The 127560-nt window shown below is 45.0% G+C and overlaps 2 protein-coding genes across 5 annotated transcripts; both read left to right on the forward strand.

The window, feature by feature from the left end:
• Nucleotides 1–45647: 45647 nt before the first annotated feature.
• Nucleotides 45648–85806, forward strand: LOC111155984 (G1 to S phase transition 1). 4 transcript variants are annotated; one of them, XM_022516487.1, is made up of 16 exons: nt 46250–46923; nt 59107–59110; nt 60929–60973; nt 61094–61135; nt 61872–62099; nt 63505–63538; nt 66783–66860; nt 69948–70128; nt 70747–70901; nt 71096–71236; nt 72426–72519; nt 73348–73428; nt 77944–78117; nt 78909–78998; nt 79171–79339; nt 81088–85806. In XM_022516487.1, the coding sequence occupies exons 1-16, from the start codon at nt 46549–46551 to the stop codon at nt 81138–81140; spliced, it is 1944 nt and encodes a 647-aa protein (XP_022372195.1). In that variant the 5' UTR covers nt 46250–46548; the 3' UTR covers nt 81141–85806. The 4 variants fall into 4 exon arrangements, with proteins under 4 accessions (XP_022372197.1, XP_022372195.1, XP_022372194.1 ...); XM_022516489.1 differs by lacking the exons at nt 46250–46923; nt 59107–59110 and adding an exon at nt 45648–45734; XM_022516486.1 differs by lacking the exon at nt 59107–59110 and having other exon boundaries at nt 46250–46906.
• Nucleotides 85807–94598: 8792 nt separating this feature from the next.
• Nucleotides 94599–107946, forward strand: LOC111156235 (ribosomal L1 domain containing 1). The gene is made up of 9 exons (XM_022516986.1): nt 94599–94766; nt 95529–95668; nt 96475–96613; nt 97743–97891; nt 97981–98082; nt 102370–102463; nt 102550–102675; nt 104120–104425; nt 106414–107946. The coding sequence occupies exons 1-9, from the start codon at nt 94668–94670 to the stop codon at nt 106738–106740; spliced, it is 1482 nt and encodes a 493-aa protein (XP_022372694.1). The 5' UTR covers nt 94599–94667; the 3' UTR covers nt 106741–107946.
• The last annotated feature ends 19614 nt before the right edge of the window (nt 107947–127560 follow it).

Here is a 127560-nt window from a genome sequence, read left to right on the forward strand (position 1 = left end):
AACGAAACAGTACCCAAAGTTCATCCAATCTTCAGACTTCTTCTGTGACAGGAGTCAATAAATCCTTCGTGTAGTTGAAGCCAGTTTGAGTTGGATTTTCTGTTCCTTGCACTTTGTTGAGTATAAGGGAAAGAGGCAAATTTCCTTATCAATGCTGGTGCAGAGACTGAGCCTTTGGAATGAACTTTGCATGTTTGCTCAAGGGAAGACTAAGAACTCAGTTCAAGGGACACATGGGCGGTGCAGTCGGTTAAGCATCTGACTTCGCCCCAGGATCATGGTCTCAGGGTCCTGGGATCAACCCTCAAGTCAGGTTCCCCACTCAGCTGGAACTCAGCTTTTCCCTCTGCCCTTCCCCCTGCTTGTACATACTCTTCCTGTCTCCATCTCAAATAAATAAATAAATAAATAAAATCTTTGCAGTGGGGGGGGGGGAGAAATAATTCAAGTAGAACAAAGGAGTTGATGGAGGGAGACACCTGGCTCCAACGCAGACATCCAAGAATAAGAATGGAGGAAGGTAGAGAGAAGAGAATGAACAAAAAGTGGCCAGAGGACACCAACCTGAACAACAGCACAAAATATTATTTTAGCCCAAACTAAGCAATTTGCAATGGTTCCTTTGTGAGAAAGAACAAGAAATTAGTATCAGAATGAATTCCATTGTACAGGACATACAACCCATTACATGCCTTTCTCTTCAAGTTATTAACATTATAGAATCTTCGCGGGTTCAGTCATTCTTCAGTTCTCCTTTCCTCATCGCAGTAAAGTCACAATAGCACAGATGTTGGAAGGATATTGGATAAATGATATCCAATAGTTGGCTAGATAGAATACAATGGAGAAAATTATGTGGCTTTAACAGCAACATAAGAGTTTCTTCTGGAGTGGGAATTGTCTGTCAGTCAAGATGACTCAGTAAGCGCTTGAGTTGGAAAGTTGAGCCTCCCCTTCCTCCCCAGGCCTTTAGGGTCCTACAGTACCCAGGCTTCAGAGAAGGGGCAGCCACACAGACAAGGAGAAAGAGAAGCAACTGGGCTCCCAGGGGGAATACTAGGAGAGGAGGAGGAAGAGAGATAAGAGGAGGAGAGGAAATGAGAAACCAGTGGGAGAGTGGAAAGCTATGCACTATCTCCTAAAATCTCCACTTGACCTGTTGTAGAAACTGAAGAAGCTGAATTCACACTGGGCTTGGCGAGGTGTGTGAAAGAGATAGCGCTCAAATGAACTGGAACCCAAGCGGCAAGGGTGGCCAGGAAAACATAAACCTCCCAGGAAGACGCAAAAGTCAAGGGCAGGACTTTGGATTTCTGGGGGTTCTCGGGCACAGGATGGAAGGTGTCTCTAAGACAGTTTCACATTTTGCATTTTGCGGTGGGAAGTCCTCCAGCTGATATCTGAGTTACACACACGTATCTGAACTAGATGAACTCTTATTCAACCATTAACAGTCAGTGGCTTGGAAAATAGATTAATTCGTACAGAGAGACATGAGAAAAAAGAGTGCTAAAATAAATTGAACATTAAGGGAGCTGAAGAGTCACCAAGATCTCCATTGCCCCAAGATTCCATGTCCACATGTTTCTAAGATTGTATATAAACTCCAGTTAATTGGGACGCCTGGGTAGCTCTAGTGGGTTAAAGCCTCTGCCTTCAGCTTGGGTCATGTTCCCAGGGTCCTGGGATCGAGCCCCGCATCAGGCTCTCTGCTTCGTGGGGAGCCTGTTTCTACCTCTCTCTGCCTGCCTCTCTGCCTACTTGTGATCTCTGTCTGTCAAATACATAAAAAAATAAAAATCTTAAAAAAAAAACAAACAAACAACAGGGGCGCCTGGGTGGCTCAGTGGGTTGAAGCCTCTGCCTTCGGCTCAGGTCATGATCCCAAGGTTCTGGGATCGAGCCCCACGTCAGGCTCTCTGCTCAGCAGGGAGCCTGCTTCCCTTCCTCTCTCTCCACTGCCTCTTTGCCTGCTTGTGATCTCTGTCTGTCAAATAAATAAATAAAATCTTTAAAAAAAATTAAAAAGCAAAAAAAAACCCAATATGAGACAGACACAGAGAGAAAGCTTCCCAGACAACAGAGACGGGTATGATCTTGATTCTAAAACCAGGGAAGATCAACACAAGAAAATCAATGGCCCATTTCACTTATAAATGTAGATGGCCAAAATCCTACATAGTGTTGAACTATCCTTTCAGTCCAGGGATAAATCCCACTTGGCCATGGTATGAGATCCTCTTAATGTGTGGCTAAATGTGGTTCACTAGTATTTTATTGAGGATTTTTGCATCTATGATCATTAGGAGTATTGGCCAGCAGTTTTCTTGCAGTGTCTTTGGTTTTGGTATCAGGCCTCATAGGATGAGTTTGGAGTGTTCAGAGGTGTTCCTCTTCTACTTTTAGAAGAGTGTAAGAAGGGTTTGTATTAGTTATTGGAATGTTTGGTAGAACTCAGCCACAAAACCATCTGGTCCTGAGCTTTTTTTGTTGAAAGGTTTTTGATTACTAATCAATCTCCCTATTTGTTACTGATCTGGTCAGGACTTCTATTTCTTCTTGATTCAGAAAATGTGGTATAGCATGCCTAGCTGGCTCAATCAGTAGAACATGCAAGTCTTGATCTCAGGGTTGTGAGTTCAAGCCCCATGATGTGTGTAGAGATGACTTAAAAATAAAGTCTTTTAAAAAGAAAGAAAATGTGGTATATATCTATACACTGGAATACTATTCAACCTTAAAAAAGGAAATCTTGCCATCTGCAATGACATGGGTAAGCCGGGAGCAATTTATACTAAGTGAAATAAGCCAGCCATAAGAAAATAAATACTGCATGATCTCACTTATATGTAGAATCTAAAATGGTCATATTCACAGAAGCAGACAGTAGAATGGTGGTTGGCAAGGGCTCAGGGGAGGGAGAAATGGGGAGATGCTGGTCAAGGAGTCCAAGCTTTCAGTTACACAACATGAATAAGTTCTGGAGATCTAACTAATGTACGACACTGACTACAGTTAACAAAACCGTATTGAATACTTGAAGTATGCTAAGAGAGTAGATCTTAGGGGCGCCTGGGTGGCTCAGTGGGTTAAAGTCTCTGCCTTCAGCTCAGGTCATGATCCCAGGGTCCTGGGATCAAGCCCCGCATCAGGATCTCTGCTCTGCAGGGAGCCTGCTTCCTCCTCTCTCTCTGCCTGCCTCTCTGCCTGCTTGTGATCTCTGTCTGTCAAATAAATAAATAAAATCTTAAAAAAAAAAAAAAGAGTAGATCTTAAATATCCTTACTAACCCTGCACACACACACACATGCAAGAAGATAGGAAATATATTAATTAGCTTCGTTGTGGTGATTATTTTACAATGTATACGTCTATCAAGTCACTTTAAGTATATACAATTTCTAATAGTCAATTATACCTCAATAAACCTGGGAGTAGGAAAAGGGAAAAAGCTTCCCTAGGAAATTAGCCAACTGAACCCAACAGTGTATTAAGAGAATAGTATGAAGTGATCAAGTAGGGTTTATCTCAGGAATGCGAGGATAGCTCAGTAGAGGAAAACCTATCATTGTAATTCATGACACCATTAGGCTAAAGGGAGTAAATCATATGATTATCACACTTCACATAGAGAAAGCTTTTGGTATCATTCAATCAATAATGTTATACATGGAAGTCAAATAACAAAGCAGTGCCCCTTCTGGAATGGAGGGGAGGCATTTTCATTCAATGCTTACTGAGTAACTAACTACTATGTACCATGCACGTGCCAGACAAGCTTCTTACATGGTATCTTTAGCCCTTATTACCCCCATATGCAGTATGTCCTATTATGATCCCCATTTTATGGATGTATATCCTATCGTTTTCTTCCCCACTGTGAGTCATGTGGCCCCAGAGCCCATATTCCCACTCTCAGAAAAACAAGAGCCCCAGCTCTGCCATGGGCTATAGGCACAAAGAATTTGCTCATCTTTGTTGGAAGCCCCCTGGAGGGCATCATCCCCATTCAGTGGGCCAAGATACACAGATAAGCAGAAACCAAGCCTGGAAGTCAGCAAAGAGGAAGAGTGACTGACCTTGGCCGCCACAGTGTCCTCCTTCCAAGAGGCCCTGGTTCCACATGGAACCCCAAGCTTATTACGTATAGTTCTGCTTTCCCCAGCTGGAGGGGAAGCTCTGTCTGTGTTTTTAGCTGCTGCGATGATTCGGCCAGAGACTGAAAAGCCAACTGAGCCTCGTGAATGGTCAGGAAGAACTGAAACTGGTGACCTCCACTACTCTAGAAGCCAGCAAAGCCCATGCATCTGTACACCAGGAGAGATCCCAGCAAACTGGGTCCCACTCTTGGAGATGTGTATTCCAGGGGGTTCTATTCTTTTCAGAGACACTTTGTACATCCTCCCAACTCTTCACTGCAAGAGTCTCCTGTTCCCTGGGTTCTGGGCTATGCCAACCCACTGCAGAGGCCTGGGTTCAAATCCCAACTCTAGAAGTTCCTAGCTGTGTGACCCCCAGAAAGTGACTGAACCTCTTTCGAAGCTTCACTTATTCATCTACAAAATGGGATCTGTAAAATCTCGTAGGGTTGTTATGAGGAAGAAATAAGATGAAATGTGCAAATGACATAGCACTGAGTCTTGCCTACCAAACACCCACCACACGTTAATTCCATGTCTGCCGTGGTGGTGGTGGTGATTGTTAATACTAATATTACGATCATTACTACTACTACTACCATTACTATGACTGTCATCCCATTTAGGATAAAGCAGAAAGGCAGCTGGTGGCAGGGGATCTCACAAGGTCATTCACTCTTTGAAGTCCTTGGTAAAGGACTTGAATGGTCAAGTACCCCAGTCTCCCAGGTGATGCCTAACCCCGCCAGGATGTCTATAAACACGGTGTGCTTCCATTTAGTGGCTCATTCCATCTCTCAGATAGTCAGGAAGTTCTACCTTCGTGCAAAGGACATTTGGAGTTGCCTCCTGGGCTTCATATACTCCATTTACCCATCCAGATCTACTTCCTACCTCCTCTACATGGTTTTCTGCCCCAGGGGGAGCTGATGAGTATAAGCTACATCAACACTAGTTCATCATTGCCCTCTTGCTTATAGTTGGGGTTAGCCAGTGGAAGACACCAGCAGGACAGTAGCACCAGAGGAAAGAGGTTGGGGTATTAATACTCCAGCTCCCTCTTTTCCAGAATGCAGCATCTTAATGGCATTCCTCCACCAAAGGCCACAGCTCTGGCCAGGCAGCCTTCTCCTAAAACTAGAGTTACTCTGGGTGCTGGTAACTGGTCTGTCTGGTTGCAGGTTCAAGCATGAAGATAAATGCTGTGCTCAGGGAAGTAGTGAATGCAGAAGGAACAAGGAGAGGGGCATTCGACCCAGGCTGAGGGGACGGGTACAAGGGTCAGCAAAATGGTTCCCTACAAACTCCCAAATCTGTAAGCCTTCAGTTTGTGGTCAAGACTATTAATTTTCCTTATGTTTAGGCTAGACACATCTGCGGCTGGTAAACTGGTCTGGTTTCCAGCACTCCGCAACAGGTCAAGGTGAACTCCTTGACCGGCAGGAAGCTGTCAGATTTGTTCAGGACTACATCCCCAGAACCCAGCACACAGCCATGACCTAACATAACAGGTAGAGGGTTGCCAAGCCATACAGTTCCGGGGGACCTGTGTCCTGTGCATTTTCTACCCATTACACCTCACCCCCAAGGAGTGCACAGTAGAGGAGACTGCATCAGTCTACCCACATCGGCTAAATAAAGGAATGAATGAATTGGCTTTACTCCCCAAATTAAACCAGCCACAGACTCATTTCATTTGGAAGATTTCCCTGTGGATTGTGACAGGTGGAAAGGGGGAAAATTTTCAGTTATGGTGAAGCAGTTGCATTAGTCGGAGTTCTCCAGAGAAACAGAAACATCAAGAGACACACATAAACGGAGATTTGCTATCAGGAACTGGCTCACGTGATTATGGGGGCTGACAAGTCCCCATGTCTGCACTTTGGCGAGCTAGAGACCCAAGACAGCTGATGGCCTAAGTTCCCATGTGAGTCTAAGTCCGAAAGCAGGAAGACAGATGACCCAGCTCCAAAAATGTCTCGCTCATGTCTGCTTTTTGTTCTCCTCAGTTCTCCAACGAATTGAAAGAGCCCACTGCCCTGGGGAGGGCAATTCAGTGCAATCTCTCTACAGGTTCAAATGTTTCTCTCCTCCAGAAACGCTCTCCAGACACATTCAGAGTAATGTTTAACCAAATATCTGGGTGCCCTGTGCCCTTTCAAGTTGACCAATGAAGTTGACCCCATCAATGATAAAGCTTTCAAAGATGTTAGAGAGCCCAGAGTGCCTAATGCCTGAAAAGCACTTAACGTCCAAATTCCTGTCATTTTTGTGGTTGAATCTCCATGTTCCTCTTCCCACAGCTCAGGGCCCCACTCAGCGACAGAACACACACATTTGTCTTTAAGATTTTATTTATTTATTTGTTAGAGAGAGTGAAAGCGGACAAACAGGGGGAGAAGCAGGCAGAGGGAGAAGCAGGCTGCCTCCTGAGCAAGGATCCCAATGCAGGACTCGAACCGAGGACTCTGGGATCATGGCCCGAGCCAAAGGCAGATGCTTAAATGGCTGAGCCACCCAGGCATCCCAAGAACTGGCTTGTAATTAACCACTTACTGTGAACAAGGCACTGGATCTTACTGACACAACTTACACAACTACTGCCCTGCCCCGCCCCCACCATGGTCAGTCATTTTTAAAAGCATAAATGGAGGCCCAGGGAAGTTAAGAGACTTGCCCCACTTCACAGATGAGAAAACGGAGGTACAGAGAAGCTGGATTGCTTAACCATAAGAGCACAGAGCTGGTGAGTGGGGATGCTGGAAAAAATGCCAGATTTCCAAAGAGAAAGGAGAGCAGAGGAGACTAGTGGTGAGGAGGCAGGGGGCCACCTCAGTCCGTATTTTGACATGTCCTTTATTTTTTATACCTAATTAGCTTCCAAAACCTTCTCTGAAATGCCCTCTCCAACTCCCCTCCCTCCTCCCACTCTATCCTGCAAACTGACAGCCTCCAGTGAATTTTCTTTCTGTGTGAATTTATCATTAACATTTAAAGATTGGGAGATTCCGGGGGGAGGAGAGTAGGAAGAGGGTGGTGGGGTTATGGACATTGGGGAAGGGATGTGCTATGAAGTGTGTAAACCTGGCGATTCACAGACCTGTACCCCTGGGGCTAATAATACATTATATGTTAATAAAAAATTAAAAATTAAAAAAATAAAATAAATATTGGGAGATTCCCCATTTCAAAAATCTAGATCTCCAGCCTCTGTTTAAATGGGCACTGGGGTAGCCCTGCCTGGCCAACACTGTCCCATGGCGTGATGATGGGGACATAAAGGGAAGGGTCCACACTGTCAGGGAAGCCTGAACCTCCACTGTCTGGGTCCCTCGCCCCACAACCTATTTGAACTCTGTTCCTTCTCGAAGTCGGTTCCAGCTACACTGTCCTCTTGGCTGTTTCTCAGACACACCCAGCTCCCTCCCAATGAAGACACCCGCCAAGTCTTAGATTCAAAATGCTCTTCTTCAGGATCAGCTTGGGACTGGAGCCCTCATTCCCTGATCTCCTTCAGTTGTTCCCCAAAGAGCAGCACACACAACCCCTCCCTAGGGGTTGAATTGTATCCCCCCAAAATAAGAATTGTTGAAGCCCTCACACCCCACCCCACCCCAGGCACCTGTAATATGACTTTACATGGAAATAGGGTCCTTGCAGATGTGATCAGGTTAGTCCAACCACCTGTGGCAAGGGGATGGAATCAACTAGTGCAGAAACATGGCGGGGGGGGGACATCCAGAGAAGGGGGAAGTTACCCAAAACAGACAGGAAGAAGGGAACACATGAAATGGTGATGGTGGGACCACCAACTCCCAATGGTTAAGTCCCTGGGCAAGTCAACAGGTGTTTACTGAGCACCAGCTCTGTGACTGCCCCAGAGAGTAAACTCCGTGCCAAGTGCTCAACTATTCTGCTTCAACCCACGGAAGGACGAGGAGTGATAAGATACATCCCTGGCAAGAACTGAGAGCCCTGATGATACTGAAAGCAAGTTCCATGGTCCCTCACCTAGGGAAGCTAGAACCCAAAATAGCATTAACAGAGTGAAACAAATGTTGTCACTATGAATACAGTTCTTGTTACACTGTTTCATTCTCAGATGTTCCACTGTAAATTTCCACAGGAAGATCCTGAAGGCAATGATAAACAATGGCAGTGATAATAATACTGAGTATTTACTGAGGAGCTAGTTCTGTATTCTTGGTATATGCTAAGCATTTTTACATTCATTTTCCCACTTAGAGGGAGGCTTCTATTATTTTTATGCCTCTTTAAAGATGAGCCTGATGCACGAAGAGATTCGATTCCTTGTCCAAGGTCACACAGCTCATACCTGGTGGAGCCAAATGTCTCTGAGTCTCAGGCTTTAGGTCACTATTTTTTATGCTCTTTTCCCAGAATGGAACCATCCATTTGTAACAGGTGATGTGATAGAATTACATAAATGCCATGTAGACATGAGAAAAGCGAGAGCCGGGGGATCCTAGTGGCTTAAACGGTGAAGAGTCCAACTGTTGATTGGCTCAGATCATGATCTCAGGGTCTTGAGATCGAGCCCCACGTCAGGATCTGCACTGGGTGCAGAGTCTGCTTAAGATTCTCTCTCTCCCTCTCCCTCTGCCCCTCCCTCCCTAAAATAAAAAAAGAAAAGTGACAGCCAGGGCGCTGTGACCATTCCATTCCGATTTGAACATCATTTCCCAGATCTTTTGTGTCCCTGCTACATCTAACACTTCAAGGCTGAAAGACTATGGGCAAGTGGGGACAAAAACCAAATGCATTTGCAGAGACAATTATTAAATAACAAGGGTGCAAATATTTACCCAGATAGTATCAGAAACTATCCAGCAAATTATCATCCTCTGACTTTATATTAAATTAGAAAGTGAATTATGAAAACACTAAATTTGTACACAAACAAAAATTTCAAATGAATACTATTTGTCTGGTTTGCTAACTGGAAATCAGCCAGTCTCTCCACCAAGCAATTATAAACAGATTCTAATCGCCTGGCTGGAAATGAAAAGCGGACCTGCTCTAAGTCTGAAGCTTGTCGCTCTTATTAGCTTATAACATTGTAGCATTTAGCAACAGCCATGAGGATTAGCACCCACCAGCTGGGCTAATCTGACAAAGGCAATTTAAACCCCCAAAGAAATAGAGCATAATTATAATTCAAAGGGATAAAGGCTTAAAATGTGTTTTTGAACACCAAACAAAAGCAATATGTATCTCTCTCTTACATAGTGGGGGCAATATAAATATTACTCCTGCTCCAAGGGGCTTTGGGCAAAGTGGATTGAAAGGCTCTATATTGGGCACCTGGGTGGCTCAGTGGGTTAAAGCCTCTGCCTTCGGCTCAGGTCATGATCCCAGGGTCCTGGGATCGAGGCCCGCATCAGGCTCTCTGCTCCGCGGGGAGCCTGCTTCCTCCTCTCTCTCTGCCTGCCTCTCTGCCTACCTGTGATCTCTGTCTGTTAAATAAATAAATAAAATATTTAAAAAATAAAAAAATTAAAAAAAGAAAGGTTCTATATTCTTAGAAAAAAAGAAAAAGAAAGAAAGGCTCTATATTCTTAAATAATATATATTAAACATAAATATATTCATGTAAAATATATTATATTAATAGTAAACATTCAGTTAATTGATTTCATATATATATACACATACACGCACATATATATATATTCTTTGATCCAGAAGTTCAATCCCAGAAATGTATTTTTATGAAATTAAGGAAGCCTTCAAAGACTTGGCTACAAGAGCATTATTACCATGTTATCTAAGATAATGAAGGGGGACGCCTGGGTGGCTCAGTGTGTTAAAGCCTCTGCCTTCAGCTCAGGTCACGATCCCAGGGTCCTGGGATCGAGCCCCACATCGGGCTCTCTGCTCGGCAGGGAACCTGCTTCCCTCTCTCCCTCTGCCTGCCTCTCTGCCTACTTGTGATCTCTGTCTGTCAAATAAATAAATAAAATCTTTAAAAATAAAATAAAATAATGAAGGGGTACCTGGGTGGTATATTCAATTAGGCATCCGACTCTTGGTTTCCACTCAGGTCATGATATCAGGATCCTGGGATCCAGCCCTGTGTGGGGTTCTATGCTCAGTATGGAGTTTGCTAGAGATTCGCTCTCTCTCCCTCTCCTTCTGCTTCTTTTCCTGCTGGCTCTCTCTCTCTAAAATAAATGAATAATATATTTTTTAAAGATTTTATTATGATATATAATATATTTTGATATATATATATATATATATTATATATATATATAGAAACTAGATACCCCAACACATAAAGACATTAAGAAGGTAGGAAGGGCAGGCACTTAGAATTGTGACTTAAATAGACCTTTTCCCTAAGAAGATACACAAATGAACAACAAGCCCATGAAAAGATGCTCAACATCAGTAATCATTCGAGAACTAGAAATCAAAACCACAATGAGATACCACTTCACAACCACTAGGATGGCAATTATAGGAACAAAAATAACAACTGAAAACAGCAAATGTTAATGAAGATGTGGCGATATTGGAACCCTTGTGCACTGCTTTGTTTTCTTTTTGTTTTATTTTTTATTAACATATAATGTATTATTTGCTTCAGGGGTACAGGTCTGTGAATCATCAGGCTTACACACTTCACAGCACTCACCATAGCACATTCCCTCCCCAATGTCCATAACCCAGCCTCCCTATTCTTCCCCCACAACCCCGCAGCAACCCTCAGTTCATTTCATGAGATTAAGAGTCTCTTTTGGTTTGTCTACCTCCCAATCCCATCTTGTTTCAATTTTTGCCCCCTTACCCCTCCCCAACCCCCTGCCCTGCTTCTCAAATATCTCGTATCAGAGGGATCATATGATAATTGTCTTTCTCTGATTGACTTATTTCACTCAGCATAATACCCTCTGGTTCCATCTACATCATTGCAAATGGCAAGATTTCAGGGTGTTTTTTTTTAAAGATTTTATTTATTTATTTGACAGAGAGAGATCACAAGCAGGCAGAGAGGCAGGCAGAGAGAGAAGGAAGCAGGCTCCCCACTGGGCAGAGAGCGTGACGCGGGGCTCAATCCCAGAACCCTGGGACCACGTCCTGAGCCAAAGGCAGAGGCTTTAACCCACTGAGCCACCAAGGCGCCCCTCAGGGGTTTTGATGGCTGCATAGTATTCCATTGTATATAGATACCACATCTTCTTTATCCATTCATCTGTTGATGGACATCTAGGTTCTCTCCATAGTTTGGCTATTGTGGACATTGCTGCTATAAACATTCGGGTGCACATGCCCCTTCGGATCACTACATTTGTATCTTTAGGGTAAATACCCAGTAGTGCCATTGCTGGGTCGTAGGGTAGCTCTATTTTTAACTTTTTGAGGAACCTCCATACTGTTTTCCAGAGTGGCTGCACCAGTGTGCATTCCCACAAACAATGTAGAAGGGTTCCTCTTCCTCCACATCCTCGCCAACATTTGTTGTTTCCAGACTTGTTACTTTTAGCCATTCTGACTGGTATGAGGTGGTATTTCACTGTGGTTTTGATTTGTATTTCCCTATATCAAGTGATGTTGAGCATTTTTTCATGTGTCTGTTGACCAGTTGGATGTCTTCTTTGCAGAAATGTCTGTTCATGTCTTCTGCCCATTTCTTGATTGGATTATTCGTCCTTTGGTTGTTGAGTTTGATAAGTTCTTTATGGATTCTGGTTACTAGCCCTTTATCTGATACGTCATTTGCAAATTCTTCTCCCATTCTGTCAGTTGTCTTTTGGTTTTCTTGACTGTTTCCTTTGCTGTCCATAAGCTTTTGATCTTAATGAAGTCCCAATAGTTCATTTTTGCCCTCGCTTCTCTTGCCTTTGGTAATGTTTCTAGAAAGAAGTTGCCTCGGCTGAGGTCAAAGAGGTTGCTGCCTGTGTTCTCCTCAAGGATTTAAATGGATTCCTGCCTCACATTGAGGTCTTTCATCCATTTTGAGTCTATTTTTTGTGTGTGGTGTAAGGAAATGGTCCAGTTCATTTTTCTGCATGTGGCTGTCCAATTTTCCCAACACCATCTGTTGAAGAGATTGTTTTTTTCCCTTTGGACATTATCTCCTGCTTGGTGGAAGATTTGTTGACCATGGAGTGGAGGGTCCATTTCTGGGCTCTCTATTTTTTTTTTTTTTAATTTATTTACTTGACAGACACAGATCACAAGTAGGCAGAGAGGCAGGTGGGGTGAGGGGGGAAGCAGGCTCCCCGCTGAGCAGAGAGCCGGATGCAGGGCTTGATCCCAGGATCCTGGGATCATGACCCGAGCCGAAGGCAGAGGCTTTAACCCACTGAGCCACCCAGGCGCCCCTGGGCTCTCTATTCTGTTCCATTGATCTATGTGCCTACTTTTGTGATAGTAGTATACTGTCTTGATAATTACAGCTTTGTATTAGAGCTTGAAGTCTGTGCCAACTTTGGTTTTCTTTTTCAACATTCCTCTGGCTATTTGGGGTCTTTTCTGGTTCCATATAAATTTTAGGATATTCGTTCCATTTCTTTGAAAAATATTGATGGTATTTTGATGGGGGGGGACTTGAGGGGGATTCTCTGTGCCTCCTGGATTTTGATGCTTGTTCTCTTCACTAAATTAGGGAAATCCTCTGCTATAATTTGCTCCAGTATACCTTCTGCCCCTTTCTTTCTTTCTTCTTTTTCTGGGATCCCAATTATTCTAACATTGCTTCATCTTATGGTATCACTTATCTCTTGAATTCTCCCCTCGTGGTCCAGTAGTTGTTTGTCTCTCTTTTGCTCAGCTTCTTCATTCTCCATCATTTGGTCTTCTATATCACTAATTCTCTCTTCTGCCTCATTTATCCTAGCAGTAAGAACCTCCATTTTTTATTGCACCTCATTAATAGCTTTTTTATTTCAACATGGTAAGATTTTAGTTCTTTTATTTCTCCAGAAAGGTATTCTCTAGTATCTCATGTTTTTGTCAAGCCCAGCTAGCACCTTGATAATCGTCATTCTGAACTCTAGTTCTGACATATTACTAATGTCCATATTGATTAGGTCCCTAGCCATTGGTACTGCCTCTTGTTCTTTTTTTTTTTTTTTTTGAAGTGAGTTTTTCCGCCTTGTCATTTTATCCAGATAAGAATAAGTGAATGAGAGAACAAAATACTAAAAGGGTAGTAATGACCCCAGAAAAATATACACTAACCAAATGAGAAGACACCTGAAATGGCGGGGGGGTGGGGGAGAAGAAAGGAGGAAAAAAAGAAAATAAACACACACACACACACACATACATACATATATATGTATACATATATATACTGGACTGGTGAATAGAACAGAGCCACACACTTGATTTTGGGCACATTTTGGTCTGTTAGAAGAAACTACCTCCCAACATTTTAAAGAAGGAAAAACTTACATACATATACTACATATTTATATATATATATATATGCATATATGTGTATATATACATACAAAAATAAGGGTAAACACCATGAAGGGGTGGAATATGACAGTGTAGATGAAAATTAAAAAGATTCTAAAAAAAATAATCAACGAGATAAGAAATTGGTTGAAAAAAGGGAAAAAAAAAAAGAGGAAAGAATGTGATCAAGCTGGAGACTAGAACAAAGCCATGCTAGATTTAGGGTATATTATGATCTATTAGAAGAAACTGTATCCCAAAATTTTAAAGAAAGAAAAACCTATATCTATACAAAAATTAAGGTTAAATACAATGAAGGGATAAACTATGACTATCATAATGAAAATTTTAAAAAGATTTTTAAAAAGGTATTGATAGGATAAAATAGTTAAAAACATTAAATAGGAAAGAGGAAGAATTAAAGAATAGAATGAGAAAAAAATAAAATTTAAAAAATTTAACTTTGAAAGACAAAAAAAAAAAATCCATGAATTCTATGTGTGCTCTCCCCTGGTTCTAGAGTTCCGCAGTTCTCATTAATGGGTGGATTTGGTCTTGGCTGGATGTTCTTGCTGATCTTCTGGGGAAGGGGCCTGTTGCAGTGATTCCCAAATGTCTTTGCCTGAGGCAGAATTGCGCCGCCCTTGCCATGAGCCGGGCTAAGCAATCTGCTCGAGTTCGCGCTCGGAACCTTTTGTTCCCGGAACGCTTTCCGTAGGGCTCCGGAGGACGGGAACGAAAATGGCGGCCTCCCGGTCTCCGGCCCCAGAGGAGCCGAGAGCTCCAACCCCACTGCTCAGTGCGTCCTCGGAGAAAAGCCTTCAGTCCCTCCCATCTCCCTGGTCTCCGGCCGCACTCCCAGCTCACCCGGCCTGCAACTGAGCGTTTCTGTCTCCGGCGCACACATCCGCCTTTGGAGTCTCCAAACCCCGCAGATTCCTGCCTCCAGAGAAGGAAGGTGCGTCTCCCCAGATCTGCCGCTTGTGGGGGTCCCTGCCCAAAGAGCAGTGGCCCAACTGTGCCACGGATCACGGTTTAAGGTAATCCCGAGCTGAGAGCTCACTCCTCGGCTCCGTCTCTGCAGCCAGCTTCCCTGCTCTGATACCTGCGAGCTCTGCTACACCCAGACACCCCCAGTCTTTCTGTGACCCCGCGGGACTCAAGGCCACACTGTCCCCTCAAGGGCTCCACCCCTGCTTAGCCTCTGGAGCGACATCTCTCAGTGGAGCAGACTTCTACAAGTTCGCATTTTGTGCTCCGCTGCTCCACCGCTTGCCGGGAGCCGGCCCCTCCCCCCGCGGTCTGTCTTCCCGTTGCTTCGGATTCACTTCTCCCCAAGTCCTACCTTCCAGAAAGTGGTCGCTTTCCTGTTTCTAGAATTGCTGCTCTTCCTCTCTTCCATCTCCTGTTGGGTTTGTAGGTGTTCGGAATGGTTTGATAACCACCTAACTGAACTCCTGAGACCCAGTGATATTTAGGTCTCCTACTTCTCCACCATCTTGCTCCTCCTCCCCTCGGGCACTACTGGTGGGAATGTAAAATGGTGTCCCCACTGTGGAAAACAGTATGGCGGCTCCTCAAAAAATTAAACTTAGAATTGCCACAGGATTCAGCAATTCTACTTTTGGTTATATACAAAAAAAAAAAAAAAAAAAAAAAAAAAAAAAAAAAAGCAGGGACTCTAACAGATATTTTTACACTAATGTTCATAGCAGTAGCCCCATATTCACTCCCAAGAGCCAAAATATGGAAAAAACCCAAATGTCCATTGGTGGGTTAATAGTTAAGCAAAATGTGGTTTATCCAAATATTGTTTAGCCTTAAAAAGGAAAGATGTTTGGACACGCTACAACATGGGTGAACTTGAGGACATGATGCTCAGTGCAGTTAGCCCGACCAAAAAGACAAACACTGTATGATTCCACTTATATTTAGTACTTAGAGTAGTCAAAATCGTAGACACAGAAAGCAAAGTAATGCTTGCCAGGGGCTGGAGGGAGGAGGAAACAGGGAAGTATTGTTTAATGGGGATAGAGTTTCAGTTTGAGATAATGAAAAAGTTCTGGAAATGAGTGGTGGTTATGGTTGAGGGTTGCACAACAGTGTGAATGTACTTAATGCCAACAAACTGTACACTTAAAAATGGTTAAAATGGTAAAGTGTGTGTGTGTGTGTGTGTGTGTAGATACATGGGCAACTGCCTATATATATATGTATATATATATATACACACAAACGGGCAAATTTTGGATATGTATGTGTGTGTGTGTGTGTGTGTCTACACACACATACTATGACCAAGAGGAGACAAAACCACTTTTGGGTGTGTGTGTATGTAATTTTTTTAAAATATTTTATTTATTTATTTGACAGAGAGAGATCACAAGTAGGCAGAGAGGCAGGCAGAGAGAGAGAGGAGGAAGCAGGCTCCCTGCCGAGCAGAGAGCCAGATGTGGGGCTCGATCCCAGGACCCTGGGATCACGACCTGAGCCAAAGGCAGAGGCTTCAACCCACTGAGCCACCCAGGCGCCCCCCTATATATGTAATTTTTAAGTAATCTCTAATCCAACTTGGGGCTCAAGCTCACATCCCCAAGATAAAGAATCACATGTTCTCTCCACTGAGCCAGACTGGTGCCCCTTATGCATATTCTAGCACAGTTTTGTGGTGTTTTGTTTTGTTTTGTTTTTTAACTTGAGGCTTTTGCTTCTATTTTTGCCCATAATGAACATATATTTGTGCAACTTTCAACATTTTCTTTTTTTTTTTTTAAGATTTTATTTATTTATTTGACAGACAGAGATCACAAGTAGAGAGGCAGGCAGAGAGAGAGAGGAGGAAGCAGGCTCCCTGCTGAGCAGAGAGCCCGATGTGGGGCTCGATCCCAGGACACCGGAATCACGACCCGAGCTGAAGGCAGAAGCTTTAACCCACTGAGCCACCCAGACACCCCCAACTTTCAACATTTTCAAAATACAGATATAGCATGCAATTAGCTAGATATAAAATAAAAACCTCAAAAGATTGTTTGTAAATGTGTTACCAATATAGACATAGGGAATACCAAGTTCAGGCAAAGTGATTAGGGAATTAGCTACTCCCTGAGAATAAAGAAACCTAATTCTGGATTCATCCAGTATTTATGGAGTGTCTACTGTGTGCGAGGCACAATTCAGACCCTGGGGATACTGTGTGAGTAGGTTAGAAACCATGCCTGTTCTTGGGGATGAGTGGGGGTGGATTCCCAGGAAATAAAGCAGTGACCATTTCAGACAGTGAAAAACGCTGTAAAAATATATATATATATATATATTTTTAAGTAGTAGGTAGACAGTATCTTAGGGGAGAGACAAGCTCCTTCAGATAACGTGTTCAAGGAAGGTCTCTCTGAGGAGTGTTATTTGACCTGAGGCCAAAGCTACCAAGGCAAGAGGATTCTGGGAGTTGAAAAGAGTGAATGTGAAACCAAACTCATTTGAACAGTGGTTTTCAACCCTGGCTCCACTCTAGAATCATCTGCTTTAAAATCACATCAGTGCCAGCTTCCACCTAGAACAAGATGATCAGAATCTCTGGGGATGGACCTGGAGTCCAAGACATTTTTTTAAAATTATTTATCTATTTATTTATTTTAAATAAACATATAATGTATTTTTATCCCCAGGGGTACAGGTCTGTGAATCGCCGGTTGACACACTTCACAGCACTCACCATAGCACATACCCTCCCCAATGTCCATAACGCCACCACCCTCTCTCAACCCCCCTCCCCCCAGCAACCCTCAGTTTGTTTTGTGAGATTAAGAGTCACTTATGGTTTGTCTCCCTCCCAATCCCATCTTGTTTCATTTATTCTTCTCCTACCCCCTTAACCCCCCCCATGTTGCATCTCTACTTCCTCATATCAGGGAGATCATATGATCATTGTCTTTCTCCGCTTGACTTATTTTGCTAAGCATGATACCCTCTAGTTCCATCCACATCGTCGCAAATGGCAAGATTTCATTTCTTTTGATGGCTGCATAGTATTCCATTGTGTATATATACCACATCTTCTTTATCCATTCATCTGTTGATGGACATCTAGGTTCTTTCCATAGTTTGGCTATTGTAGACATTGCTGCTATAAACCAAGACATTTTTTTAAAAGCCTTTTCTACAGACCATCAGTGAACTCATGGGCACCAAAAAAATTTTTTTTTGAGATTTTAAAAATTTATTTGAGAGAGAATGAGCACAAGTAAGAGAGAGAGAAAGCAAGAGCAAAGGGGCAGAGGGAGAAGCAGGCTTGATCCCAGGACCCTGGAATCATGACCTGAGCTGAAGGCAGACACTTCACTGCCTGAGCCACCCAGGTGCCCCGAGCACCACAATTTTAAACACAATACCATTTATAATACTTTGTTTTTTTTAAAAATGAGATAGTGGAACTCTAACAAAGCCTCTATACTGTACAGGACCTCTATACTGAAAACTAATCAAGGAAAATCTAAATAAAATGGTGAGATAGACCATGTTCATGAATTGGAAGACTCAACATAGTAAATATATCAATTTGGGGGCACAAGGGTGGCTCAGTCATTAAGCATCTCCCTTTGGCTCGGGTCATGATCCCTGGGTCCTGGGATCAAGCCCCTCATGGGGTAACATGCTTAGCGGGAAGACAGCTTCTCCCTCTCCCACTCCCCGTGCTTATGTTTCCTCTCTCACTCTCTTTCTCTCTGTCAATTAAAGAGAAATAAAATCTTTAAAAATATATCAATTAATAAATATGCCAGTTCTCCCAAATTGATAAACATATAATGCAATTCCTGTCAAAATCCAGTAAGATTTATTTTTATAGTTCTAGATAAGATAATTCTAAACTCCTTATGGGACTAAAATAGCTCAAACAAGTTCTTAAAAGAAGGCTAAAGTGGGAAGAATACGTCTACCGTCTATATAGCTATGGTTATCAAGACTGTATGGTTTTCGAGAAGGGATAGAAACATGAAATCTATGGAACAGAACAGAGAACATAGAAATAGTCCCACGCAAACATGGCTGATTTTTTTTTTTTTTATAAAGGTGTAAAAGACAGCTCAGTGGAGGAAACATTGGTGCTAGAGCAATTGGATATTCAAAGACAAAGAAAGAGAAAAGAAGAAGAAATTGTTTAACATGAAAGGTAAGATGAGGGATCCCTGTAATGATGGGATGATCTTCAGGGTGTTAAGGTCGGTGTCCTTTGTGCTATTGTATCACAGTCTAGACTGTGTTCTTCAAGAAGGTCAGTGACATGAAACACATAGAGGAACGATCTATCTGTTCTAAATTCAAAGATTCTAAGGAGACATAACAACCAAATGCAACACAACCCAGAATTTATTTATTTATTTGTTTGTTTGCTATATAGGACTTTGGGGGACAATTAGTGAAATTGAATGACATCTGTATTTTAGATTGTAATATTGTATTAACGTTCATTTCCTGACCTTGCTATGTCCCTGCTCTCAGGAAATACACATGTTGAAGTACTTACTGGCAAAGTGGTGTACTCTAAAACAGTTCAGAAAAGAACTGATAGCAATAAATAGAGAATAATAAAGCAGATGTAGCAAATGTTAACATTTAAGGAATCTGGGTAAAGAGTTCCCAGGAATTTCTTATAATACTCTTACGACTTTCCAGTAAGTCTAAAATGTAAAAAAGAAAAGAGAATATGGGTCTGGGGTCTGTCCTGAATCCTTCCTCTGCCACTTCAGAGTTGTGATATTGTGCAAGTTGTTTACTGTTTCTGTGGCCAGTTTCCTCATCCATAAGAATGAGTACTACGACGTATCTCACAGAGTCCTTATAAAACTTAAGCAAGTAGATAATTGTAAAATGATTGGAGTGGTCACTGGCAGATAAGTGCTCAAGAAACATTAGTCAATGTTATCTTAGTCTGTTTGGCATGGATGGATGGATGCATAGATGGGTAGATGCACGCATAAAATCAAATATCTGGGTGCCTGGGTGGCTCAGATGGTTAAGTGTCTGCCTTTGGCTCCGTTCATGATCCCAGTGTCCTGGGATGGAGCCCCACATAAGATTCTTGGCTCAGCAAAGAGTCTGCTTCTTCCTCTCTCTCTTCCTCTCCCCCTGCTCATGTTCTCTCTCTGTGTATCTCTCTGTCTCAAAAAAATTTTTTTTAAATCCTTAAAAAATTGTTTTGGAATGCCTGGGTGGTTTAGTCATAAACTGTTTGCCTTGGGCTCACGTCATGATCCCGGGGCCCAGGGATCAATCCCCGCAACCGGCTCTCTGCTCGGCGGGAAGCCTGTTTCTCCCTCTCCCATTCCCCCTGCTTGTGTTCTCTCTTTCGCTGTGTCTATCTCTGTCAAATAAATAAATAAAAATCTTCTAAAAAATTGTTTTAAAAATATATAAGAAACCAAATAATCAAGGCAAGTTCTCTGTTTCAAAGGGACTTCGGTATTAACATTGGAATATTCTTACTGGTATAGTTTCAAACAACAAAGTTTCTGGTTACCAATGACTTTATAGTACAGATTTTCTCAATTAGTAAAAAGACAGTGCTTACTCAAAGAAAGAGGGTTGTTATAAAACTTTCCAATGTCTTTCTCTGTTTCTGTTTTTCCAGCCTGATGAGTGGTAAGGCAGATTTTCACTTCCTTGGTCCAAGCTAACTTTTTCTTTTTCTTCTTCTTTTCTTCTAATCTATTTAGTTATTTATTTATTTGAGAGTGAGAAAGGGAGTGGGGGAAGGGGCAGAGGGAGAGGGAGAAGAGAATCTCAAGTAGGCTCCATGCCCAGCACGGACCCCTACGTGGGGCTCCATCTGAGGACCCCGAGATCATGACCTGAGCTGAAACCAAGAGTCAGAAGTTTAGCCGACTGAGCCACCCAGGCACCCCTCTTTTTCTTTTTAACTGAAGTATAACTGACAATATAGTTTTTTTTTCCTTTTTTACTATATACTGATATACTTTTTGTAAAAAGTAAAATCTTTCATATTATACTCCTTACAGTTGCCATAAACACTACGAAACTCACAGGCTCAGGAAAACAATCTAGCAAAACCAGAGTAAGACAGAGGACCAAACCAAGGTGACTGGATTCATCAAAGAGATCAAGTTTTCAGACTAACCACAGGGATGAATAAAAATCGTGCCAACGGAGGCTATCGCCACACGAACAACTTGATGCACTGATGTATTTATAAGGTGATTACATTGTAATTGTGAGCCAAGCTACAATATTTGCGTATATTACTCATGTAGGAAACAGTTTATCAAGAGGGTCAACAATAACCACTCTAAGCTGTGGGTTATTTTCAAGGGGTTTCACCTTCAGTAATGCACTCTGTCTGCCTAAAAAGTAAATCGGTAACGTCCACCAAGTGGGAGGGCTAGGAAAGGTGAGCTGCACAGACATCAGGTTGGAGGAATTTTTCGGCTAGGATTCCCCCACCTCATCCCCCCACCCCCACCCCCCTAACCCTCCCACCCCACCCCCTACTGCTTTCCTCCCCTACCTTAGAGAAGCTGTCTACAGAGATACTTTCTTTCTCATTCACTCCCAGGACTTTTCTTTTTCTTTCTTTTTTTTTTTTTTTTTGAAGATTTTATTTATTTATTTGACAGAGAGAGATCACAAGTAGGCAGAGCAGCAGCCAGAGAGAGAGGAGGAAGCAGGCTCCCCGCTAAGCAAAGAGCCCAATGCAGAACTTGAACCCAGGACCCTGAAATCATGACCTGAGCCAAAGGCAGAGGCTTAACCCACTGAGCCACCCAGGTGCCCTGGACTTTTCCTTTTATAGTTGTGTGTGAACTACCTGGTTTAAAAAGGTGGGCAGATAGTGTTAAGATCTTCCTGCCTTTTTTTTTTTTTTTAAGATTTTATTTATTTATTTGACAGACAGAGATCACAAGTAGGCAGAGAGACAGGCAGAGAGAGGGGGGAAGCAGGCTTCTTGCTGAGCAGAGAGCCCGATGTGGGGCTCGATCCCAGGACCCTGGGATCATGACCTGAGCCAAAGGCAGAGGCTTTAACCCACTGAGCCACCCAGGAGCTCCTGGATATACTCTCTTACCAGATATGTGGTTGGCTAATATTTTTCTCCCACCCTTTGGGTTTTTTTAATTTTTTATAAGTCACAGAAAAACAAGATCATGAAGGGATGCTTTGAAAAGTGGAGTCATATTATACATGTATTTAAATTGGTAAATCCAACTATATGTGAGGAGGAGAGAGAATCACCATTTAAAGAATTCAGGACTGTCTGCCTTCCGTGCACTTTAAAGAGCACAGAACCTAGAGGGTGACCCCAGGAGGAGGGACATGCCCTCACTGATCCCCAAGGTCGTGTCAGCCCCTGGGACTTTCACAGCATGAGTGCTCTCTATGCTGAGCATGGTTCCAGTGTTTAGAACCCAGTGGTCCGGAGAGGTAGCCACATGTGACTATCTAAATCCATTTAAATTAATTAAAATAGAATGTTCAGTTCCTCAGTCTCTCGAGCCACATTTCAAGCGCTGGTTAGTCATGGTATAGATACAGAACATTTCCATCACTGCAGAAAGTTCCAGTTTCTAAACTGTGCTGGGCTCAGTAGCTTAAGCCTCTGTCTTCAGCTCAGGTCATGATCCCAGGGTCCTGAGATTGATCCTGGCTCAGTGGAAAGCCTGCTTCTCTCTCTCCGTCTGCCTGCTGCTTCCCCTGCTTGTGCTCTCTCTCACTCTCTCTGTCAAATAAATAAATAAAATTTTTAATAAAAAAGTAATTTGGCGGGGAGCCTGGGTGGTTCAGTGGGTTAAGCTTCTGCCTTCGGCTCAGGTCATGATCTCAGGGATCTGGGATCGAGCCCCACATTGGGATCTCTGCTCAGCGGGGAGCCTGCCTCCCCCTCTCTCTCTGCCTGCCTCTCTGCCTACTTGTGATCTCTATCTGTCAAATAAATAAATAAAATCTTAAAAAAAAAAAAAAAAGTAAATGGGGGGGTGCTGGGTGGCTCAGTGGGTTAAGCAGCTGCCTTTGGCTCCGGTCACAATCCTCGGGTCCTGGGATCAAGCCCCACATCTGGCTGCCTGCTCAGCAGGGAGCTGGCTTCTCCCTCTTCCTCTGCCCCTCCTCCCTGCTTGTGTTCTCACTCTCTCTGTGTGTCTCAAATAAATAAATAAATAAAAATTTAAGAAGATTATAAAAAAAATTTTTTTAAAGTAAATTGTACTGGTTTAGAAATATGCGGGGGTTTTTTTGTTGTTTTTTTTTTTTAACATCATGGCCTCCTAACATAAGCCAAATATGAACCAAAGAAACAGCAAACACTTCCAGTGCTGAAGGAAATAATGGGTTTAGAGTTACACCGGGTATATAGATACTCAAAGAGATGGTTCTTAGTAGATAGTTGAAGCCAACTAAAATTACCTTAAAAAATGATTTTATATCATTTTTCTCCTCACTTATGGGCTTGGTTGTAATTTCTATCTATATTATAGATCTAGGTGAGTATTTTTTTAATTGACAGCTGAAACCTTAGGATAAGGTTTCTCAAAGTGTTGGGGGTAGACCCTGGCAACAGAATGACTCAGGACGTTTATTTGAAAAGCAGAGTCCTAGACCTCACATCAGGTCTGCTGAGCCAGGATCTCCAGGATGGGACCCTGGACCCCTGCAGTATCCACTAATTCCTGAAATGATTCTCTTGTAGACTAACATTTGAGAACACTGCTTAGAAAAAGGGAGCTGGGGAAGGGGTTTGGCTCCCTGACTAGCTCAGTTGGTAGAACATGCGACTCTTGATCTCAGGGTTGTGAGTTCAAGCCTCTCATTGGGTATAGAGATTACTTAATATTAAAATTACCTTTAAAAAAAAAAAAGAAGGAAAGAAACAAAAGGAAGAAAATGAGAGCTGGAAAGTTGAAGAAGTTATATGCCTCCGCACACTGTAATTAGGAAATGCAGCAGGTTATGGGAAACTATTTAAACAACTTATTTTGTGTCCCTGGCTCACTGCTTTTTGTGTCTTTACTGGCACCTAAGAAGGGAGTGTGAATTTGTGTGCAAGCCATGCAGTCAGCCTGGGATGCCCTGCAACCCTGCAGAACCTCTGGTCATTCTTTTTTTTTCCCCCCTCTGGTCATTCTTTTTTTTTTTTTTTTAAAGATTTTATTTATTTGACAGAGAGAGATCACAAGTAGGCAGAGAGGCAGGCAGAGACGGAGCGGAGGAAGCAGGCTCCCTGTAGACCAGAGAGCCCAATGCGGGGCTCGATCCCAGGACTCTGGGATCATGACCTGAGCTGAAGGCAGAGGCTTTAACCCACTGAGCCACCTAGGCACCCATCCTCTGGTCATTCTTTACAGCTCAACTTAGAAACTGTCACCTCTTCCAGGAAGCCTCCCCAGCTGTCCACAGAGTTATTCCCTCTTCCATGTTACTGCACCTTTTACTTGTCTGTTGATTAAAATATCAGTAATAATAATTTTGAGGTATGGAGCTCTTACGGTCTCTCAGGCTCTGTGCCAAGGGCGACCTGCATTAATTCATTTAAGCCTCATAAATAACCCGTGAAAGCAGTTCTCTGGATTTCCCCATTTTACAGATAAAGAAACTAAGATGCACAGAAGTAAAGTAACTTGCGTAACTGGAAAGAAGGAGAGCAAGAACCAAACTCAGGCAGGTCTGTTTAGTCCCAAGCCCGTTGGTCTCAACTATTACATTGTATTGTACGGTCATCTGCTTGTCACTACTGGTATCTTTCCACCAAGGCCATGAGGCCCTTGAGAGCAGGGACTGTTTCATTCATGTATGGCTGCCCAGGGTCAGCACAGAGACTGGCATATAGTAAGGGACAAGTGACGCTTGCTGAATAATTGAATATAAATGGAATGCAGAAAGAGACCCCTTGGATCTCTTTATCCCATTTTCTCTTTCTTTTTTTTTTTTTTAAATTTTTTTTAAATTTTTTTATTTATTCACTTGAGAAAGAGAGAGTATGAGCTGGGGTGAGGCGGGGAGGTAGTCAGAAAGAGGGGGAGAAGCAGGTTCCCTGCCGAGCAGGGTGCTGGATGGGTGACTTGATCTCAGGACCTGAGCCAAAGGCAAACGCTTAATCGACTGAGCCACCCAGGCATCTCCCCCGCCCTTTTTTTTCCTTATCCCACCTATTAACTGAGGGTACGTTTATTCTAAAATGTCTAGGGATAGGGAGGTGCTCCATTCTTGATTTCAGCTCTGGTCATCATCTCGGGTCAAGAGATAGAGCCCTGCATTGGGCTTTTTGCTGAGCATGGAGCCTGCTTGGGCTTCTCTCTCTCCCTCTCCTTCTGTCCCCCAGCCCCTGCTCATGGACACCCTCTTGCACTCTCTCTCTCTCTCTCTCTCTCAAAACAAAAACAAAACAAGAAGACAATCTTCTACCTTGGCTCTCCTACTAAGGACTCTGTGTCGGTCCTTAATGACCAGTGTCCCTATTCTGCCCTTATTATGAATTGTTATTCCCTCCGATGATCCTTACAACCCTTTTCAAAGCCATCCATCTTCTCGATGCATCCCTGGAAAGCCAATACAGCAGAACACTCACTGTCTGGCGCCACTGACCCCTTGGCTCATTCCCTGGGCCTGGATCAAATGTCAGCTCCAGGAGTTGCATTGCTGGCTCCTTAAATTCCCTCTGCAGCTTTCCATCATGTGAACTTTGCCTCCATAGGCTGTTCAGAGGGGATGCGCCGAGGGCAGAAGGCCACAGGTGTGTGCTGTCCCTTCTGGTTTCCCAAAGCCTGATGGCACCTGAATTGATTTTAGGACTACAGGGAGATCCTGGGGAATGGAGAGGCGTGGCATTGAATAACAGAGAGTCACACAGACAATTATTCCCTTTTCAGATACCCTTTGATCCGTTCTAGAAGACAGCCTCGGGTGAATTCTCCTCCACCTAACACATCTAACAAGGCTTGCTAACCTGCCCTGTAAACAAAGAGAGCCTCAAAGAGATAACAGTATCTTGTTTCCTTTATGTATGCTGTCAGAATGATCTCTCCCTAAGAAGGGACACTTGTTTTCCCTCGATGGTAGTAACAGAGTTTCCTTTTAAAATAAATTTGAGGGGCACCTGGGTGGCTCAGTGGGTTAAAGCCTCTGCCTTCGGCTCGGGTCATGATCCCGGGGTCCTGAGATTGAGCCCCGCGTCGGGCTCTCTGCTTGGCAGGGAGCCTGCTTCTCCCTCTCTCTGCCTGCCTCTCTGCCTACCTGTGATCTCTGTCAAATAAATAAATAAAATATTAAAAAAAAAAAACTGTTAAAATAAATTTGATGGAGGCACCTGGGTGGCTCATGACCTCTGCCTTCGGCTCAGGTCATGGTCTCAGGGTCCTGGGATCAAGCCCCACTTCGGGCTCTCTGCTTCCCCCTCACTCTCTGCCTGCCTCTCTGCCTACTTGTGATCTCTCTCTCTGTGTCAAATAAATAAATAAAAATAAAAATAAAATAAAATAAATTTGATGAAGAAAGGCTGTCGGTTTAAAGAAAAAACATAAAGCAAATAATAGAACAGATGGTAAGTGTTGATGGCAGACAGGGGAAGGTTGAAGTTGAGAAACAGATCGGGCTGGTTAAGGGGTCCCAGTTTGGGGCCAGTCTGGCCTGGGTTTGAATTTCAGCTCTGGTTCTCGGTGGCTCAGTGATCTCGGACCAGTGATTTCCGCCTGTCCAAGGGGATAATCCCATCCCTGTACAGTACTTGTGTGGTTGAAAGAGAAATGTGGGCGAAACACCAGCACGCCATCTGACTCCTGAGAGCAGCCCACTCTATGGATGTTAATGATGGGACAATGGTCCCGCCGTCCTCTGAGCTACAGCCTATGTGTCTTGGTAAACGCTCAGAAGCCCACCCAAACAGGGCGTCCATCCCAGTCCCTGTATGTAGAACCACAGGGACAAGGATATTTCTGGATTAGCCCCTCCCTGCCACACCTGGTCTTATCCCATCACATATCTCATCACTCAGGCTCCCATCTGCTCACACCCATCCATGGACCTGCCCGTCAGTGGACCCGGCTGGCTCCTAACCCTCCCTCCTGAATGGGGACAGCCCGATCTTTTCTTTCTTTTGTTTCACTCACTGATGCGACACGTACTTATTAAGGGCCTACCAGGCAGGAGGTTGGTAGGGTAGGGGGATAGCAAGGAATGTGGAAGGTGAGACTCTCAGAGCACGTATGCTCCCCAAGCCCAGAGATGAGCAATAATAATAATAATAATAATAATAATAGTAATAATAGGGGCACCTGGTGGCTCAGTTGCTTAAGTGTCTGCCTCCAACTCAGGTCATGAACCCAGAGTCCTAGGATCAAGCCCCACATCGGGCTCCCTGCTTAGCAGGGAGTCTGCTTCTCCCTCTCCCTCTGCCTCTCCCCCTGCTTGTGCACTTGTTCTCTCTCTGCCAAATAAGTAAATGAAATCTTTAAATAATAATAGTAACAATAGGACATCTAGGTGGCTCAGTGGGTTAAAGCCTCTGCCTTTGGCTCGGGTCTGATCTCAGGGTCCTAGGATCGAGCCCTGCATTGGGCTCCTTGCTCAGCAGGGAGTCTGCTTCCCTCTCTCTCTGCCTGCCTCTCTGCCTACTTGTGATCTCTGTCTGTCAAATGAATAAATAAAATCTTTTAAAAAAATAATAGTAACAATAACCAAGAAGACCCATAGACATGAATCAATTTTGGATAGCCTGTGCCCCTTCTTCTCTGGAAAAGGACACTTGCTTACTGTACAACAGCAGAAGCAAAAAGGCAGAACAGGCCTTGCTGCAAACCAGTGCAGAACGGGCATATGAGGAGACTGAAACCTGTTGCCACTCTGTGCCTGTCCACCAGTGACTGAAAATGCTCTGAGTGTTGATCTGGGGGTTAAAGATAAATTCCACGGGTAGGCGGATTTGCAAACTGACCACAAACCAGGGTGATGGGGTAGAGAACGCAGCAGAGTGGGGGGCTGGATGGGACAGTTTTCGATTGGGAATCACTCTGAGGAGGGGGTAGGTAACATCTCAGCTGAAACCTGAGTGGTGAGAAGTAGCCAGCTGTGTGAGCCTCCGGCATCACGCGGGCGGGGAAGAGGAAGCTGCAAGGATACAGGATTCGAAGGAGAAACCAGCATGCAGAACTGGTGAATCAGAAAGGAAGTCTGAGCTGCTCAAGTGCAGAGAGAGCAATGGGAAGAGAGGCAGGAGGTGAAGCTGGAGAAGTAGCATGGGGGTGAGTTGGTGCCGAGGGCCCACAGAGATCCTGGCCCATCACCTACATAAAACCTGGGTGTGCCTCTAGGCAAAGGTTTCCCTTCAGGCTACGCTCAGCCCCTACGTCAGGTGGTCCCCCGTGGTTACCCTAGTAGCCCAGGCCCTGCCTTCTCTCTCACTTGAGCCCCAGGGCTTCAGTCCCACACATTTACATGCTAACAAGTAGAAAGTTCTTTCTCCTGCGTGACCCAAGTCAGTCTTGCAACAATCCATTTTCTGTTGTCTTAAGTAATAATATAGAGGAGTTACTATCAAGGTCATGTCCATTAATTACCACTGTCTGAGCACAAGCAATATGCTTTAAGGAAAAGGGCTCAGAGAGGTTAAATAATTTGACAAGTCACACAGCTCAATGCTGCAAAAAGGTTGAGACTCAGGTCTATCTGACTCCAAGTTGGGCTCTTGCTATTATGTTCTTTTTCTCCCTGGCTCTTCTTAAACCTCAGCACCTCAGCACTTCTCTTTCTTAAACCTCAGACCCTCAGCACTTCTCTTTGGGGATCATCACGATATCCTGTGGTTTATCTTGTTCTCTATACCTTGCCCTGTATACAGGGCCAATCAAAATTCTGATTATTCTTTGCAAGGTTGGTTATCGGCAAGAGTGAATCCAGTTTATGAACGAAGGTTCACAGATAGTCTTTAAATCTTGCATATGGTAGAGCTGAGTTAAACATTTGTTACAGGAAGGGCCAAGCAGGAAGGGTGACATTCTGCCGGTTTGGCTGAGTGGACAAGTGTCCTGGCATTCGTCCTGCTGTGCCCATGTCCAGGCATTTGTTATTTTTCCTTATTCCACGTCCATCCCACTTTCTAGTAACACATCCATTTCAGGCTGAGGGAGTAAATACCTTTGTGGGAAATCTTTCTCTTGCTGCCAAGCAGTCCCCCATGAGTGCCTTCCAAGGGCCACTGGGGCAGGGCGGGAGGGGGAAGCATGTGGCAAGAGCTTGGCCAACCGCAGCTCTGTCTCTGGACTGTGAGCTGAGCAGAGGTGAGAGCCACCTGGGTGTGCTGGCCAGACCATGCTAGTGGCTAGTGGCTGTCCTTGGCATTTCCCAGGTCTTAGCCCGCTGGCATTTCCATTCCCAGACCATGTCTGCAGGCTCCCCTCAACTCAGACACCACCACAGAGCTTTCCAAGCAATGTCCTCGCGCATAAGACAGTCAGCGGTAGATATTAGAGCTCTCAGATTAGATCAAGAACCCCTGGGGCGCCTGGGTGGCTCAGTGGGTTGAGCCTCTGCCTTTGGCTCAGGTCATGATGTCAGGGTCCTGGGATCAAGCCCCGCATCGGGCTCTCTGCTCAGCGGGGAGCCTGCTTCCCCCCACCACCGCCTCTGCCTGTCTCTCTGCCTACTTGTGATCTCTCTCTCTCTTTGTAAAATAAATTAAAAACAAACAAACAAACAAACAAAAAAAAAAACACCTGGACCTGTCCTAGAGGAAAGGGTTTGGTCCTCCTTCAAAAGATTGGCAAATGAAAGTATATTTATAGATTTTAAGCATCCAGGTGTTGTTGTTGTTGTCTTTATAAAAACACAATTCCAGAACACCTGCTGGCTCCGTTGGCAGAGCACACAACTCTTGATCTCAGGGTCATGAGTTCAAGCTCCACGTTGGGCATAGAGTTACTTAAAATATATATTTATTAAAATGTATATATTTTTATGTTGTTATATATTATACTATATTGTATATATAAATATTACATATTTATATATAGCATATATTTAATAAAATATAATATTATATTTTATGTATAAACATACACAAAACCAGAAATTGGTTTTAGCTCAGGTTGCGGTCTCAGGGTTGTGAGATCCAGCCCCATGCCAGGCTCTGTGCTCTGCACGGAGTCTGCTTCAGATTCTCTCCCTCTTCCTCTGCCCCTCCCATTCGTGCTGTCTCTTTCTCTCTCTAAAATAAAAACATCTTAGGGCCTCCTGGGTGGCTCAGTGGGTTAAAGCCTCTGCCTTCGGCTCGGGTCATGATCCCGGGGTCCTGGGATCGAGCCCCGCATCGGGCTCTCTGCTCGGCAGGGAGCCTGCTTCCCCTCCTCTCTCTGCCTGCCTCTTTGTCTACTTGTGAGCTCTCTCTCTGTCAAATGGATAAATAAGATCTTTAAAAAATAATAATAATAAAATAAAATAAAATAAAAACATCTTAAAAAAAAATTCCTAGGGGCGCTTGGGCTCAATGGGTTAAACGTCTGCCTTCGGCTCAGGTCATGATCTCAGGGGCCTGGGATCAAGCTCCACATTGGGCTCTCTGCTCTCTCTCTGCCTGCCTCTCTGCCTGCTTGTGGTCTCTCTCTCTGTCAAATAAATGAATAAAATCTTTAAAAAAAAATTCCTAAACAAACACATAAACAGAACTCCTAGTTCTAGCCTGCTTTTTCAGAGAAGCTCTCTACTACGTCATGCAACTGGGACATGATATTAAATCTACACCTTACGGGCGCCTGGGTGGCTCAGTTGGTTGAGCAACTGCCTTCCGCTCAGGTCATGATCCCGGACTTCCAGGATCGAGTCCCGCATCGGGCTCCCAGCTCCTTGGGGAGTCTGCTTCTCCCTCTGACCTTCTCCTCTCTCATGCTTTCTCTCACTCATTCTCCCTCAAATAAATAAATAAAATCTTAAAAAAAAAAAAAAAAACCTACACCTTACAAGATGGATGATGAGGAAATTAAATCTGTAAAATAAGTTGTATGTTAGGTAGTAATAAATACTATGGAGAAGGCCTTTTTGCTGTCTTCGTTTAGGGACCTGTAGGTAGTGAGGGTGTAAGTTCTGCAGGCCGAGAAATCAGCAAGTGCAAAGGCCCTAAGGTGGGTGTACTCTTAGCATGGTCAAGGTCAAGCAAGTGATGGGAGCAGAGTGATCGGAGAGATAGCCCGGAGCCAAGTGATGCAGGGCCTTATTGGCCATGATGAAGACTTTGACCTTCATCTCTGGGAGCAATGGGAAATCATCTCACATAACATTTTAAGTATAAGAATAACTGAGGATGACAATAGCTTCAGTGCAGAGAACAGATGGAGGAAGCCAAGGCCACCGGGTGGCGGGGGGAGCTCTGCTAGAGAGCTATTGCTACTGTTGAGGCTCTGCAGGGTTGGATTTTGCCTCTTCCCCTCATTTTCTCCCATGCCACCCCCTTCTCTGCCCCACTCCCTCCCTGACATTCTGTCTGTCCCTAGAATGAGCTCCCTTACACCAGCGTCTTCGTGAGCCTCAGCGCATTCCCAGCAAGCCCACAGGTAGATCTGATAGCCTTGAACTCTGAGAAGCCCTGCCCTCAGGTGTGCTGAGAACAGTCCTTGAGCCGCAGAAAGGGGAACTCTGTTCTAGAGGTCCGAGAGTGAGGAATGACGTCCCTAGGAGGATCAAAGTGGTTCTAGGTCAACTTGCCGAACGAACATTTCTTCCACTTTCCTGCTTCTCCCACCATCAGCCTAGATCATGTGATGCTAGATCATGTGATGGGTCCAAACTGGCTGCCTTTTTTTTTTTTTTAAGATTTTATTTATTTATTTGACAGACAGAGATCACAAGTAGGCAAAGAGGCAGGCAGAGAGAGAGGAGGAAGCAGGCTCCCCGCTGAGCAGAGAGCCAGATGCGGGGCTCAATTCCAGGACTCTGAGATCATGACCCGAGCCGAAGGCAGAGACTTTAACCCACTGAGCCACCCAGGCGCCCCTACAAATCAGATTTTTAAAGAGCATGAAGTATTTCAAACACGAGCTGCAGGGAAAGAGCTGAGCAGACACCTGCCTACCTATCACTTAGAGTTCCCAAATGAAAACAGTCTGCAACATTTGCATCAGGCCTCTTGTAAAAATAACTAACAGGCTAACTTACTAAATAAAATGTTACACAGACAGCTAAAACCGTGGCCTCGTTTTATTTCTCTCCCTCTCTTTTCTAGGGTAAAGAATAAAGAAAAGAACAGGCGGGCAGGAATTAAGCTCGGAAAGGCAACCAGCCCTTCTTGGCACAAGCTTCTCTTTCATCTTTTGCTGCTTCTCGGGAGACTGATGATATCTGGAGGTGGAAATCCCATTAGAGGAGGTGCAGGAGAACTAGGAGGCTGTTGAGTAAGTAGGTGAAATGAACTGAGGGCAGCGACAGTCTTTAATGTCACTCATGTCCTGAAAACTGTGTAGTTGGCTTTCGTAGCATCATATGCTAGTAAATGTATTCTGTGTTCCCCGGGTGTTCTTCAAGTCTCATCAGGACCCCAGCAAAGCTGGTATCAATAATGAAGGCCAGTCACATGTGGGGAGGTCAGGAGCCCAGGAAGGAAAGGGGGACCCCAGCACTCTAGGCTGTGTTGCATTGGGTGAGCTAACATCAGTTTCCAGGAAATGACTTTAGGATCATTAAAAAGCCTGTAGGTCTGGGTCACCTGGGTGGCTCAGAGGGTTAAGCCTCTGCCTTCAGCTTAGGTCATGGTTCCAGGGTCCTGGGATCAAGTCCCACATCTGGCTTCCTGCTCAGCAGAGAGCCTGCTTCTCTCTCTGCCTGCTGCTCTGCTTACTTGTGCTCTCTCTCTGTCAAATAAATAAATAAAATCTTTATAAAAAAAAAAAAGCTGGTAGGTCCTCAGTAGACTCATGAGCAATCAAAGTAAAATGAATGAATGAATGAATGAATGAATGAACAAACGAACTAGTGTATACTCTACTACCAAAGAGAGATACACAATTCACCCATCTCCCCTGAGTGCTGAGGAACTTGGAGTTAAATATTGTGATCAGTCCATGAGCCTTCCTCACTCAACAAATCTTTTTTTTAAATTTTCTTTATTATTAACATGTAATGTATTATTTGTTTCAGGGGTACAGGTCTGTGATTCATCAGTCTTTTTTTTTTTTTTTTAAAGATTTTTTATTTATTTATTTGACAGACAGAGATCACAAGTAGGCAGAGCAGCAGGCAGAGAGAGAGGGGGAAGCAGGCTCCCTGCTGAGCAGAGAGCCCGATGTGGGGCTCGATCCCAGGACCCTGGGATCATGACCTGAGCCGAAGGCAGAGGCTTAACCCACTGAGCCACCCAGGCGCCCCTGTGATTCATCAGTCTTACACAATTCACAGCACTCACCATAGCACATACCCTCCCCAACATCCATCACCCAGCCACCCCATCCCTCTCACCCTCCTCCTCTCCTGCAACCCTCAATCTGTTTCCTGAGATTACGAGTCTCTTAAGGTTTGTCTCCCTCTCTGGTTTCGTCTTGCTTCATTTTCCCCTCCCTTCCCCTATGATCCTCTGCCTTGTTTCTCAAATTCCTCATACCATTCACTGAACAAATCTTGATATCCTTTCCCCCTCCTTCCTTTTGTTTATCTTGGTTTCTGACTCTTCTCTCCTTTTATGCTTTTCGGCATTATTGTTCCTACTTTTGTTATAAAATGCTCCCAATCTTCTTTGGAAGTTAATAGGGGTTTGAATCAGTGACATTTTTAGGATGTTCGGCCATCCTGCCGGAATCAGTGACAAATTTATTTATTTATTTATTTTTAAAGATTTTATTTGTTTACTTGACAGACAGAGATCACAAGTAGGCAGAGAGGCAGACAGAGAGAGAGAGAGAGAGAGAGAGGAGGAAGCAGGCTTCCTGCTAAGCAGAGAGCCCGATGTGGGGCTCGATTCCAGGACCCTGGGATCGTGACCTGAGCTGAAGGCAGAGGCTCAACCCACTGAGCCACCGAGGTGCCCCTATCAGTGACATTTTTAAACCAGAAATTCATTTCCAATCCAACTGATGAGAAAACAGCTTATTTGCTAAAGCAAAGCATTAAGAGGCATTCTTTAGAGAAACTGACTTGTGCAATTTCGGATTGAGTCCCTAATCAAGACACACGGGTGATGTTGGGATTATGTGTGAGGATGTAGAGAATGAGCCATAGCTTTGCAGTCTGACAGACCCCGGTTCAGGTAATTCAGTATCTCTGCACTGTTTTCTTCCCTTGACAATGGACATAGTACAGGCAAACCTGGAGGGGATTGCTAAAGATAATGGCCTGGGGCACCTGGGTGGCTCAGTTGAGCGACTGTCTTCAGCTCGGCTTGGGTCATGATTTCAGGGTTCTGGGATGGAGCCCCACAACATGGGGCTCCCGGTTCAGCAGGGAGCCTGCTTCTCCCTCTCCCTCTGCCCCTCCCCCTGCTTGTGCTCTCTCTCAAATAAATAAATAAAATCTTTTTTTAAATGTTATGAATAATTTATTTTTTTTTAATTTTATTTATTCACTCGACAGAGAGACACAGCGAGAGGGGGAACACAAGCAGGGGGAGTGGGAGAGGAAGAAGCAGGCTTTCCACTGAGCAGGGAGTCCAATGCAGGGCTGCATCCCAGGACCCTGGGATCGTGACCTAAACCAAAGTCAGATGCTTAATGTCTCAGCCCCCTCGACGCCCCAATAACTTAAAAATAATAAAGATAATAGCCATATGTTCCAGCAATTCCTGCTTCTGGGTATATATCCCAAAATTTGAAACCAAGGACCCAGACAGATACATTGTACACCTATGTTCCTGCAGCATTGCTCCCAGTAACCAGAAGGTGGAAACCACCAAGGATCCATCCAAAGATGCATGGATAAACAAAATGTGGTCAATTCACACACTGGAATGTTATTCAGCCTTACAGAAGACTGAGATTTTTTTTTTTTTTTTAAGATTTTATTTGTTTATTTGAGAGAGAGAGAGAGCATGAGTTGGGGAGAAGTTCAGAGGGAGAAGCGGACTCCCAGTGGAGCTGGGAGCCAGATGCCGGACTCGATTCCGGGACTCCAGGATCATGACCTGAGCCAAAGGCAGTTGTTAACCAACTGAGCCACCCACGTGCCCAAGAATGAGATTTTGATACAGGCTACAACATGGATGAATCTTGAAAACATGCTAAGTGAAATTAGCCAGGCACAAAAGAAATGTATGCTTGCACTTATATGAGGTACCTAGTGTAGGCAAATTAATAGAGACAGAAAATAAGATAGGGGTTCCCTGGGACTGGGGAAAGAAAATGAGGAGCTATTGTTTACAAGGTTTTTGTTAGAAAAAATGAAACAGTTTTGGACATGGATGGTGGTGATGGTTGCAGAGCACTAGGGATATATATAATGGCACTAAATTGTACCATGAAAACGGTTAAATAATTGCTATTATTACATACTTGCAAAATATATACATTATTTACTAGATTAGCTTAAAGCTACTGAAGTTTGCTGTTTTCCTGATTCCACTTATAAATCCTCCTCTCCCCCCATAAGGGGTCTGTGAAAACACACTGGGACCCTGGAATGAAGCTAGTCAGGCTCCTAGATATAAAACACAATAAACTCAGTGGGTTAAAGCCTCTGCCTTTGGCTCTGGTCATGATCCTAGAGTCCTGGGATTGAGCCCCACACTGGGCTCTCTGCTCAGCAGGGAGCCTGTTTCCCCCTCTCTCTCTGCCTGTCTCTCTGCCTACTTGTGATCTCTGTCTGTCAAATAAATAAATAAAATCTTTAAAGCATAATAAGGGGCGCCTGAGTGGCTCAGTGAGTTAAAGCCTCTGCCTTTGGCTCAGGTCATGATCCCAGGTTCCTGGGATCGAGCCCCACATCAGGCTCTCTGCTCAGCGGGGAGCCTGCTTCCCCCTCTCTCTCTGCCTGCCTCTGCCTACTTGTGATCTCTCTCTGTCAAATAAATAAAATCTTAAAAAAAAAAAAGGCATAACAAGCAATATGCTAATACTTCTGGAATAATGAGCCCTGAATTCTGCAGAATCAATCAACTTTTCATTTGAGTTAACTGATCATTATCAGACTTTCTCTGTGCTCTCCATTATGGGTCTTTTGCACTCACAAAGGGGATGTAATGAAATAATCATTAGCAACGAGACAGCTATTTCGGATGTAAATCGATCCGCTAGGGGAACCTGGGGACTGAAGCCGCTTAGATAGCCAAGCTCTGCTCACACAGGGAGCAGAGCTGGGCCAGGCTGGCTGAGGAAATGCACAGATCTGGAGAGCGAGGGATGACCTGGTAGCTGCCTTCTGCTCCAGGGGAACAAACCGTTTACAGGGAAAGCCAGCAGGGGTGAGCAATCATTGAACCTCCTGTATTTTAGTCACAGGAGGGCACCGGGATTACACTGGGTAAGATCTCTGAATGCAAGCATTTCCTCTGGGTGGATGGCTTTGGAAAACGGGAAGCTTACAAAGGGATATAGAAAATTGGCACATGGAAGCATCTCCCAGTCCTGGGAAAACCAGAACAACTGGTTTTCAAAGCAGTTCCTCGACCAGGCGGTTAACCCACAGGAGCTGGTTGAGGGAGCCAAATTCCGCACCAGGACTCGGTGATGGACTCCTTCAGACAGAGCGCTGGCGCTCAAGGTCGTTGCTGTCGTGCCAGCCTTACCCAATTTAACATTGCTGTTCCCTGCTTTCTTTCTTTCTTTTTTTTTTTTTAAGATTTATTTATTTATGTATTTACAGAGATCACAAGTAGGCAGAGAGGCAGGCAGGGGGTGGGGGAGAAGCAGGCTCCCCGCTGAGCAGAGAGTCCGCTGCGGGGGGGGGGGGGGGGGGTCCGATTCCAGGACCCTGAGATCATGACCTAAGCTGAAGGCAGAGGCTTAACCCACTGAGCCACCCAGGTGTCCCTGTCCCCTGCTTTCCATTCAGTGTTTCATTACCTTTCTTACCTTGCACACTGGTCGTCTTTGCTTATGGGTTTTTGTGACTTATCAAGACCCCCCCCCACCCCCTCCCCCAGGTTCTGCTGCTTTTCTGCTTGATGTCAGCCCAAACTGCATTTCCATTCAACCAGACTTCAAAAACAAACAAACACCATGATGGTTGGCCCCAGCTGCCCTGTAGGGAACTCTAAATGGGTGAATTGTAAGGCATGTGAATGGAATTTCAACAAGCTGTTAAAAACTGAAAACCAACCACATGAAAGGAGAAAGTCCAGCCAAAGTGTAGAACCAGGTCAACTTACCATAGTGGTGGTTGCCAATTCTACCAAAACATGTGCCGGGTGAGGAAATTAAGCAGTAAATCATATTTTGTATCCATTATGATTACCTGGGCTAACATGCTACCCTGTTTCTAAATTTCTATGAATAATTTAGAGTTAGCTGTAGTACCAACTACAGAAACCCAACTCAAGCCTCTGTAGTTTCATTCTGAGCAGTATTGAATGCCATAATAGGTTCCCCAACATGTTTTTGTTTTAGTTTTTGTTTTTTACCAGATTGTCTTTAGACCAGTGGCTCTCAAGCTTGACCTCACATAGAGGCCTCATATTTTAAAATGTATCAAGATCCGTGGGATGCCTGGGTGGCTCAGATGGTTAAGTGTCTGCCTTCTGCTCAAGTCATGAGCCCAGAGTCCTGGGATCGAGTCCCCCATTGGGCTCCCTGCTCAGCGGGGAGCCTGTTTGCTTCTCCTTCTCCCACTCCCCCTGCCTGTATTTCCTCTCTCACAGTCCTGCTCTCTCTCTGCCACATAAATTAGTAAAATCTTTAAAATCAAGCAAACAAAACAGAAAGTAATCCACGCTGGTGAGGATGTGGAGAAACTGGAACACTGGAGCATTGCTGGTGAGAATGTAAAATGGTTGAGCCTCGGTATATCTAGGTGGCTCGGGGCATGATCTTTGGGTCCTAGGATTGGGCCCCATGTGGGTCTCCCCACTCAGTGGGGAATCTGTTTCCTCCCTCTCCCTCTGCTCCTTCCCTGGCTGGTGCTCTCTCTCTCTCTCAAATAAATAAAATCTTTTTTTTAAAGATTTATTTATTTATTTATTTATTTACTCGAGAGCATGAGCAAGAGAGAGCGTGTCTGAGCAGGGGGGATGGGCAGAGGGAGAGGGAGAAGCAGGCTCCCCATCCAGCAGGTAGCCCGGTGCAGGACTCGATCCCAGGACCCTGGCATCATGACCTGAGAGGCAAGCAGACCCTTAACCGACTGAGTCACCTAGGCGCCCAATAAGATCTGTTTAAAAAAATGGTTTAGGGGCACCTGGGTAGCTCAGTAGGTTAAAGCCTCCGCCTTCGGCTCAGGTCATGATCCCAGGGTTCTGGGATCGAGCCCCACATCGGGCTCCCTGCTCGGCAGGGAACCTGCTTCCTCCTCTCTCTCTGCCTGTCTCTCTGCCTGCTTGTGATCTCTGTCTGTCAAATAAATAAAATCTTAAAAAAAAAAAAATGGTTTAGCCTTGTGGAAAACAGTACGGAGTTTCTTCAGAAAACGAAACATAGAATTACCATATGATTTAGCAAGTCTACCCCCACTTTTTAAAAAGATTTTATGTATTTACTTATGATAGAGAGAGAGAGAGAGAGAGACAGCACAAGCAGGGGAGCAGCAGAGGCAGAGGGAGAAGCAGACTCCCCGCTGAGCAAGGGGCATGATGTGGGGCTTGATCCTAGGACCCTGGGATCATGACCTGAGCTAAAGGCAGATGCCTAACCCACTGATCCATGCAGGCATCCTTCCAATTTGCCTTTTTGCTACTGTAATTTCCTTGTCCCACTCCCTTCTGCCTATAGAAGTCTTTCATTTTGTTCAGCTCTTCAGAGCTCTTTTCTGTCTGCCAGGTGGGATGATGTTTAATTTGCGAATCATTGAATAAAGACGATAAGATTTTTAAAATTTAACCAGTTGAATTTTTACCATAGTTAGGTAAAAGAATGCACTTCTTATGGCTAAATCTAGTTTGAATGGAAATTTCTGTAACTTGTTTTCTGAAAGGATCCTGATACTTGTACAACTACTGTTGTACAAAAAATGTTTGGAAATAACCTAAAAGCCCATCAGTAGGAAAAGGGACAAATAACAAAGAAGTATAAACATAGTAGCAGTTAAAAGACAAGCACAAGGGGACGCCTGGGTGGCTCAGTCGTTAAGTGTCTGCCTTCGGCTCAGCTCATGATCCCAGGGTCCTGGGATCTAGTCCCGCATCGGGCTCCCTGCTCCATGGGAAGCCTGCTTCTCCCTCTCCCACTCCCCTTGTTTGTGTTCCCTCTCTCACTGTGTCTTTCTCTGTCAAATAAATAAATAAAGTCTTAAAAAAAAAAAGACACAGGAAGTGAAAAGTAGGCTTTATATAGTCTATGTAAATTGTGAAACAAGACAGTGATCTTTTATTGCCTTGTATGTTATATGTTTAGACTTATTTTATTTATTTTAGAAAAAGAGAGCATGAGAGTGGGGGAGGGTTAGGAGAGGGAGAAACAGACCCCCACTGAGCAGTGAGCTGGATGAAGCATTTGATCCCAGGACCCTGGGATCATAACCCAAGCCAAAGGCAGATGCTTAACCAACTGGGCCACCCAGGTGCCCCTGTATGGGAATTGTTTTATTTCTGATCTTAAAACATGAGACAAGGTGATGAGATATTAGTAGTTGCCAATCTCAGGATTCTATATAGATATGTGAATGTGAGTCTTTTTTTTTTTTTTAAGATTTTATTTATTTATTTGACAGAGAGAGACACAGCAAGAGAGGGAACACAAGCAAGGGGAGTATGAGAGGGAGAAGGAGACTTCCCATGGAGCAGGGAGCCTGATGCGGGACTTGATCCCAGGACACTGGGATCATGATCTGAGCCGAAGGCAGACGCTTAACGACTGAGCCACCCAGGTGCCCTGAATGTGAGTCTTTGTACTATTTTATATTTATAGAATTCTCAAAGGTACAGACAAACAAACAAAAAACACCCTTTCCCCAATGCTGCCCCTGGTCCAAATTTAATTAAGGAAGGTAGAAAAAGCCTTTTGGTAAAACCTGGGAACCAAGGTTAAAGTCTGTGTAACTCTAAGCAGTCTCTGAGAGATTAGAAAGTGTGGCTTTTTGTTAGTATGTGAGTTTTGAAACTTTTAACTTTTTATTTGGAAATAGAGATTCACGAGAAATTGAAATCGTATTACAAGAGGTCCCCTGTACCAATCACACTGCTTCCCCCAGTGGTAACATCTTCTGTCTCCATGGTACACCGTCAAATACAGGTAACTGACATTCCACAATGCAATTGAGGATTCTACACCTTATTGGAATTCTACCTGTTTAACCTTTTTTTTTTAAATGTCTTTAAGGTACAAAAGCAATTTGCTCATTATTGAATGAGTGGATACTTCAGCAGTGTACATGCCTACAATGGAATATTACTCAGCCACAAAAAGGAATGATACTGATTCATGCTACAGTGTAGATGAACCTTGAAAACTTTATGCTAAGGGAAAGAAGCCAGGCACAAAAGGTTTTCTGTTGTGTAACTCCTTTCACGTGAATGTCTAGGATAGGTAAATCTGAGAGATAGAAAGGAGATTGGTGGTTTTCAGGGGCAGGAAGCAGAAGAGAATGGGGAGCATGTTTCCATGGGAATGGGAACCATTCTGAAAATAGTAATGACTTTTCCTTGTGCCATGATAAAAATGCTTTGGTACTGGACAAATGTGGTTGCACAACATTGTGAATAGTTACCACTGAATTATTCACTTTATTTTTATTTTTTTATTTATTTTACTTTTTATTTATTTTTTAAAGATTTCATTTATTTATTTGAGAGAGAGCAGAGCACAAGCTGGGGGAGGGGTAGAGGGAGAGGGAGAAGCAGGCTCCTTGCTAAGCAGGGAGCTCAATGTGGGACTCGATCCCAGGATCCTGGGATCATGACCTGAGCTAAAGGCAGACGCTTCACGGTTGAGCCACCCAGGCACCCCTATTTATTTATTTTTAATACATTTTTTTAAAAATGTATTTTAGAGAGAGAGAGAGAGAGCAAGAGCAGGAGGAACAGAGAGGGAGGGAGAGAGTATTTCAAGCAGATTCTCTGCTGAGTGTGGAGCTGGACGTGAGGCTTGATCTCATGACCTTTAGATCATGACCTGAGCTAAAACCAAGAGTAGGACGCTCAAACAACTGCACCACCCAGGCGCCCCTGAATTGTTTACTTTAAAATGGTTTCTTCTATATTATGTGAATTTCACCTCAATAAAAGAATTAATTAATTAATTAATTTTTTAGACATTTTATTTATTTATTTGAGAGAGATTGAGTGAGAAAGCGTGAGGTGGGGAGGGTCAGAGGGAGAAGCCAACTCCTTTCTGAGCAGGGAGTCCAATGCGGGACCTGATCCTGGGACTCTGGGATCATGTCCTGAGCCAAAGGCAGTGGTTTAACCAACCGAACCACCCAGGCGCCCAGTAAAAGGATTTTTTTTAAAGATTCATTCATTCATTCATTCATTTATTAAAGATTTTATTTATTTATTTGACAGAGACACAGCAAGAGAGGGAACACAAGCAGGGGGAGTGGGAGAGGGAGAAGCAGGCTTCCCACTGAGCAGGAATGCGGGGCTTGATCCCAGGACCCTGGGATCAGGACCTGAGCCGAAGGCAGACGCTTAATGATTGAGCCACTCAGGTGCCCCAAAAGTTTTATTTATTTAAGTAATCTCTCTACCCAACATGGGGCTCGAACTCAGTACCCTGAGATCAAGAGTTGCATGCTCGGGGCGCCTGGGTGGCTCAGTGGGTTAAACCTCTGCCTTCAGCTCAGGTCATGGTCCCAGGGTTCTGGGATCGAGCCCCGCATAGGGCTCCCTGCTCAGCGGGGAGCCTGCTTCCCTTCCTCTCTCTCTGTCTGCCTCTCTTCCTACTTGTGATCTCTGTCAAATAAATAAAAAAATCTTAAAAAAAAAAAAAAAGAGTTGCATGCTCTTCAGACTGAGCCTACCAAGCACCCTGATGCAAAGAATTTTTTATAGCAATTTGTTTCTTGTAGGGAAATCCAAACATAAAAGTGTAATAAAAAATTGCAATTTTGGGGCACCTGGGTGGCTCAGTGGGGTAAAGCCTCTCTCTTTGGCTCAGCTCATGATCCTGGGGTCCTGGGATTGAGCCCTGCATCCGGCTCTCTTCTCAGCAAGGAGCCTGCTTCCTCCTCTCTCTTCTGCCTGCCTCTCTGCCTACTTGTGGTCTCTGTCTGTCAAATAAATAAAATCTTAAAAAAAAAAAAAACTGCAATTTCTTCTTGTAGCTGCTCTCCATTTCATATCCAATTCCACTCCACAAATCCACTTTCCATTAACTATTTAATATGTAACTATTCACGCTTTCAAACGTCTTGTAACATACAAAGAGATACCTATGTCTCTTTTACTCTCAAATGTTTGCTGAGCACTTTATCCCTGCCAAGCATTGATGTAGGCCATGAGAACACAATAGCAAATAAGACAGAGTCTTGGAATTAATTTTCCAGTAGGAGGAGATGGGCAGTAAGCACGGGAACAAGTAAGAATTTCAGACTGTGGTAAGGCATCTGAAAAAATAAAACTGGGTAGGAGGGTAGAGAGTGATGTGGGTTTCCTAGCCAAGGGGGCTAGGAAAGGACTCAGCACTAGATGGCAATGAGCTGGAGAGGTTCCAGGCAGCAGAAAAATCTAGGCCCTTCTAAAGAAATAGGATTGCACTAGATACACTGATCCAGTATATATCCTACACATACAAGATACATTGCTGATGGGGGACCTCCCATCAGCACCTAGTCTGTATCACCCTTTTGGATAGCTGTGTATTTTTCCATACCGCTTTATCCATCACATATTTAAGCAGAATTTTCTTTTTGTTGGGCATTTAGGTTGTTTCTGGTTTGGAGCTGCTGCAAAAGTGCTGGAAAGGACAGTTTTTTACACTTGCATTTGTATTTCTACAGAAAGCATTTCCAGGAGCGGCCCTGCTACCTCCGTGTCCATCTGTGTGCACACGTTTGCATCTGCTAAACCCCTGGGATGGTCACCAGTTTTCATATCAGCCTCCTGTTCAGAAGCATAAAAGATAAACTTTATTATTTAGGCATGGAACCCTATGCAGGACTTGAACTCACAACCCTGAGATCAAGACCTGAGCTGAAATCAAGCGTGAGATGCTTAACTGACTGAGCCACCCAGGCACCCCCGAAAAGCTAAGCTTTTATTTTATTTCACTTTTTAAAAAGATTTTATTTTTTTATTTATTTGACAGAGAGAGAGAGAGAGAGAGAGAGTGAGATCACAAATAGGCAGAGAGACGGTCAGAGAGAGAGGGGGAAGCAGGCTCCCTGCAGAGCAGAGAGCCTGATGTGGGGCTCGATCCTAGGACCCTGAGATCATGACCTGAGCCAAAGGCAGTCTTAACACACTGAACCACCCAGGCGCCCCAAAGCCAAACTTTTAGATCAAAGAAGCAAAACAAAATACCCTGTGGTAAAGTAAAAGGGGAATCAAGTGACCCTGATTCACTTTTTAAGGCAGAAGAACTAAGGGAGGAGAGGAAGACCGCAGAGAGCAAAAGAGAGAGCATACTGGGAATGCCAGCTGGCGGGGCTTACAGCGGAAGATGGAAATTCTCTGTCATGGTTAGGGTTAGACCTTGAATAAGCACAGCGTTGTGAAGTAAAGCGGTGGTCAGGCGAACCCTGTGTGTGTGTCACAGCACAGAGCAGGATGTCCTTGGGAAAACTCTTAAAAGTTCATAGTCCTGTGTCTCGACAGCCCTAAATGAGTATAAAACGGCAGCATCGTTGAAAATTCCCTGTTGATGCACTGATTCATTCGATGAAACATTTTGTTTTCTATGCCCGGCATGATACCGGGCATTGGGAATCTAAAGATGAAAAGAGGCTGACCTCAAGTCGTTCAATCTTAGCACAACAGCAATTACCAAGAAGAACTTCTCGGGTGCCTGGGTGGCTCAGTGGGTTAAAGCCTCTGCCTTTTGCTCAGGTCATGGTCTCAGGGTCCTGGGATTGAGCCCCACATCGGGCTCTCTGCTCAGCGGAGAGCCTGCTTCCTCCTCTCTTTCTGCCTGCCTCTCTGCCTACTTGTAATCTCTATCAAATAAATAAATAAAATCTTTAAAAAAAAAAAAAGAAGAAGAAGAAGAACTTCTCACTTGCCTGCTAGAGCAGGGCCTCAACCCTGGAAAGTCAAGGCTTTTGAAAACCAATGGAGTGGATCCTTCCCTGAATTTCCATGATTATCCTATTTAGGGACCTGGAAGTTAATCTCATCAACCGCTTTTCTAAACTGCAGGTCTCAGCAGGGTTTGTCTCTAGAAAAAGACCGCAGGCACAAAGACACTGCTAATTTAATCTGATGTGAAGACCTAACCTAAGAGGGACGGGTCATCCAGTGCCCTATGGGTGCGCCATATTGGAGTACGGCATCCCAGGATCAGGCATTTAAAGGACAGTGTGGATCACTCTTTGAGTCAGCGGCTTGTTTTGACATTTGTGTGTGTGAGTGTATGTGTGTGTTGACTTTTTTTTTTTTAAAAGGAGTATGTTAGGGATTGCCAGTCTTGAGTGGGAAGGCACTTTATTTTGGACACACTGTATTTTCTTCCTGTTGTGAATATAAGATAAAAATATTTATCTCAAAAGCAATGCAGGGGGGCGCTTGGGTAGCTCAGGCGGTTGAGCCTCTGCCTTTGGCTCAGGTCATGGTCTCAAGGTCCTGGGATCCAGCCCTGCATGGGGCTCTCTGCTCAGCGAGGAGCCTGTCCCCACCCACCCCCGCCGCCCCCGCCTCTCTGCCTACTTGTGATCTCTATCTGTCAAATAAATAAATACGATCTTAAAAACAACAACAAAAAGCTACATGTCCAAAAAAAAAAAAAAAAAAAGGCAATGCAGTTCTCCCTTATATGAAGGAAGATCCTGAGTTTTTATCTCGATTGTTAATAAGTACTATGTAAATCCGAGGGCAATCACTTAATACCAACTTTAAAGTGGGACACTCTTAAGAAAGATTTAAATGGGTCTTCAGAGAACTATATTAACAGGCTGTAATCTGAACTTTGTATTTATCAGGGGAAAAAAGAAAAATCGATGTCCAGAAGTGTTCAGGGACCACTGGCCACATATCTGAAGAAAAACTTAAAGCCAGGCTTGTTATAATGGAGGTCTCTGTTTTCTTCCCATATACATCACTTGATAGTCCAAGTGTTAAGAGTTCAAGAAAAAAGCATTCATAAAAATTGCTAGTTTAATATTAAACCCAGTTTCAAACCACTTTAGCATAGAATTTGTTTTGAAAGGTACCTGAAAGCTTTGTTTTTGAGGGTTTCATTAATGGGCTGGATCCTCTTTGAAGACAGAGGTATTTTAAATTTAAATTCGCATCTAGATCTAGATTTTGGACCATAACATACGGTTGTTAAGAAACATCTATTCTCTTTGTGTGTACACCTTTGCTCTGTAATTTTTAGCACGTTAGTTGCCCTCTGTCTAGACTCCTTGGAGAAAAAAAGCAACAATATGTCTCCCCCACCCAACCCTCCATCCTCCACCCTCCCCCCCGCCCCCCGCTGGGGCTCCATATGGGTGAATTGCGGGAAAACTTAACAGGTGCTCAGAACAACGTTATTTTCCTACTTCATAAAATTGGGTCTAAGTATTTATCTTTTGCTTCCCCCCCGCCCCCCACCCTGAATGTTTACCTAAACTCAGCCGGGTGAGAAGCAGTCAGAAGCAGTCAATAAAGCCCTAGGGGAATACTCGAGCAAATCCCAGCGTTAGGAAGAAAACCACTTCACCTAATGCTGCATGTAGAAGCTGGACGCACCAAAATAACCCTATTAGTTGGATACAGCTGGACACTTCATGGAATAGGCCAATCCTCTGTTTCATTTGCAAGGCCCTTGGCCGGGAGGAGGGAGGGATGGAAAAGCTTGGGTGAAGGCTTTAAATGACTAGTCAAACAGACGGTGAGTCATTCAAAGTTTCCAGTTAATAATCCCCTGTGCCGGGGCAGAGCCTGGGCCCAAGCGCTTTACGAGCCACACTGCAGTTGAAGTTGTACTGTCTCACGGCTTTATTCTCTTCTACCAAATGAATACATAAAATGTAAGACGCGCAGCGCCGGCTTTGAAATGTAGGGCAAAATGTGGCTGGGGGCGGGGAGGAGGAGGGTGGAAAGAGCACAAGGCAGGGAGCCTGGCAGGCAGAGAACGCACAGGCTGGTGATGGGAAAGGAAGAGATTCCAGGAGGGAACCGCTGTGCCTTGGGCCTTAGAACTGCACTCCGTCTCCCCTCATCCTGTGCCCAACTGGATGGCGAGGACTACCCCTGAGCTTGAAGTGTCGCGCAAGGACGCGACCCCACCCCTACCCCCACCCGGTGACAGGTGGGGCAGCCGAGCGACGACTGGACCTCCTCCTCCTCGCGCTGCCTGCCGGGAGCCGGAGCCGCTTCCGGTTGCTCTGGGGTTCCGAACTCCGACTCCCGTCGGCCCCCGGGAAAACCGCAGCGGGGTCGCGCGGTTGCTGCCGGAACTCGTAGTTCCATCTGCTGCTGCGCTTCATAGTCGGAAAGGGGAAGGGCAGAGCCAAGAACTACCGAGGCGAAGGTACGGGTGGCGGGGAGGGGTCAATCCGCGCCGGCGTGGGGTTGGCGCTGAGGCGGTCCGAGGTGGTTGGGTTGGGTGGGAGGAGATCCGCTCGCACACACGAGGAGGGTTGAGCTGCTGCCGCCGTTGTCGTCGCGAGTGCGGGGTTGGGACTGGAGCCTTCGCCGCGACGACGCCGGGGATTGTGTCGCTAGCCCCCGGCCCCTCTACCTCGCCGCCTCGCCGGGTCAGCGCGGCCTGCTCCTGCCCGGCCCGTCGCCCCCGCCTCCATTTCCCGCCCTCTCTTCACCACACACACGGCCCCCCCGATCATGGATCCGGGCAGTGGCGGTGGCGGCGGCGGCGGCGGCGGGAGCAGCAGCGGCAGCAGCAGCAGCGACTCGGCGCCCGACTGCTGGGACCAGGCGGACATGGAAGCCCCCGGGCCGGGCCCGTGTGGCGGCGCCGGCGGCCCCTTGGCGACGGCGGCGACCGAGGCCCAGCGTGAGCACCTCAGTGCGGCCTTCAGCCGGCAACTCAACGTCAACGCCAAGCCCTTCGTGCCCAACGTCCACGCCGCCGAGTTCGTGCCGTCCTTCCTGCGGGGCCCGGCCCAGCAGCCGCCGCCCCCAGCCGGCGCCGCCGCCGCCCCCAACCACGGAGCCGGCAGCGGCGCGGGAGGCCCTCCGGGTAAAGGGCCGGGACGCGCGGGGCGGCCTTTGGGCACGGGAGGAAGCCGGCCTGGGCCTGTAGACCCCTGGGGATGGGGGTGGGGTGCGGTGGGCTAGGGCGGCGCGCCCCGCGGGGCCCGGCGGCACGTGGAGTGCTGACAGCGGCGCCGGGCGCGGACAGCTCTGGGTGGGGCGGCCGGGGGCCGGGGAGGCGGCCTGCGCGGGGCGGCGGCGGCGGAGGGCCAGGCGGGGCGGGGGCGGCGTGCGGGGGACACCCGCGGGGCCTGGGGGCCGCCCTTCCCCGGGGTGGGGGCAGCCACCCACTGGAAGTGGGGACCGTATGGGACAGAGAGGGAGCCGCGGCGGGTCAGTGCCACGAGGCCTGGAATTGAGGACAGATGGAGCCACAAGGGGGTCAGGGGGGCGTTGAGAGATCCGAGGAGTTGGTGAGGACGAATGCGCGAGTTGCCCCTTCACCTTGGGCCGAGGAGGGAGAGCCTCTCGCTGCAGTTTCTATTATTGAGGCTGTAATTGCGTTTTAAATGCCTGTGACACGGAACCGTCCTGAAGGAATCCCAAGATGCATTGCAGCCTTGTGATCCGGCAGAAACTGTTGGCCATCAATACAAAGATCTTGTTCACCCTTAGCATTTGTCGGCTTGTGAAGTTTGCCAAGTGTCAGGAAGTTAGGGTTACTCCCCTAAACGTTCCTGGGTTAGGAAGCTGCCTTGATGTCTGTGCCCTTTTTCTTAAGTGGGGACTCGGACCTTTCTCCTTAGTGACACGTTCGGAGTTTTCTTTGCGTTAAAATCGTGTACCTTATTCAGGCCGCCTGGTGTAACTCGCTCTTTCTCTCTGTTGATGGGCCAGGAGCGAGTCTGTTCACACACTTGAGCGTTTGTTAGGACTCCGTAGCCGTCTTGGGCCGTTCTCATCAGCGCTGGTAGGCATTCTTTCTGTGGTTTCAAGTGAGTCTTTAAAAATCGTGCTGTGTTCTGCTTCAGTGACGGCATGCGTTCAGGAACTGATGGATAGGAATGTCAAGCGAGAGAACTTTATACCTCGTAGAGGTGCTTATATGAGGAGCTGCCGGTCTCAGTTCAAAGAGAGGAAAGGAAGGAAAAGGTGGAATGTCCTTCCCATTATTTACCCAGGGTATTGGGGACTGGGTCCCAGATGTTCCCAACAACTTGTGTGTGAGACTGGATTGTTGATTTCTCTTTCAAGTTCTAACTTGGTATTTCTTAGGTAGGTGAACATCAAACTTGTGCTGTGGTTTTCTCCCTAGAGGCAAAAAAAGTTCGGAGAACTACTTCATCGTGTATATGTGGATACACAGTTCGCATTTGGTTTTTTGTTTTTTGTTTTTTGTTTTTTTGACTGGTATTTCTTTTATTTGTATAGGCACTTGATGTTTTCTTTTTGAATAAGGAAATCCAGTTTTTTTGTTTTGTTTTGTTTTGTTTCGCTTAGATCAAGCCGTTTTGGCCGCCCAAACTAGTTCATTATCCCTTTTATCCAGCCATTTTCTTTTTGCCCCTCCCCCCTACTTCCTTCGGAGGCTCCAGCACCGCTTGGTCTAACCTGGAACTCTGCTTCTAGCCTATGGAGCCGTCAGCTATCAAAGGACAGTCATCCCTAGAGCAGTGGTCAGGAATGATGGCTATTGTTGAGTGGCTAGGCACTACCTCTTAGGTGGGGGGACTGCTTTTCTCTTCCTGATAATTTGCCAATTTCAGCTTTCCTCTTAACCCTTTCCTCTGTGACACTACTAGAAGTGGGAGTTGTAAAAGTGTGTGGGGGAGTGGTTGTTGGTAAGAAAATTCCTTACATGGTGTCAGGTTTTTCTTTTTTTATCAGAAACCTATTTTGGTGTTACTTTATCAGATGCTTCTACAAAATGCCTGTTAATGTTAGAAAAAAAATGCTCCTCTGTAGGATGTTTATTTAGAAAAGAATAGATTTTCTAAATTGAGGTCCAGAGTTATGTTGAATTGCATGTTCCAGCCCATTGAGGTCCATAAAATACCACCGTTAGAGCAGGGAACTGTGCTTGGAAGAAGCCGGGGAAAAGTTGAAAGTAGCACTTAGATTGAAATTCATAAAGGGGGAACCATGAAATTTGCAGGGTTTTTTATAGTGAAGAAATAGTCAGTAGGGCAAGCATGTTTTCTTTGTTAGCCATAGCTGAAATTTGTGGTGGGTGTGTTTTGGAAACTAAATACCAGGAGAGCTCTTGAAGGTGTCTGTCTAGAGGTAGAGCACCAGAATGAATGACTTGTAGAATGTGTCTGTCTAGAATGAGTATCTCTCATTTCTCTGGAAAATTCTCTCCTTACCCACCTTCCTCTTTCCCTCCCTCCATTCCTTTCTTCTCTCCTTTTTTTTTTTTTGGGGGGGGGGGGAGTAGTTTCAGTGGTCCTTGAACAAGAGGAGGAAGATGCTTTTTCCCAAGGTGTCATTCAGCCTACTGGAGGGCTGCTGGTTATGCCTGTTTTTTTTTTTTTTTTAAATTTTATTTTTTATAAACATATAATATATTTTTATCCCCAGGGGTACAGGTCTGTGAATCGCCAGGTTTACACACTTCACAGCACTCACCATAGCACATACCCTCCCCAATGTCCATAATCCCACCCCCCCAACCCCCCTCCCCCCATTAACCCTCAGTTTGTTTTGTGAGATTAAGAGTCACTTATGGGGGTGCCTGGGTGGCTCAGTGGGTTAAGCCGCTGCCTTCGGCTCAGGTCATGATCTCAGGGTCCTGGGATCGAGTCCCACATCGGGCTCTCTGCTCGGCGGGGAGCCTGCTTCCCTCTCTCTCTCTGCCTGCCTCTCTGTCTACTTGTGATCTCTGTCTGTCAAATAAATAAATAAAATCTTTAAAAAAAAAAAAAAAAAAAAAGAGTCACTTATGGTTTGTCTCCCTCCCAATCCCATCTTGTTTCATTTACTCTTCTCCTACCCCCTTAACCCCCCATGTTGCATCTCCTCTCCCTCATATCAGGGAGATCATATGATAGTTGTCTTTCTCCGATTGACTTATTTCGCTAAGCATGATACCCTCTAGTTCCATCCACGTCGTCGTAAATGGCAAGATTTCATTTCTTTTGATGGCTGCATAGTATTCCATTGTGTATATATACCACATCTTCTTTATCCATTCGTCTGTTGATGGACATCTAGGTTCTTTCCATAGTTTGGCTATTGTAGACATTGCTGCTATAAACATTCGGGTGCACATGCCCCTTCGGATCACTACGTTTGTATCTTTAGGGTAAATACCCAGCAGTGCAATTGCTGGGTCATGGGGTAGTTCTATTTTCAACATTTTGAGGAACCTCCATGCTGTTTTCCAGAGTGGTTGCACCAGTGGTTATGCCTGTTTTAGCTGTTTTTAGCTGTCCCATGTCAGAACTTGGACATGTGTTGACCTTGAATCCTTTGAAAATTTAATAAAGGTTTCCAAAGGAATGATTAAGTAGAACACATTTAAGTGTAATTCTCTACAGATCCAAGTAAATTGGCTACGTGATGCTCCTTAAAGTAGAGGTCCTGAAATGAATGAAAACAAAAGACATGGGTTACTTGTACTAGAACTAACATTTCCTGTGATCGAATGTACTTGAAGTTCCACTTTGCACCCCAGTTCAGTCTTTTTGTTGTTGCTGTTGTTAAATGAGAAACAGATTTAGCAGCGATCAGGGTTACTTGGTGTCTTGGTTTATTTGGGCTGCTGTAGCAAAATACTCCAGACTGAGTGGCTTTTAAACAACAGAAATTTACTGCTCATAGCTCTGGAGGCTGGAAGCCCAAGATCAGGGTCCCAGCCTGTTCTGGTGAGAGCGCTGTTCTGGATAGCCAACTGCCGGCTTCCGGTGTCTCAAGGCAGAAAATGGGGAGCTCTATGGGACCTTTTTTTTTTTTTTTTTTTTAATGAAAGATAATCCTGTTGGTGAGGGCTCCACCCTCATGACCTAGGACCTCCCAAAGGCCCCACCTAACTTTATCACATTAGGCATTAGGATTTCAGTATAGAGATATGGGAGAGACGTATTCAGACCAAACACAGCACCTGGACTTTTGGAACAGCTGGAGCTTCTAAAATAGTAGTGTGGGGCGCCTCGGTGGCTCAGTGGGTTAAGCTGCTGCCTTCGGCTCAGGTCATGATCTCAGGGTCCTGGGATCGAGCCCCGCATCGGGCTCTCTGCTCGGCAGGGAGCCTGCTTCCTCCTCTCTCTCTGCCTGCCTCTCTGCCTACTTGTGATCTCTCTCTGTCAGATAAATAAATAAAATCTTTAAAAATAAATAAATAAATAAATAAAATAGTAGTGTGGTGTTCTTTCCACCAGCCCACCCTCAACATCTCTCAAAACTGTGCCATTGAAAGCAGTACAGTTAACACCAGCAGTCCTCAGTAGGCCCTCAGAACTGTCTCCAAGGTGTTGTACTTTGTATTGTGAAACTTGAATTTTGACGAGAAATGGTCTATTTTGTAGTGTTTGAGTTTTGCTGAATGGCTTTTTGTGGGGGAGGATTTCCTTTTTTTTTTTTTTTTTTTATTAATGATTGAGCTATAACTCACTATAGAATTTACCTTTTATTTATTTTTTTTTTTTAAGATTTTTATTTATTTATTTGTCTGAGAGAGCGCGAAAGAGAGCACAAGCACATACGACCAGGCAGAGTGGCAGGCAGAGGCAGAGAGAAGCAGGCTTCCCTGTGAGCAAGGAGGCTGATGCGGGACTCGATCCTAGGACCCTGGGATCATAACCTGAGGTGAAGGCAGCGGCTTAACTGTGCCACCAGGGTGTCCCATACAGTTTTGTTTTTGTTTTTGTTTTTTTAAAGATTTTATTTATTTATTTCATAGACAGCACAAGTAGTCAGAGAGGCAGGCGCGGAGAGAGGAGGAAGCAGGCTCCCCGCCGAGCAGAGAGCCCGATGTGGGGCTCGATCCCAGGACCCTGAGACCATGACCTGAACCTAAGGCAGAGGCTTTAACCCACTGAGCCACCCAGGCACCCCTGTCCCATACAGTTTACCTTTTAGAAGTACACAGTGGTTTTAGTGTGTGTTCACAAAGTTCTGCCCCTGTCACCATTTGGTGAATGCTTGTTAATCACTCATCTCTCAAAGGTGACCTCTTCAGAGCCACCAGAGTAGAGAAGATCCAGAATCAAGTACTGGTTTTGTCCAGAAGGGCTCTTAGACTTTATTTACATTAAACGATACCTGTGGAAATTCAGAGGTAAGTTTAGATAGATAATAGATAAGACTCTTGAGATTTGTTTCTCTTTCTGTAAGACCAGAGGCCTGCAAGAACAGTTCTGTCAAGGATTTCTCAGACTTCCATGGGACAGTAAAGGATAGAGTAAGGACGGGGCACCTGGGTAGCTCAGTGGGTTAAAGCCTCTGCCTTCGGCTCAGGTCATGGTCCCAGGGTCCTGGGATCGAGTACCGCATCAGGCTCTCTGCTCAGCAGGGAGCCTGCTCCCCGCCCCCCTCTCTGCCTACTTGTGATGTCTGTCAAATAAATAAATAAAATCTTTAAAAAAAAAAAAAAGAGTAAGCAGAGGAAATCAGGGGAAGGTATTGTTCCTGGAGTATCACTTCTTTTCCTACCTAATTTTCTATTCTTCCTGGTTATTTCTTTTCCTGCCTTGACTTACTGGATTATCAGACTGTTAGGTTTGGGCTCTTATTTCACGATTTTACACACTGTTAGAAATTTTCATTGGGAATAAACCCTGTTTCAGGCAGGTTCTATTTAATGTAGTTACTAGTACATAGCTTTTTGCATTCTTTTGTCCTTTGCTTATTTTTCACCTTTTCTGGAATCGTACTGCATGAAAAGACAGCAGTTGAAATTTATCAAGCGAGTTAGAGAAATGTAGAGAACAGATTTTAACCCTTGTTTTGCCTGCTTTTGTTCACTGGGAAGGAAATACCTTTTTTTTTTTTTTTTTTTTTTTTAAGAGAAAGAGTGTGTGCACACAAGAGGGAGGGGTGCAGGAGAGGGAGAGAGAATTCCAAGCAGACTCTGGAGCCCCATGTAGGACTCGATCTCATATACCTGATACAACCTGAGCTGAAACGAAGAGTTGGATGCTTACCCGACTGTGCCCGCCAGGTGTCTCAGGGAGGAAAGTGTTAAAGTGTAAAATAGTGTTGTCTTTCTGGTTGAAAAGAAGGGAATGAAAGAGAGGTTTGATAATGTTTTGGGGCGAATTAGCGGAATTAGTGGAATGTTTTGAGATGCGAATCTGTGGCTTTACTTATATATATACACTATATATATATATCCTTCAGAACACAGAATGCTTTGCTGGGCACTTGAATGGATGCCACTAAGAGTTTGTGATCCCTCAAGGAGCATAGAAAGGGATGGATCAAATACCCATTTTACTTTTGTGGGAGACCCAAAGTGGTAAGAGGGCCATACAGAGGGGGTAGAGGGTTTTCAAAGCTGAGAGGAGGAATTGCCCACAGATTCCTTATGTAAATCATTTCAGTCCTGTCCCCCTAATCGTAAAACTGCACAGCTATTTTCTGCTAAGTGTTCTTTGTGAACACTTTCTTTAAATTGAGATCTAATTTATATATACAGTCCACCCTTATGTTCTCTATTTTACTAAGTTTGCTAGGAATTTGCTGGAGTAGGGCATTGGTTCTCTTTTTGTTACTTGAAGCACAGTTGACCCACAGTGTCAGTTTCAGGTGTACAGTGTAGTGGTTCCTCCCAGGGCAAGTAGCCCTCCTGTCTGTCTGTGCCCCTGTACCCTGCTGTGCCTCGGGTCCCCATGAGCATTGCTGGCTTTTCTTTTTACATTGCTTGTTGTCTCTTTTGTATGAGCAGCAGTGAGTTAGTGCAGTCCTGGTAGTGTATCTGTTGCCTGTTAATTTAGGATTGCGTCATTCACTTCACAGTTCTTAAAATCTTTGGGAAGCAAGAATTTGGCCAAGAAGTTGAAGATTCTTTTTTTTTTTTTTTTTTTTTTTTAAGATTTTATTTATTTATTTGACAGAGAGACACACAGCAAGGGAGGGAACACAAACAGGGGGAATGGGAGAGGGAGAAGCAAGCTTCTCACCAAGCAGGGAGCCCTATGGGGGGCTTGATCCCAGGACCCTGGGATCATGACCTGAGCCAAAGGCAGACACTTAACCGATTGAGCCACCCAGGCACTCCTAGTTCTTGATTGTTCTGAGAAGTCATTGTTCTGCAATCGTTGATTCATACAAAATGTGAATCCTTGTTTTCAGTAGATTTTAACAAAGCATGGCTGGCCTGTAGATGTGTTTGGTTTTTTCATAAGTGGCTTTGTTTTGAGGAAACCTAATTGTGATCTTACTCCAAGTTGAACCAGATTCCCAGCATAATTCTAGTTCCCAGGTGAGAAAAACATTCTATAAGGTTTTTCTGAGCATCTGTTATTAGCCTGGCCTGAGAGTGATGACACAAATTCCAGACCACATTCCGACTAGGTAATGGTAGCTCACTTCACTTGAAACAAACAAAAAGTGTGTACTTGTGCATGTCCTTGGGGCAATTTCCTGATTGACCATTTCTGCAGAATTCCAGTGTGTTCCATACTGCTAAGCGTTCTGTCTACATCTCCTTTGGGTGGTTGATTTTGGTTACGTATACGTGTTTTTCTGTTCTCTTTGTACCTTATTGGGGCAGCCTGAAATGGTTTTGGTTGATGTATTTTAGGTATACCTTAAATTGTTTTTGACATAGGTGGGATATAAACCGTAGATGAATATTGTAGGGTTGTTTGAAGAATACAGTGTGACTTAACTCTACAGAAAGCCTGATGAGGCTGGTACGTGGCGTTGTGTAAGTGCTTGAGTAAGTAGGGTTTTGGAATGTGAGGGCTAGGAGTGACCCCAGCAGTAATAAAATAGCTCATTTTGGATAAAGAAACTGAAGCCTAGAGATGCTAAGTGAAGGCCTAAGGTCACTTACAGCTTTAATGCCATGGTTAATTCTAGAATCCACATTTGCCAACTGCTCGTTCAGTGCTCTCTGCACACATCACTGTTTAATAACGGGAAGGAGGGTATGCCTAGAGCTAATACTCCAAACAGCGTGGGTCTTCTCACTCAGGAATTTGCCTTTCTTGTATTTCATTCTTAAATTTTTTTTTTTTAGATTTTTTTTTTTTAAGATTTTATTTATTTATTTGACAGGCAGAGATCACCAGTAGGCAGAGAGGCAGGCAGAGAGAGAGAGAGGAGGAAGCAGGCTCCCTGTGGCGCAGAGAGCCTGATGTGGGGCTCGATCCCAGGACCCTGAGATCATGACCTGAGCTGAAGGCAGAGGCTTTAACCCTCTGAGCCACCCAGGCACCCCTCATTCTTAAATTTTTGTAATTACTATGGGGCTTTTAACTGCTTGTTGTAATCATAAATTTACTGAGCAGTTGCTTAATGTGGAATCTTCACCACACTGTAGGTGCTGTTAACACATTATACAGATAAGAAAATTAAGGCTCAGAGAAGCTAAGGAAATCAGCAAGGTGACATCCGTGACTGAACGGAGGAGCTACGATCAGAATCTAGGTCTGATTTCAAAGCTATTCTTGTAATGGTTACTCTGCTAGCCCTTTCCTGGTGATTTGATATTAAAAGATCTTTCTGGCCGAGATGCTTTTTTCAGAAAAGGAGCCCGAGTGTGTGGGCTATGCCACTGTCTCCGTGTTCTGTCTCAGTGGGAGCCGAGTAACATTCTCAGAAGGAGACAGTGCTCTAAAGTAATACTTAGAAATTGCGTCTTCGTACGTCTTAGGAAACGATGACGTAAAATCATTAAAACAGCTGTGTTCACTACTGTGACATCATGCCTTTTATTTTTAGAGTGTTAGGTAATTAGAGCAAAACCATGGGCCTTTGTACGTGTTCTGTGGGCTCTTTCTGATATCTGCCTTTACTGTTCTCTGATTTTGTTTGTGGGAGAAAAACACCTCAGTGTGCAGTTTTGATGAGACTGCGTGGTCACGTGAACGCCAGAGAAGGGCTCCTTCCTTACCACACTGTACTTGCGCATCTCTTGGATATCGTTTCTCTAACCCCGTGTTAAAAAGTTGGCACATGGCATTTACTCTCACATTTACTCTCTTGAGCCCTGATGGGAACGTAGTAAACGTAAGACTGCTAAGAAAACTGGACCAAGGGGCATCTGGGTGGCTCAGTGGGTTAAGCCTTTTTCTTCAGCTCAGGTCATGATCTCAGGGTCCTGGGATCGAGCCCTGTGTCAGGCTCTCTGCTCAGCGGGAGCCTGCCTCTCTCTCTCTCTGCCTCTCTGCCTGCTTGTGATCTCTATTTGTCAAATAAATAAATACAATCTTTAAAAAAAAAAAGAAAACTGAACCAATAAGACCATGAGGAGCTAACCCTGCGAAAACAAACAGAAACCTGAAAAAAATTCAGTAAAATCAATTGTGTGTTTCTTTTCTGTGGTACATGTGCTGGGCCAGCCTGTGGGGACTACAGGAGTAGAGAAAAAAGTCTCCATATTTCAGAAAACCGCCATCGTTCTGGAAGTCTGTGATCTCCTGGGGAACCAGAACGAAGATCTGTGTGTGTGCACCTGAAAATGAAGGGAGGGTCCTGTCCTAGAGGAGTTCTGAGGAGGGATCCTTAGCCTTCAGATGGTGGGCCAGGCCTGGAGTGTGATGAAAGTGGAGCGTCAGGTGTGGCCAGTTCGCACAATGGAGGAAGCTGTGTGAGCGCAGCTAGAGCTGTGCACTTGTGGCTCTTTTTTTTTTTTTTTTTTTTTTAAGATTTTATTTATTTATTTGACAGAAATCACAAGTAGGCAGAGAGAGGAGGAAGCAGGCTCCCCGCTGAGCAGAGAGCCCAATGCGGGGCTCCATCCCAGAACCCTGAGATCATGACCTGAGCCAGAGGCAGAGGCTTAACCCTCTGAGCCACCCAGGCGCCCCTACTTGTGGCTCTTTAATTAATTGAAATTAAGTCAAATTTAAAATTCCATCCCTCAGTTGGGGTACCACCTTTCAAATGCTTAATAGCCACATGTGGCCTGGGACTGTCCTGTCAGCAGCACAGAGGACACGTCCGTCACGGCAGAAACTCATTTCTCACTTCTATACAGTTTAACACACTATGACTTCGGTGACAGCACTGACATGTTTTTATTTTTTTCTTTAATGAGCATACCATTTCGCTAACAGGACAGAGTCTCATGCTCTGTCGACTGAAAGAGCCATGATCAGATCTTTTAAAAATATTTAAATTCTTGTTACAAAAATTATGGTGAGATCATGGGGTGCCTGGGTGGCTTAGTTGGTTCAGCGTCTGTCTCGATTTCCACTCAGGTCACCGTCTCAGGGTCATGAGATTGAGCCTGGTGTTGGGCTGCACGCTTTGTGTGGAGTCTGCTTCTCTCTCTTTGCCTCTCCTTCTGCTCGCTCTTTCAAATAAATACATCTTTTAAAAACAAAAATTACACTGAAATCCATGTAACATACAATTAACCATTTTAAAGATTTTACTTATTTGACAGAGAGACAGAGCAACAGAGGGAACACAAGCAGGGGGAGTGGGAGAGGAAGAAGCAGGCCTCCTGCTAAACAGGGAGCCTGATGAGGGGCTTGATCCCAGGACTCTGGGATCACGACCTGAGCTGAAGGCAGACGCTTAACGACTGAGCCACCCACGCGCCCCCAATTAACCATTTTAAGGTGACTAATTCAGCCAGTGTTGTGCAGTCACCACCTCTATCTAGTTCCAAAATTTCATCACCCCAGAAGGAGACACATGCCTATTAAGCAGTTACTTCTCATTCCCTTCCCTTCCTCCCAGCTTCCAGCATCCACCAGCCTGCTTTCTGTCTCTGTCCATTTATCTATTCTGAGCATTTTATATGCGTGAAATTGTACAGCATGTGGCCCTTTGTGTCTGGCTTATTTCACCAGGATCAGATCTTCTCTAACAGTTTTAAGATTCAGATTATCATCGGTGTTAAAGCACAGGCAGTAATATTGCCTGACAGTGTTCTGGTAACATCTTTCACTTATTGATTTAAAATTTGTGGTGATATACCCAGTATCACCTAGTTCATTAATCTTCCTTTATCATGAACCAGAGGATTAGTTTCCCTTTTAATTTGGGATATGACAGTTTACTCACTGATGCACTGATTACTTTCCCACTTAATTAGAATTGTTCCTTTTTTGAATACTTGACAAGGTGTATTTCTGAACATGGAAACACCATTGGCAAATATGAAACCATAATGTCACTCCGTATTTCTTGGGAGGTTTCCTGATTTTTCCTTCTCTGGGAATATGAACTGTGCCGGACTTGAGCAATCACGGCCATCTGTTTGTTGACCATGAACAGATGACTTTGGGCCCCATAGAATTCTAAGCCTGGGCTCCTTGGTGCTAGTAGAGTCAGGATGTGATATGCATTATGAATAAAATCTGAGTAGAATGAACTGGAAAGGGTTACCTGTGGGTGTATTTGTGTGCATGTGAGAAGGCCAGATGCAATTACATTGAGAAGTTTAAATTTAAAAGAATATTTTGCTCTGATTTTTCTCGTTCATTATTGCAAAAATACCAGTTCACAAATGTCGAGAACACTGCCATTAGGTTCATAATGTGATCTGTGTCTGGATGCGTCGAAAGCCTTTTTCCACCTTGGGGAAGGTATGGTCAACTTTTTATTTTGGGGCCCTTTAATACCATGAGGTATATATTAAGCACTTAATTGATTTTGGTGCTTGACTCTCTCTGTCCCCGTGAGCTTTACAAACTTAAGGCAGACGTATTATCAATAGGATGTTTTGAAAAATAAAGCTGTGAGCAGATTTTCATTAAGGTGAATTCTGCAGTCACGGAGGTGGTCTCGTGGCTGATGTCATTATTCTGAGAAGTGCCTTACAGTCCTCTGTGTGTATTGTGTATTTGTAAACCTAAGATTTGGTTCTAGAACTGGGTGGTCAGGTATGTGTATTGTTGGGTTTTGTAAAGCTCAGCCGCAGTTCGGGGTATCTTACTACATGATCTTTTTCCTGCCTTGACACACTAACTACATCATCTCTGACTCAGTGTACTTTTATCGAGTAATTTTTCAGCAGGGGCTGTTTGAAGACAGGCGAGACGACGCTTGTCTAAGTTGGAAAAGCCCAGCTGGGTCGGTTTTGTCCAAATGTTAGATGCGAGTGATGGCAGTTACGGACTTCAGGGTGGTTGGAGGGAATCGAATGAGTCAGCACATCAGGGCTTGTTAAAAACCATTTGGAGTCACTTTGCCCCCGCCTCCAGCGCTGTGTGGGTTCGTGGGTGCCTCGGTCCGGCCTGGCACACATTTGATAGTTGTGCTGGTTGGTAGGGTTGAGAGTATCCCGGCGCGGGTTAGTGGGGAGAGACTCGACTGTCGAATACTGCTTGGTGCCAGGAGTTACTTAATAGACACCAAGCAAATGTATTCTCTCATGTAGCTGTTTCAGCGGTCCTGTCAGGTGGATGGCAAGTGGTTTCCAGAAGTCCAGGGACGGAGCTGCATCTCACAACTCCAAGTGACAAGCCGGCATTTAAAGCAGGCGTCAGCCCTTTACCGCTAACGCTGTGCTGCCCCCTCCAGCCCGAGGGAGGCTTATGAACTTGGTTCACTTAGCACAGCCTGGCTTTCTCTGAAAATTGAGCAATTTGTCCTTCCCCTACCCATAAACTTTTCTTTGAAATGGGAAAACAAAAAAAAGGTAGCCTCTGTTACATCTGAAATATAATTACTGTTTCCTCCCAGACCTTGTTCAAATGATTTTTTTTTTTTTTTTTTAAGTTTCTGTTTATATTCTAATCATGTAGGCTGGGGTCATCGTAAACCTTGCACTTCCTCCTCCTGCCAGATGAGGCCTCAGTTATCTTTGCACTCAGCCCCTCCTCTCTGGTGGGACCAGTCACAGGTTCATGGGGCGTGCTTGCCTGTAGTGGTGATGTTGGTCTTTGTGCCGGTGGTGTTTTTTCCCCCTCTCTAGTTATCTCTTTCCACTCTACAGGGACCTTCCCAAGGGACACTCAGCATGTCACTTCTTTCGGAAGAATTAGGTCACCCTTTACCTTTCAGAAACAGGAAATTACTTTGTTCAACACTTCACCTTGTTGAAGACTGGACCCAAAACTGTCTAGACTTACAGGTGTTTCCGTGCAGTGATTTTAAATATGGGCTTTGCAGTTTATGAATTCATTACTTATTATTTGGTGTGCAGGATTCAGGTGACTTCAGATTCTTTGATACCTTTTGCATCTTGGAGTTTTTTTTTGAAGCAAGGGCACTTTCATATTGGAATATCATTTAGGTTTATCAGATATTTTAAAAAATTTACAAATTTGTAAATTTATCAGTATATGTTTCTCATTCCTCTCTTCCAGGGATGTCATAAGTCGATTTGCAGGGAAAAATAGTTCTGTAGAAAATGGATTGTTGCTTGAGCTTAGAATTCTAACACAAGGCAAAACTGGTGTTGTGATCATCATTTCTGACATGTCATAAAGGATCCTTTGCATTTCAAGGACTTCATGTGAATGTCCTTTTTATTTTGTTGGCATCCAATAGAATTTATTCAGGGATCTTAGTAATAATGTGTGATTATGTGATCTTAAAAAGAGCTAATCATAGCCTTCTTGGGCTAGAGGTACCAAGAGAGAATTTAGAGAAGTAATAATGTGTATCTGTTGAGCAGAACTTAGTAATTTGATCTGCACTGGGCTGCATATTACTCTTATAATGCCTTGGAAAAGTTTTATGAAGCAAATTAAGAGAAGAAGCATACCTTTATGAATACATTTCAGTTACTGAAAGTGTAAAATCGGTTGTAGTCATTGATGTTTAAAAAGAATTTTTAAACAGAGACTTCTGATTTTAACACCTGAGTTAGTTGCTGTTGGTCTACATTATTGAGGTTTTTGTTGCGTTACTGAAATTCTATTTTTACTGTATTTTAAAAGATAGATGAAAATGGATGTATAGGACTTAATTTTTAATTGAACTTATTTCTGTTAAACAGCACCTGTGGAACCTTCTCAGGAGGAACAGTCATTATTGTGTGAAGGTAATTTCCTATGATACGACCCTTTGAATGTCTAATTGAGAAAACATTAAGTTGTCTATGGTGTGTGAAGCCTGGATAATTGTTTTGTAAATACATATTATATCTCAATTTCTTGTCTAGGTTCAAATTCAGCTGTTAGCATGGAACTTTCAGAACCTGTTGGTAAGAAAATTTCTGACCATATTAATACAGTAATATGAAACCCTTTCAGGATGTAAGGTGCAAATGTAAGTGTCATGGTTTATAGTAATGCCTGCATTTAAAACTGACTTTGAGTCTTTGCTGTTGGGATTTAGAAAGCAGGACTAGGTGGTCATGAGCACTGCCGTGATACCCCAAGCGATACCCCGAGTGACCGCAGGTGGGAAAGCTGAGTGGAAGAGCACTAAAGGCAGTTGAAGGACTTGTGCTCATTCCATGTCCTTTGTGAAAAATTTCCTTCCTTTTTGCAACCTTGTTACTCTTAAGGGTGTCGGATTCCCCAAGTCATTGATAAAGTTGATACCAAATGACCTGCAGAGGGAAAAGCTAAGATATTGTAAGTCGCGCGTTCTGATTTTAAACTTTCCCGTTTTCTTTGTCAGGACATCCTGACACTGCAGTCACTGGGCCCTTAGGAATGGGACCTCTCCTGTTTCCAGTTTGTCCTTATGGAAATGAAGCTTTGTTAAAATAGCAATCTCTCAGAGTCTGAGTCAGCTCCGATGTCAGCAGCGGGGCTGACTTGAAAGCTGTAATCCTTTTCTGTTGTGAAAGAGATTTTCCTGCTTATGTTTCACTAGATGTTAGGAAATAGGACTAAATATGCAAAGTTCTCTTTGTTGTTTAAAGGCATCTGTGTTTTACAGTATAGATTGTAAGTCTTTTTCAGAATACTAAGTTACATGTCTTATTTCAGTAGAAAATGGGGAGACAGAAATGTCCCCGGAAGAATCATGGGAGCACAAAGAAGAAATAAGTGAAGCAGAGTTAGGGGGTGGTTCCTTGGGAGATGGAAGACCCCCAGAGGAGGGCACCCAAGAAATGATGGAGGAAGAAGAGGAAATACCAAAACCTAAATCTGTGGTCGCACCCCCTGGGGCTCCTAAAAAAGAACATGTAAATGTGGTATTCATCGGACATGTAGGTAAGTTGCACTGCTCTGCAATGAAGCAATGACCTGTCATTAGCTACATCGAACAGCTACCTGGAGATGTTTGTTGGAACTGAACAGAATTCATGTGAAATGTTTTGATTTATTAACTCGCTAGATTTTTTTTTTTAAAGATTTTTTTTTTTTTTTTTTAAGATTTTATTTATTTATTTGACAGAGAGAGATCACAAGCAGGCAGAGAGGCAGGCAGAGAGAGAGGAGGAAGCAGGCTCCCCGCTGAGCAGAGAGCCCGATGTGGGGCTCGATCCCAGGACCCCGAGATCATGACCCGAGCCGAAGGCAGCGGCTTAACCCACTGAGCCACCCAGGCGCCCCTTTTTTAAAGATTTTATTTATTTATTTGAGAGAGAGACAGTGAGAGAGAGCATGAGCAAGGAGAAGGTCAGAGGGAGAAGCAGACTCCCCATGGAGCTGGGAGCCCGATGTGGGACTCGATCCCTGGACCCCGGGATCATGACCTGAGCCGAAGGCAGTCGTCCAACCAACTGAGCCACCCAGGCGTGCCACGCTAGATTTTTTTAACTGACAAAATATTGCCAGCGCTTTTGTTGGACAGATGAATAATTTTGTAATGTCGTGGAAGCTGGAAGAAAATAAGCTTCAGTATATTTGTATGGGATGCACAATGGTTTGTAGACCCCCCGATGGCAGCTAAGCATATTACGACATCTGGTGATTAATATCCTAGAAAACGGGCCTGTTGTTCTGCGTGAACTTCAGTTAATTTGTTAGTTTTATGGGCTTCATCTAACCTAGTTTAATTTTGTGTGACGAAGGAAATTAATAATTTGGAGTGACTTCTGGATGCTTGTCAGATAACTGGTTTAGCACAAAACAAAACCCTGTTTAATTTGCTCAGATGTTGTCTGACCATCTGACTTAGCCCCAGAATCATGAGAAGGGAACACAGAATCATGTGCCCTTTTTTGCTTCCCTTAGTCTCTGCTTTCTCCTGAATGTAATGCTACACCGTACTACTTTTTTAGTAGCAAGAACTCCTTTGAAATTTGAAAAGGAACATCTGTATTTGCTAAAATTAGTAAAAGGCAGACTACCTAAATGTAGTTCACAGCCCTTTGTCTACTTTTGCTCTCCCCTGAGATTCCCCTTGGGTAATTTATATTCTTTTGCTGCTGTGCTTTGAGCTGAAGGTCAGAGCGCAGTCTGTTGAACAAGTCTGCTTATCAGTAAAGTAGTTCTATCAGTATAAGTCAGTGTCGGCGCAAGGGGTCTTGGCAGCTTCTTTTCCAGCTGAAATTATGTAATTATATGTGCTAATTGTAATAGTGCACATAGCAGGGTTCTTGTGGGTTTGTTTTGTTTTGTTTTTCCTTTATGCCTGTAGTTTGCACATTATTGATATTGTTGTTCCTTTCAGATGCTGGCAAGTCAACCATTGGAGGACAAATAATGTAAGTCTGTATTTTTGGTTAAATAATAGAGTTAACTTGATTGAATTAATTTTGGGCATTGTAAACATACAGTCCTACAATGGAGATAAAACAGGTCTCTGGAAAATGCTATAAAGACCTTACCTGTAAGGAAAGGTGATGTCAAGAAGGTATTTTTGCAGTGTGATAATTGCCAGTATTTTTTTTTAATATTTTATTTATTCACTTGACAGACAGAGACCACAAGTAGGCAGAGAGGCAGGCAGAGAGAGAGAGAGAGGAGGAAGCAGGCTCCCCACAGAGCAGAGAGCCCGATGTGGGACTCGATCCCAGCACCCCGAGATCATGACCTGAGCTGAAGGCAGAGGCTTAACCCACTGAGCCACCCAGGCGCCCTTGCCTAGTATTTTTTGATAGATTTTAGATATTCCCTAAAATTCCTTTGTTATCACTGTCGGACTCTTCTGGAACATTAAGTGTATTTATGAAGGCTGTATTTTAGATTTTTAAAAAATTAAAGCTAATACAGGGGCGCCTGGGTGGCTCAGTCATTAAGTCGCTGCCTTCGGCTCAGGTCATGATCCCAGGATTCTGGGATCAAATCCCTGCATCGGGCTCTCTACTCAGTGGGAAGCCTGCTTCTCCCTCTCCCACTCCCAGTGCTTGTGTTCCCTCTCTCACTGTGTCTCTGTCTGTCAAATTAAAAAAAAAAAAAAAAAAAAATTCTTGGGGGCGCCTGGGTGGCTTAGTGGGTTAAAGCCTCTGCCTTCGGCTCGGGTCGTGATCCCAGCGTCCTGGGATCAAGCCCCGCATCGGGCTCTCTGCTCGGCGGGGAGCCTACTTCCTCCTCTCTCTCTGCCTGCCTCTCTGCCTACTTGTGATCTCTCTCTGTCAAATAAATAAATAAAATCTTTAAAAAAATTCTTAAAGGAAAATAAAAGCTAATATAGAACCCCAGGTTATAGGAAATCATAATTTTCTTTGAATATAATTTTCTTAGGAATAATGAAAACCAGCACATGAATCTGGTACGTGGTGGTGGTGGGGGGAACCTCCTTATTCCTTACTCATCAACTCTTTAAATCCTAGGTGGATTAATCAAAGACTGGTAGTCCGGCTAGCATGCTAAGATAATTTGTTATCTTAACTTTTTATTACATACAGAAGCTGTCCGAGTATGAAAACACCATGGTTGATCTTCAGCAGTGGATTCTAGCATTGAAGAAAATTTTTTTAAATTAGCAGGTCTTATAATTTCGGTGCACCTGGCTAGCTCATTTCGTAGAACTTGAGACTCTTGGTCTCAGGGTTGTGAGTTCAAGTCCCCCACATTGGAGATAGAGATTATTTTTTTTTAAGGTTTTACAATTTTAATCCCTGCTGTATTAGATCTGTTTCTTTAAACTGTATCATCAGACGATCTAGAGGGCATATCTTCATTGTCTTGCCTTGTAATCTTAGTTGGTAATCTCCCCAGTTAGTTCTGAAAATTCAACAACACACCTTTAAGTTACTAAGTAAGGATCCTTAACTAAGGCTCTATGGATGGAAGTGTTGGACCCTTTAGATTTTGTGTATTAGGAGAATGTATATGTCTTCCTTATGGGCTGTAATTTTCATGGGCATTTCACTAGGATTCTGTGCTCATCTGGGTAGGAACGTGCGCTGTAGATGACTTTGCAGAGAACACACAGAGATGAAAGCTTGAACAGGAAGGCTTTGGTTTGGATTGAGTCAAGGGAAGCAGTTCAGTATTTTTTTTTTTTTTTTAAGATTTTATTTATTTATTTGACAAACAGAGATCACAAGCAGGCAGAGAGGCAGGCAGAGAGAGAGGAGGAAGCAGGCTCCCCGCTGAGCAGAGAGCCCGTTGCGGGGCTCGATCCCAGGACCCTGAGATCATGACCCGAGCCGAAGGCAGCGGCTTAACCCACTGAGCCACCCAGGCGCCCCCCAGTTCAGTATTTCTAAGGAATTGTTTTACAATTACTATTTTGAACAGTTTTTTAAAAATACTAAATACTGAAATGTATTAATAAGATTTAATTACCTAGACAAGACTTCTTTTATATATTTATATTTGCCTCTTAAAGTTTTTATTCTGGGGTGCCTGGGGGACTCAGTTGAGTCTCCGACTCTTGGTTCTGGCTCAGGTCATGATCTCAGGGTCGTGAGATCGAGCCCCGTGTGGGGCTTGGCACTCATCAAGGAGTCTGCTTCTCTTTACCCCACTCCCCAGCCCCTCTGCCATCCCCACACCCTACCCCCAATCGCACTGCACTCTCTCTCTCAAATAAATTTTTAAAAAATTTTTATTCTGGGATGCCTAGGTGGCTCAGTTGGTAAAGCGTCTGCCTTTGGCCTCAGGTCATGATCCCAGGGTCCTGGGATGGAGCCCCACATGGGGCTTCCTGCTCGGCGGGGAGTCTGTTTCTCCCTCTGCCTACTCTGGCTGCTGCTCCCCCTGCTTGTGCTCTCTTTCTGTCTTTGGCAAATAAATAAAATCTTCAGAAAAATTTAAAAAAAAGTTTATTCTGAAATAATTTTAGACTTACAGAAAGGTTACAAAGCTAGTACAGAGTTCCCATATACTTTTCATTCAGCCTTTCCTCTAGAGTTAACACATTAAATAGCTGTAGTACAGCCCTCAAAACTAGGATAACATTGGTTCAGTGCTGTTAACTAATCTGTGGGTCTTACACTGGAATTCCACCAGTTTCTCTGTGAGTGTCGGTTTTCGCTTCCAGGATTTACTGTTACATTTCAGTCGTTCCATCTCAGGCCCCTCCAGCTTGTGACACCGAGTCTCCTTTTCCACGACTCTCATTAGTCTGGAGAGCACTGTTTAAGGTGCTCTTCAGTGTGGGTTCAGCTGAGCTTTTTCACGGTTAGATTGGGGTTGTACAGTCGAGCAAGACTACCACACAGGCCATGTTGTGCGCTTCCCAGAGCATCCTGTCAGGGGTGCCTCATGTCAGTTCTCAGTGTGTTCTCTACTTCTGGCGCTCTTAGCCAGGATTGCTTGGTGAACGTGTTGTCTGCCAGGATTCTCCTCACTAAAGTTATTATTTTTCCCCTTTATCTGGGAGGAGAGAATTTGAGACCATGTAAATATCTTCCCCTCTGATACTTTCCTCGATTTCAGCATCCATCAGTGGTTCCTTTATTTTAAAATAGCTGTTTTCTGGAGTTGAAATCCCCTGAAGGGCTTCTTGACTTTTCTGAATAATTTGTAACTGTTTACTTCTTTTTTCTTTGTTTCCAGGTATTTGACTGGAATGGTTGACAAAAGGACACTTGAGAAGTATGAAAGAGAAGCTAAAGAGAAGAACAGAGAAACTTGGTATAGTAGACTTTTACGGCACTATAAATACTTTTAGGGAAGCGCTGCCTGCTTAATGCTGTTGTCTACTTAGTTATCTAAGTGTGTGAGGTCTGAGGTGGTGTCATAACAGAGGAGAAGTTTCCTTTCCCCTATACTACAGAGTAGATTGGCTCCTGATGACCTCACAACTTGCACAGGGAACGTTTGGGAACATCCACACATCTAGTAATAGACTTGTTGGATAAGTTCTAAACCATTCACTTAATAGGGTCATCACCTAACCACTGAAAAATTGCATTAATAGAATTTATTACAGCCAGAAGTAGAACTTAAGTTACAGTGGAATTTGAGGAGAAAGCAGGTGAAATGATGGTACTTAATATAGAATGATTAATGATGTAAAGAAACACAAAAACGATAAAAAGAATGGACAGAATTACTGACAGTGGGCTGCCTTTGAGTGGTGAGAGAAAGGGTCAGTTTTCTTTCTGATCTCTTTTTAAAGTTAAGATTTGACTGGGACATTCATGGTTTTTGTTTTGTTGTTGCTATTTTTAAATTGTATTCCTCTCTGGGGCGCCTGGGTGGCTCAGTTGGTTAAGTGTAGCTGCCTTCAGCTCAGGCCATGATCCTGGAGTCCCAGTATCAAGTTGGATGTTAGACTCCCTGCTCATTGGAGAGTCTGCTTCTCCCTCTGACCCTCTCGCCTCTCATGCTCTCTCTCTCTCAAATAAATAAATTTAAAAAATTTAAAAAAACATATTCCTCTGTATTAAGGGAAAAGATGGTCAATGTTATACCAAAAAAAAGGATTACATACTATGTAATACACATGATAAGGTGATCTAGATTAACAATACTATTCTAGGTGGTCTGAACTTACATAAAGCATTTTCAAATGGCAGGAAATCTGAAATAATTTTTAGCAAGTAACCCTTGCTCCCAAATGGTGGTTACTGACTTTCACTTTTGAAAAATATGTTTAGGTATGGGGCACCTGAGTGAATCAGCCATTAAGCATCTGCCTTCAGCTCAGGTTATGATCCCAGTGTGCTGGGATCGAGCCCTGCATCAGGCTCCCTGCTCAGCGGGAAGCCTGCTTCTCCCTCTCACACTCGCCTTGCTTGTGTTCCCTCTCTCGCTATCTCTGTCTCTGTCAATTAAAAAAAATAAAAATCTTTAAAAAAAGAAAAGAAAAGAAAAATATTCTTAGGTAGCCTTATTTGTAGTATACTTTGTGCCAGGTGATTATAAAAGTTCACAGTCACATTGGCCTTAGTACAAAGTAGACTTTATGTCCTCAGCTTATTTTCATAAATATAGTTTGCTTATATAGTTCGGGGCTCCTGGGTGGCTCACTCATTTGAGCATCTGCCTTCAGCTTGGGTCGTGATCCCGCAGTCCTAGGATCGAGCCCCATGTTGGGCTCCCTGCTCATTGGAGAGTCTGCATCTCCCTCTACCTTTCCTCCCACTCATGCTCTCTCTCTCTCTCTCTCTGAAATAAATTAATTAATTAAAAAAAAAATCTATACAGGTTTGAGGCACCTGGGTGGCTCAGTCGGTTGAGATTTTATTTATTTGACGCAGAGTGCACACGTGCAAGTACAAGCAGGGGGAGTGGCAGGTGGAGGGAGAGGGAGAAGCAGGCTCCCAGCTCAGCTGGGAGCCCGATGCGGGAGATCCCGGGAGCTTGGGATCATGACCTGAGCTGAAGGCAGACATTTAACTGACTGAGCCACCCGGGCACCCCCGAGTATCTGATTCTTGATCCCAGTTCAGGTCTTCCTTCCTCTCGTGGTTGTGAGTTCACACCTTGAATTGGGCTCTATGCTGGGTTTGGAGCTTACTTAAAAAATACGTGTATATATATAGTTTTCCCCCATCTAAGAGTAAAGCTTTCTTTTGAAACCTTTTGTAAACCAGAATGGCATAAAACAAAGAAGCAATTGTCATTAATTAACATGGAGAAGTTTTTGAGTATCCCCAGACCCACAGAATAATCTCCATTAGGCTTTTCTGATCCCTCTAGGGCTCGCATCTTGATAATGGGTGCACAGAATAAATGGAGATGTAACACAGATACTCACAGACATTCTTTTTTTTTTTTTTTTTTTTTTAAGATTTTATTTATTTATTTGACAGACACAAGTAGGCAGAGAGGCAGGCAGAGAGAGAGGAGGAAGCAGGCTCCCTGCTGAGCAGAGAGCCTGATGCGGGGCTCGATCCCAGGACTCTGGGATCATGACCTGAGCCGAAGGCAGAGGCTTTAACCCACTGAGCCACCCAGGCGCCCCAACTCACAGACATTCTTGATGCAGATGCCGTGTGTAGTTCCTGGGGAAAGCTGAAAGGGCTTGAGGGTGCCGCTCTCACTGCTCAGGGTGCCGCACTGTCTCTGGGACAGCTTGTTGTAGAACAGACGCTCAGCACGCTGAACACTGTCCTGTCTGACGCTTAGTTTCGGGTCATGTCACCATCTCAGGGTCCGGGGATTGAGCCCTGCTTCCGCCTCGGCACTCAGTGGGGAGCCTGCGGAAGATCCTCTCTCCCTCTCACCCTTCCCCTCCCTCTGCTCACCAGCTCACTCTCTCTCAATAAAATAAATAGATAAAATCTTAAAAAAACAAAAAGCCTCTTCAATTATCTTTCAGTTAGCAAAAACAGGTACTGATATAGGTATTTATTTAATTTTTTTTAAATTTTCCAAATTTTTTCTGACATAAGGCTTTTGTAAAAGGGAAGCGGCATCACATGAACTTTGAAAAATCAGGGGGTACCCAGTAATTGACTGGATATTTGTAAAAGCTCCCAAGTGTTTGAATCACAGTAATACAAGTTTCATTCTCTTGATTTTCATTTCTGCCTAGTCCTGTTTGTGATTTTTAAAAAAACTGTTTTTTTATTCTTAAGTAATCTCTGTGGGGCTCAAACTCAAGAGTTGTGTGCCCCACTGACTAAACGAGCCAGGCACCCCTGTCCTGTTGATGATTTAAGTGTATGCCGAACACAAGGCTGGATGTCATCATTACGCCTTTAGTGGTAGAGGAATATCTTAAAACCTTATGTTCTTAGCGACGTTAACCTTATTTTCAAATTATTTCAGGTATCTGTCTTGGGCCTTAGATACAAATCAGGAAGAACGAGACAAGGGTAAAACAGTAGAAGTGGGCCGTGCCTATTTTGAAACAGAAAAGAAACATTTCACAATTCTGGATGCCCCTGGCCACAAGAGTTTTGTCCCGAATATGATAGGTGGCGCTTCTCAAGCTGATTTGGCCGTACTGGTAAGTACGACCTTGCCGGTTCACCTGCCCATTTGTGAGCAGCCCCGCTCAGTGTTTGAGTTTATCCTCTCAAAGCTAAAGTGGAGGTTGGAGTGCGCTGTAAGGCACAGTGACAAATTTCACTTTCGGCTCACTCATCTATCTGCTCAAGAAATCTTTGTAATTGGATTCCCTTCGGAAAACGTGTTTCATCTTTTCTCTACCATTGCTGTTACCTATGACCGTATCAGAGTTTAGTGTCCACTAAATGCCAAGCTGGGTCCACTTTGTACATACCATGTGTGCCGTGGGTGCAGAACTGAGTAAGAAATGATCTGTTTTTTAAGGCCTCAGTTGTTTCGCGGGGTGGTTTTGTTTGTTTTGTTACTGTACCAGCGCTGAATCACATACTTGTTTGAACTGCAGCATAGATTTTGGAAGATCGGGGGATCAGAAGAAATATTTACCGAAATCTTAAGCCAGTTAGACATTGTGACATCCAAAAGCATGCAGGTTATAGCTCATTTACTGGTTTTTCTTTGCAAAAAGCTTCTGACAACTGAGAGGAAAGCTGTTTCACTGCTCAGGGGGTATACCTGACTGAGTATGTAGGAATAAACTGTGGATTTCTTGGAATAGGTCATCTCTGCTCGGAAAGGAGAGTTTGAAACTGGATTTGAGAAAGGCGGACAGACGAGAGAACATGCGATGTTGGCAAAGACGGCGGGTGTGAAGCACTTGATTGTGCTTATTAATAAGATGGATGATCCGACGGTAAATTGGAGCAATGAGAGGTGAGCTTTGCTGTCGGACTAGTTTTTTTGCCGTCGGACTAGTGTTCGTAGGCGTGGGAACGGAGTAAAGGGTGGTTTTGCTACCCTGTGCTTTTTTGCCCCCTTAGGTTTTTCTAAAACCTGAAGTTGTTTAATAATGAGCCTAGAGTCCACTTGCTTTATATTATGATTGAGTTATTTATAAATACTTATAGATACGAAGAATGTAAAGAGAAACTAGTGCCATTTTTGAAAAAAGTTGGCTTCAATCCCAAAAAGGACATTCACTTCATGCCCTGCTCAGGACTGACGGGAGCAAATCTTAAAGAGCAGTCAGACTTTTGTCCTTGGTACACGTAAGTAACCTTTTCGTCTTGGGGAAAAACTTTGTCTTTCCAAGTTATTTCAGAAAACGCTGTAAGTAACTGTGGCTTTAAAAATACCATCACCTTTGCTCATTTTTTAATTGGGTTGTCTTTTTGTTACTGTATTTTCACTTTCTTGATGGTATCCTTTGAGGCGCAACAGGTTTTAACTTTGATGAAGTCCAGTTTATTTTTTGTTCTGTTGGTTGCACTTTCGGTGTCAAACCTAGGGAAAAATCGCCTAATTCAGTCATGAAGACTTAGCCATATTAGTTTCTTCTAAGGTTATTAAAGTCTTAGTTCTTATGTTTAGATGTGTGTTTCATTTTGAAAGAGTATCTTAAAAGCTTTTTTGTTTGTTTGTTTGTTTTTGTTTTTTTGTCAGGTAGAGTCTTGCTTACCATAGCTTTTTAAGTTTTCAAATTAGGAAGTGGGAGTCTTTAAATTTTGTTGTTGTTTTTTTCCCAAGACTATTTCGGCTATTCTGGGTCCCTTGAATTTCTGTATGGACATTAGGATCAGCCTGTCACTTTGTGCCAAAAGGCAGCTGGGATTTTAATGGGGATTGTACTGAATCCGTGAATGAATTTGAGGAGCATTGCTCTCTTGGCAATAGTAAGCCTCCCAGTTCATATACTGTAGTTTTAAAGGGGAAATTATTTTTATAGAGCCCAGATTTGAGAGCTGGGAAAGTCCATAAGAACTAAGCAATAGATTGTAGTCATTTCAGGGGCACTTGGGTGACTCAGTCGGTTAAGTGTCCCAACTCTGGCTTTCGGCTCAGGTCATGATTTCAGGGTCAGAAGACCTGTTGGGCTGCGTGCTCAGCTTGGGGTCTGCTTGAGATATTTTCTCTCCCCCTGGCCCTCCTCCTCCACTCACAGTCTCTCCTTAAAAAGAATGTAGTCACTTAATTTCAAGATATAGGCCATTTGCTATAAAGTTTTTTATCTAAATCTTTAAGTTCATGGGGAAGCTCTTTCATTATATGTATGGGACTGTTTTGTTACACTTTTGTTTTCTGAGGAATGAAGGGGAAGAACCAGATAATGAATGGGGTTGGATGAGAAGAGTATGTGGATGGAAAGAATGTATTATAGCTGTGTTTTTCATGTAAAATTAGTCTTAAAATTATGATATTCATGTTGATGCTCTTTAATGGATATTGTTATGTTCTCAGTGGATTACCGTTTATTCCTTACCTGGATAATTTGCCAAACTTCAATAGATCAGTTGATGGACCAATCAGGCTGCCAATTGTGGATAAGTACAAGGTACCCAGAATGTTCAAGAGATTGGGAGGGAAATTATGGGAGGGGTCATTGATTTGTGTTTTGAGAAACAATTCTAATAATTGACAACATAGCATGGATGTCTCTCTCAATGGCCTTATGTTACTTAGTGCTGTGGATGGATCATAATTTCATCAGCTGGCCTAGTTACTCAGGCTGTTATCCCAGTGAGCCAGTGGGCATTTTTTTAGAGAGAAAGTCATACAGCTAAAGCTTCCGGACTCAAAGGATTTGCACAGTCGTTGATGGATGTTGACCGATAGCCATCCAAAATACCGCCAGCAATGTGTGAGTGCGGCTTTTACTATAGCCTCACCGACACTGGCTATTAATCTTTAGAAAAATAAACTATTATTTTTAACTGGATTTTCAGCTTGGTTTTTTAAAAACTTTTATCAGTATGTAATGCTTTGACCTCCTCAAAGAATTGATTCTTTAGCTCCATGCTAAATTTCTTAAGTATTTTTCCAATTTTATACATGAGGAAGCAGGCTCAGAAATTTTTGAGAGAACTGGAATTTAAACAAATAATTGAGATCTTCATATGTAAGATTTTATGCTGTTTCTGATACTGTGCTGCTTTTTTTTTTAAAGATCTTAGGCATACTCATTAGTACTAAAATTGCTTATGCTAATGACAGATCGTATATTTTTTACCTATCCTGTGTTTAGGATTAATCCTAACAATTCTGAGACTTGAGCTAAAGATTTTCTGATTAAGCTCCATAAGATTTCACTTGGGGTTGTTGAACTGTTGTAGAGTAGTAATAAAAGTCTTTAACTTGGTTTTTTGATTTCACATTTAAATAGGATATGGGCACTGTGGTCCTGGGAAAGCTGGAATCAGGATCTATTTGTAAAGGCCAGCAGCTCGTGATGATGCCGAACAAGGTGAGAAGTAGCAGTGCTCTGTCGCATTCAGATGTTCTCCGAAAAGTATTAGCAAAGAGTTGGAACTTTTAAAAAATGTAGGGATTTCCGTTAAAAGAAACTTAAAGTCTAGGGTTATGTTTTATTAATATTAAGTACACAGTTTAGTACAGAAGATAAGGTGTTGTAGTTATCCAGTGACAAATGGGGAAGAGCCAGTATTAGTACCACGTTAGAGCTAAAAGATGTATCCTCAAGAGAGTTCTACCTCCATTCTTGCACCATATGCAAGTAGAGCTCTGGAGTGGTTAAGTGACTTGTTTCTGTTAACACATTGGATTAGCAAAGTGAGCCCAGGATGAAAACTCAAGTTTAATCATGATATAATTTGCTTTCTTTTTCTTTTTTATAATTCTTTAAAAAAGTTTTTATAAAGATTTTATTTATCCATTTGAGAGAGGGAAAGAAAACACAGGTGTGGGAGAGGGGAGGAGGGAGAGAGACACGTGGACTCCCCACTAAGTGGGGAGTGTGATGTGGGGCTGGATCCCAGGACCCTGAAAATAGGACCGGAGCCAAAGTCAGGCACTCAACCAGCTGAGTCACCCAGGCATCCCTGCTTTCTTCTCTTTTTCTTGTATTGTTACATTGGATACTATAAAATGTGCTCTATCTATACTCCTAATCTGTTTTGAGAGAAGAGAATGTGCCATTATCATAAATGGGTTTTTTCTTAGTTCTTTCTTCCTGTCTTTTTGTAATTTGTTTACTATTGAGATGGGTTTCATTAAAACGCATAAAGTCTCCATGAACTGTTCTTTTGTGTTATTTCTGGCTGCTCGGTTGCTGATCATTATAGACATGTTACCTGTTTTCCAGAGGGGCCTTCTCTGACACCTTCAAAGATGTTTATGTAGGAAACTAGGGCCTCAGCCATCAGAACCTCCAAATTAATTGGGCATCTGGGTGGCCCAGTCAGTTGAGTGTTTGATTTTTCATTTTGGCTCATGTTACAATCTCAGCATCTTGGGATCTAGCCCCACATTGGGCTCTACACTTAGCACAGAGTCTGCTTCTTATCCCTCTCTCTGCCCCCCTCCAAGCTATGTATGTTCTCTCCCTCTGAAATAAATATATCTTTAAAAAAAAAAAAAAGGATTAGAAAATGTATCCATTGTTAGGATAATGCTCAGGTGTAATTGGCTTTTTACAAATTATACTTTGAGTTTTCTTGATGCCTTATGCACGGAAGACTGGAGTATCCTATCATAGTATCTTTTTACTAAGGTATTTATCAACACAACTTGAATGTCAACAGCAGTCGAATGAAAATAATCATCACTGTGAATCCTGGCTCAGAGCAATTGCAGGAGTAGTTCAGTCACGGTAATGGAAGGCAGATTGGTGCTTGCAAAAGTCTACGGGCTTGAAGAATGGGGAGTGGCTTGAATGAAAGCACAGAATTTCTTTTTGGGATGATGAGGATGTTTGGAACTATGTCCTGATGTTGGCTTTACAATATCGTGAATGACAAGGAGATGCCACTGAATTGTACAGTGTAGAATGGTTATAAAAGGTAAATTTATGAGTGTTCTACCGTAGTAGAAAGAAAAGTAGAATTCACCATGACGAGCAAGTGGACTGGGGGCCAGGCTAGACTAGTCACAGCTTGTCTGCGGGAGCTGGGACTTCATACAGAGGAGCAAGCAGGTTGGCATAGCTTTGCCTGCCGCTGGGAGGCAAGCCTTGAAGACTCCACTCCTGTCAGTCCTGCTGAGTCTCCGTGGAACAGACTTAAATATTTCAAAAGACACAGATGCCAGACTATCTTAAGTTAAAAAATTAATGGCTGGGTAACCTACGAAATGGGAGAAAGTTATTGTATATCATAAATCTGATAAGGGGCTAAATCCAGAATATATCAAGAACTGCAACTCAACAAACAAAACAGAACAACCCAACTAAAACAGGAGCAAGGGACTGAAACATTTCTCCAAAGAAGATGTGCACACGACCAGCAAGCCCATGAAAAGATCTCATCTGTAATCATTAGGGGAATGCAAATCAAAGTCACAATGAGATAACACCTCACAGCCATCAAAAAAAAAAAAAAAAAAACACAAAATAATAGCTGTTGAAGATGTGGAGAAATGGGAACCCTCATATACTGTGGGTGAGAATGTGAAACTGCACAGCTGCTGTGGGAAACATCATGGTTTCCTCAGAAAAATTTAAAAGTAGAATAATTATATGATCCAGCAGTCCGCTTTGGGATATATGCCCAAAAGTATGGAAAGTCGTCCCAAGAACCAGTGTTCATAGCAGCATTATTCACAAAAGCTAGAATGGGGAAGCAACCTATCGTTTCTATGGATGGGTGAGTAGTAAACAGAATGTGATCTAGCCATACCGTGGAATATTATTCAGCCTAAAAAAGGAGGGAAATTCTGACACGTTTTACAACCTGATGAACCTCAAGGGAATTGTGCTATGTGAATTAATAAGCCAGTCATAAAAAGATAGATAATGTATGATTCCACCTTTTTTTTTTTTTTTTTTAGGTTTGTTTATTTACTTTGGGGATGGGCAGAGGGAGGGGGGAGAGAATTTTTTTTTTAGTTTTTTAATATTTGGTTAGCCACTGGATAGTACATCATTAGTTTTTGATGTAGTGTTCAGTGGTTCATCAGTTACACCCAGTGCTCATCACTACACGTGCCCTCAATACCCATCACCCTACTACCCCCTCCCCCATCCACCTAGGGAGAGAGTCTTAAGCAGACTCTGTGCTGAGTGTAGAGTCCAACATGGGGCTCAGTTTCGTGATCCTGAGACAATGATCTGAGCAGAAACCAAGAGTCCGTCGTTTAACTGAACGTACCACCCGGGCGCCCCCATGATTCCACTTCTTGGAGGTACTTAGAGCAGGCAAAATCCTTATTTTCATAAACCAAGAGAATTTGTTGGTCTCAGTCTTAATTTTTGAAATTATGGATTCATTTAAGGAATAGATTAGCTCCTCTGTTGTATTTAGCCATAGAAAACCACATTTGGAGAAGAGGGATTGTTACGATGGATTATATGTAGGACTGCTAGTTTCTGCACTTTTTTCCTGAATTTAGCTAACAAATATGGCTCTCTTTCACTTCTTGGAATGAATTTCAACAGGTATCAATAAGGTATAAGCTGCCTTATTGGTAGAGAGGGGAGAGATTACTAGAGTTAGCAAGTGACAGTCCGTAGAGTTCTGGTGTGGAACATAACAGATTCGGGATTCTCCACCGTTTATCTACCAGCATGAGATAGTTTGGTTTGTCTTGAGGGCTGTTATTTTGTTTGGTTTGTGGTATGTGTCTTAAAAATACAAATTTCCAAGGCCAGAAAGGAGTAAAATAAGGGAATGCTTGTGGGTATTGCTTCTAATGTTTTCTGCCATGCTCTTTTTTCAGTAGCTGGCAAAATAATGTAGATTTTACCATTGGACAAGTAGTACCTTCACAGCCATCACCACTCTCAAGTTCAAGAACATTTTCATCACCCCAAAAGGAAACCCTGTACCCATTAAATAGTATTTTTATTTATTTATTTTAAAGTTGGTTTTTTTTTTTTTAATTTTATTTATGTATTTGACAGAGAGCAATCACAAGTAGGCAGAGAGGCAGGCAGAGAGAGAGGGGGTAGCAGGCTCCCCGCTGAGCAGAGAGCCCGATGCGGAACTCCATCCAAGGACCCTGGGATCATGACCTGAGCCGAAGGCAGAGGCTTTAACCCACTGAGCCACCCAGGCGCCCCTAAATAGTATTCTTTTAAAGCTTAATTGTTTCAGATATCCTGAAGAGTGAAGCACACTCTTCAGATATTTGGGTTTGATAGGTAATAGAAGCTGTACCCATTAAACCCTAGAATTCAATCATAGTAATCAAAACGACATTCATAAAATTAAAATCCAAGTATTAGATTTAATGTTTTAATTTTGGAAAGGTAAAAAAAGGGGGTGCCTGGGTGGCTCAGTGGGTTAAAGCCTCTGCCTTCGGCTCAGGTCGTAACCTCAGGGTCCTGGGATCAAGCCCCGCATTGGACTCTCTGCTCAGTGGGGAGCCTTCTTCTCCCTCCCTCTCTGCCTACCAGAGAGATCTCTCTCTGTCAAATACATAAATAAAATCTTTAAAAAAAAAAAAGAATGAAACATCCATTTCTTAGAAAAGGAAAAGAAAAGGTAAAAAAGGCAAATGCTGGTTAATACTGTGTTCAGTTTGGAAATTATTAGGATGTGATAGTAAAAAGCTGATGAACTAATATTTTAATTGGCAGTTTATACTTGTAGGATAGGATTTTCATAAAATTCGTGTCATATAAATAAAGTTTTATATCCAAATAAGTGTTTTGGCTAATCCATAAACTTAGAAAAATGTGGCTTGTAAGTCTTTAAATGAATAGTCAGATCATTTTATGTTCTGCTCTGCAGTGAATGTGTCAGGAAACCCCCAGTCCTGGGTTTGATTTGTCTTTTTTTTTTTTTTTTTTTTTTTCCTTAAGCACAATGTGGAAGTTCTTGGAATCCTTTCCGATGATGTAGAAACGGATTCTGTAGCTCCAGGTGAAAATCTCAAAATCAGACTGAAAGGAATTGAAGAGGAGGAGATTCTTCCAGGATTCATACTTTGTGATCTTAATAATCTTTGTCATTCTGGACGTACATTTGATGCCCAGGTGAACTTGTTATTGTCGCTGTCATCGTGATCTTTACTTTAAATGAAATTAGAATTCCAGTGTCATCATGCCCAATGTAGGGCTTGAACTCATGAACCTGAAATTGAGTCCCATGCTCTACTGACTGAGCCAGCCCAGCGCCCCAAGTTCTTCTTCTTTTTTTTAATCTCCTGTTAATAATACATATTATTACTTAGACATTTTGCCCAAAGTGTCTTTCCCCATAAATAGAGCACAGTTGCCTTGGAAATTAGGGTGTGTCTGCTCATTCAGAGTCAGTAACTTTCCAGACAGGAAAACACAGTTTCTCTGTTATTGGCAACCTGACTTCCGCAGAAGAATGACAGTGTAGCTATAGAATTTTTGAGTTTTCTTACAAGCTATGATGATAAATTAGATTTTGATGCTGGATATAAGGTTGTTTACTTTTACTGGGCCTTAGATACTGAGAATTGGGTAGAATTATGAGAAGTTGACATCTGGAACAGAACAAACCCATAGCAGCTGTAGTGGTAGTGATTACCGTAAATCCTTGGGGGGGATGGAGGGAAGGCTCCGCAGAAAAGTAGTCCCACCTGCTCTGTTTCTAAAGTCTGGGTCTGGCTAAGAAGGGGAGTGGGGCGAGGATATCAGAGTTCCAGCTTGGATCAGGCGACCTGACCCAGCACTTCTAACTCAAAAATATCTTGAAACGGTGAGTTCCCTATTGTGGTACTATATGGAGCTGGAGAACATTCAGTGCTTTTTTTTTTAACCCCAGGGATAAAGATGTGAATTTTTTTGTTTGACAGATAGTGATCATAGAGCACAAATCGATCATCTGCCCAGGTTATAATGCGGTGCTGCATATTCACACCTGTATTGAGGAAGTCGAAATAACAGTGAGTCTTCATCAGTTGATAATTAAGCTAACTGGGGTTTTGTTCGTGTATGTGTTTGAAGACTGTCTTGATCATTTCTGATCGGCAACAGCGATGTACTCATTTATTGGCACTCCATGTCTTAAAGATTATCTTATTCGGCATACTGATCTCATTCTTTCTCCTTGGATAGGCCTTAATCTGCTTGGTAGACAAAAAATCAGGAGAAAAAAGTAAGACTCGACCCCGTTTTGTGAAACAAGATCAAGTATGCATCGCTCGCTTAAGGACAGCGGGAACCATCTGCCTTGAGACCTTTAAAGACTTCCCTCAGATGGGGCGCTTTACCTTACGAGATGAGGGTAAGCCTTTACACTGATGCTTCGTAGCATCTCTGGGATGTGGAGCTTGTTCCATCCGAGTATGGCATGCATCACAAGTTCATAGAAAACCTGGTTGCGTGTCCTATAATGTGTTCCGATAATAAATATTTTATGAGTTCAGTGAGTCGAACAGACACAACCAACCATGTAGCAATATGCTGTAGGTTAAGAATCTTAATTTTGATACTTTGCAAGTAGTGGGCTCTGAGAGATATTTTATTTTGTAAATGAGACATTTCTATGATGAAACCCTTTGTAGTACATGTGGTTAAAGCCCATGTGGAAGGGCTTAACCCTGTAAGGCAGGTGTTCACCATATGAGCCTCTGAAGTAGAAACTTTGTCATTTTTGTGGTCAGGAGACACTTGAAAATCAAATATGACAAATGTTCAGTACGCTGATACTGGGGGGATGAGAGGGACACAGACCTTGTGGTCTTTCAGCACCTGATTTTTATAGACGTTTGGTGTCATTTTTGGTTGGGGGCGTCCATTTCTGCCTAGTCCTGAGGAGATCTTAACTTGTGGCCATGAAACTCTTGGGTAGCGTGAAAACAAAATGGTTCTTCCTGAATGTTTCTCTGTGGATCATTAATATTTCTAACTCTGGTAACTATTTTAAGAGTGTGAAAACTTTCCATAAAACATTGTGGTTCACTTGAAATAGAGCGTCTGCACCTTACGAGTTCCTTCCACTTCTGTTTGACCCAAAACTTACTGTGCGTCTCCTGCACGTCAGGAGCTGTGACAAGCACTGGGGATGTCATGATGAATATAGCTTCTGAACCTTATTCAGAGGAATCTGTATAAAAGACAGTATTCACTGTATTTTTAAGTCATTATCTTAAATTCTTCTGGTAATAGTGAACCTCGTTACTTGGCTTTGTCCTAATAACATAACAAAATAAGAATCTTAGTTACCAATTAGAAACTGACAAAAGAGGGTGAATGGAAGAAATTAATGTAGCAAGAATGTTTAACCCCAGAGTTGTTTTTTCCTGAAGAGTAGCTTGGCTATAAGATTTTTCATGTGACCTATTGGGATTTGTACCCCTTATAATAGGACTGAGAATCCCTCTTCAAAGCTCTACTGAGTTCATTTATGTATCTTGAAATTGACTTATTTTAAGTATACAGTTGAATGAATTTTAATCTGTTTACCGGGTTTTACAGCCACCACCACAGTCTAATTTTAGAACATTTGGAACATCTAAAAAAAACCCTTCTACCTGTTTACAAGTCACTTTGTGTTCCTGTCCCTAGCAAACCACAGATCTTTCTGTTTGCATTTTTGGGACATGCTGTATAAGTGGAATCATACAATTTGTGGTCTTTAGTGTCTAGTTTATTTCACTTGGCATATTTTTGAGGTCCAGCCATGTTGTAACATGTATTGAATGTAATTCATCCCTTTTTATTGCCAAATAGTATTCCATGGTGCGGATATCGCACATTTTCCTTGTCCAGGCTTAGGTTTATGATACAGCAGATGATGTTTCCTTTCAAGTCTAGCCATCCTCTAAAGACCCACTTAGTAAGACTGCCTGATTGGAAGTCGCGCCTCTGGTGGTAAAGCCGGTTATTTAGTAATTACATTGTGAAAAATAATTTCATGATTTTGAATGCCTCACATAGCTTTGCTCTTAACTACTGAAAAAGGGTTTTTGTTTCTGTTTTTTGTTTTTTGTTTTGTTTTGGTTTTGTTTTTGTTTTTTATTTCATTTCTAGGTAAAACCATTGCAATCGGGAAAGTTCTGAAACTGGTTCCAGAGAAAGACTAAGCATTTTCTTGATGACCCTGCACAATACTGTGAGGAAAATTGACTGCAAAAGCCTACTTCACACCGCCTTCTCTTATTTTCTGCCCATTGACAAACTTCTTCCCATATTTTGCAAAGACAAAAATCCACAGCAAAAGTCCACATTATGTCAGCTTTCTCATATTGAGAGCTCTGCTATGCCACTGTTGAATTTTCCCTCCGATTTTTTTTCCCTCCCCTCCCAAACTCGGCTTCCTCGGACAGATTTGGCAATAGCTTTGTAAGTGATGTGGACATAATTGCCTACAATAATGAAAACTTACAGGAATTTTTTTATTTTTCATTTTCCCCTTAGGCATACTTAGTCTTTTTTCCCCCAGGCAGATGATTCTGAGTGTGCGAGTGTGTGCACATGTTACAGACAACTACCGTGTTAATAAAATATTCAATTTGAAATCCTTTTCGGTATTTGAATTGCTTTTGAATAACGTTTTTTATCTGGATGTAACATTGTTGCATTAGCTTTTTAACTTACCAAGTAACTGAGCACATTTTATGACTTGGACTTTTCTAAACTCTTTCCCTACCCCACTACTTTAAATGAGGCATTTCCAAACGATGCGCAAGTTTGTACTAAAGGACGCATTAGTTTGACCCCTTCCTTTGATGGTTAATGCATACGTCCACTTACATACCTTCATGGAGCTGGGACACCGCTTCGGTAGTAGGTCCACCAGCTGTTTGCTGCCAATTTATATTCAACGTGATTTCTTAAACACAGTAAGTTGTTTTAAAGGAAAAGAGCAGCGTGCTGTAGTTTTTATAAGTAAAGCGTAATGAAATTGTACCCCTACAGAAAATTCCATTAACTTGTTAAATTAGTGGGATTTGCAATAAAGAAAGCATGTTGAGACCTGGCAGAAATGCCTCCTTTAGTATTCATAAGAGCTGCATGCATCTAGTATGAAAACTGTACCCATTGCAAGTGCCAGTTCTGCAGATGACTCCGTTTACTATTTGTATCAGTAATTTTAAAGGTTGGGTGATCCTTGCTGGTTCCAAGCTGAATCTCATCCAGCCACAACAGGAACACATACTTAGAACCACCCGAATCTGCACAGACTAAAGTTAACAGTGATAAGTAGAATCAAGCACAGTATCGAAGTTTTTCTCAGTTATTTGAAATTGACTGTTTTCTTAAATATAAAGCTGAAATTTGCTCAACTGTTATTTGGGTGAACCACAATGGAGCATTGTGGTGGTTTTTAAAGGCTGACTTTATACTGTAACTGTCACGACTTTGAAGTTTTTAATGAGAATAAATGGGAAATGAAAAGCCACTTTCTGGGTTTATTGAAAGCCCCCCCTTGATTCCGAGGGCTGTTGCCATTTATCAGAGACTTGGCCTCTTTTAGATTGTGGTTTATTTCTAAATAAGATACTTCGTAACTGTATATTTAATGACACATGCCTTCCCTCAGAAAAGAAAAGCCTATTCAGACTGTATTTCCAGTCACAAAACATAAAACTTAATTTAACCCTGCTCTCTTAGCTATAGAATTACCATTCATTTCATGAATGAGGCTGTATCTTATGGACGGAGCAAAGTTAATGTCCTACATCTTCCTATAAGTATACTCATGGCTATTAAATTGCATGAAGTTTAGCTAAATTTTATTATGTCAGCGAACCTCTGGGCTTTTATTTCTCTGGGAAATCTGGGAGCTTCATAATCAGTACATACGACTCTTTTTGTACTTCCAAGTTAATAGGAACAAAATAGCAATTGCTTGGATTTTAATGAATCTTTAAAAGCTCAAGAGTTGTTGAAATTATTTCCAAATATAGATTTCCATTTTTAAATTGAGCATAATTTTAGAAAAAAGTTCTGTTTGCTGTTAAAACACTTACACTTTTAGGATATTATGTGCATGTTGCCAAGACTCTTCAGCAGAACGACATGGATACCAACTGTCAAGGGCCCACCTCCAAAACAGAAGAGATAATGAACACAAATGTCATTGTGAACTAGAGATTTCATTGAAATTTTTTACACATTTGTGCAAATGATCTAAGCATTTAAAAGAAACCCCCCTGTTAAATATGGACTTGGAAGTTCCTTGGGAAGTGTTCTTCCAGAGTTGATGCATTTTAAACTTCTCATCACCCTGGCTAAGTGATTGGGATGAAGAAATGAAATGTCTGGTGTGAACTAGCCGCGTGTGGCAGCGGGCTCTGCAGAGCGGTGCAGGGAGGGCCCTGTGCTGTCGTCCCCCGCCCTGCGAGCGTGTGGTTGTGGCTGACCACGTGAACGTACGAGGGTCATTGGCTGCAGATGAGGGTAATACGGACCCAAACATTTTTTCCTCCAGCTTTCGCATAGATAAGTTAGGATCACAATGTTCTTCGCATCTTCTTACATTAATGTTCTGTATACAACTTTGATGCTAGGCTATTTATAGTTTTTTAAATTAATGAACTGAATCGAAGGGAAAAAGGTGTTGTTGAAATGAACATCTGAAGTAATTGCCACTTTAAACTTTACTGTGGGGGAGGGGAAAGGACAGCATCCGTTTCTTGTTTTTCATTCGCAAAAGGGACTTACCCAGTGAAAATCAATGTGAAATCAAACCCGGAGAGTTGGACTGAGGATGTACTGCCGTGAAATTAAGTGACGCGTAGTAAAGTGTTCTTGAATACTTAAGCCCATGTATGTTTGTTTTCAATGGAAAGTCTTGAAATACGTGATAATTGAATGTAAACACTTTGTAAATTGTAAAAGTACAGGTGGTTCCCCGCAACAAGAGGTGACTTGTCTGCTAGTTCCTCCGCGACAAGAACCACGTTTTCGGTGTGGGACGGACTCTGCGGGGGGTGCCCTCCCACGCCCCGGCACCCTCTCCGCTCCGGCGCCACAGATACCGCGGCGCACGCCTTCCATCAGTGCGGTTTTGCAGCCCAAGAAAAAGGCCAGCCTCTGGTCAAAAACTGCTTCCAGGATGGACCCTTGAGAAAAATCCGCTAAACTCCCTGGCATCTCCCGGAAGACTGGTCACAAGCGTCCCCGCCCCGCGGTCTGTGATGACTGTCCCACGGGGCGGTACTTCAGCTCCTCTCCTGGGTGGCGCGGACTTCTCACAGACCGCCGGCCACCACGTGAGTGGGGGCTTTGCGGCTCCGGGGACGGCTTTCAGGCGGTCAAGGGGCAAACGGATTTTCCGACAGCTCAACCTCAGGCAGCTCAGAACCTTGAGAAGTCGTCATCGCGGTCCTGGTTCCCGCCGTCCAGCGGCCCGTAGGACGATTCAGTGTTCTGTACAGCGTTGGCCTAGCTTCTCAGCGTGAAGTGTGCCATGAGTCCTCCCCCAGACACGCGTGCGGTAGACCATCAGCAGGATTTAGGGGACAAATTTCTGTCTCCGGATAACGTGGCTTCCATTTCCTCCTGCTCATTTCTCAGTGATTCCGGCAAGATGCCGTCTGATACTCCTGCTTCCTTTCTTTAGAGGTCTTGCCACGGCAGCAGCTTGTTAAATAAAAATGTAATTACACGTGCACAACTCAAAAGACACTATACTAGCTAGGATTAAACTTAGCAGTCGGTTATATTAGATTTCCTAGTAAGCGGAACAGGGACAGTTTTTCTTTTCCTGCAATAGCGCACTGGATTCCATGTGAACCAGTTTATTGCCAGAATTCAGGCTGGGGAGAGTGGTACAACTCGTGATGGTTTTGGCTCTAGGATATTCTTGATTTTCAGTATCCTGGAACATACTGAGTCTTCCTTTCAGTAAATAACACATTTCACATACCTCTAATCCTATGCTTCCTTGAAACCGTACTACGCTAGCCAAGTTGTTTTACCAGGGGACGTTATAAGGGCCCGGAGATGTGAGTGGAGGTCAGAACCTTAACGTTCTCTAACCTAAGGGAAGAGCAGATCGGCACCACGTCTGATTAGGCAGAAAATGAGCCATTTCTCAAGCAAGCCCCCCGGCATGGGAACGGTCTTTTCTGCCTCACCACACATGCCACTGTGCCCTTCAACACTTAACACGGAAACCTCAGGTTTGTGGACAGCGAAGGTAGAATGACATTTTGTGATTCCTGAGGCTCCTCTCTGCCAGGCACATTAGCTTAGTGCTCCAGATGTCAGCCCAAGTCCCTGCTACCTCCTTTCCCGCCGCTGGGGAAGAGCGTGCGGAGCTCCGAGCCCCTCGTGATCTCCACGTGCTCTCCGTGACAGGTCTGAGCCCCGAGAGGAAGGTCTCCGTATTTTAAGGACTCCTACTGGGCTCTCGTAAATTGACTCACCTTAGTTAACTAGTTCTTCTGTCGTAAAGGAAATGTGGATCTCTCTCAGGCCAGGACTTAGTGACTAGTTTTTACTAGAACAGTGTAGGTCAATACCTAGCTCTTTTTTTTTAAACCAATGAATTCAAGGGAACTGAGTAGCTCTGCTGGTGTTTTTAACCCAATTCCAAAGCATGGCAGAATGCTCTAGGTAGGAACTGTGGGAATCCAAGGTAAAGAAACCTTTTCTTATGATTTGTAGCTACCTACTGTGCCTGACTTGGTGCCTGTGTGAGGATGAAGCCCTTAGCCGCTCTTGCAATTACTCAAATGACTAAAGTTAAAAGAATTTGCTTTTGTAATAACAATAAAAATTGTCATCTTCCCTTTTGAAGGATTTGTCTGTCTGTTTACCATCGCCTGTATTATTGTCCCATGCTCTGAGTGCATCTGTCCGTCCTCTGTACAGTCCTCAATTTCTGGGTCAGGTTCTGGGCACTCTCTCCCAGCAGATCTGGAGAGATCTGATGAGCCCAATCACATGAGGACCTGACAAACGCGTGGTCTGCCTGCACATGGGATGCAAAGCTTTGTACAGTCTTATGTCACTCCGTCTTTTTTTTTTTTTTTTTTTAATTTATTTTAGAACTCATGCAAGCAGGGGGAGGGAGAGGCAGAGAAGCGGACTCCCCACTGAACGTGGAGCCCGATGCAGGGCTCGATCGCAGGACTGAGATCATAACCTGAGCTGAAACCCAGAGACAGACTCAAACGGCCGAGCCGCCCAGGCACCCTACAGGTGATTGAGGCTTAACAGCAGCAACTACACAGGAAGTCGGGGTGCTTCATAGTTGTATCTCAGTATGTGGCTTTGGGGAGTTGGGGAGACATCAGGGATTCTGTCAGAAGTACTACCCTCTCTGTTCAGGGTTTTTTGTGTTTTTTTTTTAAGATTTTTTATTCATTTATTTGACAGAGATCACAAGCAGGCAGAGAGGCAGGCAGAGAGAGAGGAGGAAGCAGGCTCCCTGCTGAGCAGAGAGCCCGATGCGGGGCTCGATCCCAGGACCCTGAGATCACGACCTGAGCCGAAGGCAGCGGCTTAACCCACTGAGCCACCCAGGCGCCCCCTGTTCAGGGTTTTTAATAATGATCAAGAAGCCAAACTTAACGTGCCAGGACAGGACATGAATGGTAAACAGAGGCAGGATTAAACAGTGGCTAGTGGGCTGCCTGGCAACAGTATATTCCTGGGTCCCCCTTTTACTCCACGAGTTTGAGTTCCTAAGCCTTCGTTGGTGAAAGGGCTCGTTTGCAGGTTTTGGTGATCGGTCTCTAGTAAAGGTGTCGGGCATTCAGCGCGGTCTTTGCTTACAACTTGTCAGCAAGCTTGCTGTCAAAGCAGGGGTTCCTATTAGGGAAGTTCTAAGTGGCTTGGGACTGACCATGGCAGTTCACCAGAATCTTCGACTCCTAAGTGACTAGGTCTCCAACCCTGCCCATCTGACCCTGTACTCGAAACGTGTCTGGCTATCAGCCGCACGTGGGCACTGTACTGCGGCGGGGAAAAGATGGGAAGGAATCTTACACATCAGGCCCACAGGCGCCAATTTCAGAAACAGGCTGTTTCTATCAATGCATCTTAAAAAAGTAGCATCAATACCTCGGACACTGTAGCTTTATAGTGAACTACAGATCCAGTAGAGTAAATGATGGTCAAGTTACAATATTTTCCAAATTTAAAAAGACTTAAGAAAAAAAATACCAGTCTCTGGCCATGGGAAAAAAACAGGTTCCAAAAAATACTTCTTTTTAAAGATTTTATTTGTTTATTTGACAGAGATCACAAGTAGGCAGAGGCAGGCGGGGTGGTGGGGCGGGGTGGGGGGAAGCAGGCTTCCTGCTGAGCAGAGCCTCTGATGGGGGCTCCATCCCAGGACCCTGGGATCATGACCTGAGCCAAAGGCAGAGGCTTTAACCCACTGAGCCACCCAGGTGCCCCCAGAAAGTATTTTTTAATTTAACCTTTCTAGTGACAGGTTATCTGTTTTAAGTCTCTGGCCATTCAGATGATATATGAAGAATTTTTAAAAAGTCACGTACTACAGCAGCAAATTTTTTGTTTCCTTATATTCATCCTCTAAATTCAGTCTTAAAAGTGAAGTTTTTGTTACTGTGATTATGTATTTCCTTTAAACTTTTTCTCAAGGTTCTGGCCAAATTCCTTGCATGAAGTATTTTCCTGTTTTCTGCTAGAAATAGATTAGTTAAAACAAGGAAACAAGAACCTTGCAGCTGACAAGTATACTTTTTGCTATTCAATTACTGTTGTTTTTACAAGATAATTCTTTTTAACGCGGGGTTGAACTCCTGTTCCTGATTCTGAGTCGCATACTCTGCCTACTGACCCAGCCAGGTACCCCATCAGTTACTATTTTTTTATGATATGATCCTTCTGTTAAAAATTAGGTGAAAACTTTTCCCACAGTGTGCACTGAGTCACATTTAATGTTGCACGTTTTCTTACCCCATCCCACCTTTGAGCTCTTAAACATTTCATTTCAGTGGAAATGATCATGACCGAATATTTAAACAGTAAAAGTAGTTAAAATTAACTAATACATAGGTTGGCTTTTTTTTTTAAGATTTTATTTATTTATATTTATTTATATTTATTTATTTGACAGCGACACAGCAAGAGAGCAAACATAAGCAGGGGGAGTGGGAGAGGGAGAAGCAGGCTTTCTGCTGAGCAGGGAGCCCAATGTGGGGCTCGACGCCAGGACCCTGGGATCATGACCTGAGCTGAGGGCAGATCAGACGCTTAACAACTGAGCCACCCAGGTGCCCCACGATTTATGTGCATTTTAATTTTTAGGCATTTTCACCAAAAAGTTCTTTTCTTTGGTTTAAGAGGCTACTGGTCATCTAAGTCTGCTGGTAAAAGAGCTAGAGAGGAAATCATGGGGTAAATGAGATATTTAACTTTTGTGTAGTATTTGTTGTATGATTATATTTAGATTAAAACTAACTATGGTGACTTCACCCCTTTCAATAGAATAAAAGTGTAGGACTCAAGCATTCTGTGTTTGCTCGCAGACTTCACAAGTCTGTGAATAAAAGCAATTTCCATGACCAGCTTTGTTATTTCCTTGGCAGAGACACTAAATTTTAGGATCAAGACATTTTAAAAGAATTAGATTCTTAGGAGTAATTACTATTTGTAAAGAAGTTCCAGCAGGGGGCGCCTGGGTGGCTCAGTGGGTTAAAGCCTCTGCCTTCCGCCCAGGTTGTGATCTCAGGGTCCTGGGATGGAGCCCCCACCAGGCTCTCTGCTCAGTGGGGAGCCTGCTTCCTCCTCTCTCTCTGCCTGCTTGTGATCTCTGTCTGTCAAATAAATAAATAAAATCTTTAAAAAAAAAAAAAGAAAGAAAGAAAAATGCAAACAAATAAACCAGACAGAAAAGTCTCATCTTTTCTGTTTATCTGCTTTTATTACCAAACAGATCATTTTGTCCCCCTAAAAGGTGGTGAAATGACACGAGCTCCCTTCTGATCCTGTCAATCCTAAATCCTTTCTCCACTGTGTGCCCTTTGGCGAGCCATGCCTGTTCCCAAGTGGGACTGTCCCCACAGACTTCTATGTTGCCAGGGCAAATTACCCGGACTCATACCTCTACTAATCAACTCCTTCAACCTCAGGACCAAGTCCTTTTTTTTTTGTTTCTTGTTCAGCTGACTTACTTTCTTGAATTATGTTCATGAATAACTTTTAAGAGTTCTTTTACTAACCTTTTATTGATGACCTCCCATGATACACCTGACAGTAGCTACTTGAAAACCTTCCTAATTTGAGTAAAGATGTACTGAACCGTTAAGGACATCAAGCAGGTATATACCAGTGTGAACGCGGTCCTCCAAGAACTTGTCCGCTGCCGATCTTCCATGCCAAGAGACAAGTGGTACGGAGAACCTGTTCTGCAGAAGTCCAGAAATCACTTTTCAGATGGGCCTGAATATGACATTCCTCAATGAATGTAATTCCTCTAGACTGAGGCTGGCCGGATTGCAAAGTTTTCTTCCTCATTCGTGTCCAGGGAGGGGCTGGTACACACTGCAGGTCTGAGTGACTCAGTGTGCCTGTGGTGCTCACCCAGCCCCACCGCTGCTGGAGGCCCCCCTAACTGCCCGAGACTTCGCTGCTCTCCCGCTTTCTCTTCCCCAGCGCCCTCCCAGGCTTCTTTAGAAAACTGGGTCTAATGACAATGTCTTATGTCTTGACTAACTGGCCAGTTCCCCCTGCCTGAACGCAGGCGCACCTCCTTCCCTCTTTCAGCGGCTAAGATGCATAGTTCACCTCCAATCCATCCAATCATCGTATTTTCAGCTCGGGGCAAGTCTTGTGCTATTATGTGTGTGCTGGGCGCTATGCAGGTGATTGCCGTCTCACTGAATCCTCTAACGATTCCGGAGAACCAGCACTCACCTACAAAAGGACAAAAGGGAGGGGGCAGGGAAAGGACAGGAAGGCTGGCACTGTCTTAAGAGCACATGGGAAGCACAAAGACCACTTCAGAGGAAGGAATGAAGACAGTGGACCAGGAAGAGCCATGCTGGGAGCACGGTCTGTTCCCCTCGTGCCAGGTGGGCCATGTGTGTACCCCCGGTTCTCGCGGAACAAGCAGGTCTTACCAGGGAAGGGTAGGGCACTGACTCTCGAGAGGAACTCTCACTACTGCTGCCCTCTCGCTTGTGAGCCACCCGCGTCCACAAGGTACTCGGGGACCAACAACGCGGTTCACAGTGGGCCTCACACCCTCCCCCGCCTCAGCTCACCCTGGGAACTCACGCTGCCGGGCGTGCACACACAAGCTGGGCACTGGGGACCCGAAGTCCTGTGAGGCCACACAGGTTCAATCTGTGGGGAAACCAAAGATGCTAACAAGTAACTCAATAATGCCACTAGAGAGACGAGGCAGTGTCATTAAGCACGCTATCCCTGGTGCTGAAAGAACTGAGACCCTAACGAAGTCCTTGGGACACAAAAACCGGTCATTTTACTTCCTTTACCCTCCTGGTAAAGGTGACACACATCCCCACGTTCCATCTTTCCTCCGCCTCTGCTACCGCTCATAATCCTTCCACCGAAACGGCATTCTGTGAGCTCACTGTGACCCGCCTGCCCACCAGCACGGCCTTATTCAGTATGTCTTCCCAATTTCCTCAGTACTGACGCGCTGTCACCCTGTCCCAGCATCTCCGCTCCTCCAGAGGGAACACAACACCCTCCTGGTTTCCTTTGACATCCTGGATTATTTCTCAGGCTCCGAGAGTGGCTCCCTTCCTCCTGTCCCCAAACTGTGGGCTCTGCACAGCCCTGCTCTTCCCCTGTCCCACTTTGTGCGCGCTCATCCGTCCGCAGCTGTAACTGTCCCTTCCCTGACTTCCAAACTTCCTTCTTTCCCTCAAGAACCTTCTCTCCCACGGCCCAGATCCTGGATGTGCCCCTGGAATGTCAAGCTCAAAATACTGAAAAAGAATCTCGTATTTTTCTTTCCAAATCTGCTCCTCCTGCCGTCCCAAGTTCTACTAACACCACCACTCATGTGCCCAGGTATTCAGAATTTGGGAGTAATCTGAATTTCCCTCCTAATATATCCAATTTTTGGTCAGATCTTTTTCTTTCTTTTTTTTTTTTAAGTAAGCTCCATGCCCAGTGTGCAGCACAATACGGGGCTTGAACTCACGGCCCTGAGATCATAAGCAGAGCCGAAATCGACAGCTGGACAGATGCTCAACCGACTGAGCCACCCAGGTGTCAAGTCTTACACTTTGTCCTCGATGCTGTTCCCCTCATCAGATTTCAGTACCTAGACGACCACAGTCGTTTCCTGTAAGCCCTGTCTCAGCCATTCCAATGCATTACATATTCTTTAAAGAAATACTAATTATGGGGGCGCCTGGCTGGCTCAGTGGGTTAAAGCCTCCGCCTTCGGCTCAGGTCATGATCCCAGGGTCCTGGGATCGAGCCCTGCATTGGGCGCTCTGCTCAACGGGGAGCCTGCTTCCCCCTCTCTCTCTGCCTGCCTCTCTACTTGTAATCTCTGTCAAATAAATAAAATCTTTAAAAAAAAAAGTTGTTAAAAAAATACTAATTATGTCATGTATGGGATAAGTGCTAGGTACTAGGACACAGTGGTGAACATGTATCATTTATCATTTTCCTATGATTAACTGGCTCTCCCCGACCCTCTGAAAGCTTATCCTCCAATGGGAGAGCCAATTATGAGGCAACAACTGTGGAGGTGGCAGTGTTTGGGGAAGGAGTCAGGGCACGTGGGAAGGTATGAAGACAGAGTGGAGCTGAGAGCAGGATCTCCAAGGGGTGGGGGCAGTGTGTGAAGTTAAGGACATGGGAGGGAGGCACCAGATGAAGCCCACCTAATGTGTGAATGACCGTGTCATTTATTGTTCAAACTGAGGCACTTTTTCAGGACAAATACTAAACTAGATAGGATACCAGATAACAGATGCCAACTCTGATATATGTGAGGCGTCTGGAGCAATCTGCACCTTATCCTCACAACGATAAGGCCACAGAGGTGGTCAAGCATGATCGGCTTTGATAGGGTCAGATTTGCACGTTCTGACGAAAACTGAAGGGGGCAGGGAACGGAGTAAGATGCACAAATGGAGACAGGAAGACGAGTTAGCTCAGTCGGAGGAAAACAGGACGCCGGCTGCACTACAAGATGGCAGTAGAAGGAATTAGATAAATACAAGAGACATCTAAAAGGAATACACAAGTCTTTGCCGTTGACCGTGTGTGGGGGGTGAGAAGGGTTAAGGATGGCTCCCATACGCTGGCCGCGGCAACTAGGTGGCTGGTGGTGCCAACGACTGAGACAGAAAACACGGGACACGCAGGCCTGTGGGGAAGGTAATGAGTTGCTGTGGGACCTGCTAGGCATGAGGTCTCCCCAGGACCTCTGCGTCAACACAGTGGATGGGTTTGAAGACAGAAGGTCGACAAATTCCCATTGGCTATCTATGATGGATAACGAATTACCCCCAATTTGGTGCCTTAAAATAACAAACACTTAGTGCCTCACAGTTTCTGTGGGTCAGGAGGCAGCACAGTTAGATAGTTCTGGCTAAGGGTCTCTCGAGAGTCTGTGGTTGGGGTGCCTGGGTGACTCAATTAAGCAACTGTCTTCAGCTCAGGTCATGATCTCAGGATCCCGGGATCAGGCCCTGCCTTGGCTCCCTGCTCAGCGGGGAGTCTGCTTCTCCCTTCTTCCTCTGCCTGGCCCCTACTCGACTTACTCTCTCTCAAATAAATAAAATCTTAAAAAAAAAAAAGTTTCTGATCATCTCAGTGTTCGACTCCCCGAGGATCCACTTCCGTGCTCACTCCCATGGTTGCAGCAGGCCGAGGAGCGTCAGGACATGGTGGCTGGCTTCACCCAGAGCAAACACTTTGAACACAACAAAAGAGAGGGAGGGAGAGAGAGATGCAAGGGAAAAAATACTCAAGGTGGAAACTATAGTCTGCTGTGTCCCATCTGATAGAAACAAGTCACACTCAAGGGGAAGGGCATGAAGCACCATCACTTAAATATCCAGGAATTTCTGGGCATGTGTCCTATTTTTTTTATATCAAGACAATATCACAGCCAGATTATGAACTTTCCCAAAGCCTACAGATGAATGAGGCCACCTCTTCTTCTTCCCTACCACCAGCTCAAAAACCATATACCTACACAGGGCTCCAAGGTACATAGCAACCTTCAGTCTCGCAATGAATTAATTCCCTAAGCTACCATTCTAGCTCATCTCCTATCCTCCCCTCTTCCTGTCCCTGCTCCAGCCACTTGCTCCCTGCAAACACCACCCTGCTCCTTTAAGGCATGCCTTTGCTTTGGTCTACAAGTCTGGTTCTCAACCTCGAATTCAGATGTCACATGTGACTCCCCTACCGCTCTTCTCAGAACGCTAGAAAACGCTGGCACACCTGGCCTCCCACAAAATTCAGAATACTGTGCTAAAATGAAGACCTTTTGACATGAAATTCTAGAACAGATGAGTGAGAGCAGGTGCTGAAGGTTTAAAAACATTCCTTCCACAAGCTGATTACAAAGTCACTATCAGAGATCAGCAGAAGAACAAGCCTTCCTCCAGGTTTGCCAAAATGGAAGGAGCATTTTGGGGGAAACAACAGACATGGAAAGCCCCCCCTACTCCCATTCTTTCAGCTCTCAAACATGTCCACAGCTAGTTGCAAAAAGACTAGAATCGTCTTGTATGTCCATCAAAATATTCCTAAATAAACAGTTCACCTACACGATAGAAGGGAGTTTTTAAAAACGAGGCAGAGCACTAGGTACCGACGTGGACAATCTCCAAGATACATGCATTCGGAGGAAAAGACAACGTACAGAACAGCGGGTACACTAGACGACTATCTGCTTTCCAAAAAAGATGATTAATGGCCGCCTGGGAGGCTCAGTCGGTTAAGCATCTACCTTCCGCTCAGGAAGATCCCAGGGTCTTGGGCTCAAGCCCCGTCTCGGGCTCCCCGCTCAGCGAGAAGCCTGCTTCCCCTTCTGTCTGCTCTCCCTGCCACTCCCCCTGCTTGTGCTATCAAATAAATACGTAAAATCTTAAAAAGGAAAGAATACGTTTAAACCCACGCATCCATAAAGAGGAAGAAGTATGTATTTCCTAACGTGCCTGGAACATCCCTGGAAGGCTCCACGTGGCCGCGGGGGGACCTCGGGGGACGCGGGGTGGGAGGGGCTTCTACCTTCTCCGGCCTCGGATTATTCCAGTCCGCACGCTTCGCCCGCGACCGGAGGCCCAGGAGAGACCCGCGCCCCCGGCCTCCGAAGGGGAGGCGGCGGGTGGCAGGCGAGGCGGCGGGTGGCAGGCCAGGCCTCGCGCTCTCCCCGCGCCCCTCCCCCACATCCAGGCGCTCGCTCGAGTCCCTCCGCGCAGAGCGAGAGCCAGGAGTCACCAGGAGGCTCCCGCGCCTCACGCGAGACACTGGGACCCCAGGCGCGCCCGCTAGCCCGGTTCACTCGAGCCGCCAAAACTCCGCAGCGGTGACTTCCTGGGTCTTGACCCCGCGCTCCCGGACGTGACGCGAGAGACCGGTCCCGCCCCCCAACTTCCGGCTACGGGCCTGAGCTCGCGCGTGCGCACGGGGAGCCAGACCCGGGTACCGCGCGCACGGCCGCACGAGGTGCGAGCGAAATGGAGGGTTCCGCTTCCACCGCACCCTCATCCTCAACCGCAGCCTCGGACTCCGCTCCCGCGACCCCGGCCTCCGTGGAGCAGCTGGACAAAGGACAGGTGAGCGGCCCTTTGGGGCGTGGGGCTCGGAAGGCGGGGTGGCAGGGGGCTTGTGAGACGCGGGGTGCCGGTGCGGGCTTCGCGCCCCCGCGGGCGCCCCCGGAGTTTGGGGAGAGTCGCTGGGTCGAGCTGCGCTCAGCCTGCCGCCTCCTTCCTGCGCGCGGGGAGGCGCCTGCCGACCCCCAGCCCTGCGGCCTGGTCCCCCAGGTAGATTGCAGGTGCAGCCGGGGTTCCGGGTTGAGACGCACCTGGCTCTGCTTCTTTACCCGTTGGCTTGACCGGGTCGCTTAATTCTGCAAGCCTCAGTGACCTCGGGTCTAAGAGGGCCTCTGCTTGCTGGCTTCGGCGCCTCACCGGGATCAGATCCTCACCGGGATCAGAGGAGGCGAGGCCTGTGAAGAGCTGTAGCCAGGGGCCTGACCCTTGGTAAGCGCCCAGTGGGTGCTAGTTATGGCGTGTTGCGCTTTTCCCGGGATCGCTGCCTCAATCATCGAGGCCGCGGGAAGCACGTTCCCACCTGGCGCGATGCCTTCACGTGGGAGAGGCTCTTTTTGGCAAGTGGGTGCTGAGCGGATACTTCGGTCGTTTCTGATGCAGTCTGATCCCAAATTGTAGGATCCTAATACAGAGGGTTGTGGAGTTGCCTATTCAAATAGAATTTGAGGAGGAAAAAAAAAAAAAGAAAAGGAAAAAAGGCGAGAGGAGGGAGCAAATGCTAAATTAGAGTGAGATTTAATGTATTTGCATATCTCTACTTTGCAGATTAGAAAGGCAGTGGAAGCTCTGTTGACACATTCCAAGTCCAGGAAAAACGCAAATGGATTGCTTTTGAATGAGAATGAAAATTTCTTTTTAATGGTGGTATTGTGGAAGATTCCAAGTAAAGAACTGAGGGTCAGATTGTAAGTTCTGATTTTCTACTTTTGCCCTTGTTATCTGCTCGGTCATTCTGTAGAGCTGTAACAGTTGCGCTTTTGTTTCTGGTGGAAATTTTGCAAACTCAAATTATGAGTTGAAACATGTAATTGTGCCTTTAAAAACAAAAACAAAAACACGGGGGCGCCTGGGTGGCTCAGTGGATTAAGCCTCTGCCTTCAGCTCAAGTCATGATCTCAGGGTCCTGGGATTGAGCCCCGCATCCCGCTCTGCTCAGCATCTCCCCCCACCATCTCTGACTGCCTCTCTGCCTACTTGTGCTCTCTCTCTATCTCTGTCAAATAAATAAATAAAATCTTTAAAATAATATAACCCCGTGTGTATTACCTTGGGTGGCTTCATTATGTTTTAAGTCTCCTTATATCCCACATAGTAATTGATACTTTATTTGGTGGGGGAGGGCCCTGGGAAGCAGCAGAGAAAGAATCTAAAGCAGACTCCACACCTGGGTGGAGCCCAGTGCAGGGGTCGATCTCATAACCCTGAGATCCTGACTTGCGCCAAATCAAGTTGGACCCGTAACCACCCAGGCACCCTCAGTTGATATCTTGGAGTCTGGGTATTTGTGATGGTTTACTTGGATCTTAAATCTCTTCTCTGTATCATTGAAGACTACATACATTTTTAAATGTTCTTGGTGGAGTATTTGCTTAAATAGCGCGGACAGTTTGTCGGAATGACTGAATTTATTGTGTCCTGTGGAATAGAAACATACATTGTGTTGTGTCTGTTATAACGCTTGCTTTCTCTGTCCCATCTCTATGTTTTGCAGGTCCTTGCCTCACAGTATTCGATCAGATTTAACAGATATTTGTTTACTTACCAAGGATGAACCCAACTTAACTCCTGAAAAGACGGAACGGTTTTACAAGAAGCTTTTGAACAAGCATGGGATTAAAACCATTTCTCAGGTCAGGAGCGGTTAATATTTTCAGGACAATTAAAAGATCGGATTCAGTCCTTAAAGTGATAAGTCATACATTCCTGTACTACCTGCTAACCTAGTATTTCTGTCCTAGAGATTTTATTTTTATTTATTTAGCCACTCATTCATTCATTTTAAAAATTTCATTTTTGCATAATCTCTCCACCCACTGTGGGGCTTAAACTCACGACCCTGAGATCAAGAGTCACGTGCTTCACCGACTGAGCCAGCCAGGCGCCCCTAGGAATTTAATTTTTTTTGTCTTTTTAAGATTTCTTATTTATTTATTTGACAGACAGAGATCACAAGTAGGCAGAGAGAGGGGGGAGGCAGGCTCCCTGCTGAGCAGAGAGCCCGATGCGGAGCTCGATCCTGGGACCCTGAGATCATGACCAGAGCTGATGCAGAGGCTTAACTCAACTGAGCCACCCAGGCACCCCAGGAATTTAATTTTTAATCTTATTTTTTTCTTTATAATTTTTGTTGGCTTCAGTAAGGTATGTTCCATCTTTTCTATGATAGATGAACTGTTAAGGTTTTGTTTGTTTGTTTGTTTTGACCTAAAAGCTAATGTGTACATAAGTAACTTTTTTCTTTTTTTTTTTTTTTTTTTTTTTTTTTTTTGAGATTTCATTTATTTATTTGAGAGAGCATAAGCCAGGGTAGAGGGAGAAACAGACTCCCCACTAAGCAGGGAGCCCAATGCTGGGCTGGATCCCAGGACCCTGGAATCATGACCTGAGCCAAAGGCTTAACCAACTGCCACCCAGGCGCCCCATCCTTAACTTTTGTATCTTGAAGAGTTTCCAGAAGATCATTCCATTAGGTCACAGTCAGCACTTTCAGAACATTCCCGGGTTTGCCTGTGACTTGGCGCCTCCCGCTGTGGTTTGTAGTTGCTGGTGTCCTTTCGTTATAGGCCGTCCCAGCTCATCAGTCTCTGTGTCCCCAGTGGTTAACACAGTGCCTGGCCCATGCTCGGTGCTCTCCACATGTTCCCTAAACTGTGGCCCTGGGACATTTTAAGATCCGGACACAAGTTATTGCTTCAGTTTTCTTCTTCTTGTTCAAGTTCTTAACTTTTTGTGTTTTTCCTCTTCCTTGTGTTTTTTTAGATTATCCCCCTCCGAACTTTAAAAAAGGAGTATAAAGCCTATGAAGCCAAGCTCCGCCTCCTGGGCAGTTTTGACTTCTTCCTTACCGACGCGAGAATCCGGCGTCTCTTGCCGTCCCACCTGGGGAGACATTTCTACCACAGAAAGAAGTAGGTTTCTTACCAGTAACGGGGTTTGAGCAGAGTGAACTTCGCAGATGTGTATACATTCTGCTCCAAGTGCCTGTGTGTTCTTACAGAGTTCCGGTACCTGTAAACCTTCTGTCCAAGAATTTATCCAGGGAGATCAATGAATGCATCGGTGGAACGGTCTTAAACATCTCTAAAAGTGGTTCCTGCAGGTAGGGCAAAGCTATCAGTGTCTCGTTTTCTATCCACTTGATAATAATTATATAAATTTTTTTTTTTTTTTTAACAAGATCGTGTTAATGAAACCAGATCCTTCTGTTAAAAGTAAGGTATATCCCTAAGAAGTACTTGGTTCCCTAGAAAAGCGCCATCCCATAAAACTTTGTACAGTGATGGAAGTGGTCTGTATCTGGGATCTGCATAAGAGTCCTGAGCATGGGGTGCGTGGGTGGCTCAGTGGGTTAAAGTCTCTGCCTTTGGCTCGGGTTATGGTCTCAGGGTCCTGGCATAGAGCCCTACATTGGGCTCTCTGCTTGGTGGAGAGCCTGCTTCCTCCTCTCTCTTCTGCCTTCTTGTGATCTCTGTCAAATAAATAAATAAAATCTTTAAAAGAAGAAAAGGGAGTCATGAGCTGTATATGGCTGCCGTGGCCAAGGAGCTGAATTTCTAATTTTACTTGATTTCACGTAATGTAAACTGAAATAGGCATGTGTGGCTGGTGGCACCTGTAGGTATTGTGGGAAACAAGGAGGACAAAACTAACACATAGTGAACGTCAGTGGTTCTGGGCTCTCCTGTTGCCCGGGATCATGTTACCTGTTACAGGGGAGAGACCCCTAAGTCTTTTTTTTTTTTTTTTTTTTTAAGATTTTTTTTTTTTACAGAGATCACAAGTAGGGAGAGAGGCAGGCAGAGAGAGAGAGAGGAGGAAACAGGCTCCCTGCCAAGCAGAGAGCCAGATGTGGGGCTCGATCCCAGGACCCTGAGCCGAAGGCAGAGGCTTTAACCCACTGAGCCACCCAGGCGGCCCAAGACCTCTAAGTCTTGATTTGACTTCTTGTTCAGTGAATTCATCATCCATCCTGCCTCATCTGCTATCTGTTGTCTCTTTGTTTTCACACTGATTTCTTCTGAATCAGGATGGCAAGCTGGGTAGAACCCCCCACATCTGGCCTCTGAGAGACTTTTTGGGGAGGTGTGGCTCTCCAGGTGGACAGAGAATGTGGCTCCACCTTTTTCAATACCCCAAGGGGCCGGCTAAGTTGGAGCACTTGGCAGATGAGCAGAAGGAGGGGATTTTTTTTTTTTTTTTTTTAATCATATAATGTATTATTTGCCCCAGGGGTACAGGTCTGTGAATTGCCAGGTTTACACACTTCACAACACTCACCATAGCACATACCCTCCCCAATGCCCATAACCCAACCACCCTCTCCCTGCCCCCTCCCCCTGGCAACCCTCAGTTTGTTTTGTGAGATTAAGAGTCTCTTATGGTTTGTCTCCTTCCCGATCCCATCTTGTTTCATTTATTCTTTTCCTACTCCCCAAATCCCCCACGTTGCCTCTCAATTTCCTCATATCAGGGAGATCATATGATAATTGTCTTTCTCTGATGGACTTATTTCGCTCAGCATAATACTCTCTAGTTCCATCCACGTCGTTGCAAATGACAAGATTTCATTTCTTTTGATGGCTGCATAGTATTCCATCATATATATATATATATATATATATATATATATATATATACCCCACATTTTCTTTATCCATTCATCTGTTGATGGACATCTAGGTTCTCTCCGTAGTTTGGCTATTGTGGCCATTGCTGCTATAAACATTCGGGTGCATGTGCCCCTTCAGATCACTACATTTGTATCTTTAGGGTAAATACCCAATAGTGCGATTGCTGGGTTGTAGGGTAGCTCTGTTTTCAACTTTTTTGAGGAGCCTCCATGCTATTTTCCAGAGTGGTTGCACCAATTTGCATTCCCACCAGCAGTGTAGGAGAGTTCCCCTTTTGAAGAAGGGGATTTTTTTCTTTTTTTTTTTTTTTAAGATTTTATCCATTCATTCGACAGACATCACAAGTAGGCAGAGAGGCAGGCAGAGAGAAAGGGGGAGACAGGCTCCCCGCTGAGCAGAGAGCCGGATGTGGGGCTCGATCCCAGGACCCCAGGATCACGACCCGAGCCGAAGGCAGAGGCTTTAACCCACTGAGCCATCCAGGCGCCCCGAAGGAGGGGATTTTTAAACATATTTAGAATTATTTTGAAAAATTACCTTCTGGCTGGGCATCTGTGGTGTGGGGTTGCACAGCTGCCAGGAGGGCAGCACTGGGGGGCTCTGGGGCCTCTCTTCCAGATACCCCAGGAACCTCTGCATGCCCAGGGCAGGGCCCATGGTAAAATGTGACCATCAGGATGTCTAGACTCTGCTTCCCTGGGATGGTTCTGGGCTTGTCTTCTGTCTGCAGGTGGGCGATCCCTTAACTGGGTGTAGTAAAGCTGCTGAGAAGAGTTGGTGGTCAGGCCTGGGCCCAACTCTGGTTGTAGGCAGACATCAAAGTTGTGGCTCGTGGGAGGTGGTCCGAGGGCAGGTCAGAGGCCTAGGGGCCTGGGATCGGTGGGCAGCTGGGAGAGGGAGATGGCTCCGAGAAGGCAGAGGAAGGAGCATCAGTCTCCTCTTCCCCTTCAGGAGAGTTGTGGGCAGCTGACGGACAGTATAGATGCCTGAGCTGTACTTTGCTCTCCTTTCACACCCACTCTTCTCCCGACTCCCCTCATTCTCTCTCCTGTCCCGTCACCTGCCCCCTCTCCTGTCTCCTTCAGTTCTTGTCATCTTCCCGTCTGGGAGACCAGGGATGTGCTTGCACTGGCAGTGAGCCCTCAGCGGGCAGAGCCCTGTCTTTGGCTGGAGGGGTGTGACAGCACCAGCCCCGTCTCATCCTCATTCTGCGACTCCCAGCAGACCATGAGTTTGCCTTCCAGCTCCTGAGGTAGGGAGGACAGGGCCTGGCAGGAACAGGGCCCCAGTGGCTGAGCAGTAGCGGAGCTTTCCAGTTGGCTTCTGTCTATACCCCGCTTCAGCTGAAGGGATCATCTTGCCCTTGGCACGCAGACGCTGTTACACCAGGGACAAGAACTGTTGGTCTTAGATGATGACAGCTGGGTCAGGACAGGGGACTGTAAAGACACAAGCATCCCTCCCAGCGGTCTTTCCTTCCAGAACAGCTCCTCAGGAAAGCTCGAGGGCCAACTGTGTGACCCATGTTTTCTAGAATGAAGGTAGAACTTCCTCCAGCTGATGGCTGATAAGCCTCCCAGGGCAGCTCCTCCATCACCGGGTCATGGTATTTCGGGAGCAGGGCATTGCTAGAAAACAAAAGATCATAATTTCCTTTTACAATATATTGAACCTGGGGTGCCTGCATGGCTAAGGTTGTTCAGTGTCTGCCTTCAGCTCAGGTCATGATCGCAGGGTCCTGGGATCGAGCCATGAGTCGGGCTCTCTGCTCAGTGGGGAGTCTGTTTCTCCCTCTCTCTCTGCTGCTCCTGCTTGCTCATATGCTCTCTCTCTCTCTGACAAATAAAATCTTAAAAATAACATGAAACTAAGCAAAACAAGTCAATCACAGAAAAACAGTTACCGTATGATCTCACTGATAGGTGGAAATTTTTTTTTTTAAGATTGTATTTATTTATTAGAGGCAGGCAGAGCGGGGGTGGGGGTGAAGCAGGCTCCCTGATGCGGGGCTCGATCCCAGGACCCTGCGATCATGACCTGAGCCAAAGGCAGAGGCTTTAACCCACTGAACCACCCAGGTGCCCCTGACAGGTGGAATTTAAGAAACAAAACAGGATCGTAGGGAAGGGAAGGAAAAAATAAAACCAGAGAGGGAGACAAACCATAAGAGACTCTTCGTCACAGGAAACAAACTGAGGGTTGCTGGAGGGACGGGGGGTGAGGGAGGAGGTAGCTGGGTGACAGGCATGAGGGAGGGCACGTGATGCTGTGAGCACCGGGCATTATACAAGACTGATGAACCACTGACCTCTACCTCTGGAACTAATAGTACACTATGTTAATTGAATTTAAACAAAATAACAGTTGTATAAAACAACTACAAAAAGAGAAATAGTGAAACCACAAAGACTTGAACGCTTCTACCTTTAATTTTTTTTCTCAGGATCATGTATTTATGTTTCGCTTACCTGCCTGTGCTGTATTTTTTTTTTTTTTTTTTAAGATTTGTTTATTTATTTGACAGACAGAAATCACAAGTAGGCAGAGAAGCAGGCAGAGAGAGAGGAGGAAGCGGGCTCCCTGCTGAGCAGAGAGCCCGATGTGGGGCTTGATCCCAGGGTCCTGGGATCATGACCTGAGCCGAAGGCAGAGGCTTTAACCCACTGAGCCACCCAGGCGCCCCTGTGCTGTATTTTGAAACACAAATTACTATTATTTTTTAAAACTTTCCTGTCTCATGCTGTATTACATTTCAGTACTATCCGCGTTGGCCACACTGGAATGGAGGTTGAGCACGTTGTCGATAACATCATCACCGTGGCGAAGAGGCTTTCCCAAAAGTTGCCAGAGGTGCGGTCCCGCGGGGGCATGCCTTGACTCTTGTTCTTTAAAAGAAACAGGACCCGCACCGATCGTACCTTTCTTGTCTGTTGCAGAAGTGGGAGAGCGTGAAGCTCTTGTATGTGAAAACCGAGAGGTCCGCTTCCCTGCCCATCTTTTCCTCGTTTGTCAGCTGTCGGGATGAAGCCAAGGGCATACGCACCCCCAGTCAGAAGAAGAAGGTGAGTAGGCTTTAAAATACCGGTGGGCTTCGTCACAGATAGAAACGTGGCCCAGGAAGAGGAGCAGATGCCCTTCCTGCCTGACCTTCAGTGGCTGCCCAGTGGTCCTGCTTTGCGTGCGTTGTCCCCACTCTACAGATGAGCTCCGTTAGCGGGGGTGTGAGTAAAGCGTAGCGAGGTACAGGTACCTTGTGTTTATCGGTACGTTAGTTAAGTGGCCGAGTAGGCTCAGTGGGGGCCTCTGTAGAGGCGAGAGAAGTTAAAAGAAAACAGGAAGTTCATTAAGCACTTTTTTTTTTTAAGATTTTTATTTATTTACTTGACAGAGATCACAAGTAGGCAGAGAGGCAGGCAGAGAGAGAGGAGGAAGCAGGCTCCCCGCTGAGCAGACAGCCCGATGCGGGGCTCGATCCCAGGACCCTGGGATCATGACCTGAGCCAAAGGCAGAGGCTTAACCCACTGAGCCACCCAGGCGCCCCTGGCTCCTTATTTTAAATGTTTTGTACGTAGTTGGTTCCTTGATGCCTTTAAGGTTTTTTTTTTTATTATTATTTTTTATTTTTTTAAGATTGATTTATTGGACAGAGAGAGATGACAAGCAGACAGCGAGGCAGGCAGAGAGGGGGAAGCAGGCTCCCGGCTGAGCAGAGTCCAGTGTGGGGCTTGATCCCAGGACCGTGGGATCATGACCTGAGCCAAAGGCAGAGGCTTTAACCCACTGAGCCACCCTGGCGTCCCCCCGCAAAAAAAAATTTTTTAAATATATTCTGCCCTACTTTTTTACTTATTTTCATTGGGAAGATGACCCAGGATAACAGACTGCTGTTACCAGAAGCAAGAAATCTGAATTTTTTTGCCATTTGTCCGATTCATTTGAGGACTTGGAGAAAATGTTGGGATTGCTGGTTAAAATGTTGGAACCGCTGGTTAAAATGGGGCGGACACGGTCAGGGATGTTACTGACCGGGACTCTGGTTAGGACAACGGACCTCTAGCTGTGGAAACGTTTTACTGTTTCCACTTAAAGCCAAAACCCTGAAGTCAGGAAAAAGTGATCAGTTGTGGGGGTTTTTGGGAAACCGTTTCATTGAGACATAAATCACATCAGAGTGCTCTACAACTGAGGATAATTCTTAACTCCCCCGTGAACGAGATCAGCTTTCGCGGAAGCTCCAGCCGCACACCCGGGTTCGGAGTCCCAGCGTGTAATTCCCAGAGCGGCCATCCTCGGCTGCGAGTTACAGCCAGACTGGAGTTGAGGCTCACGTGCCGGTCGTGGGGTTTGTTTGCTTGGAGTTGGTACACATCGGGGCACTTTGCAGAAGCATAGGGTGCATCAGAGCTGCACGTGCTGAGTCTCTGCTGTTTATGTGCCAACGAGCACGTTCCTTACTGAAGTTACGCTTGCGCTTGTGCGTGTACGGTTTTGTTTCTTTTTTGTAGGAAGCAAAGAAAAAACAAAAACAAAAAGAGTATCGTGAAAAACAGAAAGAGAAGAAGAAAAACAAAAGGCTTATGAAACAGGCTGGGAAGACTCCGTCGGGCCCGGAGAAGGAGGATGTGGACCCCAAAACTAGTGGAACTACAGCACCGACCCCTGCCCCCGCCCCCCAGAAGGAGGGGTCCGGAGCCCGTGAGAAGAAAGAGGGCCGTCGAGGGAAAGCTCAGTCGAAGGTGCAGGAGGAATCCGAAGACGAGATCCCTGTGCTGGTGCCGATAGGGGAGACACCAGCCAAAGGAAACGCGGAGGTACTGTCATTGGTTTTCATTGTAATTGTAGGAAACGCTGCCCGTGGTTTTAACGAGCAGGCCGGGGCAAAAACGTGGGCAGTGGTTTCGTTGCTGACGGAGAGTCCTGGATCCCCCGTGTCATCAGCCTTAGGAAACTTAGCAGGGCAGGGCGGCTCACATGTGTGCTCCGGAAATCCCAACTGCGTGGGTTTCACGGGATCAGTTAAAGGAACAGAATATTTTAACTTTTTGATTCCTTGGTATAGTTTTTCCTCGTTCGCAGTGTCCGTCCAGCTAGGAGAAGGTCTGTTGAACATGCGGAGGAAGAAAGGGGATGCTGAGGGCCTGGATGGCTGTTCTCACCACGGGTACAGCCTGCATGTCCCTGGTGTGAGGCGTGGCCTTAGGAGGTGGGAGTGACCGTCCCAGGGCTAGCCCTGCCCTTGACCGATTGGGTTCTTTGTCCAGTAGCGGCAGTCCTTAAAATTGTCAGGATGTTGGAGTTTTCATGTTGGTGAAAGTACTCCTTGTGCAGGTGTCCCTGGAGTTCTCTGAGTTTTTAAGTCTGTTCGAAGCTAACACAAAGGATCTGTGTACCCGAGAGCATTGTAATTGTTTTTGGAGAAAGCACACTGTGTGTGTTTCCAGGGGACGGGATGTGACATGTTGCAGGTTGGAAGAGCGGATAGCTGACTGGCTGGCGCATAGCTCGAGCTGTAGAAGTGTGTGCGTTTGTACAGAAGCCTCCTTCTCGTTTGCCAGCGAGGCGCAGAGGAGGACATATCATGGGCCTTTCCGGTCGTTTTTATAAGTAATTTGAGATGATGTTCAGTAAGAAAATACAGAGCCCTCAGTGAGTTAAAGCCTCTGCCTTCGGCTCAGTTCATGCTCTCAGGGTCCTGGGATCGAGCCCCGCATCGGGCTCTCTGCTCAGCAGGGAGCCTGCTTCCCCCCCATTTCTGCCTGACTCTCTGCCTACTTCTGATCTCTCTCTCTGAGTCAAATAAATGAATAAAATCTTTAAAAAAAAGAAAAAAGAAAATACAGAGCCCTTGGGAATGCTAATGAAGTAACTAGGGAAAGGGCATAACATTTGGCATTCATTCATTTGTTTTTAAGATTTTTTATTTGAGAGAGAGAGCATGGGTAGAGGGGTGTAGAGGGAGAAACAGAGTCCCGCTGAGCAGGGAGCCCGACATGGGGCTCCATCCCAGGACCCCGACACCATGACCCCAGCTGAAGGCAGACACTTGACCAACTGAGCCAACCAGGTTCCCCAACATTTGACTTTTAAATGAATGCACACTTCTAGGGGAAAAGTAGTGAATGATAGGTAGTTAATATGATGTGCTGACGTTGTCAGAGAATTTTGTTTCTTGTATTTCTTACATTTTCCAAATTTCCCATAACAATCCTACTGTTTTATATTTACTGAAAAGCGAACTTGCTTTGCTGGCTGTTTTTGCCTCTCTGACTTCCTCCCATATTGGACACGTCTGTCACTAGAGTGCTGTCCAGCAGCTGTCATCTGGGCTCCGGAGGATCCTGGAACCTGTTGCCCTCCAAGACCTTCTCAGTCTGCTTTGGGAAGCAGGGCTTCCTGAGAGGCAGCCCGCATGGTTTTTACACAGACAGTTTGGGAAACTCCTGTCCTCACCCACAGGCAAGGAATGTACACCTGAAGATGGAGAAGAGTCAGGATTGGGCCACAGGCTCCTTGTGGTGCTCCCAGTGTGCGCTTCTCGGCGTCTCTACAAAAGACAAAGACGGTTCTCTGTTGACCAGACCTGGGAGAGCAGCACCAGGGTCCTTGCTACCATCCATAATGATGGAAAACAGTTACCTTTCAAAATGCGCACCAAAAGGCAAAGCCATCCCTCATCTTATCACACTGTAGTATCCCTTTGGGGTGTGACATGATAAAGATGACGGTGACATGATATCAGTTCTCAGAGGGGCACTTTCAGGGTTTGTCTTCCCTTGGACTTAACTCTGCTTTTTCTTAGGTGCAAAAACACACCGCAGGAAAGAAGTCTCCAAAAAAGAGTCCTGCTTCCAGCACACCCCGTGGGAAGAAGAGAAAGGCTTTTCCGGGTTTGGAGACCCCAAAGGCTGTGGAGCCCAAGACCCCAGGCAGTGGCCCGGGGAAGAAGCCAAGAATCAAAGAAGACGCAGAGAAAGAAAAAAACTCTTCACGGGGGAAAAAAGACCCAAGACAGATGACCAAAAAGCCAGGGGCCAAGTTCTTCACCACTGCTAGTAAATCTGTGAAAAAAGCTCCCCGCACTCCCAAACAGTGGCCCAAAAAGCCCAAAGTACCCCAGTCGACCTAAAAATCCAGAGACTCAGGCAGAAGGGGGCATCCACATTCCCCAAAGAGCTTTTTAAAAATGCAGGGTCCTGAGCCCCACACCATGCAGTCTTCTCCGGGAGTGAGGCCCAGACTTCAATATTTTTTAAAACCTCCGCAAGTAGTTCTGACATCCGTTTGTGCGCGTGAGAACCAGTAGTTTTGAAGTAAATCCATTTTTTTAAGTTGGTCTTCTGTGCATTTGCTAATAGGACAGAGGGAGAGTACAGTGCCCTCTGGTTGTTTCTACAGCGTGCCGTAGGCCTCTGAGCGGAGTGTCGGCCTTCCCCACCTTGTTGGTTTTCCTGGAACCCCTCCGATGTATCCTTTCCCTCCCGCTTTCCGCCATCTGTTCTCAGAGGCTCCTTTACACTCGTCTGTGCAAACCCTCCCAAAGCTCATCCGCAGGCCCGGGATGGGCCCCGCTGCCGACACTCGGCTCTGGCACTTCGGAGAGAGTCTTGGTGGGTTTTTGGAAAGGACCCTTGAGATCCAAATCACTGATTTCGGTGGCAGTCCGCCACGGCTGTGGGTCACCGAGGCAGTGTGCGTTCGGTGGGTGGAGGCAAGAAATACATGCCCGTCTTACCCCAGACCCGTCGTCCACCTGCGTGCATTTACTCACGTGTACACTGTGTACCTTCTGCATGACTGTCCGGTAGATGTGTTCTGAAGCAGTAAGTGACTCTTGGGGTGCTCAGCCTCGCCCTGGATTTGATTGGGGGTCCACATCCCTGGCTGTAAGCCATGGATGCACTGTCCTAATGGCCAGTGACGTGTGCTTTCCAGAAAGATCACATGGTTCGGAAACAAGGCAAGCTTCCGGGGCTCTTCCTCCCAAGTCAGGAGCCAGACCACCTGCTTTTTTGGTACTACAAAGTAGACGGTGACATTTACTTTTTAAATCACAAAAGTCTCTAAAATGCGGAATTTGTATTTCCGCTGGCCTCATAGGCTCTCGAGTGTGCGTTTACTGTCAAGGGCAAGTGTCATCAATGGGTTTTCCATAGAAACGAGGTGCTATGGGGACGCGGCCAGACGGGCTTCAGAGATGGAGATTCAAGTGCCGTTTTGAAGAGGGAAACTCAACGTTGTCAGGCTAGTCCGTTCTCTACAGGACGTAATTTTGCAGGGGAGAAGCTGTATGGTGTTTTCATCCCAACCTCTAGCCAAATAAAGATTTTGCAACACCAAGTGATTCTGCAGCTTGGCCCTGATTGAATGTAAGGCAGCATTTTACCTTCCTGTCCCCTGTGCCTCGGGTTTCACTCATAAGTTCTCTGCAGTGGAAATGGCAGACTTGCTTAAACTTCCTAAGCAGGATGCGCTTTTTTTTTTTTTGACAAGGGAAAGTCACACTTGGGGCATTGGTGAAAATTCGGAATCGCGATGAAAAGGCACAAGTCATTGCTGCTAGGTGTCTAAGGCTCAGGCATGATCTCAGCTGACGGACAGGGTTGGGAGTGGTCAGTGGTCTCCCTAGGGGCCGAGAGGAGTGAGGGAAATCTCCACTACAGTGAGTCACGCTCTTGGGTTCAAGAGGTATGTGGCTATCTTTTGTTTTTGTTGTTGTTGTTTTAATGATTTATTTTTTAGAGTTTGGAGAGAGTGCAAGCTGGGGGAGGGGCAGAGGGGGAGAGAGAGAGAGAGAGAATCTCAAGCAGACTCCACACTGAGTGTGGAGCCTGACCTGGGGCTCAATCCCACAACCCTGAGATCATAACCTGAGCCAAAACCATAAATCATACACTTCAGTGACTGTGCCGCCCAGTGCCTTAATCAAGTATGGAAGGGTTTTAAATAGCAAACAAGTCTTTGGCCATTTTGTTAAATATGTGAAGGGTCTGTGTTGTCTACATTTCTTTCTCTTTAAATCGCTACTGTTTTCGGGTCACCTTAGTGGCTTATTCAAGCATCCGACTCTTGACCTTAGCTCAGGTCTTGAGCTCAGGATCGTGAGTTCAGGTACCACATAGGGCTCTACATTGGTGTGGAGCCTGCTTAAAATCGCTACTGTTTTGGCTGTGTTAACACACACAGCATCAAGATTCCTTGTAGGACTTTAGGAAAAAATAAGAGGTCCTCATCAATCCTTGGGTTTTATTTTTATTTTACTTTATTTTATTTTTTAAAGATTGTATTTATTTGACAGAGACAGCAAGAGAGGGAACACAAGCAGGGGGAGTGGGAAAGGAAGGAGCAGGGAGCCCGATGTGGGGCTCCATCCCAGGACTCTGGGATCATGACCTGAGCCAAAGGCAGACACTTCACCAGCTGAGCCACCCAGGCACCCAAGACTTCATTTTTAAGAAGCAATTTTAGGGCGCCTGGGTGGCTCAGTGGGTTAAGGCCTTTGCCTTCGGCTCAGGTCATGGTCCCGGGGTCCTGGGATTGAGCCCCACATCGGGCTCTCTGCTCAGCAGAGAGCCTGCTTCTGTTTCCTCCTTTCTACATCCAACGTGGGGCTCTAACTTAACAACCCTGAGATCAAGAGTCACATGGTCCACTGACCTAGCCAGTAGGTCCCCCCAATGTACCATTTTTTTTTTAAGATTTTATTTATTTGACAGATCGAGATCACAAGTAGGCAGAGAGGCAGGCAGAGAGAGAGACAGGAGGAAGCAGGCTCCCTGCTGAGCAGAGAGCCCAATGTGGGGCTCGATCCCAGGACCCTGAGATCATGACCTGAGCCGAAAGCAGAAGCTTAACCTACTGAGTCACCCAGGCATCTCAAATTTTAATTTTCTGTGACTCTAAAGCTCTAAGTATTAACTCTGGTCTAAGACACAGTTCTAGTTACTAGTATACAATTGGTCAAATGGTGTATATTACATATTTTGATAAGATTTTCATTTTTTGCTACTTGTACGCATTAGCAGCACCTCTCTCGGTGAGCTGGGTCTTTTCTCTTGCACATGTTTCTACGAACGACTGTTCCTCACGGTTACAAGGAGACACGGTTCAGCCTGCTTTGGCTTGCTATGTTTTTTTTTTCACAGATTTAAGTGCAGAGAAACCTTACATTGCTGGGTGGAAATGGAATGAGGCTTCTAGCAACGTGGCTCATTCTTTGGCTTTGTTCAGAGCTGCTCAGATATGCACAATTCTTAGAGTGACGCACCACTGAATTATTTTTACCGAGCTGAAAAGTCTATTCATTCTTCTGAGGACGAGGAAGTCTTGAAAGCAAAAATTGTCAAACGTGGGACCAGTTTAACAAGATTACCAGTCACTAGTCATTCATTTTCTTAGCACAGGTATCATATATATATTTTGAACTTTTCCTAGGTTCTCTGTCCTGAAGTTTTAACAGAAAAAAAAAAAAAAAAAAAAAAAAAACCTCTGTACACTGTTATTCTTCCCTTAAATGGGAGAAAGGCAGGTTTTTTTTTTTTTTTTAAAGATTTTATTTATTTGTTTGACAGAGATCACAAGTACGCAGAGAGGCAGGCAGAGAGAGGGGGGAAGCAGGCTCCCTGCCGAGCAGAGAGCCTGATGAGGGGCTCAATCCCAGGACCCTGAGATCATGACCTGAGCCGAAGGCAGAGGCTTAACCCACTGAGCCATCCAGTGCCCCAGAAGGGCAGTTTTGAAAGGGGACACTTTGCAGGTTGTTGGGCATTGCTGCTGCTGGCTGGCTCAGTGAGGGAGAGTGTGTGACTCTTGATCCCAGGGCTATGAGTTCGAGCCCCATGTTGGGTGTAGCGATTACTAGGAATAAACTTAAAAACAAACAACAACAACAAAAAACCGGGGCGCCTGGGTGGCTCAGTGGGTTGGGCCTCTGCATTCGGCTTGAGTCGTGATTTCGGGGTCCTGGGATCGAGCCCTGCATCAGGCTCTCTGCTCGGCAGGGAGCCTGCCTCCACCTGCCTCTCTGCCTACTTGTGATCTCTGTCTATCCAATAAATAAATAAAATCTTAAAAAAAATAAAAATAAAAAACAAAAAAATAAAGCACCTATAAAAGTCGAGGACCTGGAAACTTCCCTTTAAGCTCTCATGCCTCTGTGATTCCCTGAAAGTCCCTGGGGACTCTGTGCCCCAGTTTGAAGACCACTGTTACAGGTTGTGGACCAGAATGAGAACTGAGGGAGCAAATAAGTATGGTTAGACCTCAGTTTCTTGCTAGTTACACTTGGCACTGGGTTCCCCACTCACAGAAAACACACAGTTTCCTCAGGCAACTGTCCAAAATTTCCCTCCAGTCCTTCCTCTTAAATTAACTTTCATCTTTTTTTTTTAAAGATTTGATTGATCAGTTGATTGATTGATAGAGCACGTGCATGAGCTGGGGGAGGGACAGAGGGAGTGGGAGAGAGAATCTCTGGCCGACTCGGCACCGAGCATGGAACCGGGTGGGGGGGCTTGATCTCATCACCATGAAATCATGACCCAAGCCGAACCCAAGTCAGATGCCCAACCGACCAGAGCCACCACTAACCCTTTCACCTTGAATTTGATCACTTGTATCCACAATGTGAAAATCTAAATGTATCCTCAAGTAACGGTAGTGCCTCAGGTAGACGACCCAGGCATGTTCACAGATGCCCAGCTCACGGCCCTCTGCACCTGCAGTGCCCTGCCTGATCTTATCCCCAATAATCCGTTCCCCCTTCCATGGGCGTGTCCTGTACCTTCATCATGGCCACTGTGATGCCCTGAAACCTCACTTCCAAGCCCCATTCTCTTACCACACAGTCTCCTACTGCCCTCCTTAACTTTCTCTTGTACCCTCACCTGACAGTTCTCCCAACTCTTAGATGCCATGCTGTCCCTACTTTCCCACGGTGCCTTGACTTCCTTCTTGGGCCTCTCAGAGCAACGTGGGAGATAATCCCAACCTTTGCTTCCTTCCAACTCTGCATGCCTGTTAACAGGAGAGCCTGGTGCCATCGAACTTTCCACCTGTGCACGTGAATTGTCAGAGGCACAGATCATGGAGCAAACCACACAGAGATGTGGCCTGGCTTCCTTCACAATCACGATCACCAACCTCAGAGGCCACATCCTCTGAGAGCTGTAGGTGTCCCAACTTTTAATGTGTCCCTCGCTCCTTCAGCTCCTGCCAGAGACTGCCAGAATCTTTGTTGAGATAACTAGCGCAAGAGGAGTCCTTCGTTCTCCCTCAATGAACATTTGTGGCCCACCAAGAAAATGACAATTTACCATGCCAGCTGCTCAGCCTCAAACACACAGCAGTCCATAAGTCCCACCCAGAAGCCCCCAACATCTCCCTTTGCTCTTCAAATGATTGGAGGGCCCCCCAAAACTAGGACCTCAAAGGATTTTATGGGGCCTGAAGGCAGTGCAGGGAGCAGTAAACAGAAAAAAATATATATATTTTTTAAAGATTGTATTTATTTGAGAGGGAGAGAACACTAGAGAGCAAGCACAAGTTGGGGGCAGAGGGAGAGGAAGAAGCAGGCACCCCGTGAGCAGAGCTCAATCCTAGGACCCTGGGATCATGATCTGAGCCGAAGACAGATGCTTAACCAACTGAGCCCCCCAGGCGCCGGACAAAAACATCTTTCAACCGGTAACTGATTTTGTCAACACATAGATCGTATAAATGTAATAAGAATAGGGTGTTATCAGGGAAAAGATCAGTAAAAAGAGCAAGGAATCTTAGAAACTAAAAATGAAGCAGAAATTAAAATTCTAAAAAAATTTTTCTCATTAAGGTGAAGGGATATATTAAAAAACTTTTTGATAGGGAAAAGTGAAAACAATGTTTGATAATAGAGAATTTAAACAAATACGCATATATACGCACAAAATATATATTTTTTTCTCTTCTTTTTTAAGTAGGCTTCACACCTGATGTGGAGCTTGAACTCACAACCCTGAGATCAAGTCATGTCATGCTTTACCGACTGAGCCAGGCAGGTACCCCAAGAAAATACTTTTCTGTACCCAAATTTGATGTTAAAAAAAAAAAAAGCAAATACAATAGAAAGTCATTAACAATGGTCATTACTGAATGGTGGGTAATTAATACCTTTATTTCTACTTGAACCGTTCTTATATTTTACAAAATTTCACCAACATACATAGATGGGCATTCTTTATTTTTTATTTTTTAAAAAATATTTTATTTATTTATTTGAGAGAGAGAGCACACCCAGGAGGAAGGACAGAGGGAGAAGCAGACTCCCTACTGAGCAGGGAGCCCGATGCGGGGCTCGATCTCAGGACCTCAGGACCAGGACCTGAGCCAAAGGCAGATGCTTAACCGACTGAGCCACCTAGCACTGGTCCTTTATTTTTTTAAAAAACAAAATGGCGATATGTCAATATCCCAGGGACTTGGTTAAAGGGTATAGAGAGTGTAAATACCTTCCCCAACTGAGACTTCCTGTGTCTACCAGTGACAACAAACTGGAAGCTAGTTTGCAGGTTCTGCCAGTCTGTCCCACAGGAAGTTCATTGGGATTATTTTAGGAACAACTGTTAAGTGCTTTGCCTTGGCTTCTCCATCCCTGTAACAGAAATTCATGTTTTTGAAGTGACTGAACTCTGTAAGAGAACAGAATCAAAGTCCCACTTTGATTATATGTATTCTCTGATACATGATAAATGATACATGATAACATGTATTCTCTGACTTTTTCCCATATAGAGTTTTTCAGGTCCCTTCTTTTTTACTCTATATGCTTCAAGTCTTTGTTAATGAAATTTCACTTCTAATGAAAAAAGAAAAGCCATCGCTCCTTATAACAGTATCTTCCTTACTTGTAACGGTCCCCAACTGAAAATCTACCTATCCATCAGCGAGGGAATAAATGGGAATCCCTAATATGGGGATACCATATAAAAAGGAACAGATTACCGATACTTAAAACAAAGGGAAGTATATAAAAATGATTATCGGGGCGCCTGGGTGGCTCAGTGGGTTAGAGCCTCTGCTTTCGGCTCAGGTCATGATCCCAGGGTCCTGGGATCGAGCCCCGCATCGGGCTCTCTGCTCAGCAGGGATCCTGCTTCCTCCTCTCTCTCTGCCTGTCTCTCTGCCTACTTGTGATCTCTCTCTGTCAAATAAATAAATAAAAATCTTAAAAAAAAAATGATTATCTTCAGGGCGCCTGGGTGGCTCAGTGGGTTAAAGCCTCTGCCTTTGGCTCAGGTCATGATCTCAGGGTCCTGGGATCGAGCCCCGCATCGGGCTCTCTGCTTAGCGGGGAGCCTGCTCCCTCTGCCTCTGCCTGCCTCTCTGCCTACTTGTGATCTCTCTCTGTCAAATAAATAAATAAAATCTTTAAAAAAAAATATTATCCTCAGTGAAAGAAGCAAGAGAATACAGAAGTGTATGACGCCATATATATAACAGACTAATCTACGGTAACAGAAAGCAGATCCGCGGTTGCCAGGGTGTAGAAGAGAGAGGAGTGTAGATTCCCAAGGGGCACGAAGACACTTCTGGGGGCTTTTATGTTATCTGTGCTGATGCTTTCACTGATACGTATATACGCGGCCCAGGGGCATCAATTGTATACTTGGGGTTGGTACAGTCTTGGCCCTCACGTCTACTTCCACAAAGCTCTGAAGAAAGAAGCGTAGAGTAAATGAGGTTGAGCAGCGTTTCCCATCTTTGCGGATAGATTAAGGAAGCTCTGGGTGTAGGGGAGGTCTGCTCTCCTGGTCCTGCTGCTGGAGCCCCATGAAATACCGGGTGAACTGTGCTTTCTACAGGGGATGCGGGAAACACGGGTATAAAGCGGGGGGTGGGGGTGGCGAGAAGGAGACCTCCCTCCTCTTTTTTTTTTTTTTTTAAGATTTTATTTATTTACTTCACAGAGAGAGAGAGAGATATCACAAGCAGGCAGGCAGAGAGAGAGGAGGAAGCAGGCTCCTTGCTGAGCAGAGAGCCCGATGCGGGGCTCGATCCCAGGACCCTGAGATCATGACCTGAGCCGAAGGCAGAGGCTTAACCCACTGAGCCACTCGGGGGCCCGACCTCTCTCCTCTTGACCAAAGGAAGCTGAAGCAAAAATGAAACCATTGCCAAGAGCCCGGGGGAAACCATGAGGAGTTCCTGGTTTTTTGTTTTGTTTTGTTTTGTTTTCACCCAGATCCATAACTACCATAAAACAGAGTCCCACCAGCCTCTCCTGGAAGGTTTTCGTGACTTGGGCATTGTGAGAAAGCTGCTTTCAGCGCCTGGGAGAGCTAACTACAATTTATATGTTGATGTATCCATATATGTACTTTTATATATAAAAGTAGTGGCCTGTTTTAAGTCATTAAGGATACTCATTTTCTTACTAGGTGAGGACACGGATATCTTTTGAGGTTCATTACCACTGCAATTCCTTAGATGTTTCCTGTTATACTGTCTGTTTTTCTATTGTTTCTATTTCTTTGTTAATGTTTTCTGTATAGAAAGGATCTTAAATCCTTGTCTGTATGGCTCTCAGCCTCCATTCCATTATATCCAGTACCATCGGAACTAGAGCTAGTCTAACAACCGCCAACGAACCATCGAGTAATGCTGACAGTCCCATAAAATGCAGTGTGTATCCACAATCTTTACACGTGCCTATACCAAGCTCAGCACTGGGGGCAATGCTCCAGTTCAAAATGGGCCTCTCTGGAAAGCTCCCAGAAGTTCGTGGTTGCTTCATGGTGGCTCTTGGAAGGAGCATGAAAAGGAAATTAAGAATATAAATGAACCATCCCTAACTTCCTGGGAACCTTCTGGGCTCATCCTAACCTCTTGCCCTTTGACACCATTAGCATTTTCAGGCTTTTTGTTTGTTTTTTGTTTTAAGTGGTCTCTGTGTGCAGCGTAGAACCCAACATGGGGATTGAACTCATGACCCCGAGACTGAGACCTGAGCTGAGATCGAGAGTCCAATGCTTAACCGACTGAACCACCCAGGGCCCCTGTTTTATACCATTAGGTCACTTGATTCGCTTACAGTGAATGGAATTCAAAACGTCACCAGAAAGCAATGTCAGGCTCCATGGGGAGATAGGTTCTTAGTGACCTTCTGACTTACCTTTCCCTTGACCTTGTCTCAGAGCTGCATGTTCCCTCAGCCCGGCTAGAGTTTGGGTTCCTTCCTATGGCCCTGCAAACATCTCTTCTTATGATTCAGCGTTATCTCTGTCACCCGTGTCTTAGACCTTGCACGCCTACCGTCCCCCCAGCCCCCCCACCCCATGCACCCCGGTTCCCAGTAGGTAAGCCTTTATTTTAGCAAATGCAGCTCTGTATTCTTTCACCTGTGTTTTCCGCTTTAGTCTACAAGCGACTACGAGGTAGGGACCATAGCGGATAGATCTCCGCTTCAGCTTCTGATGCAGGAAAAGTGGCAGTTACAACTTTGATGCAATGTTGCTGTTGTATTAATTAATTAATTTCTTTAAAAATATTTTATTTATTTGTTTGAGAGAGTGTGTGCAAGAGACAGATTGCCAGAGAGAGCAGGAGTTGGGGTCAGGGGCAGAGGGAGAAGCAGACTCCCCACTGAGCAGGAAGCCTGAAGCGGGGCTCGATCCCAGGACCCTGAGATCATGACCCGAGCGGAGGGCAGACGCTTAACCAACTGAGCCACCCAGGTGCCCCTGTATTCTATCCGTTCTTTTAGGCATCTCATGAAATGGGGTTTATTTGACCCCTGTTGCTACATTGTAACCAAAGCAGAAGTCTTGATTTTAGGCAATTTTAACAAATTTAAATTTAAATAGTCACATGCAGCAAGAAGCCTCTGCCTGGAGAGCATGGGTCCAGACCCATCAACACACCGGACATCTTCACCTACAGATCTGTCTCACCATCCTAGGCTCTATGCTCCTCGAAGGAAAATACCATTCATCAATGTATCTCAGCACCAAGCCTATAATAGATACTCAAATAATTGTTAATTGAAAGACTGAGGAATATATTTTGAATCATTGGCTTGGAAGAAATCAGAATCAACTAGTGCTCCCATTTTACAGATGAGGAAAATATAGGCCAGTAAAATGATGTAATCTGCCCAAAGCTATTGAGCCATGTGGAATCCAAGGGAGGAACTCAAACTTTCTGGTTCTCAGTCCAGTACTTATTTTACTATATCATACTTCTTACAACATTTGACTCAATAAAATTGTGGGTTGTGGCATTTGTTATAACTCTCAAGAATTTCCAGTATGTATTGAATTTAATATTACTGAACCACCAAAATAAAAGAAACTTACAAGTCTGCTGGGGCTCCCTTGACATGTCAGAAGGCTGTTGTCACATATAACTGGTGAAATCTGAAAAATTTCAGTTTCTTGCTTTTGAGAATATAATATTTTAACATTGGGAGAAGTTGGGACATGGGTACACAGGACTTCCCCATACATTCTCAGAAATCTCCTGTAAGGGGCACCTGGGTGGCTCAGTCCTTAAGCGTCTCCCTTCAGCTCAGGTCATGATCCAGGGGTCCTGGGATGGGGCCCTGCATTGGGCTCCCTACTCAGCGGGAAGCCTGCTTTTTCCTCTCCCACTCCCCCTGCTTCTGTTCCGCCCCCCTCTCTTTCTCTGTCAAATACATAAATACAATCTTAGAAAAAAAAATGAAAAAGAGGGCACCTGGGTGGCTCAGTTGGTTAAGTGTCTGCCTCTGGCTCAGGTCATGATCCCAGGATCCTGGGATCGAGTCCCGCATAGGGCTCCTTGCTTGGCAGGGACCCTGCTTCTCCCTCTGCCTGTCACTCTACGCGTTTGTGCTCTCTCTCGCTCTGACAAGTAAATAAATAAAATCTTTTAAAAAAAAAGAAAAAGAGGGGCGCCCGGGTGGCTCAGTGGGTTAAAGCCTCTGCCTTCTGCTCAGGTCATGATCCCAGGGTCCTGGGATCGAGCCCCGCATCGGGCTCTCTGCTCAGCAGGGAGCCTGCTTCCCTTTCTCTCTCTGCCTGCCTCTCTGCCTACCTGTGATCTCTGCCTGTCAAATAAATAAATAAAATCTTTAAAAAAAAAAAAAGAAAAGAAAAAGAAATCTCCTGTGAATCCGTAATTATTTCAAAATGAAAAGTTAAACATTTAAATAGGATTAAAACAGACTGTTGAAATGAAAAAAAATTTGTCTTTTTTTTCTAACTACATGAGAAAGGGACTCAGAAATGCTACTGTAATTATAAGAACTGACCACAAGGTGTCACTGGTGGCCTGCCACAGCCCATGGAAACGTTTTTTTTACCCCTCTTTTCCCTAAATGAGAGTTGTCATTCATGAAGAAAGTACTTAAGAATATAAAACTACTATATATATATAGGTACATATATAGTAAGTTAAACAATATATATGTATTTTAACTTTATTAAGTAATCGCTATCTCTAAGGTGGGGCTCGAGCTCATGACTCCAAGATTAAGAGTTTCATGCTTGGGGTGCTTGGGTGGCTTAGGCAGTTAAGCATGGGACTCTTGGTTTCCGCTCAGGTCTTGATCTCAGGGTAGTGAGATCTGGAGCCCTGTGAGGGGCTTGCCTCAGGGCAGAGTCTGCTTGAGAATCACTCCCTTACCGTCTCCCTCCCCCTCTGTACCCCCCACGACCCCCTCCCATGTGCTCTCTCAAATTAAAAAAAAAAAAAAGAGAGAGAATTCCATGCTCTGCTGACTCTGCCAAAGCTGCTGTATTCAAACACAGTTTTGTTTTTGTTTTTGTTTTCTGATTGGGAGCATTGTGAAATCCTAGTACCCTATTCTTTTTTAGGTGAAAACAAAGAAAACCCCTCAGAAAGGGAATGGAGTTAAAGAGGCAAATGGGGCATTGTCTAGAGGAACATCCTTTCTCAAACTGTGGTCCACAGGCTGATAGTGATGATATGGCTTGAGCATTTGTAAGAGGGGCCAAACCTGGGACGTCTGGGTAGCTCAGTGGGTTAAGCCTCTGCCTTCGGCTCAGGTCATGATTCCAGGGTCCTAGGATCGAGCCCCGTATCGGGCTCTCTGCTTAGAGGGGAGCCTGCTTCCCCCTCTCTCTCTCTGCCTGCCTCTCTGCCTACTTGTGATCTCTCTGTCAAATAAATAAAATCTTAAAAAAAAAAAAAAAGAAAGAAAAGAAAAAAAAAAAGAAGGGCCAAACCCCAGCCTCTACCCCTGATCTGCAGAATCAGTTTCCCGACAGGTTCAAAGGGCTGAGGCTGCTGGTACGTGGATCACACTTGGAGCAGGACAAGAATCTAGAAGAGACTCCAGAAAATGGACGGAGCCATGGGAGATGTCAGCTGCTGCCATTACCATAAAATCTTCCTGATCCGGAGCTCACAAAATCAGAATCATCCATTTTTACCTGGATTGGGTTACGTATCACAAGCTGATAGTTTGTGCAACCTACCTAATTATACCCACAAGATAATGCCTGTGCAGATAGGTGCAGACACAGAAAACATAGAAATTGTATTAAATATTACACATCAAACTTTGGTTCTGATCTTGCAATGACGACAGGATAACTCATTTTAGAATCTCAGACCAAAGCATTAATCATTTTTTTTTTAAAGATTTTATTTGAGACAGAACATGTGGGAGGGGCTGAGAGCAGCAGAGGGAGAGGGAGAAGCAGACTTCCCTCTGAGCAGGGAGACTGATGCGGGACTTGATTCCAGGATCACGGGATTGTGCCCTGAGCCAAGGCATCCTGAGCCACCCAGGCATCCCAGAACTGCTACTTCTATATTTTTATTGTGCTAAAAGCTCATAGTTCAAAACTGGCCCCCAGCACTGCTGCTCTCATTTGTAAACACGCTGAACTTTGTTCAGGACTGGGTTTCGCAAAGGACAGTTTGCTCCCTGGCTCAGTCCATATCCCATTGTTTACTTTTCCTTCCCTGTTCTTCCATTTTGTTCCCTGGCCTTTTCTGATCTTATCAGTCTCTGCTTTATTTCCTTCTCTTGCGTTGACATCTCAGTCAGTTCAGATACATTGTTATCGGACAGTTGGTGGATTTTCATAATTAAGTATAATTCTCTTTGACTTTTGTTTCTTCCAAGAGCCTTCAGGCTATTTAGGAATCCTTTTGAGATGGCCTTTTACTTATTTAATTTTTAAAACATTTTTTATTACTGAAGTAGAGTTGACATCAGGATGGCCTTTTATTTTATTGTTTTTTTTAAGATTGTATTTATTTATTTAATGGAGGGAGACAGAGAGAGAGAAACCACAAGCAGGGGGAACAGCAGGCAGAGGAAGAGGGAGAAGCAGACTCTGCGCTGAACAGAGAGCCTGATGGGGGGCTCGATGCCAGGACCCTGGAATCAGGGCCTGAGCTGAAGGCAGATGCTTAAGGGCTGAGCCACCCAGGCTCCCCAGGGATGGCCTTTTAAATTCCCTGTAGAATCTCTTACGGACCAGTGGTGGCAAGGAGCACACATTCACCACCAACTTCTTTTCATCCTCTAGCACCCATCTGGTCTGCTGTACTTTGGATGTTTCTTATTAGCAAATGGTCTTTTTAAGAAAGCATTTATTTTGGGCGCCTGGGTGGCTCCGTGGGTTAAGCCTCTGCCTTCAGCTCAGGTCATGATCCCAGGGTCCTGGCATCGAGCCCCCCATCAGGCTCTCTGCTCAGCAGGGAACCTGCTTCCCTTCCTCTCTCTCTACCTGCCTCTCTGCCTACTTGTGATCTCTCTGTGTCAAGTAAATAAAATCTTAAAAAAAAAAAGGATTTATTTTTATTTTTGGGGGGGAGGGCAGAAGGAGAGGGAGAGAGAGAGAGGGCATTAAGCAGTTGCCACGCCCAGTCTGGGGCTCAACCTCATGACCGTGAGATCATGACCTGAGTTGAAATCAAGAATTGGTGGCTTAACCGACTGAGCCTCCCCTCGCCAGTGCCTCTAGAGAGTATTTATATGGTAGTGGAAAATGTTTTTCCGTAAATAGATACACATCAATAAATACTAAAGTAGTCAACAAAATAATTTATTGAACACCTGCGTTCCTGTCGCTGTGGGGTACAGTGTTGAAGAAAAACAGACAGAACCCTTATCTTTGTTGACTTATGGACTAGTGAGGGAGAGAAACAGGAATCAAATAATAGGCGAACAAATGTAATGTTGCACTTGTGTCCAGGGCCAAGAGGGAAGGAGGTGATACGCTGAACACCGCGGCTGTTGACCTACTCCGTAAAGTCAGGGAGACTTCCCTAGGAGAGTGTCCCATGGAGAAGCCATGAGTTCAGGCTGTGACTGGTTATGTCGGAAATGCCCCTGAGGTGGCCAAGGAGAGATGCTTCTGTAGGTAGGCGAACGTAGGGGGTTCAGTGGGCTGATCTGGGCCAGGGATGCTCATGTTAGAGCGCCGGAGTGTAGATGACGGAGGAAGTGGGACGTATAAGATTGCCAGGGAGGGCAGAGAATTGGCACAGGAGAGGACATACTGCAGTGATTTTCTTTTCTGACAAAGAGAGTCACCGTTTTGGACGTCCGTGTGTTCGGTCCTTAACCTTCTACAGGTGCCAGCACTTGTGCTTGGAAGAACCATCCTTCTGTCCCTTGGTGACATCCCTCCCCAGCTCCACGGCCTGCAAGGACCAAACTGAAGCCCCAGTCATATAACATGATTGTATACAACCCATCTTAGACCACGTCCTGGCCTCGGTGGTGGATTCCGGATGGACGTACAGCCCAGTTCTGGCCAATGAGAGTCAGACTGGGGTATTCATGTCAGTTTCTCTAAGCACCAGTCTTCACAGGGTCGCTGAGAAGACATCCTATAAGCCTGAACCTGCTGGGAGCTCTCTGGCCTCCTAGAGGGACGGCCTGCTTAAGAATGCAGAATCAGGGGGCACCTGGGTGGCTCAGTGGGTTAAAGCCTCTGCCTTCGGCTCAGGTCGTGATCCCAGGGTCCTGGGATCGAGCCCCGCATCGGGCTCTCTGCTCAGTGGGGAGCCTGCTTCCTCCTCTCTCTCTCTCTCTGCCTGCCTCTCCGCCTACTTGTGATCTCTCTCTCTCTGTGTCAAATTAAAAAAAAAAAGAATGCAGAATCAGGGGCACCTGGGTGGCTCAGTCAGTTAGGCGGCTGCCTTCAGCTCAGGTCATGATCCCGGGGTCCTCGGTCAGCCCCACATTGGGCTCCCTGCTCTGCGGGAAGCCTGCTTCTCCCTCTCCCTCTGCCTGCCGGTCTGCCTGCTTGTGCTCTCTCTCTCTGTCAAATAAATTAAAAATCTTAAAAAAAAAAATGCAACCAGCAGACGGATAAAGACTGAGTTCTGATGACATCGGGGCAACGTCACGTGGTTGATTAAATCCCACGAGCTCATGCATTTGCTTTCTGCGTCCCCCTAGTTTAAGTAGGGTTCGCTACTCACAGATCACTTGCAACTAAAAAATTCTCGACCCAACCCACCAACACCTTTAGAAAGAATACCAGTAAAGTGCTTGAGAAGGAACTGGTGCCCAGAAGGGCATCTGAATCACTAAGAGGTTCGTTCCTCCTGGCTGCTGGGACTTCACTGCTAGATTTTGATGCCCTTCTATTAAAAAAAAATTAAAAATGTGCCAAGCCTCTGCAATGTGGGTAAACTAGTGGACTGGAAACCACTTCCCCTGATCCAAGAAAAGCAACAGAGACTTTGCTGATAATGTAGACCAGGTGGGGAAAATGAGCATTTGAATTGAAAGGCTCTTACATAGCCACAAGGAACTCAAGAATGTCTAAAACCCAGGGAGATAGGTTTATTCTAGAAAAGCAGCAGCAGATTTAAATATATATTTTGTAACACATTTGTGTGTGATGTATAAAATTTTTGAATTCTTTTTTCTTCCTAAAAGACCACACATGCACACGTAGGTTTCCCTGTACACCTATGGCAGCGACCGTTCCCCGAAACATCTCTCCTGATGAAGACAGGAGAATATCATGTCAGTGGGTGGTAAATGTTAGGGAACAGAGTGGGCTCCGGTGTTTTTTTTTTTTTTAATTAATATTTAAAATTTATAGCACCATCCGATTACCATGATTTAGATTTAGAATGTGTTCACACTTATTCCTCTTGGCAAATGTCTTTTAAATACGGTGATTTAAATTTTGCTATAAATCAGACTAGAGCAGCAGACGTAAGTTCGTGCTAAGTGCATTTTATAACAACCTCACAGAAGGGAAAAAATGGCTTTGGACATATTTTTGGAAACACTCGTGTTGTTTACTCAAGGGAGGACTTGTGCATTCTTTATATTTATGGCTTCTGCGAATTTCTTAATAAGCCTTGGCACCCTGCCAAGGGATATAAATGAGCAAAATTTATGATCCTTGAGTATGATTAAAAAAAAAAAAGATTAGTTGGATTAAAGGAGACTGAGAGCAGTGTCCTTGGATTGAGACAGGAAGTTTCTTTTCAACTGCAGTGTTGGTGGTGAGTTACCTTCAGATGTCACGTTAATTCTCCTCATTGATACACATCCCACAATCTCACATTTCAAAAGACCAAGATCTTGGCCGCAGTATTCCAATAGATCAAGTTCCCTTAATCTGTGTTTTGCTTCATCACAGGGGTCCCGCTGCTCCTTCCTGTTCTCTAGTCCATTTCCCAGACCCACATCTTGGAGGATCTTCAAACAGCTTTTTTTAATTCTAAGAATCTTGAGTGGAGGCACCGTGACTGGCCGATTTGGTAATCCAGCAAACTGCCCTGAACATAGTTGGCACTTGTATTTGTTGAAAAGACACAGGAAGCTCCCTGGATTCTATCCATGGTCCCAGAAGGACCAGTTCCAAGTGGCCTCGGTTCCAGAGGCTGGAGGCAGTAGAGACTATGGGCAGGATTAACTCCATAATCAGAGTTGAGGGAGGAAAAATCAGCTGGGAATATCTATCAAGGAAAGACAGACACATGGAAAAGGGATCCTATATTTCCAACTCTGGGGCCAAAGAAAGGAAGGAATGAAGGAAGGAAAGGAAGAGAGAAAGAAAAGAAAGGAAAAAAGAAAAAAGCAGGGGAAAGTAGGGACCCTTCCTGAGTCCAGGAAGGGAGTTCTCCTGATTTCTTGTGGTCCTCCGTTCTCAGAAGCTACTAAGAATTGAGTTCTTTTTTTCTGGTAAATGTATTGTCTACCCAAATACAAGCAGGAAACTGTGATACACTGTGACATTGAACTTGGTATCAATTCCAAAAGGAAAGGAAAGTCCTTCAGAAGCAAAGATCTGTTTTCCTAGCAGTGTACAGAGTATCCTCCAGGAGGGCTCCTAAAAATTACTGGAAAAAAAAAAAGAAACAACACAAACTCTGTCTTATTATCCCCCCAAATATTTATGTATCTGCTTTTTTTATTCCCCCCCTTGAATAATTGCTGTTCCCTTGCTTTACCTCATGTTTGGTAGCTAGCTTGCAGTTAGTTACACATTAAACTTGATGTGCAGGCAACTAGCCTACCGGAAATAAAGGAATCTAGTTGATATTTTGTAACTTTCTTACACTTCAGCATTTCATCAAAGCTTCATTTGGAAGCAGCATAGCCTGGGGGATTCACGGGGATTGTTCAATTTGCTTCATTATTCATAAGAAGGAATGTGCTATTAGCTGCTTTATGCTGTGCATTTAGGGTCTAGCACAGAATTTCATGTGATGCGTTGACATAAGTCAGCGCATGTGGCTTGTACAATCATCACGTGGTCCCTTAGCAAACATTTAGCACGTGTCTTTCATGTCTGAGAGCTATAAAATTTTCCTCTTCTGATACAGGTATGGAATGGTAGCAAACAGATCATTTTCATTTTCATTATTGTTTATTTGATGTTGTCCCTCTGGTCAGTCCGTTTCTGTATATAGTGATAACGGTCCCAAGATTGAGGCTCTACTTTTTTTTTTTTTAAGATCTTATTTATTTGGGCGCCTGGGTGGCTCAGTGGTTAAAGCCTCTGCCTTCGGCTCAGGTCATGGTCTCAGGGTCCTGGGATCGAGTCCCGCATCGGGATCTCTGCTCAGCAGGGAGCGTGCCTCCTCCTCCTCTCTCTCTCTCTCCTGCCTCTCTGCCTACTTGTGATCTGTCAAATAAAAAAAAAATAATAAAAAAAAAAAGATCTTATTTGACAGACAGAGACCACAAGTAGGCAGAAAGGGGGGGTGGGAAGCAGGCTCCCTGCTGAGCAGAGAGCCCGATGCGGGGCTTGATCCCAGGACCCTGAGATCATGAAGGCAGAGGCTTAACCCACTGAGCCACCCAGGTGCCCCTGAGGCTCCATATTTAAGCCAGTGATTCTCAAGCATTTTTCTGCTTCAGTGCCCCTAAGAGATGGGTCACCCCTTCATTACGCCCTTGGGAACAGTTTCTGTAACGGTGGACCAGGGAATATGCTTCAGTGTCTGGGGGTGCAGTGGCTTGCAAGGGCCCCTTCTGACTCCAATGATGATGCTGGAAAGCTTACTCTGTTCATTAGTCACTCCTCTAAAGGTAAGGGTACTTAAGAGAGAAAGAAGGAGAGCCAGAGAAATTGCAACAGAAGCCGAGTCAGAGCCGTGCATTGAGTTGGGGGAAGGTGCCATGGAGCCACAGAATTCGGATGGCTTCTAGAAGCTGGGGACAGTGAGAAGAGAGATCCTCTCCTGAAGCCTCCTGAAGGAACCAGCCTTGCCGACACCTTGACCGTAGCTCAGTGAAACCCACTTCGGACTCCAGATTTGCACAACTGTCAGATAATAAATACGCGTTGTTTTAAGCCATTGAGTTTGTGGCGATCTGTTGCAGCAGCAACAGGAAACGAATACAATCCCGTCGAGTTGTTCCTTGAAAAGCATGCAGCTTCCTGTGGCTTTAGGATGGCCTTCAGTGCCCGGCCCTTGCTCGTCTCAGCTCCCTGGTACCCCATCCAGCACTCTGGGGTTTGGCCACCGTGGCCTTTCGGGATCTTCTGACTTAAATTTTCCTATTCTCTCCACATGCTCCTGCAGCCGGTTGCCTCTTGTGCACTTACAGACCTTGGCTCCAAGGTTCCTGTAGACATCCATTCAAGAAGTGTTTACGAAGTGGTAGTCACTCCGCGAGGGACTGGGAATCCACAACAAAACAGGGTCTCTGCTCTCCTAGTGGGGTGGAGATAGGCCGTAAGTACCCAGATGATTCAACAAGTCATTCCAGATAGCGAGGGCTGCTGTAAGGACCAAGCTGCACCCTGCACCCAACACTCCAGAGCAGCGTTAGATGGGCTGCGGGTTAGGCCTCTCCAAGAGCAGCCAGCCATTGGAGCTGAGACCCAAATGGTAAGCCGCCTCTGGCCCTAAGAGCCTCTTCCTTAGAAAGGACTTCCCGGATGCCACACAGGCCCTGGCAGCTCTCCCTGAATGTTTCCGTCACACTGCTTATCTGGTATTGTAAACCAAATTGTGTCCACTCCAAAGCCAAATGTTGAAGGCCTGACCCGCATGTGACTATCTGGACATAAAGCCTTTACAGAGGTGATTCAGGCGGTAAGAGTTCACAAGAGAGAGCCCTAAACCAGCAGGAGGGGCATCCTTATGAGAAAAAGACACCAGGGATGTGTGTGCACGGAGAAGAGGCCACATGAGGACACCGTGAGGAGGTGGACACCTGCAAGCCAAGGAGAGAGTTCTCACCAGAAACCAGCCGTACAGTCACCTTTATCTTGGATGTCCAGCCTCCAGAACTGGCAGAAAATTCTTGCTTTAGGTCGCCAGGTGTGTAGCATTTTGTTAGGATAGCCTACACAGACTAATACATCTGATTTGTAAATCGACGTCCCCTTGAACACTGTGAGAGAGCCACGTAGCTAGTCTCCCTGTTCCTCGTCCTGTCCCTCCTATGACCTAGGCTCTGCACAGTAGCCGGAGAGAATGGTCTAGAATGCAAATCAAGATTACGGCACTCCCAATTCAGATCTGTCAAGGAACTGCCATGCCACACAGAACAAACTCCAAATTCCAGGTCATGGCCCTGCTCTTCTTTCTGACCCTTCCTGCTCCCCAGACACCAAGCTGCAGCCTCAGGGCCTTTGCACTGGTTCTTCCCTCCTCCCGGGGCACACTCCCCATCTCTGCGGGCCGGTCACCTTCTGAGGCCTTTGCTAGTGACTCACCCACACCTTCAGTGTAGCCCTCCATTTCGGTCATGTCACCTGGCTTCCGGGTCTTTGGTTTGCACTGCTCTAAATGGTCTGTGTCCCTGTTGTTCTACACCTTGCTCCCCTTCCCGTGCCTGGCTGGGGACTCTGCCTTGTACACTGCGGAGCCCCGGAGCACAGGGCCGGGCCTGGCCCACAGGGGCACCTGGCCGCGTCCAGTACTGTGGGTGACGTGGCACTGGGGTGGTACCTGCAGGCCCGGGAGCCAGGCCCCGGGGAGCCCAGGCAACCCGGAGCCAGGCCGAGGAGGGCCCTGCCTCCCGGAGCTCCCCCGGGCCGCCCATGCCCCTTCCGTCCGGAGGACCGGGGACAATACGGTGGCTCCGGGGCTCCGTTTCCACTCTCAGAGTACGAAGCACCGGAGGAGGTCTGAGGCCTGGACGAGTAAACAGCCTCTCGGGGGAGGCTGCCGGAACCCCGAAAGTGGGTCAGCTCCCGGTCGGACGCCGGTCTAAGCCCCGCGCCTCCGCTCCGGGGTCGCCGCCCGCGGGAAGCGCACGCGCGCCCGTGAATTTGAACCGCGCGTCCAGCAGTCGGTGGTCGCGCAGCCCGGGGCCCCCCTGCCGCCCGGCCCTGCCCGGCCCGGCCCGACGTGGCGCCACCGCCCCCAGCAACGACACTGACGGGCACAGCCAATGGCGGCGTCTCCCGGGCGCCCGGCGCGGCCTCCAGCCGCCAGAGGGCGCCGCGCGGGCGCAGCCGAGCCGCCGCCGCGGGTCGCGGAGGGAAGCTGCGAACGAGCGAGCGCCCGGGACCCCGCC

The sequence above is a fragment of the Enhydra lutris genome, unplaced genomic scaffold, assembly GCF_002288905.1.
Source record: "Enhydra lutris kenyoni isolate GAN:26980312 unplaced genomic scaffold, ASM228890v2 scaffoldscaffold45, whole genome shotgun sequence".
Taxonomy (NCBI): Eukaryota; Metazoa; Chordata; class Mammalia; order Carnivora; family Mustelidae; genus Enhydra; species Enhydra lutris.

Bases quoted from the DNA above. Each gene is read 5' to 3' on its own strand.
- LOC111155984 (XM_022516487.1), top strand. From the start codon at position 46,549: ATGGATCCGGGCAGTGGCGGTGGCGGCGGCGGCGGCGGCGGGAGCAGC. The intron at 62,100-63,504 runs GTAAGTTGCACT...TGTTCCTTTCAG, and splicing joins GGTATTCATCGGACATGTAG to ATGCTGGCAAGTCAACCATT. The intron at 78,999-79,170 runs GTGAGTCTTCAT...CTCCTTGGATAG, and splicing joins TTGAGGAAGTCGAAATAACA to GCCTTAATCTGCTTGGTAGA.
- LOC111156235 (XM_022516986.1), top strand. From the start codon at position 94,668: ATGGAGGGTTCCGCTTCCACCGCACCCTCATCCTCAACCGCAGCCTCG. The intron at 94,767-95,528 runs GTGAGCGGCCCT...TCTACTTTGCAG, and splicing joins AGCAGCTGGACAAAGGACAG to ATTAGAAAGGCAGTGGAAGC. The intron at 96,614-97,742 runs GTCAGGAGCGGT...GTGTTTTTTTAG, and splicing joins GGATTAAAACCATTTCTCAG to ATTATCCCCCTCCGAACTTT.